Genomic DNA, 144,179 nt, shown 5'->3' with positions numbered 1-144,179 from the left:
CTAGGGTATCCTGCTCCCCCACTCCCTATGGTGTCCTGCTCCCCGTCTCCCTATGGTGTCCTGCTCCCCCACTCCCTGCTCTGTTCTTGCCATAGCTGTTTCTTCTGCTTGTCAGCACCTGGAACTCAGGTCTACTGTGCTTCCCGGGGCAATGCTGCTATTTGTGCTACTGATCTGGTGGAAGGGTGAGGTAGGAAAGGCCCTACAGTGCCTTTACTGACTCACCTCTTAGTCTCCTCACAACAGTGTCCCACAAGGCTGGCAGAGAATAGCAGGCTTTACTGGGAGATTGGAGGCAAGGAAAGGAGACTGCAGAGCAAAATAAAAACTGCCAACAAGGCACCAAATGTGATTGCTTCAATAGTCTAAGGAAAAATCACCACCACTACCCAAAAAATGTTTACCCAGACCCCTGCCTTCTGCCCTCTTCATTCCTTATCAATCCATAGGACACACCCTTAATAGGATGTTTCCCAAAATATGAGTTACTGAGTCTAGAATAACATTCCGTAAACAACGGAAAGGGATCTCTCTACCATTGTGAGATAAACATATACTTCTTTTTATCTTCCTGACAGTTCAGCAGGTAACCACTGAATCAAATGCACACACACACACATGCATGCACAAAGAGAGAGAGAGAAAGAGAGAAATTCACAGAAAAAGCACATATCATGGATGTAGAGAAACATTTTCCTCAGTGTGCATTAACATTGCTCCCATATATGTTGAAGATAATCTTTGACTTTATTATTCCAATAACTTCAGCCTGGCCACCCCACAACTATTACTTACACTCCTGCTTAGAAATCCTTCCCAGAGGCCTGTTGGTGTTTAATTGTCCCCTTTATGCATCTTTCTTAACCATCACAGCCACATGCCTCAATGGCCATGCTTTGGGTGCCACAAAGAAATAGCAAAGCATTCATAAAATCTTTGCCCAGTCCAATGTCCTGAAGAATTTCCCTTTTGTTTTCTTCCAGTAGTTGCATAGTGTAAGGTCCTACCTTTAAATCTTTCATCTATTTTGAGTTTATTTTTCTATATGATGAGACATAGGGGTCTAGATTTATTCTTCTGCACATGGATATCCAATTTTCCCAACTCCATTTATTGAAGAGGCTATCCTTTCCCCAGTGTATATTATTAGCACCTTTGTCAAAAACTGGTTGACTGTAAATACGTGGATTTATCTCAGAGTTCTTTATTCTGTTCCATTGGTCTATGTGTAAGTTTTTCTACCAATACCATGCTGTTATGGTTACTATAGTTTTGTAGTAGTATAGATTTTGATGTCAGATAGTGTGATGCCTCCATCTTTGTTCTTTTTACTCAGGGTTTCTTTGGCTACTTGGGGTCTTTTGTGGTTCCATACAAATTTGAGAATTGTTTTTTCTATTTCTATGAAAAATGTCATGAGTATTTTGATAGGGAATGCATTGAATCTGTAGATTGCTTTTGGTAGTATGGTCACTTTAAAAATATTAATACTTCTAGTCCACGAACATAGGATGTATTTCCATTTTTTGTGTGGCTTTTTCCATATCTTTCATCAGTGTTTTGTAGTTTTCATTGTAGAGATCTTTTGCCTCCTTGGTTAAACTTATTCCTAGGTACCATTTTTGTAGAAGGGACAATTTGACTCTCTCTTTTCCCATTTGGATGTCCTTTGTTTCTTTCTCTTGCTCTGGCTAGGACTTCCAGTAGTGTGTTGAATGAGAGTGGTGAAATTGGGTATTCTTGTCTTGTTCCATTTCCTAAAGAAAAAGACTTCAGCTTTTCACCATTCAGTATGTTAGCTATAGGTTTGTCATATATTGACTGTATTATGTTGAGGTATATTCCTTCTATGCCCAGTTTGTTGAGGACTTTTATCATGAAGGATGCTGAATTTTATCTAATGCTTTTGCTGTGTCTATTGAGATGCTCATGTGAATTTTGTCCTTAATTCTGTTTATATGAGGTATCATGTTTATTGATTTGCACATATTGAACCATCCTTGCATCCCTGGGATAAATCCCACTTATCCTCACATGTTATCTTGTTGATGTGCTGTTGGATTGCATTTGCTGGCATTTTGTTGAGGATTTTTACATCTATGTTCATCAGGGATACTGGCCAGTTGTTTTCTTTTTTTGTCATGTCCATGTCTGGTTTTGGTATCAGGGTAATGCTGGTCTTATAGATCAGGGGGTTTAGAATAATTCCCTCCTCTTCAATTTTTTGGAATCGTTTGAGAAAAATTGGTGTTAGTTCTTCTTTAAAGATTTGGTAGAAGTCAGCGTGAAGCCACCTGGTCCTAGGCTTTTCTTCACTGGGAGACTTTTTATACTACTGGTGAGAACCTAAATTATGAGAGTCATTACAGAAAACAGTATGGGGATTCCTTGAAAAACTAAAAATAGAACTACCATAGGATCCAGCAATCCCACTATTGGGTATTTATCCAAAGAAAAGGAAATCAGTATATTGAAGAGATACATGCACCCTCATATTTACTGCAACAACATTTACAATAGACAAGATGTGGAATCAACCTGTGTCCATCAACAGATAAATGGATTTTAAAAATGGTGTATATACACAATGGAATACTATTCAGCCATAAAAAGAATAAAAGTCTATCATTTGTAGCAACACGAATGAGCTGGGAGGACATTCTGTTAAGGGAAATAAATCAGGCACAGACAGACAAATACCACATGTTTTCACTCACATACAAGAGCTAAAGAAGCTGTTCTCACCCATATGTCCATATGTAGGACCTTTAAAAGCTCGTTTAAGTATAGAGGAGAATAATGGTTACTAGAGGCTGGGAAGAAGGATAAAAGAGGTTGGTTAATGGATACCATATTACAGCTAGATAGGAGGAATAAGTTCTAGTAGTCTGTAACACTGTAGGGTGAATATAGTTAACAATTTATTGTATATTTTTAAACAGCTAGAAGAGGATTTTTAATGGTTTCAATACAAATTAATGATAAATGTTTGAGGTGATGGATATGTTAATTACCCTGAATTGATCATAACATATTGTATATATCAATATGATACACAGTGTGTATCAAAATATCACACTGTTCCCATAAATATGTACAATTTTTACATGTTGATTAAAAAATAATAATTTTTAGGCCAGACACGGTGGCTCACGCCTGTAATCCCAGCACTTTGAGAGGCCGAGGCAGGCAGATTACTTGAGGTCAGGAGTTCAAGACCAGCCTAGCCAACATAGCGAAACCCTGCCTCTACTAAAATTACAAAAATTAGCCAGCGTTGTGGGAGGCGCCTGTAATACCAGCTACTCAGGAGGCTGAGGCAGAAGAATTGCTTGAACCTGGGGGGCAGAGGTTGCAGGGAGCTGAGACTGTTCCACTGCACTCCAGCCTGCAAGACAGAGCAAGACTCTGAAAAACAAACAAACAAACAAACAAATAAAAAATCATAGAAATACCAAAGCATTGAAAACACTTATTTCTTTCCTATTACAGTAAATCATTTTCTTAGGGCATTTCAAAGACTAGCTTTTGTCAGTAGTAGAAGGCAATATGAGGATGTATTATCCTCCCATCTAGACAACTTCTCTACCTCACTTGAGGGTGGGGTGAAGGAGATGAGAGGAGAAAAATGAAGGCTTCAGCTCTTCTTCTGTATGTTGTGATTTTGAATTTTAACATTGTTTTATATTTTAATATATTTGCTTAGCATTATAGCATAAACACTTTCCCATGCTATAAAATAGAATTTTTAGTAGCTACAAAATATTTCATTGAATAGATATACAATGACTACTTAACTCTTCCCCTATGTGTACATTAGGTTTCCCTCCAATTTTTCATTATCTTAAATAAGGCTGCAATAAACATCTCTCATATATAGCACTTTCCTTACAACTACTTGCCGAGGATGGATGCTTAAAAGTAGAACTGCTGGGCCAGGCACAGTGGCTCATGCCTGTAATCCCAGCACTTTGGGAGGCAGACAAACACAGATGACATGAGGCCAGGAAATCAAAACCAGCCTGGGCAATATGGTGAAACCTCGTCTCTACTAAAAATAATTTTTAAAAAAATAGCCAGGTACGATGGCGTGCTCCTGTATTCCCAGCTACTCAGGTGGCTGAGGCATGAGAATCCCTTGAGCTCTGGAGATGGAGTTTGAGAAGAGCCAAGATTGTGCTACTGCACTCCAGCCTGAGCAACAGAGCAAGATCCTGTCTCAAAAACAAACAAATAAATAAATAAATAAACAAATAAATAAATAAATAAATAAATAAATAAAATCAGTTTAAATAAAACTAACTAAATAAATAAAAGTAGAACAACTAAACTGGTGCTGTAGCATGTGCCTGTAATCCCAGCTACTTGGGAGGCTAGGTCAAGAGGATCCCTTGTGCCCAGCAGTTTGAGACCAGCTTGGGCAACATAGTAAGATTCTGCCTCACAAATATATACACCTTTTGACCAGTAGGGTTTTTTTTGTTGTGTTGTGTTTTGTTTTGTTTTGCTTTGTTTTTGAGATGGGATCTCATCATGTTGCTCAGGCTGGGCTCCAATTCCTGGTCACAAGTGATCCTCCTGCCCCAGCCTCCCAAGTACCTGGGACTACAGTCACGTGTCACTGGGCCTGGCTTTGTTTTCTAAATTCTTTTTTTTTTTTTCTATTATACTTTAAGTTCCAGGGTACATGTGCACAACGTGCAGGTTTGTTACATATGTATACATGTGCCACGTTGGTGTGCTGCACCCATTAACTCGTCATTTACATTAGGTATATCTCCTAATGCAATCCCTCCCCACCGCCTCTCCCCACAATAGGACCAGGTGTGTGATATTCCCCTTCCTGTGTCCAAGTGATCTCATTGTTCAGTTCCCACCTGTGAGTGAGAACATGCGGTATTTGGTTTTCTGTTCTTGCGATAGTTTACTGAGAATGATGGTTTCCAGCTGCATCTATGTCCCTACAAAGGACATGAACTCATTCTTTTTTATGGCTGCATAGTATTCCATGGTGTATATGTGCCACATTTTCTTAATCCAGTCTGTCACTGATGGACATTTAGGTTGATTCCAAGTCTTTGCTATTGTGAATAGTGCCACAATAAACATACGTGTGCATGTGTCTTTATAGCAGCATGACTTATAATCCTTTGGGTATATCCCCAGTAATGGGATGGCTGGGTCAAATGGTATTTTTAGTTCTAGATCCTTGAGGAATCGCCACACTGTTTTCCACATTGGTTGAACTAGTTTACAGTCCCATCAACAGTGTCAAAGTGTTCCTATTTCTCCACATCCTCTCCAGCACCTGTTGTTTCCTGATTTTTTAATGATTGCCATTCTAACTGCTGTGAGATGGTATCTTATTGTGGTTTTGATTTGCATTTCTCTGATGGCAATTGATGATGAGCATTTTTTCATGTGTCTGTTGGCTGTATGAATGTCTTCTTTTGAGAAGTGTCTGTTCATATCCTTTGCCTACTTTTTGATGGGGTTGTTTGGTTTTTTCTTGTAAATTTGATTGAGTTCTTTATAGGTTCTGGATATTAGCCCTTTGTCAGATGAGTAGATTGCAAACATTTTCTCCCATTCTGTAGGTTGCCTGTTCACTCTGATGGTAGTTTCTTTTGCTCTGAAGAAGCTCTTTAGTTTAATTAGATCCCATTTGTCAATTTTGGCTTTTGTTGCCATTGCTTTTGGTGTTTTAGATATGAAACAAATGGAAGAACATACCACGCTCATGGATAGGAAGAATAAATATTGTGAAAATGGCCATACTGCCCAAGGTAATTTATAGATTCATTGTCATCCCCATTAAGCTACCAATGGTTTTCTTCACAGTATTGGAAAAAAACTGCTTTAAAGTTCATACAGAACCAAAAAAGACCCCGCATTGCCAAGACAATCCTAAGCCAAAAGAACAAAGCTGGAGGCATCACGCTACCTGACTTCAAACTGTACTACAAGGCTACAGTAACCAAAACAGCATGGTACTGGTACCAAAACAGAGATATAGACCAATGGAACAGAACAGAGCCCTCAGAAATAATACCACACATCTACAGCCATCTGATCTTTGACAAACCTGACAAAAACAAGAAATGGGGAAAGGATTCCCTATTTAATAAATGGTGCTGGGAAAATTGGCTAGCCATAAGTAGAAAGCTGAAACTGGATCCTTTCCTTACTCCTTATATGAAAATTAATTCAAGACGGATTAGAGACTTAAATGTTAGACCTAAAACCATAAAAACCCTAGAAGAAAACCTAGGTAATACCATTCAGGACATAGGCATGGGCAAGGACTTCATGTTTTCTAAATTCTTGATAAATATTGGCAAACACCTTTCTCTGAAAGATATGTGTACATTTAGACCTTTAGCAGAAATATATGAGACTGGATGTCGGTGATTTTAAAACTAAAAAAGTGACGTGATCAGACTTTTTAAAGGTTATGTCTGACTTCGTGTCTGGGCCTAATTAGATGGGGGGGGGGTTATGGTAGTCCAGGTACAGAAGGTGAGGGCCTGATAAGAACTAGAGGGAAGGTGCTGGGCCCAGTGGCTCACGCCTATAATCCCAGCACACTGGGAGGCTGAGGCGGGCAGATCACTTGAAGTCAGAAGTTCGAGACCAGCCTGTCCAACATGGTGAAACCCCGTCTCTACTAAAAATACAAAAATTAGCCGGGTGTGGTGTTGGGCACCTGTAATCCCAGCTACTCGAGAGGCTGAGGCAGGAGAATCACTTGAACCCAAGAGGCAGAGGTTGCAGTGAGCAGAGATCGCACCACGGCACACTAGCCTGGGCAACAAAGCAAGACTCCATGTAAAAAAAAAAAACCAAAAACTTATGCTTCTTTAAGTAGGCGTAGTCACTGGACAACCAGCAAAGAAGCAAGGCGTTTAAATTGCTGTGAACAAATAACAAAGTTGAAAGGAACCTGAAGAGGTTTCCCCCTCTACTCCACAGTTAGACATCACATATCGTCTGCTGTATTTGCTTGAAGGTTACCGCAGCATCTGAGGATCCTTGAGGATATTTTCTGTTCCATAAAGATATATGATGCAGAAAGGTCATAAATATGTCATATATTAAAGTAGGAAGAAGCACAGAAAGGCTCAGATATTTTTTACATTCAAGCTTTCATTTTTTAAAAACAAAATGCTTTCCTTACTTCATTTCTTATTGCAAAAATGAGCCATGCTCACTTTCCTACTTGGAATTGTCATGCTGCTTCTCTCACATCCTAGAGAGCTTTCGCTTTTTGATAGTCCTACAGCCTCAGAATAAATTTCCCTCAAGACCATTTTAGAACCTAAAAATAGCTATAGTGTTAGAGTTACCTTTTACTTGAGTAAGAGAGGTAATTTTTATAAGTCACTTTAAATTGTCCATTTACAACTAACTAGAACTTAAATCTCTATTTTAAAGTTCTTAAGCTTGCCTTATAAACCCGAATACACAAAGCGTATTGACCTAAACCCTGACTCTTGGCTATATTAACTCTAATTATCAACTGCAGCAGCAATTTACTCAACTAAATGGAATAAAATCATCCAAGGAGAAAAAGAGGAGGAGGACGATGAGATGAGGAGGAAGGGGAAGGGAAGAAAAAGAAAGATGAAAAGGAAGAAAAATGCTTATTTCATGTAGTTTTACCTAATTTGGTTTATCCTTCACTTGCATGGAAATTTGCTTAGAGATTAAAAAATTCAATCTGTCTATAAGGGCAACATGGAATAATATTTCATCACAATAAATTTTAATGTACTTCTTCATCTCTATGTATCTGTCTAAATTGGTTCCTTCATATGTGATACTTCCACAAAAATTGGAAATTATTATTTTACAACCAGCTCCCTTATTCTTGTCTCGTCCCTGCTACTGTGGAGTCTGTTCCACATGCTTCCTACAGTAAGTCTCATTTAAGGATAAACCAAAGGTTACAGAGTGTCTAGCATCTTCAAGAACAGAATCAATTTCATCAGCTGATTTTCTGCAGATTAGAACTGGGTTTCCTCTACTACCACCTCCAGTTTTTTTAATCGATAAAATCACACTTTTGTTCAAAAATAGTGGTTAGCCCCAGCAAGCCTGCATAAATCTATTTACCCCCATAATATATCTATAGTGTTGCATTTATACTACTACCAAAGTGATAATGTACTAGAAGAAATAGTTACTGTGTGTGTGTGTGTGTGTGTGTGTGTGTGTGTGTGTGTGTGTATTTTAAGAGATGAGGTCTCATTCTATCACCCAGGCTAAAGTACAGTGGCATGATCATAGCTTGCTGCAGCTTCCAACTCCTAGGCTCAAGCAAGCCTCCCATATCAGCCTTCTGATTCCCTGGGATTACAAGCACGAGTTGCCCAGCCCAGCTCCAGTTTTTATTACATTAAGGAGTACGGTTTTTAACCAAACTTTTAAAGTGTCAAGTATCAGGAAGGCACTTCACTGGCAATGAGGGAAAACAATTGGAGGTTCAGGCACTACAAGGAAGGGAAGAAGGAAGGAATGAAGGGAGAGAGGAAAAGGGGAAAGGAAGAAGGGAGGAAGGGAGGGAGGGAATATAATAAATAGATACCTCATATCCATCATCTATCTGTCATAATATATAACTAAATCTAAACAAAGTTCCATAATTTGACCCAGTTGGAAATCCAAAACTTATATACTAAAGAATTTATATAACAAAAAGATTTTAAAAGGTCTGATTGGCTTTTGTGCCTCTATAACGCAGGTTTTAACTTAACTTTGGCATTTGTTAAAATATACCAGTTGACAAAACTTCATGGATTTAATCAACACTGGGCTCAAATTATAGTCATACTTGGGAATCACATGAAATTGAAACTTTATGCTTCCCTATGATCTTGAGAAGGTAACTAAATATAATATAAAGAAAAAAATGGATATGTCTCCCTTTAAGTGTAGCCTTGCCTAAATTTCCCATAGGCAGAGTATCCATTGCTGTCTATATTGGGCATATATACTCTGATACAATAAATTAAAATTAAAATAAGTTTCTAGTGGTTACAAACTGCCTTGATAAAATGTGACACTGTGATCCCCCAGTTAAAATAGTTAATATGGCCCAACATAAGTTAAAACTGGGCCTTCAAGGATTAAAATGTATTATGTATATATATTAAAAACCCAGTTAATAAAGGGTCCCCATTACTTCTACATTTGAGAACTGATATGGTTTGGCTCTGTGTCCCTATCCAAATCTCCTCTCGAATTGTAATCCCTGGTGGGAGGTGATTGAATCGGGGGGAGGTTTCCCCCATGCTGTTCTTTGATAGTGAGGGAGTTCTCACGAGATTCAATGGTTTAAAAGTGGCAGTATCCCCTGTACGCTCTCTCTCTTGCCATCTTGTGAAGAGGGCACTTCCTTCTTCTTCACCTTCTACCATGATTTTAAGTTTCCTGAGGTCCCCAGCCATGCAAAACTGTGAGTCAATCAAACCTCCTTCCTTTATAAATTACCCAGTCTCAGGCAGTTCTTTATAGCAGTGTGAGAACAGACTAATACAGAGAATTGGTACCAGGAGAGGAGCACTGCTATGAAGATAACCTGAAAATGTGGAAATGACTTTGGAACTGGGTAACAGGCAGAGGTTGAGACAGTTTGGAAGGCTCAAAAGAAAATGGAGGGGTAGTGGGAGGGAGAGCATCAGGGAGAATAGCTCTTGGACACTGGGCTTAATACCTGGGTGATGGGATGATCTGTGCAGCAAACCACCATGGCACACATCTACCTATGTAACAAATCTGCACATCCTCAACATGTATCCTGGAACTTAAAATAAAAGTTGAAGAAAAAAAAAATCCTTTATGTTTAAAAAAGAAGAGAAAGTAGGCAGGAAGATATGGAAAGTTTGGAACTTCCTAGAGACTTGTTGAGTTATTTTGATCAAACTGCTGATAGTGATGTGGATAATGAAGTCCAGGCTGAGGTGGTCTCAGATGGAAATGAGGAACTTAATGGGAACGGAAGTAAAGGTCACTCATGCTATCCTTTAGCAAAGAGACTGGCAGCATTTTACCCCTGCCCTAGAGATCTGTGAGACTTTGAACTTGAGAGAGATGATTTAGGGCATCTGGTGGAAGAAATTTCTAAGCAGCAAAGTTCAAGAAGTGCCCTGGCTGATTCTAAAAGCATTCAGTCATATGCATTCACAAAGATTATCTAAAACTGGAACTTTTATTTAAAAGGAAAGCAGAGTATAAAATTTAGGAAAATTTGCGGCTTGATGATGAGGTAGAAAACAGAAACCCATTTTCTGGGGAGAAATTCAAGCTAGCTGCAGAAATTTGCATAAGCAACAAGGAGCAAAATGTTAATAGCCAAGACAACGGGGAAAATGTCTGTAGGGCATGTGAGAGATCTCTGTGGCAGCCTCCCCAGTTACAGGCCCAGAGGCGTAGCAGGGAAAAATGGTTTTGTGGGCCAGGTGCAGGACACCACTGCTCTGTGCAGCCCCAAGAGTTGGTGCCCTACATCACAGCCACTCCAGCTTCAACCATTGCTAAAAGGGGCCAAGCCATTTGCCATTGATTGAGCCATTGCTTCAGAGGGTGCAAGCTCCAAGCCCTGGCAGCTTCCACGTGGCACTGGGCACATGCACAGAAGACAAAAGTTGAGCTTTGGGAGCCTCCACCTAGATTTCAGAGGATGTATGGAAATGCCTGGATGTCCATTCAGAAGTCTGCTGCAGGGGCAGAACCCTCATGGAGAATGCCTATTAGGGCAATGCAGAGGGAAATGTGGGGTTGAAACCCCCACACAGAGTCCCCACTGGGGTACTGCCTAGTGGAACTGTGAGAAGAGGGCCACTGTCCTCCAGACCCCAGAATTGTAGATCCATTGACAGCTTGCACCATGCACCTAAAAAGCCACAGGCACTCAACACGAGCCATGAAAACAGCCACAGGGGCTGTACCCTACAGAGCCACAGGGGCAGAGCTGCCCAAGGCCTTGGAAGCCTACCTCTTGCATCAGCATATCCTGGATGTAAGACATGTAGTCAAAGGAGATTATTTCACAGCTTAAGATTTCATGACTGCCCCACTGGCTTTTGGTCTTGCATAAAGCTGTGGGCCCCTTTATTTTGCCCAATTTCTCCCATTTGGAATGGGAACAATTACCCAATGCCTGTATCCCCATTGTATCTTGGAAGTACCTAACTTGTTATTTATTTGACAGGCTCATTGGTGGAAGGGGCTTGCCTTGTCTCAGATGCTGGATTTATAATTTTGGGCTAATGGTGGAATGAGTTAAGACTTTGGGGGACTGTTGGGAAGGCATGATTGGTTTTGAAATGTGAAGAGGACATGAGATTTAGGAGGGGCCAGGGACAAAATAATATGATTTGGCTCTGTGTCCCCACCCAAATCGTATCTCAAATTGTAATCCCCACACGTCAAGGGAGGGACCTGATGAGTGATTGGATCATGGGGACAGTTTCTCCCATGCTGTTCTAGTGAGAGTGAGGGATTTCTCATCATATCTGATGGTTTAAATGTGGCAGTTTCCCCTGTGCTCTTTCTCTCTCCGGCTGCCTTGTGAAAAGGGCACTTTCTTCTCCTTTGCCTTCTGCCATCATTCTAAGTTTCCTGAGGCCTCCCCGGCCATGCGGAACTGTGAGTCAATTAAAACTCTTTCCTTTATAAATTACCCACCTTAGGGAGTTCTTTATAGCAGTGTGAAAACAGACTAATACAACAGCTCAATTTTACTTTGTTCTTAAACCTTTAAAAAGGTGATGAGAGAGTTCATGATGGATTGCTGTAACCTTAATGCTGTGCTCTCATCCATCAAGGTCCTAGACCCAATATCCAATGTTATTAAGATTACTGATTCTATCCAATCAACAACTGGTAAATAGTTTGCTATTAAAGATTGGCTAAGAGGTTCTGTTCAGTGCTTATTTAAACAATCTCTCAGCTACAGTTTTCCTCTACCTCCAAAGGGACACAATATGCCTTTTCAGGCTATCCATGGGGTACCCTAGCAGCTTTTTTGTCACACCCAATAGTTTCAGATAAGATCTTGATGACATCCACCTTTCTCCAGGAGCACAAGTAAAACGTTACATTGATAATGTCCTCTTTCAAGGAGATTAATTTGCCACACTCAATAAGGACATAGAAGTCTTTTATCCCTTTGTAGGTCATGGCGGCAACAGACATTGCATTTGCAAATTACACTTACAAATGATAATCAATAGGCACTCCTGTTAGTGCCTTCCTCTTATGCTTCCTAGAATCTCTGGACCACTTATGATGGCCATTAGCTGCCCCAGGGTTTCTGATGCAAAAAGACTGCCCTTCTCAGCCTCATTCTATACACCATGAGAATAACAAATGCCTAACTACCTACTAGGGTGTCCTAGAAATAGAGGCTCTCACAGAACCTGAGCCTGTGACCCTCCATATTCAGCTGCCTGTTATCCTTTGAGTCATGAAAACAGTACCCACAAACACAGCATGGCTACCAAGGCCTCTGTAAGACCAGATAGATCCAAACCTGGGCCCTCTGGCATATTCCAGTTACAGGAGGCAGTAGCTTCCCTTGTTCTCAGTCCCTTGCAAGATGCCAGGTTGCTAGAGGAGGTCACCCCATCCTCAGACTCCCTGACTACATAGAAAGCCCTTTGGGAGTAACTGGGTGACAAATACTGGGAGTTTGTAGGCTATGCAGATGGCACTGCCAACCTTCAGATGTGATGGAGCTTGGTGGGATGCTGCTGCCTTCATCCCTTAGCCAAGATGTCCCCAATAAAGGACAGGACCCAGAAACAACACACTTGGCCAAACTTCTGGCAGGCCTCTTAGCACTGGACACCCTGGTCAACAAATGCCCCTATCTTCACATTTATTATAAAAAAAAAACAGCTTTCAGAATTTCTTGCCTCTCACACACCCAAAATGTAAATCAAAATCATATAGGTCTCCACATACACTAAGGCCACACTACAAGCATAGGCCAGGACACTCCTAATTCCCCTTCGAGTTACAGACATTACAGATAATAAGCACCAAGACACACACTTCACTCTTTAAAATACACACTACTGGGCTCTTGAAAAAGAAATTTGAACTTTCATGTCCCTAATAGGTGTCTGATATCCAGTTTAACTGAAAGACATAATGATCGCAAACAACTCCTTTCAAATTTCAATTCAACAAATAAACCCCCAAATAAGTTTCCAGTTTTCCCTAGATCTTAGCTTATCTTTGTAAATTTTCTTTTCTTCATCTTCTTCTTTTTTTTTTTTTAGTTGTTGTTGTTGAGATGGAGACTTGCTCTGTCACCCAGGCTGGAGTGCAGTGGTGTGTTCTCAACTCACTGCAGCCTCCACCTCCTGGGTTCAAGTGATTCTCCTGCCTCAGCCTCCTGAGTAGCTGAGATTACAGGTACATGCCACCATGCCTAACTAATTTTTGTATTTTTAGTAGAGATGGGGTTTTGCCATGTTGACCAGGCTGGTCTCAAACTCCTGACCTCAGGTGATCTGCCTGCCTCGGCCTCTCAAAGTGCTGGGATCACAGGCATGAGCCACTGTGCCTGGCCTTATCTTTACAAATTTTCAATCTCACCCCCATTCTCTAAGGGCTGGAGGCCAGCAGTAGGGCACTCTTGTCCTGGAACTCATTCACCATAGACTATCCCACAGGCCAGGCAGCTGCTTGTCAGATATGGGGCCTGTTCAAACTTAAACTTCCACCCAAAACAAAAATTCCTTTCAGGTGCAGCTATACACCATTCTACTAAATGTTGGTCTTATTACTACTGGTTTTGGTGCTTTCATTGATTTACAATCCAAAGGCCCAAATCCTCTAGTAAGCTACTGTTTCAACCAAACATGGCAAATTCTGAAGCCCACATCAATTCAAGCAGGTGTACAAAGCAGAGAGCAGAGAAACATTTTTTCCTGTAATGCATGATGGTGCTAATGACATAGCAACTGAAAAAAGTTTATATGGAATCAGACTTGTCAGTAGCAGAAATTTTGAGACCAAAGTGAACTCTGTTCAGGACTCCAGGAAGTAGAGAATATCATTTATTCACAATAGTGCTTTATATTCAATGGCCAGACTCATTTTCAACTGTGCTTTTCAGAATTAAGCGTTTCCTTGGGAATCAAAAGGGAGATTCACAGGCTTTGAGAAGCCGCCTCCCACAGGCTTCTAATGTCTGATCAGAGAGGTAAAAACCATGAGGCACACTTTGTCATAAAATATCTAATATTGTCGGACTATGATTTTTATGAGATAATTTCAGTAGGCCTTAAGATGTAGAACTAACAAATCTGGTTTTTTTTTTTTTTTTTTTTTTGAGACAGAGTCTCAGTCTGTCGCCCAGGCTGGAGTGCAGTGGTGTGATCTCAGCTCACTGCAAGCTCCGCCTCCCGGGTTCACGCCATTCTCCTGCCTCAGCCTCCAGAGTAGCTGAGACTAGAGGCACCCACCACCACGCCCAGCTAATTTTTTGTATTTTTACTAAAGACGGGGTTTCACCATGTTAGCCAGGATGGTCTCTATCTCCTGACCTCAAGATCTGCCTGCCTCGGCCTCCCAAAGTGCTGAGATTACAGGCGTGAGCCACTGCACCTGGCAGAACTAACAAATCTTTAATGAAAATATCATGCTGGTCTTTCACTACATCCAAATCAGTGTTGCCTCTATCACGTTTCTGAATGCTCCCGAAGTCCCATTGTTTGGAAAAAAAAAAGAAAGAAAGAAATCAGAGTCTCACTTTCCCACTGCAGAACACTTGTCGGGAATTCAAAATGTCCCAATGGGGAGTTGAAGGATGAGGGGTTGCCCGGTAAAGTGATAATCAAAGACATTGAGGGGTTGCCCGGTAAAATGATAATCAAAGACATTGGGTTACAACTACAAGCTTTTATTGAGTAGAGCTCTATCCCAAAGATTTTTATCTGCTACTGACATCTCAGAATCTTCCTGGATTCTTGAAAATTATGTGGAATTTCTGTTTTATTCTTTTACACTTATCTCCACAAGTCTAACAAATGGCCACTATGGGCCTGTGCTCCCTATTTCTAACATACACTTTCATTTGTCACACTGTCACTTCATTCCTGCTCATACTTTCATATAATCATTGAGTTTCATTCTCAGTCATTTTTCCCACTTAGATTATAAACAGGCTGTGAATGCAGTAAAGACATTCCTAAGGAAGAAGGAGAGAAATCTAATCTGCATAATGATGGAAGATATGTTATCCCATAAAAAGCCACCAGCACTTCTATTTTTCAGGAAGGTTCATTAGTGGTTTGGGGATTTAATTGTTAAGATTTGTGGGTTGTGGGGAGAGAGGCACCACATAATGTCCACAATGTCACAAAAAAAGTCTTCTGCTCCAAACCTAAAGCCATGTATCTCTAGTTCTCTGAGAATATATCCTATAAAAGAGCTTTAATGAGCCACGAAGAGCCATCTGATGGCGATGAGACCACCCTTTGCCATCTCAACAGAAATGACAAAGGCAATATGAGCAGTAGTGGATGGTAGTGGCTGCTGTGATGGGCGCTGCACCTGCTAACTGGGATCACGCTGTCGCAGAGCAGATTGCATGTGATGCCAGTGCCACAGATGCTACAAGAGAGCTGTAACGGCCTATCTGGAGAAAACACAAACCACCTGAGGCCCTGCCTTGCTGATGGAGAACATCAGGGGCACCTGAGGACCCTGTGAACCTACCTGAAATGAGACATTCTGGGGTCTCCTCCATTGGCATTTCCAGAACATCCCAGAGTATTGAGAAGAAATAAGACTTATCCCCCATTTCCTAGTAAGAATAAGACCAGCAATAATAACCCTGATGATGAAAGCAGCTAACATACTGTGCTTACTATGTGCCAGGCACTGTTCTAAGGACTTCACACATTTCTTAACTCATCCTTCCTGCTGGCCCCCTTTCTCCTGGATCCCCCAAAGGCACTTATTAGCCACTGCCAGCCTCTCCGGACTAGGAGAGCAGTGAGAGTGTGGAGGGGTGCAGAGACCCATCATTAAGAGAGAGCCCGTAGATTAGATCTCTCTTCCTCCGAATCTACTCTTTCTGCTAAATTTTGAAACTGATTTTAAAAACCATTTTTCTTCATTTCTTTCCTCTTTATCCTAAATAAGAAAGTAATTTTCATTTGGGAATGGCACTGCTGAGTTCCCATGGGGAGCAAGTCGGGTGAAAGAGTGGTGCTGGGCAGTCACAGCTGATAGGACACATGCTTTATGGATTGGAGGTATTTCAGAAGCGCAGTGGGGTGAGATGGGGTCTGTAGAAGGATATAGGCAAATTGCACTTCTAAGACTGTAGGTAGAGTTGTTCAATAGTAGCTGACCAGTTCTGCTTCTATTCCTGTCTTAGACAAAAACCTCTCTTTTTAAAGTGAAATTTTCCCCACAGGACCCTGGGCAATGATACAATTGTTATTTGGTAAAGTGTGACCCTTAGTGTACTTCACCAAGAAAAGCAATCTTTGTATTTCACAATTTTGACACAACATAGGTTATTGCCTCCCTTGACACTTTAAAAGAATGGTCCAAAAACATTACTCCCAATGTAATAAAAATGAGTCTCGCTTGTATTCTGCTAAGCCATGCACTGGCCCAGTATCTACCTGACAGGCCCTTGGTGGAGGTTACTCCCTGTGTTGCTGCATTTTTGCTTTGCTATAAAGAAACACCAGGCTGAGTAATTTATGAAGAAAGGAGGTTTAATTGGCTCACAGTTCTGCAGGCTGGACAGGAAGCATGGCACTGGCATCTGCTTCACTTTGGTAAGGGGTTAGGGAGCTTACATTTACAGCAGAAGGGAAATGGGGAGTGGGCACACCACATGGCAAGAGAGGGAACGAGAGAGATGGGGGAGGTGCCATCCTCTTTTAAACAACCACATCTCACGTGTACTCAGAGCGAGAACTCACTCATTACCACAAGAAAGGAACTAAACCATTAATGAGGCATCCACCCCTATGATTTAACACCTCACATTAGGCCTCACCTCCAACACTGGGGATTACATCTCAACATGAGATTCGGAGCAGACAAACATCCAAACCACATCATTTCATCCTTGGCCCCTCAAATTTTATGTCCTCCTTACATTGCAAAATACAATCATCCCTTCCCAATAATTCCCCCAAAGTCTTAGCTCATTCCAGCATCAACTCAATCAAAAACCCGAAGTCTCATCTGAGATGCAAGTCAAGTTCCTTACACCTATGAGCCTGTGAAATCAAAACAAGTTATTTACTTCCAAGACACTGTGGTGGTACAGACACTGAATAAACATTACCATTCCGAAAAGGAGAAATTGGCCAAAAGAAAGGGGCTACAATTCCTACACAATTCTGAAACCCAGGAGGGTAGGCATTAAATTTTAAAACTCAAAAATAATCTCCTTTGACTCCATGTCCCATGTCCTGGGCACACTGATGCAAGGGGTGGACTTACAAGGCCTTTGTAGAGTGCTATCCCCATGGCTGCTCGTGTAGGCTGGAGCTGATTGCCTGCAGCTTGTCCACACTAAGAATGCAAGCTGCTAGTGGCTGTACCATTCTTGGGTCTGAAGGATAGCAGCGCCCTTTCCACAGCTGTGCTAAGCAGTGTCCTGGTGGGGACTGTTTAGGGGCTCCAACCCCACATTTCCCCTAGGTATTCCCCTAGTAAAGGTTCTCTGTGGGGGTTCTGCCCCCATGGCAGGCTTCTGCTTGGGCACACAGACTTTCCCACACATCCTCTGAAATCTAGGTGGACACTGCCAAGCCGCCTTCACTCTTGCATTCTGAGCACCTGAAGGTTTAACACCATGTGGAAGCTGCCAAGCCTTAAAGCTTGCACTCTCTGGAGCAACAGTGCAAAGCTATATCTGGGGACATTTGAGCCACAGCTGGAGCAGCGGGGATATGGGGAGCAGTGTCCTGAGGCTGCACAGGACATTGGAGCCCTAGGCCTGGCTCATGAAACCATTCTTGGCTCCTAGGCTTCTGGGCCTTGGATGGGAGGGGCTGCCTTAGGGATTTCCCATTATCTTGGATATTTCACCTGGTTCTCTTTCAGCCATGCCAATCTCTCTAGCAAGTAATTGCTCCACAGCCTGCTTGTTTTCCTTTCGGAAAATGCTTTTTCCTTCTCTGCCACGTGGCTAGACTGTGAATTTTGCAAATTCTTACACTCTGCTTCCCTTTTAACCATAAGTTCCAGCTTTAAGTCATTTATTTGCTCTCATATCTGATTGTAGGCTGTTCATAGCAGCCAGGACACATGCTGAATGCTTTACTGCTTAGCAATTTCTTCCACCTGATACTCTTAAGTTCAACCTTCCACAAACCCCTAGTGTCAGAGGCATGTGAACCCGAGCAACTCCATCTTAAATAGGAGCTTGGTAAAATGAGGCTGAAACCTACTGGCCTGCATTCGCAGATGGTTAAGGCATTCTAAGTCACAGGATGAGATACGAGGTCAGCAAAAAATACAAGTCATAAAGACCTTGCTGATAAAACAGTTTGCAGTAAAGAAGCCGGCCAAAACCCAGCAAAACCAAGATGGCCGCACGAGTGACCTCTGGTCGTCCTCACTGCTACACTCCTACCAGTGCTATGACAGTTTACATGATGCCTTGGCAACATCAGGAAGTTACCCTTATATGGTCTAAAAAGGAGAGGCATGAATAATCTACCCCTTGTTTAGCATATCATCAAGAAATAACCATAAAAATGGTCAACCAGCAGCCCTCAGGGCTGCTCTGCCTGAGGAGTAGCCATTCTTTTATTCCTTTACTTTCTTAATAAACTTGTTTTCACTTTGCACATTCTTTCTTTCTTTCTTTTTTGAGATGAAGTCTTGCTTTGTCACCCAGGCTGGAGTGCAGTGGCGCAATCTCGGCCCACTGCAGCCTCTGTCTCCCAGGTTCCAGTGACTTTACCATGTTGGCCAGGCTGGTCTCAAACTCCTGATCTCAGGTGATCCGCCTGCCTCAGCCTCCCAAAGTGCTGGGATTACAGGCATGAGCCACTGCGTCTGGTCTTTTTTTTTTTTTTTTTTTTTTTTTTTTTTTTTTTTTGAGGTGGAGTCTCACTCTGTCGCCCAGGCCGGTGGAGTGCAATGGTGTGATCTCGGCTCACTGCAACCTCTGCCTCCCAAGTTCAAGCAATTCTCCTGCCTCAGCCTCCCAAGTAGCTGGGACTACAGGCGCTTGCCACCACACTGGGCTAATTTTTGTATTTTTAGTAGAGACAAGGTTTCACCATGTTGGTCAGTCTGGTCTCAAACTTCTGACCTCAGGTGATCCATGTGACTCAGCCTCCCGAAGTGCTGGGATGACAGGCATGAGCCACTGCACCCAGCCCCCTGAATTCTTTCTCGCATCAGATCCAAGAACCCTCTTGGGATCTGGATCAGGACCCCTTTCTGGTAACACTTGGACATGGACACAATGCAGCCAAGCCCTTTGCTAGGGCATAACACAGGTGACCTTAACTCAGTTCCCAATAACTTCCTCATTTCCATCTGAGACCTTGTCGGCCTGGCCTTCACTGCTGATATTTCTATCAGCATATTGGTCACAACCATCTCACAGTCTCTAAGAAGTTTCAAACTCTCTGTTGTCTTCCTATCTTCTTCTGAGCCCTCCAAACTCCTACAACCTCTGCCCATTACCCAGTTCCAAAGCCACTTCCACATCTTCAAACATCTTTATAGCAACACCCCACTCTTGGTATCAATTTTCTGTTTAGTCCATTTGGGATTGCTATAAAAAAGTACCTGAGACTGGGTAATTTATAAAGAAAAGAGGTTTAATTGACTCACAGTTCTGTGGGCCATACAAGAAGAATGACACTAGCATCTGCTCAGCTTCAGGTGAAGTCTCAGGGAGCTTACAATTGTGGTAGAAGGCTAAGCAGGAGCAGACATGTCACATGGCAAGAGAGGGAACAAGGGGATTGGGGAGGTGTCACACTCTTTTAAACAACCAGGTATCTCAAGAACTCAGTCATTATCATGAGAATGACCCTAAGCCATTTATGAGGGATCCGCTCCTATGATTCAACACCTCCCACTAGGCCCCATTTCCAACATTGGGGATTACATTTCAACATGAGATTTGGAGGGGACAAACATCCAAGCCATGTCACCTGCTTCTGCCTCCCAGTAATGAATAAGAATGAGCCATTCAAGGCCTTGGAATATAGTCCATTTCAGTCTGATCAGTAATTCCTGTTCTGGGGAGTGATAATGACCATGGTCACCCCTCTTACCCCTCTAAGGTTGGCAATTTATGGTTCCCAGGGAGGACTTGGACTTTCTAGGACCCATCCAACACAGGGAGGGGAGTTTTGGCAGCACTCAAATAAGACAGCAGGCAGCAGCACACAGCAATAGCGGGTCTTCCCACATGGTGTCAGCCACATGGGAGAGCCAGTTAGTAAGCCAAGAGCAGGCTAAAGCTATGTTGCTGTGTCCCTCACAGCTGTGAGCACACCCCCTACTCACTGTGCCAATAGTACTTTCCTCTCATTTGATCTTTCCATGGGATTTGGTCTTGAAAAATATCTTTCCCAGGAGAGAAGCTATAAAGTCTAGCCCTCCCCTGACAGGGCTCCAGGGAGGTGGTTGTGGATGTTTACAATACACTTCACAGAATACTTCTTTATCTATCGTGGCCTAATGCCTATATTTCCAACCTGTAACCACGTGTACCTCTCACAGGAAACTTGTTTACACTGACAGATGCCCTTGTAGCTTATGTCTGACCTGTGTCCAGTTTATTCTTACCAAGATAGCCACTCTCTAGGAGAGCCCTGACTATAAGGAGAGTTAGGTTGAGGTGTGTTGGTCAGATGGGACACAGAGGAAGTGGGCATACCAAAACACATGAAATAACCAAAGCATTTTATTACTCACAGATCCATGAAAGAAGAGCAGTGCCCATGAGGGCTGACAGAAAGTCCAGTAACAGCAGATGGGAGAAACATAGAGAACCCCTATCTGTACAGTTAAGGGGTTGTACATACCTGCATTATAGTAGGTATGTACTATATTTGCGGAAATGCAAAGACTCACTAAATCCTACTTCAAGATTGGTGGGGACCATGACAGAGGCAGAGACAACTGCTGTTCCGAGGTAAGCAAGTCTATGCAAACCTACCCTCAAAGGCCAAGGGTGCTGAGAGGTCAAAGAAAGAAGCAGACAAATCTAGTTTCTCAGAAAGAAATATTTAATAGGGACTTACCAATAGAAGCCATTTCTCTGGTGGCCACAAGATAGTGGATCCCCACACCTGTCCTCCAGAAAGTATTCTTTGTATAGCAAGATTGTAGGGTAAAACATGTGCAGCTAGTTATGCCTCAGACTTCCTTGTGAAATTCATGACCACTGGGAAGGTTAGGTAAACATCTTTATGAGGGGTTATCTATGCTACAGGCATTGTTTAAAGAACACTTTGATATGTGGGGTTCAAACATCAATCATCATGGAGGTTTCACTTCAAGATGGCATCACTCTTGCCATACAACAAGCTGTTTTGCTACAGCCACTAACTGGTTAAATATTAAGGAGTTAGGGAAATTCTCAGGAAGGAGGTAAGGAAGGTTGGAATGGGTAAAGTGAGAATAGCATCAAAAATAGTGAGTGTGGGTCATGGTGGCTCATGCCCGTAATTTCAGCTATTCAGGAGGCTGAGGCAGAAGGATTGCTTGAGGCTGGGAGTTTGAGACCAGCCTGAACAACATAGCAAGGTCCTATCTCTAAGCCACTTGGGAGGCTGAGGCAGGAGAATGGCGTGAACCCGGGAGGCGGAGCTTGCAGTGAGCTGAGATCCGGCCACTGCACTCCAGCCTGGGTGACAGAGCGAGACTCTGTCTCAAAAATAATAATAATAATAATTTTTATTTTAATTAGCTAAGTGTGGTGGCTCATATTTAATTCCAGTTACTTGGGAGGCTGAGCTGAGGCAGGAGGATTTCTTGATCCCAGGAGTTTGAGGTTGCAACCTGGATGACAGAGTGAGACACTGTCCTTTAAAAATAGTGAGCAGTTTTACAAGGGAAATGAATGACAGTAGGTACCTGGCAGAAGTATTAATATTTGCCTAGTCCTGGGGACCTTCAATAGGATGACTTAATCGAATGGGATGGCCATCATGGTGAGGAACGGCTATCATGTTGAGGATTTCAAGTCTCATATCAAACTGGAATGGCAAAAATTGGAGGGCAAATGGACCTTTCAATATCTCTTAAATTATACCACAAAGATAGATGACAGATAAATAAAGGAGGTTAATAAAGGAAATGCCTTCAGCCATATATATGGTAAACACTTAGTAGGCATTCAAAGATGAACAAACCTAGATCCCAATTTCAAGAATCATATATTACATATCCATCCCTTTTCATTTTGTTTTATTCTCATATTAGAGTGTAGCTGCAGCTGGGCGCTGTGGCTCATGCCTATAATCCCAGCACTTTGGGAAGCTGAGGTGGGTGGATCATTTGAGGTCAGGAGCTCGAGACCAGCTTAACCAAAATGGTGAAATCCCGTCTCTACTAAAAATACAAAAATCAGCTGGGCGATAGTGGCATGCGCCTGTAATATCAGCTACTCTGGAGGCTGAGGCAGGAGAATCATTTCAACCCAGAAGGCAGAGGTTGCAGTAAGCCAAGATCATGCCACTGCACTCCAGTCTGGGGAACAAAGTGAGACCCTGTCTCGACAACAACAACAACAACAACAAAAAGAGTGTAGCTGCTAAATAGCTACTAAAATGCTCTCCAGTGTGACCAAATTACTATACGCTATAGCAGGCCAGTCCCTTAGCTAAACTATAACCGAGTTCCTTTGAGCTCTGAATACCTGTGACCCAATCATGCTCTGAACAGTTTATATGCACAAGGATGATTATAATAATTGCATTTACTGTAAAACAGGTGCACCCTGTCGAAACTTCTTTAATTCTGAATCATATCCCAGCCATTTAGTGTGTCCTTCCAAAACAGAAGAAATAACATTCCAACCCTCATTAGGTCAGCAATGAAGATATTGAATTAAATCAGAATAGTGAGTAAGACAGTTTCAGGGAGCTCTCCTTTAAAATGGAAATTAGACGTTAAGCTGAGGAAAAGGGGAGGAAAATTAGTTCAAAAGACAACACTTGAGTTATGATAGCTCCAATATGGTACCATAATGACAGATTTCTAACCCATGATTAATTTAACCAGTCACATGATTAACCTGCCAGTTATGTCAAAATGAATTGGCCTGAATAATGAATTCTGAAAATAGTTCCAGCAGATGTGAAAGCAATTAGGGAAGGGAGTAAAGGAGGAAGGGAGGAGAGATTAGTTGAGAGAAAGGCCAGGGCCGTGGATGGGAAGTAGAATTCTATTCACACGTCATTTCACTGGCATTACTTCATCACCATGGACTCTTCGACATAGCCTCAATTCAATGTGCCTCATAAAGTAAGAAGTACCTTTAACTCCCAGCAAGTCGTTGCTTGATCGGATTTGGAACCAATTGTTCATAAATGCAAAATTAGCAGTCATCTATCTATATGCTGTGATTTAAAAGATACTGGAAGGTCCATTTGATCCTAAATGTTTGCATTTCCAGCTTGACATAGCACTTCTGCCTAGTACCTACTACCAGACCACTTGGTTGCCTACTGCCTAGACTTCCTTCTACAGAGCACTACTGAGTCTTTCCCAGCTGTCCAAGCTAACTTTATGCATTTTTAAAGCCTACAGATTCTGGCTGGTCTGCAAATGACTAAGACAAAATAGTATGCATATTGTTAAATATGTGACTCCTGAGAGATATAAGTAAAACAGGTTCCCGGTCCTCTTAGCTCTTTTAAAAATTAAAGGCAAGCCTGTTTGTGAATAATCAAATCTTGCAGGAATGAAACATGAAGAAACTACTATACGTAAAAACATAGATGACTCCCACAAACAAAGGTACAAAAGAAGCCAGAAATAAAAAGAGTACAACTGTACAATTCCATTAAAATAAAGTTCAAAAACAGGCAAAACTAAACTATAGCATTGGAAGGTCAAATTTGGAGAGGGGGGTAAAGTAATGGAAATTGGGATGAGACAAAAGGGGCTTCTGGTGTCCTGGCAATGTTCTATTTATTGAACCAAGTGATAGTTACCCAGGTATTTACTTTGTTATAATTGTTTGATAATTCATTTTCACTTCTTTTTCTCTCTCTCTATCTCCCTTTCCCCCTTTTTTTGAGATGGGGTCTTACTCTGTCACCTTGGTCGGAGTGCAGTGGCACAATCATGGCTAACTGCAGCTTCGGCCTCTCAAGCTAAAAGTGATTCTGTCATCTCAGCCTCCTGAGTAGCTGGGACTACAGGCATGCACCACCATGCCTGGCTAGTTTTTGTATTTATTTGTAGAGATGGGGTTTCGCCATGTTGCCCAGGCTGGTCTTAAACTCCTGAGCTCAAACAATCTGCCTGCCTTGGCCTCCCAAAATGCTGGGACTACAGATGTGAGCCTGGCCTGTACGTTTCTTTATATGTAATATAATTCATCTAAAATCACTTTTAAAAGAAGCAATTGTTAAGTCAGTTACATCTATGGAATTTCAAGAGGTCACAAATAGTCAAAACAAATCGTTAAAATGAAAAACAAAGTTTCAGATCTCACACTTTCTGATTTCAGAACTTACTACAAAACTATAGTAAGCAAAGCAGTGTGGTACTAGCATAAAGATAGACATATAGATCAATAGAATAGAAAAGAGATCCCAGAAATAAACCTTTGCATATATAGTCAAATGATTTTCAACAAGGATGCCAAGATCATTCAATGGGGAAGACAGTCTTTTCAACTAAATGCTGTTGGGAAAACCGATATCCACATGCAAAAATTTTTTTTAAAAATGAAGTTGGACTCTTACTTTAGACCATATATAAAAATTATCTCAAACTAGATCAAAGACTTAAATTTAAGAGCTAAAGTTATAAAACTCATAGAAGAAAACTTTGTGTCGTGGATTTTGGAAATGATTTCTTGGATATGATAACAAAAATTCAGGCAACAACAAAAAAAAACAGATTAAGTTGGATTGTACATATAAAACTTTTGTGCATCAAAGGACGTTATTAACAGAGTTAAAAGGCAAACCACAGAATAAGAGAAAATATCCACAACTGACATATCTGACTAGGAGTTAATATCCATAATAAATGAAGAACCCCTGCAACTCAACAACAACAAAAAACCGTGCTTTTTAAAATGAGCAAAGGATTTGAATAGATATTTCTCCAAAGAAGATATACAAATGGCCAATAAACACAAAAAGGACGTTCAACATCGCTAATCATTAGGGAAATGTAAATCAAAACCACGATGAGATATGTCATACCATTTAGGATGGCTATTATGTTTTAAAAAACAAAATAATTATCATTGGTGAGGATATGGAGAAATTGGAACCCTGTGCATTGTTGTTGATAGAATGGTGGAGCTGCTGTGAGAAATGCTGTGGTGATTTCTTTAAAAATTAAAAATGGAATTATCATCTGATCAAGCAACTCCACTTCTGGTATGTATCCGAGAGAGATGAAAGCAGGGACTTGAACAGATATTTATATTTCTATGTTCGTAACAGTATTATTCACAATAGCCAAAAGTGGAGGCAAGACAAGTGTCCATCTACAATGTGGTGAGAAGGCATAGTATTCAGCCTTAAGAAGGAAGGAAATTCTGAGACATGCTACAACATAGATGAACCTTAAGGATGTTATGTTAAGTGAAATAAGCCAGTCCCAGAGGGACAAATGCTGTATAGTACCACTTATATAAGGAAACTCAGAAAGTCAGATTCACAAAGAAAATAGAATGGTGGTTACTAGATTCTGGGAAGAGGCAGAGAATGGAGAATGATTGTTTAATGGGTACAAATTTTCAGTTAGGGAAGATGATAAAGTTTTGGTGATGGATAGTGGTGATGGCTATGCAACAATGTAGTTATGTACGGAAAGTACTTAATGCTACTGAACTATACACTTAAAAATGGTTAAAGTGGTATAGATATATAGATTTTGGAGGGCTGAGATGGGGTCTTGCTCTGTCACCCAGGCTGGAGTGCAGTGGCACAATCACGGCTCACTGCAGCCTTGATCCCCAGCCTCCAGGCTTACGTAACCCACATACCTCAGCCTCCCGAGTAGCTGGGACCACAGGCGTTCACCACCATGCCCAGCTAATTTTCTTTAGAAACAGAGTTTTGCTATGTTGTCCAGGCTTGTCTCAAGCCCTTGGGCTCAAGCAGCCCTCCTGTCTCGGCCTCCCAAAGTGCTGGGATTATAGGCATGAGCCACCATGCCCAGCCAGTAAATTTTATGTTATGCATATTTTACCACATTTTTTAAAAAAGGCAACTACAACAAAACATGGCCCTGGAAAAGAAGCTGTACTCTATGCCAGCAGTTCACAAAAGTAAATGAGGACACTAGACTAGTGCCTGGCTAGCTGTTTGGGAATTATTTTGGGAGCTTGGCTAAAATCCAAACTCTGGGACCCACATCAATATTCTAACTCAAAATGTCTAGAATGAGTGGGGTCTGAGCATTTTCTTATGTTCCTCTGGCAATTCTAATATGCAACCTGCATTGAAGGCTATTATTCTGCAATTTCACCATATCAGATTTCAAGGCAAAAATGTGATTATTTTTTGTTTACAACTGACTCAATCCCAAAAGTCCTAATTTTATATGATGAAATGTAGACTTTTGGTTATGCTTTTACATAACACTATGTTAATATTGAGGAAAAGCCCAAAGTCTATTAAATCAATGTCAATTAAATGTCAATGAAATCTTGGCTTCATTGACAGTTTTTAAAAATAATCGATTAATGTAAATTTTTGAAAATTATGTCTTTAGATATATTTTATCAACTCTGTTAACTTTGTGTTGAAACTTCTCAGAGGTCCATGAAATACTTTCTAAGCTATCAGAGAAATGTCATCTCATATTTTATCTTGGCAAATGCTGGCATTCTAGAAATATCTGGTTCTTTAGTCATAGGCACATCATAGTTCATACTGTAAAAGTCAGCTTCCACCTGAGACAATCAGTGTCTTTTCAGTGAAAGTATTACACAGTAATTATATCCCATTTTTATCTACAGATTAATTCATTATTAACAGCTTTATGATTTTACATTATTGAACAGTATCTTTCTGAAGCCAGGACATTTATTTAACTATATGTTAAATCAAGAGCTGAAAGATGTCTCTGGGCAAATCTTGGTAAATGTCGACACTTGATAAAATGGAAATATTGACCTGAAATTGGAAGACCTGGTGTGTGAGATTGTGTGCCACCCAGGTCCTCTCCTCAAGACTAAGTACTCATGGCCTCAGCTGAATAAAAGGGACCTCAGCCAAAAGGTTATGCCTCCTCCAGGAGTCAGTCTGCATGCAATGACTGGGGGGCTCAGCCCCCTCATCTTTATCTGCACATCTCTGAATATTCCTCCAGCTTTAGTTTCCAGGCTAAGGCTGCATCACAGTTCAATTTCTCTGCCCAATCCTGCTTCCCTCACTCCCAAGAACAAGCCTTAATAAATCATTTGCAATAGAATCTGCATCTCAGAGTCTGTTTCCAGGGAAACCAGATCTGCATCACTTCTATTGTCAACTAGTGATGTTGACCACAGTAAAGTCACTTAATCACCGCTCCCTCTGTAAATGAAGCAGTCTGACTGAATGGGCTTGGGGCCACCAGGAATCTCCAATGCCACAATGAACAATGTTCTGCAGTGGCAGAGACCTGCCCTTGGGTCTCACCTCCTGTGATCCAGTTCATACATTTCACAACCCATCCCTTTATATGACAAGGTGGGAAAGTTCTGTATCACTACCAGGTGCCTCTTTAAAATTCATCAATTTCAAAGGTGCTTAGAGCCTGTCACTGGATAGAAAATTTTCTGGGATGAATATAGTCCTAGGTGACCAACTCATATCAGTTTACCCAGGACCTCCCTAATTTTAGCACTAATAGTCCCATGGCCCTGGAAGCCCCTCAGTCTGACTGGTCACCCTACTGTAGCTTCATATGTCCCCTAGTCCCTTGGGCTTACACAATTAGTTACTGGCCTGATGACTCTGGCTGTCTGACCTGTACACAGGACTGAATGTCAGTCCAAACCCACAAGTCTAGGTCAGATCTGCTTTACATTTTCGTGGCCCTCTCTATTTTTCCTGGGTAGGACTTACCACAACTGTAAGTATTGTTTATGTCATTATTTGTTTAATATTTGTCTTCTCAACGAGACTATAAGTGTCAAATGGACCTATGTGCCTTGTGCACGGCTGTATCCTTTGTGCTTAACAGGGAGCCTGGCACACAAGCAATGATCAATACATATTTGCTGAATAAATGAACGAAGAGAGAAGGAAGGAGGAAGGTAATGCCTGGGACTCTCTCAGAGGATGAAAGACTAGGAAAGGATAAAGTGTAAGTTAGTCGGAATGAAAGTAGATGAATAAGGGATGGAGGATTGTATATATGTGCGTCCAATCTTGTGCTGTGTTTCCATTTTCTTGTATCATATCACCATGTTACTAAACTGTTATTAAGCTTTTGGTTAATTCTGACATGCAGATTTGACACGTATTTACAATTTTTTCTCAGAGCAATTATTCTGTGCCTTGAATAGAGCAGATCCTCAATTTATTTTTAAGAAGTATTGTCTGAATAAGCAAGATGTGTCACCATGGTGAAGGTCACTGCATCAGATACTTCCCTGACAAGAAGCTTTTAAGTTCTTAGGATCATAGCACTTTTTCTTAGCAGAGATTTGATCAAACTTCCCAATTATTCTTCATAGCAAGACAACTGCATATCTTGGTTCCCTCAAAGCAGTAGTATCTATGGATTTCTATTTTTTTCTCACTGGCTACTACTAATGTGTAAGGCGAGTCCTTTCTTATCACCTGAAGACACACTGGAATTCTATTTTTGCATATCCTCATGACCATTTTAAAAACCTTTTAGTATAACTCTCCACTCACATAACAACTTCTTAATCTTGTTGTTGCTTAAACTGAAACTGGCCTCAATCAAAACGTGTCCTTAAAAAATATAGAACTTGGCCAGGCGCAGTGGCTCACAACTGTAATTCCAGCACTTTGGGAGGCCGATGCAGGTGGATCATGAGATCAGAAGTTTGAGACCATCCTGACCAACATGGTGAAACCCCGTCTCTACTAAAAATAAAAAATCAGCCAGGCGTGGTGGCATGCGCCTGTAATCCCAGCTACTCAGGAGGCTGAGGCAGGAGAATCGCTTGAACCCGGGAGGCAGAGGTTGCAGTGAGCTGAGATCATGCCACTAAACTCCAGCCTGGGCAACAAAGCAAGACTCCACCTCAAAATATATGTGTGTGTGTGTGTGTGTGTGTGTGTGTGTGTGTGTGTGTGTGTATGCATATATATATGTGTATATATATATATATGTGTGTGTATATATAACTTGTTGTGTTCTATAAAGTTGCTTATCAATAAATGTTACCCATTTCCAATAGCAAGTAATAGAAACAGAATTCATATTGAAAATGCTCTCCTTTTAGATTCCAATACAATAATGATTAATTTTAGAATGTGAAAATGCACTTTCCCAGTATGAAATACTATCATTGATTTCTGCCTTTTTCTCTATTCTTCTAGGTGACTTATGTCCTTGGAACATCTAGAGTTCTACAGAAACTGAATAACTTCATTTTTCAAGCTGAAAGATTACCTTTTATCTCATCAAACTATTTCTTACTAACTATAAAATATTTACAAAATTCCACTGATGAATTCGTTGCTCTAACTTATAAGATAAACCTTATGAACTAAGTGATATAAGTACATAAGTAAACATGTCACATGATAAACAGATAATTGGTAGATTAAACAACTTAAATACTCTTTGTCCAAGCCTAATTTCAATGCAAAATTGTGATGTTTGCAGCTCCCAGCCTCCTGTCTCAGGGTTCCTTGACTGAAATGATGAAGGCTTAATCCTATGAGAACAGCATGCTGCAAGTCACCAGCTCTCAAAGGATTACCCGTGGACTGTTGGGAATCTGGAAGACACTTTCAGGGAGTCCGTGAGACAAAAAATTAATTTTATAATATTACTAAGACATAATTTGGGGGTTCTGCTTCTGCCTTTCACCATGTTAACGTTTCTATTGATATCACAAAGCAATAGTGAATAAAACTGCTGCCCCTCAGTACATCTTAATATAGTGGCACCAAACTATGCCAATGGTCCTCTTATTCTTTACCAACATGTACTTACTGGAGGGGGGAAAGGTCAGTTTCACTTAATACTGCCCTTCATAAAGCACAAAAAAAAATGTTAATTTTCTTAAATTTGAACTGTTGGGAACATGTATTTTAAAATATTCTGTAAGATGAAATAGAAAACACGCATAAGGAACTTCTACTGCATGCTAAAATAAAATAGTTTTGTCTCTAGGAAAGCATTTGTGAAGTTGATTCACGAGCTGAACTAGCTGCTTTTTCATGTAACACTATTTTACTAGAAAGAACAACTGACAGGCACAATGCTAATTCAGATATGGGTATTTGGCAGACATTTTATTGAAAATGAACACAGTGAGACTTTAACTTCAAAGAAAACAGCTGACAATTTTGTTACTAATGATAAAATGCTAGCTTCAAGTAAACACTTAAGACTTTGGAAAACTTGTATCCAACACTGAGTACATAACAGTTTACCCATACTTAACGGCTTTTATGATTAAATTGGTAATAATATAACAAATGTGCTTTTTTTGATATTGTATAATGAAATGTGCCAACATTTGAAAGATCTACATAACTCAGGGAAACGATACTTTCCAGACAACTAATTCATAATGTTACAAAATCATGCATGGGTAAAAGATCCATTCAAAGTGCAAATTAGAGCAATGGATTTGAATGTAAGAAAGTATAAAAAGATCACTGGTATGGGCCAGGTGCAGTGGCTCACGCCTGTAATCCCAGTACTTTGGGAGGCCTAGGCAGGTGGATCATGTGAGGTCAGGAGTTCCAGACCAGCCAGGCCAAAATGGTGAAACCCCGTCTCTACTAAAAAGACAAAAGTTAGCTGGGCATGGTGGCGAGCACCCCTAATCCCAGCTACTCGGGAGGCTGAGGCAGGATAATTGCTTGAACCTGGAAGGCGGAGGTTGCAGTGAGCCGAGATTGCACCACTGCACTCTAGCCTGGGCAGCAGAGCGAGACTGCCACTCAAAAAAAAAAAAAAATCACCTGTATGGTTTTACATTCCACATTGCAACTAATCTTTAAGAAACTACCACTTATCAAATTTTGGTGAAATTTCAAAGAACAAGACCAATAATTATCTGACAAGCTATTAAAATACTCCTTGTTCATTCTAATTTATATCTCTAAGAGGCCAAATTTTCTTTATAGTTATATAGAAGCCACATTTTACAACAGATTGAATGCAGAAGAAGATATAAGAATCCAGCAGTCTTCTATTACATTAAGCACTAAAATATTTTTTAAATGTCAATGTCACTCTTCACACTAATTTTTTGTTTTGGAAAATATAATTCTCTTTTATTTAAAATGTGTTATTTGTGGTAGCATATACTAGGATTATTATTGCTGTTTTTAATTGAATTAATGAGTAAAAATGTTAAACCTTTCTTAGTTTTAATTTCTAATGCAATACATAACAATAGAAGTAACCCAAAAGTTCGTTGGGATCCTTAGTAATTTTGAAGAGTGTAAGACATCCTGAGCTCAGAAAGCTTGAGAACTGCTACTTGAGATGCTAATGTACTTATTTTGCCCAAGCCAGTTTGAGTCAGTTTTTTGCCATTTGCAACAAAAGTCAGAACTGATGTAGGAGAAGAGGAAAGGAGCTGAGTTCCAAGTTTGGGAATATTCCAATGCCAAGATAAAGAATCAGCCTCAATATTCAGAACAAACAACAAGAATTCAGTGAATGCAAACTATAGGAACCAGAGGTGATTGTGATAATTTAAGCCTTCCTTGCTCTCCAAACTTAAGGATCTATAAAAACAGGAAACCAAGAGGTCAATTTGATCAGGTCTACCTGCCCTTCTTGCTTGTGTTCACTTGCTTTTTGTGTTTTGGGTGTTTTTGTTTTGTTTTGTTTTTTGTTTTCTTTTTCCATGAAGCTGGAGGTCTTGCCACTGGACGTCAAAACTTAACCTTCACTGGCTACTTTAGAGATAATATTCATAGATCACCATAGGAATGGTCGCTTCAGTTGTTTTTCAGAAACTTGGGCCGGCTCCTGTCCGGTTCAAACTAGTGGAGACCACCAGCCCTTCAGCCTGGCCTGTGCAAGTGCCTGAGGGGTGGTTTTTTGACATCAGAGGGCCGAAAACTTCACCCTTAGATTATGGTAGCATCACCATTTTCTGTACATATGTCCTCCAAAATGCCCTGAACTTCAGCTATATTTGCACAGAATGAACCTGTTGCTTCATTTTTCCCCACTACCAATCACCTTTCCCCACACCTTAGACCACCCACTTCCCCGATGCATAAACATCCCTAAGCCTTATCTTTGGGGAGGTGCATTCAAGAGCTGTTCTCCTGTCTCTTCAATCAGTGCCCTTGCAAATAAGTCTTTTCTCTTTTGTAAAACTCGTGTCACAGTGATTGATTTACTGCTCACAGGCAGAACAAACGTGGACTTGCTGGAAATACATTGAGGACATTTTGGACTTTCTACCAGATTCAGAATTGAGATTTATTCAAAATATTAAGAGGAACAATGATTCAAATTGACATCTGGGTAACACATGGTTCAAATAAAAATTTTTTACCTATAGAAATTTGATTTCAAGAAATTATACCCAAAAGTCCATCACTGATGGAAAAACCAAAGGGGGTATAGCTGTACATTGGAATATTATTTGACCATGAAAAAGAATGAAGTACTGATTCATGCCACAACATTCATGGATGAACCTTGAAAACATAATGATACATGAAAGAAACTGGGCCAAAAGCAGCATATTGTATGATTGCCGTTATTGATTGATTATCTATCTATCTATGCAGATGGAGTCTCACTCTGTTGTTCAGGTTGGAGGGCAGTGGTGCAATTTCAGCTCACTGCAACCTCCGCCTCCCAGATTCAAGCGATTCTCCTGCCTCAGCCTCCGTAGTAGCTGGGATTAGAGGTGCCCACCACCACGCCTGGCCATTTTTGTATTTTTAGTAGAGATGGGGTTTCACCACATCAGCCAGGCTGGTCTCAAGTTCCTGACCTCAGGTGATCCACCTGCCTCGGCCTCCCAAAGTGCTGGGATTAAAGGCGTGAGCCACCGCGCCCAGCCAATTGCCTTTATATGAAAGGTCCGAACAGGCAAATACATAGAGACTTAACATGGATTCGTGATTGCTAGGAAGCAGAGTGAGAGGAGATGCTGAGGGACTGCTATGGGGGATGGAGTTTCTTTTAGGGGTGATGAAAATGTTCCAGAATTAGATAGTGGTAATGGTTGTACAACTTGTGACTACATTAAAAATCAATTATACACTTTAAAGTGGTGAATTTAATGCTATGTAAATGATGTCTGAGCTTTAAAAATTACATAAAATAACTTATAAACTCAGTGTATTAGTTTCCATGGCTGCTGTAACAAACAACTCTAAAGGTATAACCTGTGGCTTAAAACAACAGAAATATATTCTCTCACAGTTCTGAGGCCAAAAGTCTGAAATCAAGGTGTCGGCAGGGCTCCACTCCCTCTGGAAGCTCTATGAGATATTGTATTCCTTGCCTGACAGCTTTGGTGGCTGCTGGCATTCCTTGGTCACATTACTCCAATCTCTGCCTCTGTCCTCACATTGCCTTCTTGTGCGTGCGTGTGTGTGTGTTTGTGTGTGTGTTTGTGTGTGTGTGTCCCCTTTGCCTCTGCCTCTCTCTAGTAAAAACACTTGTAGCATTTAGGGTCCATCAAGATCATCTCATCTCAAGGTTCCCAACTTAATCATATCTGCAAAGACCCATTTTCCAAATATTCACAGGTTCTGGTGATTCTAAAGTGGACATATCTTTGAGAGTCATTATCAACCTACCACACCTGGGTTTATAGATAAATAACTGATGTGGTATGGCAGCCATCCATGTGTGCCACTTGAATTTTCCTTCAAGAAAGAACTTGCCTCTCACTCATAAGTGGGAGTTGAACAATGATAACACACGGACACAGGGAGGGAAACATCACATACTGGGGCTTGTCAGGGGTGGGGGGCAAGGTGGGGGAGACCATTAGGACAAATACCTAATGCATGTGGGGCTTAAAACCTAGACAACAGGTTGATAGGTGCAACAAACCACCATGGCACATGTATATCTATGTAACAAATCTGCATGTTCGATACATGTATCCCAGAACTTAAAGTAAAATAAAAAAGGAAAAAGAAAGAAAGAACTTGCCAGTCAGCATGAAGCTGTATATTAGCTGGCAGCCTCCAGCTATATCACCTTCAGGATATGCCACATCATTTGAGCTGAAGCTACATTCTTCTCAAGCAGTCCCAAGCCAGTAACTGAGTCTGGCGATATATGAGAATCTACTCATTCACCCAGCATGGAATTCATCTCCTGGCAGTCTTTACACCAGAGCTCCCCATTGGCTTGCCTGAGATTTAGCTCTTCCTCCTTAATCTACCTCTCTTCTTCTTCTCCTTACCTCCCCATTCCTATTTCTTCTTCCTTTTACATTTCACAGGGTCACTTTCATGAATCTCTCCCATTGCCAACTTGTGCTTGGCGTCTTCTCCCTTAGAGAAACCAGACTTAATCCACTGATAACTGAGAGTGGTCCAAGACAGCAGATAGCAAGACGGACCTTGGGGATTAGGTAACTCACTTCCTTGCTAGAAATGATGACCCCATACCCCGGTGACATGGCTAGTCTCTGGTAGAATGTAGGGGTCTGTTTGCTAAACTTTTACCAATGGTGACTCAGAACAGTATTCTGGTGGAGGCAACTTCTCTGACCAGTGCAATAATTCAGGCAGTTGAGGGGGAATGATGCATACAAGGACAATGGAATTGGCTGGTTATTAATTTGTATTGATGCCATACAATAGGATAATGAGAAATTGAAGGCAGTTAACAAACATTCAAAAACTAAGTATGAGAGCCAAAGGACCTCTCTGGCAGCTTACAAAGAGGCCTTTATCTCCTGCAGTGAGAGAACAGACACAGCTGTGGAGCAAATTCAGGGTAGCCAAACTTCAAAGACAATGAATACTCAGCCAAGGCAAGTCTGTTATGCTAAGATGGAGGCTTTGTCTAGAAACGATGGGACCCTGAATCATGGAATGTGGATGAATCCTCAAAGACTTTGGCTCTCAGAGCCTGCTGAGGTTCCCTACTCCTCCGTATCAAGAGTTAGTGATTCTTCCATGAGACCCTATTTGAGTTAGCATTTCCCCTGTGTGAAAAGACCCCTCCTCTGCAAGACAACTGATTTCCCTTCAGAAGCTGACCCCACTTCTCACCTGGCTGCCAGATTGTTAACTAGGGTTAAATCTCAACTAAAACAACTGGGCACATACTGGCAATGATAAGACAGATGCTGCAAGGATTAGCTAGGATATACTAATAGAAACCAATGGATTGGATTTTGAGTATGCCTGATCAACTGCTGTTTGTTTAAGAGTTTATTGACTTAGGAGCACTTTCTTAGAACATGGGATTTAACATCCTAGGAAGGGGATGGGACAAACTAACTGAAACGGTGGTTTTATTTTTTGAGATGGAGTTTCACTTTAGTCGCCCAGGCTGGAGTGCAATGGTGCAATCTTGACTCACTGCAATCTCTGCCTCCTGGGTTCAAGAGATTTTCCTGCCTCAGCCTCCTGAGTGTCTGGGATTACAGGTATGCACGACCATGTCCAGCTAATTTTCACCATATTGGCCAGGCGGTTCTCAAACTCCTGACCTCAAGTGATCCACCTGTCTCGGCCTCCCAAAGTGCTGGGATTACAGGTATGAGCCATCACACCTGGCCTAAGGGTGGTTTTAAAAACCTGGAGAAAGCGATGGCCCATACTGAGTGAACTTGAAATGCATGAATTGCTATCAAGTAGGGGTGAAATAATGACAAGGCAGGGAAATAGGCATGCTGGAATGTATGTATTATGCAGGGCCAGAAGACCAATCAGGATTATGCTTCATAGGAAAACCTAGAAGACACCTAAAGGCCGTCAGAAATGCAGTGGTTAGAGAAGTACCAACATAACTAAGGAATTCAGTGGTGGTCCTCTTCCATAGTCCAGGGCTGACTAAAGGAGAAGCAGTCTCAGAGAGTAGCTTGCTAATAGCAGTGGTGACAATGAGTAGAGGCCAGGTGGTGGTAGAAAACTGCCCAGCAGAAGTCCCCCATAAGGATAGAAAAGGGTACACCTGTGATTAGCCCAGGCAGAACAAGTAGCACTGGGACCTGCCTGAGGCGGTAGTGCAGGCTCCCACTTCAACGCTCCTTCTTTAGCTTATACCTACTGGGCATACAGAGGGTCCCACATGACCAGCTGAAGTCAGAAGAGACAATCTGAGCTTCATTTATAAATGTATTGGCTCTGTTTGTGGGTAAAAGCTGAAAATAAATGGAGGCTGCTTTACAATCCCCTTCAGGACTGCCCTTGAGAAACAGTAGTGAGATACAATCTTTCCAATGACAGAAGCTTCACCAGGTACAGCTGGTCATTCACTTTGTGTGGAAGGAGAGGTGGTCCGACATAAGAATACATATGGAATCATGGGCAGTAATTAATGGCTCGGGAGGCTGGTCAAGGGCCTAGAAAGCAAATTCTGAGAGACTGATGCAAAGAATTCTGGAGTAGGGGCAAGTGGGTGGATGTATGGAGATAAGCACAAAGTGTAAATTGTTGTATCACACATTAATGCCCACCAGAAAGCAGGTACCAGAGAAGAGGCAATAAGCAACCAAGTAGACAAAATGGCTCAGCCAACTGACATTAGCCAGTCTTCATTATCCATCACTTAAGAACTGGAAAGGGCTGGGTGCGGTGGCTCACACCTGTAATCCCAGGACTTTGAGAGGCCAAGGCGGGCAGATCATCTGAGGTCAGGAGATCGAGACCAGTCTGACTAACATGGTGAAACCCCATCTCTACTAAAAGTACAAAAATTAGCCAGGCGTGGTGGCGCATGCCTGTAGTCCCAGCTCATTGGGAAGCTGAGGCAGGAGAGTCACTTGAACCTGGAGGTGGAGGTTGCAGTGAGCCAAGATCAGGCCACTGCACTCTAGCATGAACAAGAAAGTGAGACTCCATCTCAAAAAATAAAATAAAATACAACTGAAACGAATGGCATGCAAATGGAGTAGTTACCCTGGCAAAGATGAGGAAACATATGGACCCAACAGCATAGACAACAGCATTTACTTGCCAGTGCTCATCTAGGTACTGTTACCACTGAGTGTCTAATCTGCCAACAATAGAGACCAATATTGAACCCATGAGATGGCACTGTTCCTCAAGGGGACCAACTAGCCATTTCTGGTCAAGTTGACTACATTGGACCTCTTATGTCATGGAAGAACCAATGATTTATTCTCTCAGGAATAAACACTTACTTCAATTAAGGGCTTGTCTTTCCTACTTACACCTTTCCTGCCAGCACCATGATCTGGTGGCTTAGAGTAGCTAATCTGCAGGCATGAAATCACACACAACATAGCGTCCAACTTACTTGATAGCAAAGGAAGTAGAGTAGTGGGTCCATGACCATGGGATCCTCTGGTTATACCAGACACAATGCCATCCAAAATGCAACCAGGCTTCTAGAGCTGGCTGGCTGGTGAGATGATCTGCCAAGACCCAAGCTGAGAGGCAACACTGTAGCAAACCCTGAAAAAGTTGCTCCCCAAATGTGTGTGGAGAAGTGGATCTGCATGGCATGGGAGGACCGTGGTAACCACGAAGTGCACCTCGTGGATCTCCCTTCAAGAACCTGAAGTATTTGGGCTCAGTCCATGATCGCCCTGGATAGCCCCCAGCTAATGACTGAGCCATTGCTGCCCGAGGTGGAACTCATCTATGGGAAATCATTATACCAGAGCTTTCTGGTGGGTTGGCTGAGACTTTCTCAGACAGGCACCATAGTCTGTGGCTGTTCCCACACAACCCTCTTTCTTTCCCCCATCTCCTTACATAGGCATCAGACTTGCACTGCATCTGAAGACTTCCTCCGCCTCCTCTTGTTCTGCCTTCTTTCTAATTCCCAGGCAGTTTTGACAGGTGTCTTTCACAGTACAGCTGTTGCATGTCTAACCCATCCCAGTGTCTCCTTCCTGGAGGGCCTAAACTGACACATGTGATCGATTTTTCTTACCAGCCAATCTAATAACATTAACTTATATTTCTTACTTCACCATCACCCCACCAATGGGCCTCTAAATAACAGCACACAATGAAGTACTCATTAAGGATCTCAATTTGTACTGTTAGCTACAGCACCTGCAATAGACCTAAAGTCACTAATTCATTCATTCAACAATTATTTATGAAGTATCTACTCTAGATACTCTGATACACAATGGGAATACAACAGGAACCAAAACAGAAAAAAGTTCTTATCTGCATGAAACTTACATTCTAATGAGACAGTCAGACAGACAATTAAAAATTGACCAGACCGAATGCAGTGACTCATGCCTGAAATCCCAGCAATTTGGGAGGCCAAGGCAGGAGGATCACTTGCGTCCAGGAGTTCGGGAAGAGCCTGGGAATCATAAAGAGACCCCTTCTCTATAAAAAGCAAAAATAAAAAATAAAAAATAGCCAGGTATGTTGGTGGGCACCCCTAGTGCTAGTTACTCGGGAGGCTGAGGTGGGAGGATTGCTTGAGCCTGGTAGATCAAGGCTTCAGTGAGCTATGACGGCACTACTGCATTTCAGCCTGGGAGACAGAGTGAGACCCAGTCTCAAATAAAAAAAAAAAAAAAACAGCAGAAAGATGCATATTGCTTTTTATTCCTCAATGGATTTGCCTTTCACAGTATGACACTGCAAACATCAGCCTTGGCTTTTTATTATGAACAAATAGAAGAAAGAACCATATGTAAAATCTCTGTTGCATTTTTTTTGGTAGACTGACTAAAATGGAAAGTTATTAGAGAGTATTTTTAAATGAAATTCAATGAAACAAACCCTCTTCTGCATAATAAGAAGCAAAAGCTGTGTAGGAATTGACTCCACAGAGTCAGAGGGAGAGGACACACACACACACACACACACACGAGAAGGCAATGTGAGGACAGAGGCAGATTAGAGTAATGTGACAGAGGTATGCCAGCAGCCACCAAAGCTGTCAGGCAAGGAACAGATTCTCTCATAGAGCTTCCAGAGGTAGAATAGGCCTGCCGACAACTTGATTTCAGACATTTGGCCTCAGAATTGTGAGAGGGTAGATTTCTGTTGTTTTACGCCACAAGTTCCAAGTTGATGGTTGTTTGTTAGAGCAGCCATGGAAACTAATACACCAAGTTTATAATTTATCTTATGTAATTTAAAAAACTCAGACATAATTTACATATAAAATTCACCCTTTTAAACTGTATAATAAGTAATTTTTAATGTAGTCACAAATTGTACAACCATTACCACTAATACCAGAATATTTTTATTACTCCCCCAAAAAAACCCATTAGCAGTCACTGTCCATCTCCCCTTGTACTGTTTCCTAGCAATCACTGCTCTATGTCTTCAATTTGCCTGCTCTGAACCATTCATAGAAATGCAATCATACAAAATGTTGCTTTTTGATCTGGTTTCTTTAACTGAGCATCATGATTTCAAGGTTCATTCGTGTTATAGCATGACAGAAATTAACCCTTCCAGAATCCCAGTGTTAGGTATTTGAATTTTAATATATGTCAATTATATGTATAATTTTATACATGTATAAATTTTTTTCAAGGCCAATTATAAAGAAAAAAGAAGCAAGCTGCCACACCAAGTCTATGACCCTCAGTGAATCTCAGGACCTTCTTCTGTCCAACTTTGAAAATTAAGGGAAAAACAACAAAACAAAACTCATCCCCTACACAGGAGAAAGAACCAGGATCTGGACTTAAAATTCTGCGGGCTAATCCCACAGAGGAGGGGAGACGCAGCCAGGTGAGAAAGCTGCCCCCCAGGTCTGCGTTGAGAGGCCTCCCACACTGGGATCAGGGCCCCATAAAGCACAGAACAGCAAGCAGGGCCAAGACCAAGGCCTGGTGGACAGATTCAATCAGAGGAGACACATGAATCCTTTTTAGACTTAGACAATGTATTACTTACCTAGACAGAAGGTAGCCAAAAGTTCCAGCTCCCTGTGATCCTTGTCTCATACAACAAAAAGGATGACCCAAAACAAAGGGGGCCAGATGATTGCCACGTGAGCTGTGGGACATCACATTGCTGAGAAGCTCATTCTAAACTGCAAGTAGGCAGTTTTAGAGTCTGCAGCTGTATTCTAAGGCAGAAAACTTCATACCTCACCAGAACCCAGGAGGCATAAAAGACTCCTGAGAGATGGCCTTGGAGCCGCTAATCATGGACCTCACATTCTATCATGTGCTGGGAGAATAATAAGGTGCTTCCGCCAAGACTCCAGTTAGCTGTGGTTCCAGCCTTTGCCTGCACAGCCTATGTGGATATGTCCAAGATCACCCAGTGTGCCATAGTGGAGCCCATTCCCCTAGCGACCCCACAGGGAGTCTATCATCGGGAATCTCATGTAAAGACAATAACTTTTGGAGTTCTGTGTGTGCTTTCTTGCAAAGGACAGGAGGACACCAATTGTTCAACCAATCATACTCAGTAGGGACAGCCAGGGAGGCTAAGAATTCCTGATCTAGAGACCATATGATTGTTAAACTGCACATAGTGCCAGTTTAATTAATATTCTTTCCCACTTCCAAGATAAGGAAATTAGTGCCTAGGCTACAGGAATTTTGACATCTAATAATACAGTCATGTGCCACAGAACAACGTTTTGGTCAAGAAGAGACTGCATATATGATGGTTGTCCCATAAGATTATGATGGAGCTGAAAAATTCCTATCATCTAGTGACGTCATAGCCATCTCAATGTTGTAATGTGACATTACATTTTGTGTTTGTGATGATGCTCATGTAAAACAAACCGATCATGCTGCCAGTCACATAAAACTATAGCACATACAATTATGTACAGTACATAATACCCGATAGTGGTAATAAGCAATTATGCTACTGGTTTATGTATTTACTGTGCTATACTTTTTATTTTTATTTTAATAGAATGTACTCCTCTTACTTAGGTTATTTTTGTTTCTGTTTTTTTTTTTTTTTTTTTTTCGAGACGTAGTCTCACTCTGTCACCCAGGCTGGAGTGCAGTAGCGTGATCTTGGCTCACTGCAACCTCTGCCTCCTGGGTTCAAGAGATTCTCCTGCCTCAGCCTCCTGAGTAGCTGGGATTACAGATGCACACCCAGCTAATTTTTTTATTTTTAGTAGAGGTGGGATTTCACCATGTCAGCCAGGCTGGTCTCAAACTCCTGCCCTCAAGGGATCTGCCTGCCTCAGCCTCCCAAAGTGCTGGGATTACAGGCTTGAGCCACTGCACCTGGCTCCTTTTGTTTGTTAAAAGGTTAACTATAAAACAGCCTCAGGCAGGTTCCTTAGAAGGTGTTTGAGAAGAAGGCATTTTTATCACAGGGGATGACAGCTCCATGCCTGTTACTGTCCCTGAAGACCTTCCATTGGGACAAGATGTGGAGGTGGCAGACAGTGATATTGATGATCCTGACCCTGTGTAGGCCCAGGCTAATGTATGTGTTTGTGTCTTAGTTTTTACCAAAATAGTTTAAAAGTTAAAAAAAAAAAAAAAAAGGAAATAGAAAAAAGCTTATAGAGTATGAATATAAAAAAGAAAATATTTTTGTACAGCTACACAAAGTATTTAATAAGTGTTATTATAACATCAAAAAAGGTTTAAAAATGTAAAAGCTTAGAAAGTAAAAATGTTACAGTAAGCTAAGGTTATTATCAAAGAAAAATATTTTTACATAAACTTAGTGTAGCTAAATGTAGGGTGTTTTTAAAGTCTACAGTAGTATACAATAATGTCATGGCCTTCACATTCACTCATCACTCACCTTACCCAGAGCAACGTCTAAACTGCAAGTTCCATTTATGCTAAGAGCCCTATACAGGTGTACTATTTTTTATTTTATACCATATTTTTAATATTTTATACCATGTTTATTTTGTAATTTCTTGATTGCACATATATGTTTTGAAAACTATCATCCAGATATTGAATCACACTGATATGGCTTGCCTCTGTATCCCCACCCAAATCTCATCTTGAATTGTGTCGAATCCCCATGTGTCAAGGGAGGGAGGTGATTGGATCATGGGGGTGGTTTCCCCCATGCTGTTCTTGTGATAGTGAGTTCTCACGAGATCTGATGATTTCATACTGCAGTTTTCCCTGCTCTTGCATGCTCTTTCACCTGCCACCATGTAAGATGTGCCTGTTTCCCCTTCCACCATGATTGTAAGTTTCCTGGGGCCTCCCCAGCCATGAAGAACTGTGAGTCAATTAAATCTCTTTTCTTTATAAACAACCCAGTCTCAAGTGTGTCTTTATAGCAGTGTGAAAATGGACTAATACACACATGCTGGATAGAAATTGGTGAGTAAACAAGGCCCCATTCTCATCAAGTCTCTATGCTAGTAGGGAAGACAGGCACACAATAAATATATATACACAAGTGATGCTAGGTGGAAAGAAGGAAAACCTTTTATTACAGTAGGCATATTGACCGACACAAAAATGTAATGTACACAATAACTGTTAACACCTTTAAGAAGTCTACATAACCTAGTGAAGAGGACAAGGTTTACACATTTTTATCAAGAAATATATTTAAAAAAGCTTTCCAACTTTATAATTTAGTTCTTTTTTCCAGTTTTTCTTTATTGATATTATCTATTTGGTTAAGCATTGTTCTATTTTAATTCTTTAGACAGTTTCCTTTAGACTTTATTTTTATGTATATATTAATATTTAAAAATATTTTTTGAGACAGGATCCCACTCTGTTGTGCAGGTTGGAGTACAGTGGTGCAATCACAGCTCACTGCAGCCTCAACTTCCTAGGCTCAAACGATTCTCCCACCTCAGCCACCAGAGTAGCTGGGACCACAGGCACGCATGATGGGCTTTCGCCATGTTGCCCAGGCTGGTCTTGAACTTCTAGGCTCAAAGCACTCCACCCATCTCAGCCTCCCAAAGTGCTGGGATTACAGGCATGAGTCACTTCACCTGGTCTATAATATTTTTATATATAATCCTATAAATAATATATATATTTAATAGCTCATTTAAAGTATTTGTAAGTCCAACAATAAGACCTCTCAGGAATAGTTTCTATTGACAGTTCTTTTCTTGTGCATAGGTCATACTTTCCTATTTCTTTGCATATTTCAATATTTTTAATTGAAAACTAAGTATTTTAGATAATATAGAAACTCTGGAAATCAGATTTCCCCCACCCTTAGGGTTTGTTGTAATTGCTGTTTTGTTGTTTCCGCTGCTGCTATTTGTTAGCATAGTGACATTCCGGGACTAATTCAATAGTCTTTATTCCCTGTGCTGTACAGCAACTGAAGTCTCTGCTCAGTTAACTTAGTGGTCAGCCAATGATTTGACAGACATTTCCTTAAATTCTGTGAACCAATAAATATTCCATTATTTGCTGAGAAGCTCTAGATGTATGTATGTGTGTTAAGACATGCCCTCAACATTCAGGCAGCTTAGAACTCTGCCTTAGCCTTCACTTCCTACTTGCACAGAAACTCCAATCAGCCAGAGGTGAAAGAGTAGGGCCCTCTCAGGTCTTTCCCAGGCATGCCCACAGCTTTGCACATTTATGCAACCTTTTAGATCCCCGGGAATGTATTAGAGCTTTTCAAAGACCCTGTGGACAGCTTGTTCCCCAGATTTTTTGTTTGAAGTTTTGACCAGGCTCTTGTTTGTTCCATCTGGTAACACAGTGTCAAACCACAGAAGTGAAAATAACCAATATGGGAGAATTTTTAGGTAAATATTCAATAAAACTTTGTGTTACGATATGGTGCCAAGAAAAGTGAGGAGACAGAAATGATGCTGAGCCTCCTGTGTCATTCTCCCTGACCCAACTGCATTATGTTCATTTGGAGATGTGGGCAATTCACTGGCAGAAGGGACTCTGCTTGAGGAACAGGCTCTCTTCCTTTACTCAGGATGAACTCCCAATGCCCCCACTCACCGTCATGCACTAGCATCAAGTAAATTTTTCTTGAATTTATTTCCACATAGTTTTACTGTGATTCAGAAGAAAAAAAAAATTACTTGGCACAAGATGTTAAGCCCTAAATACTATATAATACAAAACCCTTCTGTATGTCCAAGAAGAAGATAGATTACATATTGAAGACTAAATTAGGATTGTTTTTTCTACTGGACAGTGGGGCTGAGGAAGGGAATCAGGCTTCATGACCATTCCATACTGTAATTTTAACTCACAGAATCTGTACTAAAAAATTCCTTAAGCACTTACGCTGTTAACAAGATCTGTTGCTACAACACACCTGCACATAAATGTTTGCCCATAGTTTCACCTATGGCAAGTGAAAACAGCTGTTTTATGATGGATATGATATTAAAAAAAAAACCTACTCCAGAATTTAAATTTACACAACTTAAACTATGTAATTTAGAATCAGTATACTCAACAATCTCTAACCAGTAGCAGCCATTCTTAAATTAGCACTTAAAATGTAGTGGCCATTTTTCTTCAGAATAATTCTCATCAACATCTTTAGCTCAACAGGAACTCATATATTTTTGTTTTGTTTTTATCCAGCCACTTATAACCATCCTCATGTTCTTCCAGATCTTACATGATCATCCAGTATAGCCAAAGAAATGTCCTGGCTCCAAATGCAATCTGGCAGTTGCTGTCGATTACCCTGGGCAATTTGGGGTTACTGTGATTTGTTCCTCAAAAGACTGTCAGACATTGTTATGCCACATTCTAAGTTAGATTTGAGATCCTTTCTCTGTAGGAACAAAAAGAAGAAGAACGTTGTAGCTCTGCTAGGTTACAGATGTGTTAAGTAGTAAGCACAGTATGAAAACCCGAAAACTATCAGTTATGGCCAAGTGGTTTCTCTGGTTCTATTAAGGCATCAAAGCTACCTCACTCACTCACCTAAATATATCCTAGACATAAGAAGGCCACTGTGTAAAACAGCACTAATAATCAATTACTAGGCTACCATTTGACACAGTGAAATAACCACATTCAAACTCAGATTTTCAGGTAGTCAATCAGCTAGTAAAATAGGTCTAGCTCAATGGATGATAAACACCACTCACTTTACTTATTTAATTATCTGTGACCAGTGACAACTCTCGAAAAAAAAAAAATAGTAAGCCTTCTATTTTTCCAGGTCAAAAAAGCTGACAAAATCTCAGCTCAAAACCTTAACATCTGATGAGTATACCAACTTCTCCTTAGGATGTCATTTTTTTTTTTTTTTTTTTTTGCTGTGGCAAGTGAGTCTATATAACACTATCCTGGTGCACCAAACCAACACAGAGAGCCTTTTCAAAATAACACAAACCCAGGAAAACAATCTTTCCAGACAATGATCAGAAACAGCTTGCAATGGGTCTCAGGGCAGAAAGTGGAGGAATTGATCAATGCCAAAGAGCAGTATCCTGTGAGTGTTAGCTATACGAGTCTATGAACGATCTTTGAAAGCACAAGAATTATGCTGCAAGCCCACTGACTTACCACTACTCAAATTCCCCCTCACACATATCAGTGCATGAGGGTGAGCAACCAGAGGCCTGTTTGGTTGATGCCTGGATCCCTGGCACCCACACAGGGGTAAGCATGTAGTAGGGGTAGAAGTAATATTTGTTAAATGTATGAATAAGTGATTGTCTTCTCTATGAGTTAAATAGATAAAATTCACAGTCAATACTGCCAGAAAATGTAACTATTTGTTGATAACTCAGCCTCAGTGAGAGCCCCCACTTCTATCTGATTATGAAAACCTTTTTCCCTAAGGACCAACACTGGGTATCTTCTGTCACATTTATTCAAATTGACATCACATGGCTCTAGTTACAAAACATTAAGAATACAGAATTTCTGCTCCTCCCCTAGAAAAGCAGATTATAAAGAAACATTAAACTGAGTTTCCACCAAAAAAAAAAAAAAAAAAAAAACTAGTTATCTTCAATAAGTTATGCTATGAAACACAAAGAAAGGCTGAGGAACTGCTCCATACTGAAGAAAATTAGAGTCATGCCAGTAGATAATCCTGGATCAAATCCTGGATGAGGAGAGAATATTCTGGAATAATCCCCCAAACCTGAACAAGGTCTGTGGAGTAGATAGTCTTATCAGATCAATGCTGATTTCCTGATTTTGATGGTATGTGCTGTGGTTATGTAAGAGAGTAATTTTCAAAAAAGAGTGTTCGCCACAACCAGTACACCATCAGCAGTTCCTGGCTCTGTGGCTCATGGAGATTAGAATAATGGGCAACTTGGATAAAATTCTCAGATTCCAATTACCTGCCAGCAATCCACTGTGAAAGCACTGAGAACACAGGGTAATGTGTTGACACTGAAAATGAGAATTCACAGAACACTGAAAAGAATGCCAGGAAGGGTAGTAAAGGGACAAAAAGTCCAAGAGAGGAAGCACAAACATCCAGGTATGGAATAAGAGAACTCTAGAAGGCAATGGTCGTGTCTGGTCTTGGGTCTGGGGAATTACCAAGGATAACACATAGAAGAGGGACAAAGGGAACAGCTAGGCTCAAACCTAGTGGTCTTCTCATATTTGCTACCAGGAGACCAGGGCTGTGTTATCATTTTCATTAAAAACGAACTGTAAGTATTATCCAGCAATAAAAAGGAACAAATTTTGTGCTACAACACAATGACAAAACATCGTGGCAAATGAAAGAAGCCAACACAAAAGGCCACGCATTTTACTACCCCATCCATATGAACTATCCAGAAAAGGATATACTATAAAGACAGACAGTAGATTAGTGCTGGCTTAGAACTGGGGGGTGGGAATGATGATTAACTATAAACTACAATATGCCACAATTTTCTCATCTAATATATCGTGAAAATTACAGTATCTAACTCATAAAGGTCCTCTGAAGACCAAATGAGATAACAGATTAAAAACTTAGAACAATGTCTGGCACTCAGTAAGGGCCCAAGATATTCACACACACACACCTTTTAACCTTAAAATAAGGAAACCTGGAAATAAATTTATTACAACATTCATGTAATAAATTATAAACACAGAAAATTATGTTTATACTTAAAGATTCAACAAACTATATTTTCTTTACATAGAAGCCCTTTACATAGAAGCCCTTTGCTTCTATGTAAAGAAATGGATTCCATTTTACATTTTCACTCTAGTCATTTATTTATTTATTTTTTGAGACGGAGTCTCCCTCTGTCGCCCAGGCTGGAGTGCAGTGGTCTGATCTCAGCTCACTGCAAGCTCCACCTCCCAGGTTCACGCCATTCTCCTGCCTCAGCCTCCTGAGTAGTGGGGACTACAGGCACCTGCCACCACGCCAGGTTAATTTTTTGTATTTTGTTTAGTAGAGATGGGGTTTTACCATGTTAGCCAGGATGGTCTTGATTTCCTGACCTCGTGATCCACCTGCCTCGGCCTCCCAAAGTGCTGGGATTACAGGCGTAAGCCACCATGCCCAGTCGTGATTTTTATTATAAATATTAGAGGCCGGGTGTGGTGGCTCATGCTTGTAATCCCAGCACTTTGGGAGGCCAAGGCAGGTGGTCTCAAACTGAGGTCAGGAGTTCGAGACCAGCCTGGCCAACATGGTAAAACCCAGTCTCTACAAAAAATACAAAAATTAGCTGGGTGTAGTGGCACATGCATGTAATTCCAGCTACTCGGGAGGCTGAGGCCGAAGAATCACTTGAACCTGGAAGGCAGAGGTTGCAGTGAGCTGAAATTGCACCACTGCACTCCAGCCTGGGCAATGAAGAAAGGCTCCACCTCAAGAAAGAAAGAAAAAAAAATATTAGGATGTTGTTCATCCTGGCAATAACATCTAGGCCAACAAACCCTGGAAGTCAGTACTACTGGGGCCAAAGGCACCTCACTGACCCACATACACTTTCTCATGTTTTCTTGTCCTTTATAATACATGCTGTGGCAGTGGAGGCTCCCAAGTTCTCCCTTCCCAGTAGGTGTCGAACAGTGATACAGATGCAGCCTCATGAACTCAGTCTTGTTCACGGGCCCTTTCAATCCAGGTACACAAAGTGAAAAGCTGCTAATCCACCACTCCACCAGCCAAATAAATGGTTTCATTTTAATCCTTTGAAATAACTACTGCATCAAATATAATCTGTATATCTTTGGTTAAACTATTTTCTCGCTGGCATCAACATTTACATTCTCTCATTTATTATCTCTCAGGCTATTATTCTCTTATTCTTCGAGTATTCCCAGAAAAAGTTTCTAACATGAAGAGAGAACAGAGACAAATTTCAAGGTTTAATAAATTTTATCTTGATAACATCAAAAACAAGTTTAGCTTTTACATTGCAATATAAAAAATACATTAGTCTTCACATTAGTTTTACATGGAAATATATAATTATTTGAATATTTAAATATAGCTTTTCTTTAACCAAAAAAAAAAGTGTTACTCAGAGCCCTAGTTACATAAATAATTTAAATGCACAAATGCAAAAACACACTTCACACGATATTGTCCACATACTGTAGAACTCAGGACAATTACAATAAAAATCTATGCAAAATACTGAACAAGAACAAGATTAATAAAATACTCATTATGGTTGTAATTTGACTTTTTACTATTAAAAGAATTTAATGCACTCTTGAATACACAAAAACATCAATTGTTTTATCTAATCTGCAAATTAAGCCAACATTTATTTAGACAAAGGGGCACATCTTGTATACTACCAAATTCTGAAAGTAATTTCCAATTTAATTTAAATTATGTTTCAACAATGTCAAGTTTTCAAGCTTGTCTAAAATAATGATTACAAGAACTAGTAAACATTTCAAAAACTTTAAACAAAATCATCAGTACTGCACTGTGCTTCTATGTTTGGTAATATAAAATTTAAATATAAACCTTCTCCCTGCCCCCAATGAAAATGGTACTTAGAAGGGCTTCCAATGTGAAAATGGTAACATTTGTATAACTTGAAATTTGAATTACTTGAATTATAAGAACTGTTCTCTCGCATGATGTAATCACAATAGATACAACACATCATAAGTACGTAGTACATATTTTCATTTGATCTCTTGCTTTTAAACTTACACCGAAAGAATACAGAATGTCTATTAATAAAATTTAAGGGAACTATGTGTCTATTCCATAGGGAAAAAAGACACCAATACCCACAAATAGAATATTTTATGTATCAGCTGTTTGTTTACTTCCTAGTCACTAGGACAAAGCTTTGTTCCTAAATTAAAATTGGAGGATTATTTTGAACTACTGGCCCACAGTGATCTTTTAAGAAGAGAAATGAAAATATATTTGTGTATGAGGAGGCAAGGTTGAAGGAAATGAGATATATGCTGCTTTGCAACTAAAAACAAAAACATTTGTTTTTAAACATAATTACTATTTAAATTTAGAAGTAAAGAAATTACAAAAGAACTCCATCATAGCATACACACAGGTTAAACAATGGCCCCTGAAATAAAACCACATTTAGAAACCAACTGTTACACTATATTTCATTATTTCTAAGGTAACACATTTTAAATTCTGAAATCAAGATATGGTTTAACACTGACCTTAGTTTCAAGAAAATATGGCAGTCATAAATACAATATAGTTGTAATTCACGTTTCCCCTTAACATTAATGATAGAAGATCCAGGATCTTGGCTTAACATGAATGAACGACAACTGAATGCATCTGTACCAACTCAACCAGTGTCCCTGAATACAAGTTCTGGATATACTCTGAGTATCCCAGACTCAAACTGCATCTCATTAACATCTTTTATTTGAATTGTTAAAATCTGTTAACAAGTTAAAGACAAACTAATGTATAAACACAGGTTTCCACTCGCAAAATGGGCCTCCGCAAAGATTACCAGTTTTATTCAATTCTTTGAAATATTAAGTAATTTTCTAATGAGAATTAATGGCCTGCCCAAATATTACCAAGCCAAGAATTTCAGTTCAAGTTATTAAAAACTGATATGGTAAGCTGGGTGCAGTGGCTCATGCCTGTAATCCCAGCACTTTGGGAGGCCAAGGCAGGTGGATCACGAGGTCAAGAGTTAGAGACCAGCCTGGCCAACACAGTGAAACCCCCGCCTCTACTAAAAATACAAAAATTAGCCAGGCATGGTGGCACATGCCTGTAGTCCCAGCTACTCGGGAGGCTTAGGCAGGAGAATCGCTTGAACCCAGGAGGTGGAGGTTGCAGTGAGCCAAGATCAGGCCACTGCACTCAAGCCTGGGCAACGGAGTGAGACTCCGTCTCAAAAATAATAATAATAAATAAAAATAAAAATAAAAACTAATATGGTAATGCCTAAAATATTTTGAGGAGATAAGGCCACAAAGTAACCTGGATTTTCATACTAAACCACCACTCTTCATGTAGAAGGGAGTAAAGGTGGTTAAAAAAACGGGGGGGGAATGCTTAAACACATGGGCAAAATTATTTTCCCTTTTAAGATCAAATAAGGCTAACCCAAAAAATTTATAGAGACTGTATGTGTGCATGTGTCCAAATGATAAAAGTTAGAGACTTGCAGATTCCATTTAAATGAAGCAGGAGGAGTTTGTGTTAGGCATAAAAAAAATCACCAGTTTTTAAAAACTGTATTAAAGATTATGGAATCTCATTTTCTGGAATGTTTTAAAAAGAAAGACAAACTATATTTTGTTTGTATTCATTTAAGTCAACCCCTTTCAAAAGCTGACATAATTCATTATAGTTCCTTCTTTGTAATAAGTTTGCTATATTCATTCTCACAATGTTAAATTTGCAAGGATGAGAGAGATAATCATAAAAAATAAGAGGGATATGATTTGAGGAACAAAATTCTATATATGGTGCTAAATTATTTTGTGACATAAATTAAGATGAAGTTCTTCTACAGAAAATGTTGGACAAAGGTTGCTTTGAATCTTAAAATGAAAGGACTCTAAACACTCATTTTAAATGAATATAAAAATTGTGAAAAATAATATTGATAGCAAAATAGTTCAAGATTAGTTTTCTCACCAAAGTTGGGAAAGCTGTGTGTGCAAAGTACCAAATATATTTCAATTGAAGTACTGAATCCTCAACTAGCCTGAACACAAAAACAACTTCTATTTTATCTCATTACCTCTCAATTTGTTTGCTAGCCGAGTCATCATTCTTTCACATTGTTGTAAACAAGATGAGCTTCTCAGATCATATGCTCTCACAGGTCCAGAAGGACTTCTCTTTCGGCCATGGTAGCTTTCATCACTCCTCTTCTTCCTTCGTGCGACGCAGCAAGAAGCCCGCACAGGTCGCTTTGGAGGAGGATTTGCGATAGCGCTCGACAGCTCTTCAGCACCAGCTGGTGGAACTGAGGAATTCAAAAGCACTTTAGCTGTTCTCTTCACCTTCTTTAGCCTACTGACAACAGATTTTTTCTTTTTCAGATACATTCCAAGAAAAGCCCTCCTGGACTGATATCTATGACGTAAAAAAACAGAGTATTTTGAAATATACTTTCTAATTATATCACTTGGTTTGGTCCGAATCCAAACTGACTGTTTCTCCGAAGCTTTTCTGGGGTTTTGCCGGAGAATAATTGGTTTATAACCCTTTTTGGGAAAACCTAACTTATTACTACTAGTTGTCACCTTCTTTCCGTGAATTTTCTTTTTACTTTTACTTTCCAAAAACTTATTTCTAACTGATTTTGGAGAGATTTTGACAACATCACGATTTAAAAATGTTAGCTGGAAATTTCTTTTCTTTGGAACCTCACGAGCATGCAGAATCTTTGATTCTTCCAGAAACAGAGAAGGGTCACTGGTTCCCTGATGTGAATTAAATCCGTATCTTGCCGGCACTGCCATTAAAGGTGCTGAAGCAGAGCCTTGTCCATCAGCATCATTATCTCCTGCACTGGAGTTTTGGTTGCTCCTATTAAAATGAATTTTAACCCAGTTACGCCTCTCAAACTCTGGTACTATTACATTCAGGGGAGGATTAATTATAATTTGCTTAATCAGGGGCTCATAATAATCAAAGATATTCCGTTTATATTTGCATATAAACTGAATATCATTATCCCAATTATGGTGCCTCATTTTAGGGAAGTGGAGGCCTTCACCCTCCTTCAGTTTAATATTTAAAGAAGAAAGAATACAGACTAAGGCTTTGGGTTGCATGGGCTTCAAAACTTTAGTACATGATGCAGGAAATTCAACTGTCCCAATTTTGACTTTCTTTTTGGTTTTTCTGTCATCCTGTAAACGTGAACACTTACTTTTTGGTGGGTCTTCCTCTTGTCTAATTATTTTTCTTTTCATCACTGGGTAATTCTTACAACTGGTCTGAGTACTATGGCTGATTTTCGCTGTCTGGCATTGAGAAGCCACACGCCACTTTTGCTTAGGAGGCCTCTCTGCTGAAGGATGACGATGGCATGGTTTATCTAAGGCCACTGACAAGTCATCAATATCTGAAATACCACAGACAATATCATCACTTTCTGACAGAGCTTGAGTTGGTGCAGTGTCCTCCTTACCCTGCAAGTCAGCCCAGGTAACCTTTTTTTTCCCCTTCAAAGAAACTTTTTTGGTCTCACAGTCATCATCAAAGTAACAGTGGAAACGACCTTCCCTAAATTCCTTCACAAGAGCATTAATTTTTATGTCATCTTCTCTCATTATCTGAGACCATGTTTTCCCCACAAATGAAGGAGGTACATGAGGTAAGGCTTCAAGAACTGGTTCATCAGGATTATCTTCTATGACATCCTTTGCTTTTTTCAGGTTCCTTACAGAATCAACCTTGGGAACAGAGCTTGACCTGGAATCACGGTTCTTTTCTTTCAAGTCAAAAGACACCTTCTTACAAGGGTGTCTTTTCTTAACAGTTTCTTGAGGCTGATCAGTATCAGACGGAAGAGGGGGAGCACACTGAAAATTCATCTCAAAACCATCCGGTTCACAGCTCACATCTTCTAGATCTCTCTGTTTTAGCTTTGAACGTTTTTTTTTATCGGCCCTTCGATGGAGCGCTGACTTGGAAGAGGCACCAAAATCCACTGCAGAAGCACTAGATTGACAGCTCTTACCTTTCAGGCCAGCATTTCTTGGATCCTTCCGAAGCTTGGCTTCTTTGTGAGCTTTCTGCAGTCGGTAAGTCGTTCGATGAGAAGTGTCTCCCAAATTAAATTTTCCTTTAGAACCATTATATCCACAGCTCTCATCTTCTGAGTCAATATATTTCACCATTTTCTCATCAGGTCCTTGTGACTCGTAAGTCATGGACTGATCAGAGGCATCAACACTAAAATTCATTTCAGAACCACAAGACTGACAACTTGGCTCTCCCAGAATAATATAGTCTTTCTTCCGGTTTATTATTTTGAAAGTCTCTTTGCATTGGTTTGTCATTGAGGGAGTAGAGGCTTTACAACTACACCTGACTTCAGAACCAAAAGAGTCACAGCTCTTATCTTCTATATCAATACATTCTGTATTTATACAGTTGATATCTTTGACAGTCAACTGAGGTGGGTCAGTCACTAACTGAAGGGGAATATCATCTGAAATTACTTCATAATCACTATCACTGGGCACCAGATCCACAAGTATCACCTTTGGAAGATGTGTTTCTTTGACTGACCCTGGAAACTGGTTAACCACTATTTGAAAAGGAACATCAGAATCATACATCATTTCTGAATCACTAGGTCCATCGGTCTTTTCTTCCATGACAACATGCTCTTCCTTCTGAAGGTCTGCCTCTTTGTAAGACACTTGAGGTTGGTCAACTTCTGACTGAAGATGAACACAAGAATCACATTTTATTTCAGAACCACAGACTTCACAGTTCTTATTTTCTAGATCATTATGATCCTTCTTTTGCAAGTTTATTTCTTTGACAGGCACAGAAGATTGATCGGTCACAAACTGAACAGGAATATGAGAAGCATAACTTACATCAAAATCACCTAATTTATAGCTCTTATCTTCCAGATAAATATGGTCTTCCTTCCAAAGATTTATTTCTTTGACAGATTTTTGAAGCTCATCTGCTGCTGCCTGGAAAGAGTCATTGGAATCAGAACTTTCTTCAGGACTATAAGAATTACTGCTCTTATCTTCCAGACTGGCATGCTCCTCTTGCAAAATTTGGGGTTGTTTTATCACTGACTGAAGAGGGATATTTGAAACATAAATTATTTCAGAATCACTGGGCACATAGCCCTTATCATCCAGACAAACATGTTCCTCCTTCAGAAGATTTATTTCTTTATTCACCCCTTGAATTTTATTAGTCACAGACAGAAGGGGTTCATGAGAATCAAAATTTATTTTAGAATTGGTAGGTTTGACAATCTTATTTTCCAAGTCAACATGCTCTTTCCAAAGACTGACCTCCTTAACTACTTCTTCAGGTTGGCCAGCCACTGGCTGAAGAACAGTAGAATCATACATAATTTCAAAACCCTTAGCTTCATTCCTCCTATCTTCCATGTCAACTTCTTCATCCTTCCAAAGGCTTATTTCTTTAACGGTTTCTCTCAGCTGGTCAGCCACTGACTGAAGAGGGTCATCAGAATCAAAACTTATTTCAGAACCACAACATTGATTGTGTTTACCTTCTAGCTCAATGTGGTCCTGCTCCAAAATAGTTATTTGAGGTCGATTGACTATTGACTGAACCAAGAAACGAGAATCCAAATTCATTTCAGAACAACTATATTGGCTGTTCTTAACTTGCAAGTACATATGGTTTTCATTCTCAAGGTTTACATGTTTAATAGCTACTTTGGGTTGATCAGCCACAGACTGGACAGAAACATCAGAATCATGTATTAATTTAGAAGTACTAGGTTCATTAATCCTATTTTTCAGGCCAATAACCTCTTCCTTCCATTGGTCTATTTTTTTAACCGCTTCCTGAAGTTGTTCAGAATCAAAAGTTATTTCAGAATCACCTGATTTACTGTTTTTGTCTCTCAGATTAACATGTTTTTCCTTCAAAAAAGCTAGCTGAGTTTGGTCAGTCATTGACTGAGGTGGAACATTAGAATCCAAAATTATTTCAGAACCAATATATTTATCATAGTTTTCTAGAACACATTGCTTCTTTCTGTTTATTTTGTTAACAGCTACCTGAGGTTCAATTACTGAATAATGAGGGACACCAGAATCTAAACTTCTTTTTGAACCACTGAATTCAGCACTTCCACCTTGGAATTCAGCATGCTTTTCTCTTTGAAGCCATGTTTCTTTGACAATTACTTCAGGTTTGTGAGTCGCTGGCCGAAGAGGGACATCAGAATCCAAACTTGTTTCAAAACCACTCTTATTTTCTAAGTACATGTGTTCTTTTGTGTGACGGCTTATTTTTTTAATGGGATCTTCAGAATGTCCAGTCACTGAATGAAAAATGATATTATAATCCAAACTTACTTCAGAATCAATAGGTTCATTTTCCTTATTTTCTAAGTGTACCTGGTCTTCTTTTTGAGGATTTAGCTTTCTGACAGCTACTTCAGGAGAATTAGTCACTAAATGACGAGGGGCATAGGAATCCGAACTTATTTCAGAACCACTGGGTTCATCATTCTTCCTTTCTAAGTGAATGTACTCTTCTTTCTGAATTACTTCTTTAACAGCTACTTCAGGGTGATCATTTCCTGAATGAAGAGGAATATCAGAATCAAAAGTTATTTCAGAAACACAAGATTCATTACTTTTACTTTCCAGATCAACAGTTTCTTCCTCATAAACAGCTACTTCAGGTTGGTCAATTACTGAATAAAGAGGAATATCAGAATCAAAAGTTATTTCAGAACTATCTGACTCACAGCTCTCATCTTCCAGGTCAATGTGCCGTTCTTTTCCTTCAGCATCCAGATGAGACTGCTCAGAAACTGACAGAAGAGGCGGGTCAGAATCAAAAGTCAACTCAGAGCTGGAGCAATCATAGCTCTTAACTTCCATGTCAATATTTAACTCTTTAAGATTTACTTCATCCAAAGCTTCTTGAGGCTCATCGTGAGCTGAATGATAAAGAGAAGCCGCAGAATCAGAACTTAGAGAAGAACTGCTAGACTGAACACTCTTATTCTCAAGGTCAATATCCACTTTCTGAGGCTCTATTTCTGCTACTTGAGGCTGGTCAGCCACTAACTGAGCATCGGTGTGAAAACCCATTCCAGGACCATGGGATTCATAGTTCACATCCATAAGGTCAGCATTCTTCTCCTTTAGAAGATTTATCTTTTCAACGGCCCTCTGGGATTCATCTGCAACTGTCCCGAGTGAGACATCACAATCAAGATGTGCTTTAGCCCTACTGGGTTTACGCTTCTTATGTTTTAGGTGGACTTGTCTACCTTTCAGGTTTCTTCCTTTGACAGTCAGTTGGGGATGATCAACTACTGACTCAAGAGAAACATCACAATCAAAACTTGTTTCAGAACAACTCGATCCATAGTTATCAACCAAGCCAGTATGAGCCTTCTTCCGAAGTTTTGTTTCTGTGACAGCCACGGGGGGTCGGTCAACCACTGACTGCAGTGGGAAAAGAGAATCAGCACTTACTTCAGAACTACTGGAACCATAGTTCTTATCAACCAAACCAATGTGCACTTCCTTAGGAAGGTTTACTTCTTTTACAGATTGGTGAGGGTAGTCACTAGTGGACTGAGGTGAAGCATCACAATCAAAATTTGTTTCAGAATCACTAGATTCATAGCTTTGGTCAACCAGGCTAATATGCCTTGCATTCTGAAGACTTATTTCTTTAACAATCATTTGGGATTGGTTGGTAACCAAGTGAAGAATGTCATCGCAATCAGAACTTATTTTAGAAACATAAGATGTATTATTCTTATACTGTACATCAGTACATACTTTCTTGGAAAGGTTTACTTCTTTGGCACTCACTTTAGATTGGTCAGTCAGTGAATGAAAAGAGGAACTGCAATCAAAACTCATTTCTGAACCTCTAGATTCATAGTTATCTTCTTGGTCAATTCGCTCCTCCTTCCAAAGATTTATGTCTTGTGCAGTCTCTTGGGGCTGATCAGATGCTGACTGAAGACAGCTATGATCAAACTTCATTTCAGAACTCACTGAGCACTTCTGTTCCCAAAAGGCTTTCTTGTTAAAAACCAAACGCTTTTCTTCTTGGGTACAATCCATATGAGAAAAGAATTCCTCATGGTGCTTTGGAATAGTATCTTCAAAGATTCCTTTATTTAAAGGCATGTCAGTTTTATTCGGGTTTACTGCTAATTTGGAAGGAGATTTAACTCTGAAGGAGCCCTTAGTACCCATGCGTTCCTGGAATTTCAAGCCAGCTGACAAAGTTTTACCCTGAGATTTTACATCTTTCCACAAAACCAACTTATCTGAATTCATGCGTAAAGATTTCCTATTTGATTCTTTAGGTTTCTGATGTGAAAATGAAGAAGTTTCTACATGGGATGATGGCACAGGATTTCTAGAGGCCCCGTCTGACTGTTCAAGATGTTTGCCAACTTTGTTTGGGTCACATTTGCTAACTGAATCCAAATGAGCTGCTGCTGGTAAACCAGTTGTATTAGTTTTAACTGGTCTATCATTAGAGCTTTCAGATAAACAACTAGCAGGAGCATTATAAATCACTGGGGGGCGTACCAAGTTGCTTCCATTATTTGTAGCCTGACCAATATCTACTAGATTACATTTTTTCACACCGGCCCCAATTTTATGAACAAACTCCAAGGGCTGCTGCTGTCCCTTCTCCAGTTTTTGAATAACTGATGGTCGAACTGAAACCTCCTGTGTGCCTTCCTGAGATTTATGAGGTCTGGAATGTAACTCTTCAATAGGTTCTGAAGCCTCGGAGGGTCTCTCTTCGGTAGCATCCTCATCCTCAACCTTATCCTCATCCTCTTCCTCTTCTTCAGAAAAATCATCATCCAAATGCACCACTTCAGACGATGACCCGGTATTCACATGTGTCTCATCTTGTGTTGAACTAAAAAGAAAGGGGGGAGACTCATAAACATATTCTAATATCTGTTTAAAATATTAAAAGAGAGGCATAATAAATGTTATTTGCTTTCTATTCTGGACTATCCTTAAAGGACAAGGAATCCAGGCAGTCACCACAGGCTGAACACTGCATGGACTGTGGGGAGGGAATTACTGCAGAAGGTGGAGGTGGTGCTACCAATTGCTACTTAAATACAAATGGCCCCTAAACATGAATAATTAAACAAATAAAATCATATATTATTTTTCAATTATCAGAGTAGTAACAGCAAAAAGTTTGACATGTTACTTAACTTTGTATGCTTCAGTTTCTGCCTCCAAAAAAAGGGAATCTTACACTATTTTCCCTCATGAGATTGTTTTGATGAGTAAATTAACTGTTACCTGTAAGGAGCATTAAAATGAAGAAACAGTTCGACACATAGTAAGCATTCACAAATGTTAGCTATTATTATCTTAACACAATGTTTTGGTGAGGGTGTAAGGACAAAGGCACTTTAATACACTGTTCACAGGAATATAGATCAGTTAACGGTTACTGGTTAACCTCTATGTAGATTTGTAACCTCTACAAAAAGCAATTTTGCAATGTCTATTAAAATTAAGAATGTACATACCCTCTGACCTCTAATTCCACTTTTGGTTTTCTCATGAGTTTAATGAGGCATGTACAAGAATATTTACTGCTACTTTTGAGAGGAGGGAGGAGTAATAGCAAATGACTAGAATCAACCTGAATACTCAGTAACTAGGTACTGGTTAAATAAGTAATGGTATTTAATGGAATACAACGTGGGTTTTAAAAATAATAAAACAGCTCTATACATACAAATAAAAACCAATTACTATAAACATTGTTAGTGAAAAGCAAGGGTACACAGAAAGCTACCATTTATGTAAAATAGAAGGGAAAAAATAATGCACTTAGAATATCTAGAGAATGGCACATTCAACTGTAGAAGTCTAGAGGTATCACGTGTTACCTCTAGTGAAGTGATTACAGGATGGCAGCAATTTAAGAAGGCTTACTTTTGAACGTGCCCTGTGAATTATGTCTATGTATATGTATTTCCCATTCAAAATTTAAATTCCATTATTTTTAAAAAGACCCAAAACTTTCATATCTAAAATCAGTCTATGAATCTCTTCTATCAGTATCAAGACAACATGTTTGACCAAAGCATTTCAGGGACTGCTCTTTCATGTATATAACCAGCTGACCTAATGATATTGCCATGGCCTGAATTCTTAAAGTCAGGCAAACATTCATTCATGCAATAACCATCGACTAAGGACTTACTACTGCATTACAGGCCCTATGCTAGGTACTAAGGCAAATTCAAAAAAAGTTGAGCTGCCTCTTAAAGACCATTCAAGTAGCTGCAGAAGGCAGACACATAAAAAATAATAACAATTCAAGGAGGTAAGTATCATCACATCTAGACTTAAAAAAAAAATTAACACCAAAAGCAACGGCAGCAAAAGCCAAAATTGACAAATGGGATCTCATTAAACTAAAGAGCTTCTGCACAGCAAAAGAAACTACCACCAGAATGAACAGGCAACCTACAGAATGGGAAAAAATTTTTGCAATCTACTCATCTGACAAAGGGCTAATATCCAGAATCTACAAAGAACTCAAACAAATATACAAGAAAAAAACAAACAACCCCATCAAAAAGTGGGGAAAGGATATGAACAGACATTTCTCAAAAGAAGACATTCATACAGCCAACAGACACATGAAAAAATGCTCATCATCACTCGCCATCAGAGAAATGCAAATCAAAACCACAATGAGATACCATCTCACACCAGTTAGAATGGCAATCATTAAAAAATCAGGAAACAACAGATGTTGGAGAGGATGTGGAGAAATAGGAACACTTTTACACTGTTGGTGGGATTGTAAACTAGTTCAACCATTATGGAAAACAGTATGGCAATTCCTCAAGGATCTAGAACTAGATGTACCATATGACCCAGCCATCCCACTACTGGGTATATACCCAAAGGATTATAAATTATTCTACTACAAAGACACATGCACACGTATGTTTATTGCGGCACTATTCACAATAGCAAAGACTTGGAATCAACCCAAATGTCCATCTGTGACAGACTGGATTAAGAAAATGTGGCACATATACACCATGGAATGCTATGCAGCCATAAAAAAGGATGAGTTTGCGTCCTTTGTAGGGACATGGATGCAGCTGGAAACCATCATTCTTAGCAAACTATCACAGGAACAGAAAACCAAACACCGCATGTTCTCACTCATAGGTGGGAACTGAACAATGAGATCACTTGGACTCGGGAAGGGGAACATCACACACTGGGGCCTATCATGGGGGGGGAGGGGGGAGGGATTGCATTGGGAGTTATACATGATATAAATGATGAATTGAAAAAAAAAAAATTAAACTGTCACAGCCAAGAGGGACCTAAAGAGACATTACAAGTTAATATAATGTGGTATCCTGGATGTGATTCTGAAACAGAAAAACTAGTAAAACTAAGGAAATCTTAGTTTAAGAAAACTTAGTTTAAGTAGAAACTAAGAAGTCTGAATAAACCATGAACTTTACTAATATCAGTTCATTACTTGTAACAAATATACCACATTAATGTTAATAATAGAGAAATTGGGTGAGAGAGCATTATAGGCACACTCTGTACTATTTCCTCAATGGTTCCATTAATCTAAAACTGTTTGTTTATAAAAATAGCCTATAAAAATTAAAAATAAACACCTAAAAATGTATTGAATTTTTCTAATTTGAGATGTCATTTGTCTAAGAGAACATGCACATGTGTCAGCCATATGCAATTTTATTTTAGCGTAAGTATTGCTGTTACTATCTTTCCCATATAAACTGATTGCCTTAATATTAATTTTGAATTTGGAAAATAAAAAAGTTAACCTGGCATCCAAAGTATTGTGATGCAGCAAAAAACAATCCTAATTTTTCATACTTCTCAACAATGACATTGCAGTGCAACAACCACTTTATTCTAGTTCTTCAGAACCCTAGACTTCTTCATTTGTCTTAAGGACTACCACAACATTCTCAAAATAAAACGAATTTTGCAACATGTAGCTAAGAAAGGAAAGAAAAGGGAGAAAAGAAAAGAAGGTAGAATCATAAAATCATACAGTTGGTAAAATCCCAAGAAGATCATGAACTGCCATCTGGATGCTTTGATCTGCATCTGTGTTTGTGTGTGTATAATATGTTTAACAATTAAATCATAATCCACATTTAACACATCATTTGTAACTACACAACAAAAAAAAAAAGCTCTCTAAAAAGCTAACCATTAAAAATTAAAAACCACTCTTTTGGCCAGGTGTGGTGGTTCATGCCTGTAATCCCCTCACTTTGGAAGACTCAAGTGAGACGATCACTTGAGGCCAAGAGTTCGAGAACAGCCTCGGCAACATAATGAGATCCTGTTTCTACAAAAATTTAAAAAAATAAGCCAGGCATGGTGGTACATGCCTATAGTCCCAGATACTCGAGAGTCTGAAGCAGGTGGGTCACTTGAGCCCAGGACTTTGAGACTACAGTGAGCTATAATCACACACTGCACTCTAGCCTGGGCCACAAAGTGAGACCTACAAACGAACAAAAAACAGTCAAACTCTTGAGCTAAAAAGAAAAACTCTCGAGCTAAAAAGAAAATATTTTTTAAATTATCTAAAAGAAATAAAAACTATGAGATATGGCCAAAATAAAAACGTCATACTTTTAAATACTTCCATTAAGAAAAGAATTCGTAAATACAACTGGGCACCCAATTTAAGATGAAAAAAATAACAACCAAATGGCCCCCATAAGAAGGTAGATGAAATATATTAAGAAAAGGAAAAAATTAATGAAGACAAAACAAAAATAAAGCAAGAGCTGATTTTCAGGAAAGCTAAAATAGAAAAATTTACAATGTCGGCCGGGCGCGGTGGCTCAAGCCTGTAATCCCAGCACTTTGGGAGGCTGAGACGGGCGGATCACGAGGTCAGGAGATCGAGACCATTCTGGTTAATACGGTGAAACCCCGTCTCTACTAAAAAATACAAAAAACTAGCCGGGCGACGAGGCGGGCGCCTGTAGTCCCAGCTACTCGGGAGGCTGAGACAGGAGAATGGCGTGAACTCGGGAGGCGGAGCTTGCAGTGAGCTGAGAGCCGGCCACTGCACTCCAGCCTGGGTGGCAGAGCAAGACTCCGTCTCAAAAAAAAAAAAAAAAAAGAAAAATTTACAATGTCTAGACAAGAGGAGAACAGAAATTTTTTTAAATCATAAATCCTGTAAGTTAGAAAGCTTATACATATATTTTAAAAATGTACTATTGGCATGTGATTTTTTTAAAATCAAGGAAACAAAATGGTATGCAAAAAGATCTACATACACACATATACACAAATACAAGAACTCAGGTTATGACACAGGTGGTGACATTTTATATCAGCAGGGATAATGAGAGATACAAGAAGTCCTGCCTCACACCACATATAAAAACAAACTCCAAGATGATTACAAATATTTAAAACAAAAAACAAAGGCATGAAGAAAAAGGCATAAAAGAAGCCGTAAAGAAAAATTCTCCTTACATCTGATTAAATCAAAAATTTTAATCTCTGTATGATAAAGAATAACATATACAGTTAAAAGACAAACCACTGGGTTCTGAAAAAAAATCTGTAACACATTTAAAATACAAAGGATATTACTCATACTCAAATACTGCTTACAAAGCCAAAATATACAAATAACTCAATAGAAAAATGGGCAAAGTATATTAACAAACATATCATAGAATAAAATATGGCCAATCAGTACACAAAAAAGTTCTACCTGAAAATAGATAATATGGGATTATCAGTATGTATATCTACACATTTTTGGCCCATTATTTTGGTAGGGAAAAAAGAAGCTGATAATCCCAGGGTTAGCAACAGTGACAGGAAATCGGCATTCTCTTATGTTGCTGGTGTGAGTATAAATTGGTATAGCCTTCTAGGAAGTGTCTAGCAAGGATTTCAAAGGTCCATACACAATGTGAGCAACAAAATAAATAATAACTAGTAACAAATTAAAACCCATAGAATAAAAGAAATATCCATGAGTCTATAATGATATAAATAAATATTAAATACTTGAATAAATAAGTGAAAGAACAAGATCTTTTTTATGGTATAATTTTGATTAAAGAATCATTAATGGCTGCATAAAATAAGTGGGCAAAAGTAAGATAAGAAACAGGGTATTTACACAGTCTCAAAGTTCTTCCCCATACCGATCCTTATTTATTAGGAAAAACAGTAACTTCACAGTGGAGTAACTTGGCAGACTGTAGTACCTTAATCAAGTGGCTCAAGCTAACATCACCCAAATGATATGGCAACATTATGTGTCTCCTGATTCCACACTGAGAAGGGCACAACATCGATTCTAAGATATTCGTGCCCAAAATGCATAACCAAAGTTTAATCATAAGAAAATATCAGACAGACAAAAATTGAAGGCTATCCCATAAATTAACTGGCCAGTACTCTATAAAGTATCATGGTCTTAAAAACAAAGAAAAACTGAGGAACTATTTAAGATAAAGGAAAACTAAGGAGATGTTGACAACAAAATGCAATGTGTGATTCTGGATTGGCTTCTGGTCCAAGAAATGGACATGAGTTAAGACAACCAACAAAATTTAAACAAGGTCTATAGATTAGCTGTTAGTATGGTATCAATGTAATTTCTTGGCTTTTGGTTTTTGTGTTTTTAAAATTGGCTCCCTCTGAGCAGGGTTCAGGGAGATTTTGCTTTGGGTTTGTTTGTTTTGAGACAAGTTTCGCTCTTGTTGCCCAGACTGGAGTGCAATAGTACAATCTCAGCTCACCACAACCTCCACCTCCAGGGTTCAAGCAATTCTCCTGCCTCAGCCTGCTGAGTACCTGGGATTACAGGCATGCACCACCATGCCCAGCTAATTTTTTGTATTTTTAGTAGAGGCAGGGTTTCTCCATGTTGGTCAGGCTGGTCTCAAACTCCCGACCTCAGGTGATCCGCCCGCCTCAGCCTCCCAAAGTGGTGGTATTATAGGTGTGAACCACTGCATCCAGCTTGGGGCTTGGTTTTTTTTAGAGGCCAGGACAGGCCTCACTATGTTGCCCAGGCTGGATGTACCTATTCACGGGCTGCGGGGAGGTCAAAGTACACTGCAGCCTCCAACTCGCGTAGTCAAGTAATCCTCCTACTGCATTTGTAGTTTCCTGGTTTTTATCATTGTACTGTGGTTTTTTTTTTTTTTTTTTTTTTTTTTTTTTTTTTTTTTTTAAGATGGAGTCTAGCTCTGTCACCCAGACTGGAGTGTAGTTCAAGGAATTATTCTACCTCAGCCTCCCGAGTAGCTGGGACTACAGGCATGTGCCAACATGCCTAGCTAATTTTTGTATTTTTAGTAGAGACAGGGGTTTCACCATGTTGGCCAGGCTGGTCTTGAACTCCTGACCTCGAGCCATTGGCCCTCCTTGGCTTCCCAAAGTGCTAGGATTACAGGCGTGAGCCACCACTCCTGGCCTCTGTGGTTATTTTGGATTTAATATTTGAGAAAGCCAGGGGAAGGTGATCCAAGAACTTCTTGTACCAGTTTTGCAACATTTTTGTAAGCCTGAAATTATTCCAAAAAGGAAAGTTAAAAAATAAAAAATAAATTTAAAAAACATTTTTAAGGTCCATAAACTCTGACCCAGAACTTCAAATTCTAGCAAGATATAACATAGAAATAGTTGCATGTGGCCGGGCGCAGTAGCTCACGCCTGTAATCCCAGCACTCTGGGAGGGCGAGGTGGGCAGATCACCTGAGGTCGGGAGTTTGAGACCAGCCTGGCCAACATGGTGAAACCCGTCTCTACTAAAAATACAAAAATTAGCCAGGCATGGTGGCACATGCCTGTAATCCCAGCTACTCTGGAGGCTGAGGCAGGAGAATTGCTTGAGTCCGGGAGATGGAGGTTGCAATGACCCAAGACCGTGCCATAGCACTCCAGCCTGGCCGACAGAGTGAGACTGTCTCAAAAAAACAAAACAAAACAAAAAAGAAACCGTTTCATGTAAAAACATGTTTGCTGAAGCACTGCTCATGAGAGTTATACATTGGAGCTCGGCGTGGTGACTCATGCCTGTAATCCCAGCACTTTGGGAAGCCAAGGCGGGCAGATCACCTGAGGTCAGGAGTTCAAGACCAGCCTGGCCAACATGGCAAAACCCAGTCTCTATTAAATATACAAAAAAATTAGCCAGGTGTGGTGATGTGTGCCTGTAATCCCAGCTACTCGGGAGGCTGAGGCAGGAAGAATTGCTTGAATCAGGGAGGCAGAGGTTGCAGTGAGCTGAGATCGTGACAGAGCAAGACTCCGTCACAAAAAAAAAAACCACTGGAAATTTATACTGACCCCAGGATAGGCTAATTCTATCTTCCCATCAGCTAAGAAATCATCTTGTTTTCCTCTAATTTTTCCCCATTAAAATATTTTTGCCATCTCTAAAGTCTATGTTAGTGATCCGCAAGGTAAAGAAGTTTATCTCTTTCTACTAATTGGTGCACATCTCAGTTAATTCTGCACAGACGTGCTAATGATCTATTTTTACCTTATCTTGTACAGCTGGAGCTAAAAACTTACCACCGTATTTAATCTGATTTTCCACCAATGTTTTTCTTTAACATAGGGCATTAACTCTTAAATGTTATCAAAATAATTACTTTTATTAAAAACAACTAAAACAAATGGATACAAGAAAAGCTATCAAAATAAAAACAGATTATTTAAAAACCCAATTCTTTTTGATATCTCTTTTACTCAGAATTAGCAGAGTACTATTAATGTGGAACTGACTCAGTTTTGACTTGATTGTCCTTACTCTGCTTTTGTCACCAGATTTTCTGTTGCTAACCTTCCAAAAACTATTTTGCAGGTGCGGTGGCTCACACCTGTAATCTCAGCACTTTGGGAGGCCAAGGCAGGTGAATCACCTGAGGTCGGGAGTTCCAGACCAGCCTGACCAACATGGGGAAACCTCGCCTCTAATAAAAATATAAAAAATTAGCCAGGCGTGGTGGCACATGCCTGTAATCCCAGCTACTTGGGAGACCGAGGCAGGAGAATCGCTTGAACCTGGGAGGTGGAGGTTGCGGTGAGCTGAGATCATGCCATTGCACTCTACCCTGGGCAACAAGAGTGAAACTCCACCTCAGAAAAAACAAACAAACAAACAGATAAAAACTATTTCTTCCTCCTTTTCCCCCTGCTTAATCCTATAACATACTTATGAAACATCTTAATGATATACAATTATTTATTAGCCTTAGACTTTTATTTAGGAAAAAAATATAATGTAGTCCATATCTTCTATAGTGAAATTTCTTACTTAAGCTAAGAAAAATTTAAAATTGCAAATGAAAGTTACTAAAATTTCACTTTATATTCCTTGATTCAAAGATTCATTTATAGTATTGATTGGGACATGAACACAAATACCCACTGTAACATATAACTATGTATAAATATTATTCCAATCAACTACTTTACCTGCTCTCTTGACAGTGATATGGGTGGTGCTGCAGTACATCCTGTAAGAAACGCTCCATCAAACTGCTGGTACATATTTGACGTCTACTCTGTCTGGTCAAACTCCTGTGCTGAGCACTGAACAAATGCTATAAAGAAAAAAGAAATGGAATATTTTTAAATGGATAGTATTTAGTAGTGAGAGTTCGACAACATGGATTCATTTATATACTCCTGGTAAAATTATGAACTGACAGCTTTTCTATAAAGCAATTCTGAAATTTGCATCTAAAAACCATAAAACTACTTTCCCTTAGGTAAAATAATGAGATTTCCCTAAGTATAGCCTAAGGAAATAGTCTTAAAGGTAAATGATTCATGCAAAAAAGATATCATTATCATAGCATAACAAAAAACTGGAAACCTCCTAAGTTTCTAACAGTAAAAGACTTCAGTTATAATAGGTTCTAAGATGTAATACTATGCAGCTATCTAAAATAATACAAAGAATTTTTAATAACATGGGGAAATGTTACATATTAAGAAAAAATGAGTGTAGTAGTGTGGCCAAGCGGTCTAAGGCGCTGGATTTAGAAAAAAATGAGGAATGCAAAAACCACATGTATGGTTTCATGTCAAACTACAGTTTAAAAACATACAGACAAGTAAATGGAAGAAATTACAGTTGTCCCCTATTATCCTCAGGGGATTTGTTCCAAGACCCCCAGTGGATGCCTGAAACAGTGGATAGTACCAAACGTATATATGTTTTTCCTTACGTACCTATGATAAAGATTAATTTATAAACTAGACATAGTAAGGGATTAACGACAATAACTGATAATGAAATAAAACAATTATAACAATACACTGTAACAAAAGTAAAATAAGGGTTACTTGAACACAAGCACTGTGATATCCAACAGTTGATCTAATAACCAAGACAGTTACTGAGTGACTAATGGGCAGATGGTATATACAGCAGGAATATGCTGGACAAATGGATGATTCATATTCTGAGTGGGACAATGAGTGACAGCGAAGGATTTCATCAAGCTACTCAGAATGACGTGCAATTTATTTGCCCATTTATTTCTGGAATTTTCCATATAATATTTTCGAGCCATGTTTGGCTGTAACTGAAACCAACCACAGATAAGGGGGGACTAGTGTATATGTATACCAAACCTTACTAGTACAGATGTCAGTGTGGTGCAGTTACGAGTAATTTTTCAATTTTTCTTATAAATTCTTATCTTTTTCAATGAGTAAATGTTTTTTAAAATGAAAATCTGTTAAGAGAGAGAACAGGGTTGGATTATTGTATTAAAAGAGGTCAAAGATTAACTGACAAAAAAGGCCCCTTTATTTTCTTTCAGAAATTAAAAATCCTAACTTAAACACAAAATTAAAATTAAATAAATAAACTAAATTTTTCAGACTTGTAATTCTCTCTACAGTTAGAAAGATAATCTTTCTTTACTAATATTATTTAGTGGACTAGCAAGCAGAATGGGCTAAAGTCTACCTATGGAGCACCTATGATGTACCAAACACAGTGTTATTCCATTTACACAGTAATCTTCACTGACTTTTCACTAAGAATATTGTCCCCATTTAGCATGAAAAGACTAAGGCACAAAAAATTAAGAGTAAACTGGGCTGGGCACAGTGGCTCAGGCCTGTAATCCCAGCACTTTGGGAGGCTGCAGCGGGCAGATCACCTGAGGTCAGTTTAAGACCAGCCTGGCCAACAAGGCGAAACCCCGTCTCTAGAGAACAACAACAACAAAAAATTACCCAGGCATGGTGGTGCTGTGTGCCCAGTCCTAGCTACTGGGGAGGCTGAGGCAGGAGAATTGCTTGAACCCTGGAGGCGGAGGTTGCAGTGAGCTGAGACTGCATCACTGCACTCCAACCTGGGCGACAGAGTGAGATTCTGTCTCAAAAAAATAAAACAGAAAAGAAAAGAAAAAAAAAAAAAAAGAATTAGAGTAAACTGCCCAAAGTTTTACACTGAGCAAACAGCAAGGCCAGGATTTTAATAACTCCAAAGCTTATCCTCTTTCTTTGTATCATGCTAGGAAATGGCATATTTCTAACATGTTATTTATAATTTAATAGTGCATTTTAATTTAACAATACTTAGAAAAGATATTTTAAAATATCCCAGTAAAGGTGTTAAAGAACTTAAATCAGGTTGCTAACTCCTAACCACTGTTACAACTCTTGGCATTATTTTCTTCCACGTTGACTTCAGAGGTCCATGCTAGTGCTCCTAGCCCCAGGAACAATCCACATTATGACACTTTCAAAATCCTGCTACAAAACTCTCCACTGTCCAGGACCCATTACCAGAGTTAGAATGCCTGGTGGTTAAAGGGGACAAATGCACAAGGAAACAAATATTCAGTTAAAATCCAACCTTACTGAATAAAGAATATGTGGTACATATACATCATGGAATACTACACAGCCACAAAAAATGAGATCGTGTCATTTGCAGCAACATGGATGCAGCTGGAGGCCATCATCCTAAGCAAATTTACACAGGAACAGAAAACCAAATACCGCATGTTCTCACTTTTAAGTGGGAGCTAAACATTAGGTCCATGTGGACATAAAGATGGGAATAAAAGGCACTGGGAGATACTGGGTCAGGAGAGACAGGGCAGGGGGCAAGGGCTGAAAAACTACCTATCAGGTACTATGCTCATTACCTGAGTGATGGGATCCTTTGTACCCCAAACCTCAGCATCACACAATATACCCACGTAACAAGCCTGGACATGTGTCCCCCCCGACTCTAAAATAAAAGTTGAAATTACAAAAATAAATAATAAAATCCAACCTTGTCCTCTCTCTGCCAAGGCAAAAAGAAAAAAGAAATGTGAATAGAAAACTTCATTTACATGCCATAAGGTGTCAGTTCCTTTAGATTTTTTGAATTGATGTATAACATACATAAAGTACACAAATCATATGCATATAGCTCAATCAACTATCACAAAGTAGACACATCCTTACCATCTATCCATGAAAAGTTGACAAGCATCCAGAAATCCCTGTAATGTCCCATCCCAATCTAATATCCCTTCCCTTTTCCCCAAAAGTAACTATTACCTAACTTTTAATACTATAGTTTTGAAATTTTCTGAAATGTATATAAATGGAGTCATATAATATGTACGCTTTTGCATTCAGCTTATTTTACTCAATATTATATATGTGATATTCATCCATATTAACTGAATCTGTTCATTTTCTTTTCTGCATTAATATTTCACTGTATGAATATGCCATATTTCATTTATTCATTCTACTCTTGACGGACAATTGTGTTGTTTCCAGCTTTTGGCTATTACTAATAATGCTGTGAAGAACCTTCTTGTATGTGTCTTTTGGTGCCAATGTGCATGTATTTTTGTTGAGTACATTATTAGGAGTGAAACTTCTGGGTCATAAAAATTTGCGCACATTCAGCTTTAGTACTCACTATTGACCAGTCTTCCAAAGTGGCTGTACCAATGTATATTCCTACCAGCAGTATTCCTAGCTCCTTATCAACACTTGGTATTGTCAGTCTCTTTCATTTTAGCAATTATAAGGATGTTTATTGTTATATCACTGTGGCCTTAATCTGTAATTTTTGTGATAGCTTTTCATATTTACTGGCCATCTGGATATCCTCTTTTATGTTGGATCTGTTAAGTCTCTCTGTTTTTTCAAATGGATGTTCTGTCTCTTCCTTATGGACATGTAGAAATTCCTTATTCTGGACACCAGTTCTTTGCTCAATTATATGTGTTTCAAGTACCATCTTCCTCTCTGGAGCTTCTTTTCACTTTCTTAATCATCTTCCATTGTTTCTTAACTTTACTGCAGTCCAGAGTTTTTATCTTTTTTTGTCAGTGGTTTTTGTGGCCAGAAATCTCTCTTTACCATCAAAGTCCTAGAGATTTTCTCCTGTCTCTAGAAGCTTTACTATTTTGGCTACAACATTTACGTCTATAGTCTACTTCTAACTGATTTTTATATGCAGGGTGATTCCGCAATAAAGTTTCACTTTCCTCTCCATATGAATATTCAATTGACCTAGTATCATTTATTGAAGAAAGTTCTGTCCTCACTGCTGTGCAGCACCACCTTTGTTACAAATCAGACGTCCATATATGTGTCTGTTTCTGGAATTCCTGGTTTGTTTCCATGGTCTAACTCTGCAGCAAGACTATATTATTTTAAAGACTAAAGTTTCATAAGTTTTAGTATCTGATAGAGGACATCTATTCACTTTGTTCTTAAGATTATCCTAGTTCTTCTGGAGCCTTTTACTTTCCCACATTTATTTTTGGAATTGGCTTTTCATTAAAAAAAAATTCTCTGAGATTTTGATTGAAATTACGTTGGATAAATATAACAATCTAGGCACAATTGACAATGTTTACAATATTGATTCTTCAATCCATGAACATGAAAATTTCTTTCAATGTTTATAGTTTCTAGTTTAAAGATCTTACATTTTCTCATGTTTATTCCCTAGATTTTGATGTTCTTTGATGCTATTGTAATTTTTTTATCTCATTTTCTACATGGTATCTGTATATAAAAATACAGTTTCTTTTTACATTGGTCTAACAACCTTTTTTAACTCACTTATTGATTCTAATGGTTTACCTAGATATCTTTTGAGTTTCTATGTCCACATGTTGTGTATAAATAATAGTTTTATTTCTTCTTATCCAATCTTTATCATTTTTATTTTTCTTTCCTTATTTCCTTGACTAGGACCTCTGACAAAATATTGAATACAGTTGTAATTCAAGCATCAAATCTATTTTCACTTAATATATTATTGATAGAGTTGTATTTAACTTTTTCTTTTTCAATCTGTTATTCTTGCCTATACAATTATCCCTTTTCCTCTCCTTTCTTGTCTTCTTGTGGACTACATTTCATCATTTCAATTTTTCCCTTTCTGTTAACTCTGTAGTTAGTTATAGACTTTTCATAGTCTATTTTGGTAAGAGATTACAATGAGCAACCCTGAACTGTCAATGTCTAAAATTACTTGTTACTTTTATTCTCTTTATAAACAATGTAAAGTCCTTAGAAATTAACATTATTTACTCCCCTCCCAATTTATATGCCATTGTTGTTCATCCCACAAGACAGAATTCACTTAGATTGCCTACATATTTACCTTTCCACTGTTCTTCATTACTTCCTGTATCTCTGAGCTTCCATCGGGAATCATTTTCCTTCTGCCTGAAGAACTCCTTTTTAGTTTTTCCTTTAGTGAGAGTCTGCTGGTGACAAATTCCCTTAATTTTTATTTCCTGAAAATAGTTTTATTTCACCTTCCTTATTAAAAGATATACGTATTGAGTAGAGAATTCTAGGTGCAGTTGTTTTATTTCTTTTGGCTTCCATTGTTTCTGTAAAATACTTCACTAGATATGGGCCCCATATTACTTCACTGCTTTTATAGTTCTCCAAAGCCTTGAAATACAAGGCTGCAAACATCCTTAACAAAATATTGTTAATAGCAAACCAAATCCAGCAACATATAAAAAGGATTATACACCATGACCAAGTGGGATTTAGCCCACAAATGCAAGATTAGTTTAACATCTGAAAACCAACCAATCTAACTGCTATAGGTTGAACTGCATCCCACCCAAAATTCACATGTTGAGGTTCTAACCCCTAATGTGACTGTATTTGGAAACAGGGCTTTTAGGAGGTAATTTAGGTTAGATGAAGTCATAACAGTAGCGACATCATTCAATAGGATTGGTGGCCTTATAAAATAGGAAGAGAAATCGCCCTCTCCCTCTGCTACAGAAGGGCACAGTAAGAAGGGCTGTTAGGTATTAGTCCATGGCCTGCTAGGAACTGGGCCACACAGCAGGAGGTAAGCGGCAGGCAAGCAAGCGCTACCACCTGAGCTCCACCTCCTGTCAGATCAGTGGAGGCATTAGATTCTCATAAGAGTGTAAACTGTATCATGAACTGTGCATGCAAGGGATCTAGGTTGTGTGCTCCTTATGAGAATCTAATGCCTGATGATCTGAGGTGGAACAGTTAAATCCCAAAACCACCCCTCCACCCTGTCTGTGGAAAAATTGTCTTCCACAAAACTGGTCCCTGGTGCCAAAAAGGCTGGGGACTGCTGATTTAAATTAACTAGTCTATGGTATTTTATTATGGCAGCCTGAGCTGACGAATACTGTAATATATTATATTAATGGACTAAAGAAAAAAAACACATACTTATCTAATAGTTGCAAAAAAGCGTTTGACAAAAGCCTATACCCTTTCATGATTAAACACTTAGCAAATTAGGAATAGAAGGCTAAAACCCACAACTAACATCAAACTTAATGACAAAAGACCGTAAGTTTTCTCCCAAGATTCAAAACAAAACAAGGATATCAATTCTCACTACTGTAATTTAACACTCATCATACTAGAAATTCTAGCAAGAGCAATTAGGCAAGAAAAAGAAATAATGGCATCCAGACTGGGGAAAAAACTAGTAAAACTATTTGGAGAGGACATAATCTAGTATATAGAAAATCCTAAGGAATCGACAAAAAAATTATTAGCACTAATAAACAAGGTCAGCAAGGTTGTATGATACAAGATCAATATTTAAAAATCTATTGAAGCTCTCCATACACTCCCAACAAATAATCCAAAATGAACTTAAGAAAACAATTCCATTTACAATAGCATTAAAATTAATAAAATGTTTAGGAATAAATTTAGCATAAGAAGTGTAAAACTTGTACACTGAAAATTACAAAACACTGTTAAAAGGTTTTAAATCTCTACATAAATGGAAATACATACCTCTATTCATGGACTGGAAGACTTAATATTAAGATGTATATTCCCCATGAATGTATCTACAGATTCAACACAATCCCTATCAGAATTCCAGCTGCTTTTCTGCAGAAACTAACAAGGTAATCTTTAAATTCATATGGAAATACAAGGAACCAAGAATAGCCAAAACAATCTTGAAAAAGAGGAACAAAGTTGGAGGACTCAAATGTCATGATTCCAAATTTTACTACAAAGCTGCAGTAATCAAGACTATGTGGTGCTGGCATCAGAGCAGATATATAGATAAATAAAATGGAATTGAAAGTCTAGAGGTAAACCTTATATTTATGGTCAACTGATTTTCAACAAGGATGTCAAGGCAATTGAATCGGGAAAGGATAGTCAACAAATGGTGCTGGTACTACTCTACATCACATGTAAAAGAATAAACTCGGAAAAAGATGGCCAGCACAATGAATAAACCACTGTATCTTAACAAAAACAACTGAAGAAGGGCAATGGAGTGCATCAGAGGAGAAAAAGAAACCAGGGTGAGCAAAGAACTCAGAATGGCAACACAGAAAACAGAAGGGAATGCCAGGCCTCCAGCACCCCATTCCCAACCGGAATCAGCGGGGAACCAGGAAGAACTTCTCCCTATAGCAAGGAGGCAAGCAAGAGGATTCCAACAACCAACCCCCATTAATACCTTGGACACCTACAGACCTCACCCCTGCAGTCCTCACAAGGACGAAGACCAGCTGAGGGAGCTGTCTGGAGTCTACACCACTGTGTTCCCCTGAGAGAAGAAGCCAATACTGTGCCCTGGCCCCTGTAGCCCATGTGGCTACACCACCTTGCAAGTGGAACTACGGCTGAAACGTGTTTTGCTCCAGAGGCAAGTAGCCATGGCTCCCTTTCATCCCTGAGGCTAAGCCACTGCTGAATCATCCCAGCCCGGTGGCCTGACATCCCCAGGCCAAGATACAAACAGTGGTTAAATCCTTCCTCATAGAACCAAGAAGAAATGAAGCCACTTCACCCACCTCTGCTCTTACCCCATCAGGCTGGAGCTGAAGTGGTACCCTGCCTCCCAGGAAAATAGTACCTTTGCGGCTCAAAGCAGTCACGCATCCCCAGTGCCTAGATTGAAGTAGCATCCTGAATTGCAGGAAACTGCCTTAGATATTTAGAGTAGTCACACACCCCAGTACCTAAGCTGAAGTGGCACCTTGCATCCCAGAGAAATGGCCGCCCGGAACAGTCATGCCACTGTCCCCGATCCCTGCCCAAACCTGAACTGAAGCAGCATATTGCCCCCTGGGGAAATGGTGTCCTGGCCAAGCTGAACAGCTGTGTACCGCAGGGCTGAGTACCTCATGTCCCAGGGAAAGAGAGCAGTGGCTAAGCTTAGACACCTCATCCTACTAGCCAAACAACTCTAGTACTCTGCTTTCCTAGACCAGACTAAATCCCTAGAGTCTGAGCTGCTGAGACGTGCCTTTACCTGGGGAATGGAGTCATTGTACTGTTCCCTGCCCTACACAGGGTCCAAACAACAGCTATGTGTCTGCTGCTGCTGAGTCCCACCATCCCAGTGTCTAGAGTCACTACTACACAATGCCTCATCCCCTGAGACCTAAGTTGCCACTGAGCTCTGCTGGCTCACGTTTCTGAACTGCAGCCACACCCTGCTTCCCAGGATCAAACCTCCAGAGCAACTATTTTTCCCTGGAGTCAGGTCAGTGCTGTGCCCTGCCCTTCAAGGGTAGAAATCTCAGCTACAACCTGACTCCCTGGGCCCCAACTACTAGGGGGTGCCTAAAAGTTACAGGTCCTGGCTCTGTGGGCAACCTACATCCAACCCCACCAAAAAGCAAATCTGTACCCCAAGATCCAGGTGCAACAATAGGTTCATAAGCCTATGAGCCTAGGACCCTGGTCCCACAGCCACTCCAAACACCTGCAACTGGAACACAGTGCTACTAAAGCTGCTTACAGGCCGTGTCAGACCTAACACCAAGAGGGATCTACTCAGCTAAGTCTCCCCATTGTAATGAAAACAAGAACAGGTGGATCCCAGAAGCCCTTGACATCAAGGACATTCAGCCTATGCTGCTGCCACTGCCACAAACTTCTACAGTGTAGGCCACTGAGGTGCCCACAGTTATTGCTGATGATGAACACAGCTGAAGAAACAGAATGAAGACTATATACCACTGCATCTATCTGGCAACAGAGTAACCACACTCTCCCAAGTAGCACATTAAAGCCCAACTACAGGTGAAAGTTATTCAATATGAAAGCCACTCCAGAAAGTATGGAAGAAGTGACTATTCCACCAGATGCGGACACATCAATGCAGGGATATAAGAAACATAAAAAAGCAAAGAAATATAACACCACCAAAGGAACATAACTTTCTCATTAAAAAAAAAAAAAAAAAAAAAAAAAAACCCAATGAAAAGAAAATAAACCAATTTCTGAAAAAGAATTCAAAATAAAGATCTTAAGGAAACTCAATGAGACAAGAAAATATACATAGACAATTCAACAAAATCAGAAAAACCATTCACATATGAGCAAAAATTCAACACAGAAAAAAATCATAAAAAAGAACCAAACAGGAATCCTACAGCTAAAGAATTCAATGAACGAAATAAAAAATACAATAGAGAGATTCAACAGCAGATTTGATAAAATAGAAGAAAGAAATCTCTAAATTTTTAGATCAGTCATTTGAAATTACCCAGTCAGAGGGAAAAAAAAGAAATGATGCAAAAGAGGTGAAAAAAACCTACAAGACTTATGGGACACCACTGAGTGAACAAATATTTGTTTTAGGGGAATCAGACAGGGAAGACAAAAAGAAAGGCATAGAAAACCTATTTAATGAAATAATAGCAAAAAACTTCCCAAGTCTATGGACATTCAGATATGGGAAGCTCGAAGAATTTCCCAAATACATTCAACCCAAAAATGTCCTCCTTGAGGCACATTATAAACTGTCAAAGATAATCTGAAAAACAGCAAAAGCATCAAGTCACATATAAGGGAATCATCATTAGACTAACAGCAGATTTATCTGCGAAACTTTAAAGGCCAGCAAAGAACGGGATGATATATTGAAAGTGTGAAAAACTATTCCAACAGCCAAACAATACTATACCCAGCAAAGTTATTCTTCAGACATGAGAGAAAAATCAAGTCTTTCCCGGAGAAACAAAAACTGAAGGAATTCATCACCACTAGACCAGTCTTACAGGAAATGACCAAAGAAGTCCTATATCTGGCAAGTAAAAAAGTCAATAGTTACTATCATGAAAAATTCCAAAAGTAAAAAACTCACTGGTAGAACAGACGTGCAAAGGAGAAAGAGAAAAGACATCCAACTCCACCAAAGAGCAAATCTGTACCCCAAGATCCAGGTGCAACAATAGGTTCATAAGCCTATGAGCCTAGGACTCTGGTCCCACAGTCACTCCAAGCACCTACAACTGTTTTATAACTAACCTAAAAATATAACTATCATATGATTCAGCAATCCTACTGACTAGGTATTTATCCAAAGGAAAGGAAATCAGTATATCAAAGAGATATCTGCACCCCAACGTTTATTACTATAGCACTGTTCACAATAGCTAAGATATAGAATCAATCTAAGTGTCCATCAACAGATAAAAGAAAAAAGGGCCAGACACAGAGGTTCATGCCTGTAATCCCAACACTTTGGGAGGCTGAGGCAGGTGGATCACATGAGGTCAGGAGTTTGAGACCAGCCTGGCCAACATGGTGAAACCACATCTCTACTAAAAATACAAAAATCAGTCAGGTATGTTGGCATGCTCCTGTAATCCCAGCTACTCAGGAGGCTGAGGCAGGAGAATTGCTTGAACCCAAGAGGTAAAGGTTGCACTAAGCCAAGATCATGCTACTGCACTCCAGCCTGGGTGACAGAACAAGACTCCATCTCACAAAAAGAAAAAAAGAAAAAAAAAAAGGAAATGTGGTATTATACACAGTGGAATACAATTCAGCCATAAAAGAAGAAAATCTTGTCATCAAAGTTGTGTTCATAAAAGTAGAGAACAGAATGGTGATTACTAGAAGCTGGGAAGAAGTCAGGGGAGAGAAATTGGGAGAGGATAATTAGTGAATACAAAATTACAGCTAGATAGGAGGAATACGTTCTAGTTGTTCTAGTGTCCTATATAGCACTGTAGGATGACTATAGTTAACAATAATTGATTGTAAATTTCCAAACAATTGAAGAGAGGATTTTAAATGTTTCCAACACAAAGAAATGATAAATGTTTGAGGCGATTAGTATGCTAATTACAAGTTTGATTATTACACATTATATACATGTATCAAAATATCACACTGTACCCCATAAATATGTATAATTATTGTAAAAATAATAAAAGTAAACAAATCAATATAAATACATACATATATAAATCCACTATAGGTAGCATAGGGTGAGCTCTGATGAGCATGAATTTTAACATAATTTCTAGGAAATAGATTTAATTTTACAGACGCAAGAAAAAAAAAAGCATAGCCCTATCTCACACCCTTATACAAAAATGAACTCAAAATGGATAAAAGACCTAAATGTAAGAGTAACTATAAAACTCTTAGAAGAAAACATAGGCATATATCTTCAATCCTGAGATTAGGCAAACCTTCTGACACCAAAAAACATGAGCAAAACATAGCAAAATTTAAAATTTTTGTGCATCCAAACACAGCATCAAGAAAGTGAAAAGAAGGCCAGGTGTGTTGGCTCACGCCTGTAATCCCAAAACTTTCAGAGGCCAAAGCAGGACAATCACTTGGGCCCAGGAGTTTGAGACCAGCCTGGGAAACATAGTGAGACCCCATCTCTACCAAAAAAAAAAACATTAGCTGGGTATGGTGGTGGTGCACACCAGTAGTCTCAGCTACTTGTGAGGCTGAGGCAGGAGAGCTGCTTGAGCCCAGGAGGCTGAGGCTACAGTGTGCCATGATCGCACTACTGCCCTCCAGCCTGGGCAACAATGCAAGACCCCATCTCAAAAAAAAAAAGAGTAAGTAACAAGACAACCCACAGAATGGAGAAAGTATTTGTAAATTATATGTCTGATAAAGGTCAAGTATCCAAAATATATAAAGACTTCTACAACTCATCAATAAAAAGACAACACAATTAAAAATAGGAAAAGGATCTGAATAGGCATCCCTCTAAACAAGATATACAAATGGCGAATGAAAAGACACTATATGTCATTAGGGAAATGCAAATCAAAACCAAAATGAGATACCATCTCACATCCACTAAGATGGCTATAACAACAACAACAACAACAACAAAAAACAGACAACCACAAGTGCTGACAAGAATGTGGAGAAACTGGAACCCTCATACATTGCTGGTGGTAAGGTACAGCCACTTTGACAAACAGTGAGGCACCCTCTCAAAAAAGTTAAACACAATTACCACATGACCGAACAATTCCACCCTACATGTAAATCTAAGAAAAGTGAAAGCATATGTCCACACAAAAACTTGTACACATATATACATAGCAGCACTATTCATAACAGTCAAAAAGCAAAAACAACCCAAATACCCATAAATTGCTCAATAAATAAACAAAATGTGATATATCCATGTAATGGAACATTGTCAGCCATAAAAAGGAAGGAGGTCGTGATGCACGTTACAACATGGATGAACTGTGAAAATATTACGCTACATTAAAGCAAGCAGACACAAAAGGCCACACAATGTTTGATTCCATTTACATGCAATATCCAGAATAAGCAAATCTATACAGACAGGAAACAGGTAAGTGGTTGCCAGGGGCTAGTGACAGAAGGGAGGAGTGAGTTACTGCTCAATAGGTACAGGGCTTCCTTTTAGGGTGATGAAAATGTTCTGGAATTAGACAATGGTTGTACAACTTTGTGAACATAACAAAACATCACTGAATTATACACCTTAAAGGGTCAAGTATATGGTGTATGAGTTATATCACAATAACAAAATTTTTAAATCTCTATACCAACTATTTTTCCCTCAGCAGCCAGAATGAGCCTTTTAAAACACAAAGTAGATGACCTAACTCCTATGCTCAAACTTTGAGATGCTCTCCCATCTCACTTGAAATAAAATTCAAAGTCCTTACGTTAGCCTACAATGGCTTAAAGAATCTACTTCTCTAATTTGGGTAATGGGTACGGTAGAAGCCCAATCCCTACCAAGTATGCAATATACCCATGTAACAAACAAGCCCATATACCTCCTGAATCTAAAATACACAATTTACTAGTCTGAATTCTTTGCCTATTACTTCTCACCCACGCCCCCATATCCATGCAGCCACCAGCCTCCCGGCTCTTCGTTAGTGTGCCAACCACTCTGTAACCTCGGGGTCTCTGTCTCTTCCCTCTACCTAGAAACTCTTTCCCCAGATAAATGTAAACCTGAGACCCAAACTCCAAATCTCAACTCAATGTCACTTCCTTAAAAAGGCCTTACCTGGCTACCCTACCCCTTCCCTATTTTGTTTTCCTCATAACATTTATCACAATCTCACATATTCTGTACTAAATTTATATATTATTTATCTTCTGTCTTACTACACTAGAATACAAGCTTCATGAAAAAAGAGGCTTGGTTTTTGTTCATGGATCCCTAGAACCTTAAACAGTGTCTGCCAACTAACAGATTCCCAATATGATCTGTTCAATAAATAAATACATGAATTTAATAAAATGTAAGAAAAAGTCACAACTAGGTCCTTTGAGATATTATCATATTAATAGAAACCTCTCACCTGTTCCAGGTTATTATACTGCACACGGCAATAACTGCAATACCCTTGTCTTTTCTGCATCTTGAATAAATAACTGAAGTCAGATGTCTACTGTCTTTGAATACTCAAGCTGAAAAACAAAAAGAAAAATGGCAAAAATCATGATAATTCCTTATCTTATGAGGAAAATGGCTATGATAATTAGTAGAAAACAGAAATTCACTTCTACTTCTAATAATTAGGAAAATATACAAGGCCGCCATGAGCCACTGAATAAATAAGTGAGCCTGGAGCAGAGACAAGAACTATGTATCTTATGAAAGAACAGTTAGTTGCTAATATTTGAAGACTAGATGACTAAATATTTAGTTTTTCTAATAACTTATTAGAGATATTAGATATTGATTTAGTAACAAAGAATACAATATTAAATTTGTGAAGACCAATTACTTCTATGATATTGTTATGGTATATTTACTACACTCTAATGGAGTTCATTAATTTCCCCATCATGTTTCCACATCAAACCCCAGATTATTTGACAACGTCTCATTCTCTGTCATCATGAGTGTAAAGACACCACATGGCATTTTCTGCTCAGCTCACAAAGAGGCAGATTTTTAAATAATTTATCCAACACAGTTGCTAAAAATCAGAATAACTAATTTAGCCTCTGAAACACAAAACATTTTTCTTCTGAGAATTATGTAAGCCAGATAAATAGGAGGGATTTTTTTCTTCCTACTAGTGTTTAGATTTCTCTACAAATAAATAGTTTTCCAGTTTCCACTCACCTAAAAGTGTAATCCTTCAACATTACATACTGCATGGCTGCCAAACCAGGATGAATACCCAAAATTTTAGTAGAGCTGAGGTGAGCCTAGGATTCAGAATTTTTAAAATTCCCCCAGTAATTTTCATGCCCAGTCAACGTATTAACTGACACAAAGTACATATAATTTATGATTATTTTAAATAAAAAATTGAATGCAGTTTATTTGCTGCTTTGTTAAGCTGAAAATAGAACTGCAAATAATTTTGTATTTCAATTAATTTAAGCAGTCTCATCTGTCGGAAAATATATAACAATCATTCTATAATGTGTTATGAGTATTTCTGCAATGGAAAAAATTTAATCATTAAAATCAATAACTGAAAAATGAAATCACAGCCTTAAAACCATAAGATGAGGTGAAAAAAACTTCATTAAATCAAAATGCTAGCATAATATTTACTTACCTATTACTTCTTATTATGAGAAATTGATTTTCTGACTTCTCACATTTATGGGGAAAATTAATCAATTAAATCAGCCTCTGACACAAAAAACATGTAAGACATTACTTACTTAAAATTTGGTCTTTTTTCCACTAATTTACTTCACTTATTAACCTACAGCAATAAAACAGAACAAACTTTTATTTTAAATTGTACTTACACATAAGGCAAATTTCAAGCTGAGAGAACCTAGAGCTTAAATGTAAGCTTTGAAAAATCCTAAAATAAACTTTTGGGGGATTGAAAATATAATTAAAACATTCATTAAATAAAGGACAAAAGTAAATCATTAATCTACTATCACATATACACAAAATGTAAATACTTAAATATTTTTAGTCTTTAACCCTATGGTCCTTAACTCTCATGGCATTATCACCTGCCACTTCCATCATCTCTAGCGCCATAATGGCAGTGAGTTACAATAAACCAGAAGCATGTGTTGGCATTTTTAAAAATTAACATGCCAGGACCCCATCAGAAACTTACCAAATCAAAATCCCATGGGTTGAGGGAACCCAGGACATACATTATGAAGCATACTTAAAATGCTCAAAGTGGCTGGGCATGGTGGCTCATGCCTCCAATCCCAGCACTTTGGGTGGCCAAGGCAGGTGGATCACCTGAGGTCAGGAGTTTGAGAACAGCCTGGCCAACATAGCAAAACCCCATCACTACCAGAAATACAAAAATTAGCTGGGTGTGCTGGCAGATGCCTATAGTTCCAGCTACTCGGGAGGCTGAGGCAAGAGAATCGTCTGAACCCAGGAGGTGGAGGCTGCAGTGTGCCAAGGTCACGCCACTGCACTCCAGCCTGGGCGACAGAGTGAGGCTTTGTCTCAAAAAACTAAACTAAACTAAAATGCTCAAGGTGATTCTGCTATAAGTTGACTCAATAACATAAGTCATCATTTTTCATAAACTAATAAAACTTATTTATTAAAGGGATCACTCCTTTAGGGTCTGGATTTATATTACTTTGCATGCCTAAATAGGTCTTTTTATACAAACTCTGAATTCTACTAGAACCTGATATTTTTAAAGTAACAAATTATTTACCTGGAGCAGAAAAAGTCAGGTATTTCATCAGCTGTATTAGTTCAGGCAAATATCTGTAAATTAAAATAAAATCATTTTTTAAAAGAGGTCCCATAAGTGTCTACCATTGACCAAACATATCCAGATATATTTTGAAAAGTGACATGTTCCCAATAATAAAAGAAAAAATATTAACTTTGGAACACAAAGCACTTTACATACTATGACCCACTGAATCTCATACATGACCTCCTAAAGTTCTGGCGCAGTGACTGTGATGGCCCATCTAACCCACCATCAAACACTGCAGGTCTCTGGGTTCCTGGAACTGCAGCTGTAAAAGACTATAAGGCTGAATTGTGCCTCTGGTAAGGTTGAGAACAAAAATGCTGTCAAACCCAAAATTAGCTTCATAAGAAACTTCCCGAGGCTTAGGTACACGTTAGCTTTAATGAAAAATACTGTCAATTCTTTTATCACCTATCTATATCAATACACTATTAAGCAGAAGCATGTTTTTTATTCCTCCGCATTGTTGTGGGCAAAGTGCTGCTCCTTATCCAGGATCACTGATTAAGAAAAAATTCCAACACATGGGCTCAAGAGAGCCAGTGACACCACGGTATAATCAAAGAATAACTATTAAGCACCTACTCAGTGCAGAGTTCCATGGTAGAAACTTTAAGGGATAGAGACAAATATGAGACAAGTTTTCTTGCCCTCAAAAAATTTTTAAATGAAATTGAGAAATTAAAGCCAAAGAATGAGGTGCTGCCTAAGAAATGCCTCAGCAAAAATAATAAATGCTAATGAGTTCAACTGCAAAGTTCAGTTTCAGCTAGAGTGGTCAGGGATGCCACTGTGAATATGATTTTTTAACCAGATACTGGAAAATGGGTGGGATTTACTCACTCAAAGGTTGGGAAATGATATTCCAATTAACAAACAAGCAAAGGTACAAAAGCAAGAAAATACAAGGTACATTTGGAGACAGTAAATTAACAAATCCAGCTGAATCTAAGGTTTCATTTGAGAATTTAAGGGGCAATAAAGCAGGGAAAGTAGATTGGATTTTGACATGGTAGTATTCAAATGCAGACTAAAGAATTTAGACTGCACCTTTAGGCACTGTGGAAGATTTTTCTGGAAAGAGGTATACTTGAGAGTGCTTTAAGAAAATTCTGGAAAAATGATTCTCTCCTACTCAAAACAGCTTTCCAAAGGGTAAGGGACATAACTATTAACTACTCAGCACCATTTCCTAAAATACTGGAGAATTAGTCAATTCCCAAAATCTCCAAGTTAAGAGTCAGTATCCCTTAAAGCATAGTCATGTATGCTTACAAAACAAGAAAATACACATTTAATTTTTCTTTAAAAAATGATTTTTATTAATTTTTATTACAAAAGTAAAACATTTATAATAGTACAATTATAAAAATAAAGAGCATAAAAATCAGCCATAATCTACCCACCATTAACGTGTCATATTCTTCTTTGTTCTAAACATATTTTTACAAAAATGGGATGGTACAGTACATTCTATTCTATAGCCACCCTCTCTCACTGAACCACATATAATGAGTACCTTTATATATCATTATAAAATGCTATTATAAAATAGAAGAAAATCAAGTAAAATAAAATAGAATGTTTAATGATTGCATAGTATTTTGTCAGCGTAGATAAAAGCCCTGTCAAGACAAGAACCAGTAATTGGTGGGTTAACGTCTTAAAGTCAATCAGTAAGATAATTTTTTAAATCTACACATAACCTTAATATTTAACTTAAAACTTCTAAATTTATACATGTTTAAGACCAAATTGGGCTTTTTTTGTTTCATTGGTATTTTTAGTATGGGGGTTGTTGCTTTTTTCTTTTTCTTTTTTGACAGATTAGCTAGAGTTTCGAGACATGTCTTTTCATAAACTACATCGTAATTCACCCCTGAGTTTCCATTTTTGTTCCTCTAAAGCAGAACAAAAATCTGAAGGCAGTTTCAAATCTGAGAGCAGAATTATGATCAATGTTAAACATTTTTCCCCAATCTTTCACAGTTATCATACCCAGTTCTTTTGCAAATATAACCTTTTTATGAATCCAAAGCATTCTATTTATTTTTCATAAAAATAACAATGCTATTTTTAAAAAATGACTATGTTCACCTTCTTATTTCATTCATTTACGTAACATTTAAAATTGCATAAACCTATCCCAGGCAGCGAACAGAGATTTCTGAGCTACCCAGATGACTTAGGTAGAAATGTCTTAAAATAAAAATAAAACAGCATTTTGGTTTTTGTTTTTTTTTAAAGAAATATTTCTTGCACACCTGAGAGCTGCACCAGCTGCAGAGGTAAACATCGATAAAAATATTTCTGAAATGAGTTTGGAGTTGCCGTGTGTGTATTTCTCAAACTGAGTGTGGCAGTGTGGTAAGAATCAACAAAACCCACAATCCTCATAAAACATATTTTTCAACTGCCTGACAAAAGAGACATCAACTTAATAAAAAATAGTAATAAGGAAAGACAATAGAAAGCCATTGGGTTTTATGAATAAGACAATCTGAATTTTCTGTCCAGTAGTAGGGAAGCAATTGAGGGGCAATGACAAAACAATGGCCGAATGACATAAAAAGACCACGCTAATTCAGTGTCAGTTCCTCCACACAACACTACTAATTTTCAGTTTTTCCCTTTTTTGGATTATCCACGCTATGCTGGCTTTCCTCTGGTGACAAGCATTATCCTAGACACCTCTATTCAGTCTTAATAAAATAATAACAGCTAATACTTGGTACTGAATCTGAGCCAGGCGCTCTGTCAACAGCTTCCTGTGCATTATCTCATCTAAATAACAAACAGCTTTATAAGGTAGCTGCCATGATTAATTCCCATTTAACAAATCAGGGAACTGAGGTTGAGAGAAAAGAGGTATCTCATTGCAGGTCTCACACCAATAACCAGCGTAATTGAGATGTGATCACTGGTCAATTTGAGTAGTTTATGCTTTAACCTTTTAACGACTTTGCCACTTCCTATCTGTATTTTTAGGAATACTACTTGCTTTAATATTAGGTGAAAACAAATAATTAGGACTCTTATTTGCTGCAATCAACAACACTATTCCAAAGAAAAAATAAAACTAATGTTTATTTTAATTGCATCATTGCTCAGCTGAGTGCTGACAGTACCTTGGATTAGCGACTTTCAAGATTATTTAACATGACACACAGGAACCAATACATTTTTAATTACAACCGAGCACACACTCACAGGCACACACGCACAGTTAAAACATTTTTCACAAAACAATACTCTCATTACATGTAATGCATTCTGATTTTTTAATGCAATCTTTTTTTAAAAAAAATTGCATGCTAGTCACGACCCACTAAATTAATTTCACAATTCACGAACCGGCTGAAAAAACTCAGTTTGAAAAAACACTGCCTCCAATTATTATGCAGAGTAAACAATATTTTATAGAAACCAGTTCTTACCCTGAATTCAGCTTATTTCTATCCAAATCACTGGCCACTGCAGTGATACTTTATCAACTCTCTAACGAGTTGCTTTCTTGCCTTCTAGGCTTTGGGTTCAAACGATAGAGAAAAGGTCTTCCATGTATTAAGTGAAAAAAGCAAATAAACACCCCTTATGTAACACACATTTGTGTATTAATTAATGAGAAGGGAAAGATACCCCCCCAAATTGTTAGCAGATTCTCTCGAGGATGAGATCGCTACAGGCTGCCTCCGTCGTCCCTCCCCCTCCCCACACGTAGCATATTGCTGTAAAAAAGAAAAACAAAAACAAGCTATTTCCTTTAGGTGGGGGTGGGGTTTTGGTCCCTTGAGAACCAGTATCTTGTTATGCATTTTTTCCACGAGCTACCAAGAATCATCGCGTGGGATAATCGCAGGAGCTGGTAAGGGCCTCCTTAGGAGCAAGTAAAAACGATGGCGTAACATGACCACATTTACACAACTGTTGCACGGCGGTAGTAAAAGGATCACTAACACAAAAATCAAACGTTTCCAAATAAACTATAATCGCCCGAGGCTGGGAAAGGCCTAGGTCTGGGGCCAACTGGACCCAACGCAGGGCGCTGGGGAAAGGGGGTGTGTGGACAGGTGGCTCGGAATCTCGGCCCCACAGGTGCCCAGGGGCAAGACTCCGCGGGTTCCCGGCCCTCAATCCGACCTCGCAGGCCGCCCCCTCCCCGAGCCCGGGCCCGAGGCCTCGTCCGCCGGCCACTCTGACCCAGGGCCCCGGACAGAAGCGCAGTGCAGCCCCACCTCCTCCCCTCCCCTCGCCCCGCCACCTCGATCCCGGCCCGGAGCCGCCGACACCTCTCACGCAGCAGGGGCAGAAAGGGACGCGGGGTTGGGGGAAGCCGAGGACCTGCGAGGCGTCCGCGGGAGCCCAGCGAGTGGTCCTGGCGTCCCTTAGCAAGAAGGCGCCCCGGGCGCCCGGAGAGCAGGCCCCGCCCGCGGGCGTCGCCCCGGCCGCGCCCCGCCCCCGCCGCGGCACTCACCTCCGCGGAGGCCTCCCGGATTCCTTCCGGGCCGCGGTGGAGACCGAGGACCGCGCCAGGCGGTCTCCCTTCTTATTCCGGTTCCGTGGCGGCGCCCGAACCCCACACAGTCCAAGCGCCGCAGCCCCGCTGCCCGCGGAGCCAGAAATAGGCGCCTTCGGCCCCTGCGATCCGCAGGGGAGAAGCGGGGCGGGAGCGCGTCTCGCAGGACGCGGGCCCCAAGACGCGACTCCACTCACGCAGGCATCCAAGGCAACGTGGCGTTGCAACCCTGATGGAGGTTTGACGTCAGGGAAGGTGCGAAAACCGGACCCCTTCTGACGCAGGAGCGGCGGGACCGCCCCCTGCCCGCCCACCCACTCACTCACTCACTCACTCACTCTCCCACCCGGGCCGAGGAGCCCCTTCCTCCCCTCCAGGAGCTCTTAAAGCGGACACTTCCTCCCTGGTCAGGGCCCCACTCCAGAGCTTGGAAATCTATCACGTTCCAACGAAAATGACTAGACTCATAAGCGCAGTTAGGACGCGAAGTAGAGACCAAGGTTTTAGCGTTTAAGGGTCCAAATAAAAACTGCTTGCCAATTCAAAGCAACATATGAATGTAAAAAAGAAAACGGGGCTAAGAGAGCTAGTCGTTTTCTGTTTCCACGCCTATTTCATAGTGAGGTGCATCTCACAAAAGCTGGTGTTCAATGAGCGCTTGCTGTGCTAGGCGTTAAGGTTTCTATACATTGCTGCATTTCATTTCAGAGTAACTCTGAATGAATCCTATTGTTGTCCCCCCTTTGACAAATGAGAAAACTGAGGCTTGAGGAAGTTAGGTATTCAAAGATCTATCCTGCACATTAAAGGATTACGAATATTAACAAACATTAGGTCATGCAATTATATTCACTGCGCTACCCATTACGAATATAGTTGTGAGCAAAAACAGTTTAATTGTAACGGAGATCACAAACCTAAATGAATCACACTACTGAATATGAAATTATAATCTGCGATAAGAAGTTTCTGAAACACCTAAACCAATTTTACTAAAATGAAGAGAGGCCCTGTTGCAAAGCTTATGTCTAATGTAAAAATAATCTTAAAATGAGCTACTTTGCTGTTTGGCTGTAGCTATAATTGTCGTTACCCTTTTTAATAAGCTTGTGATTTTGTCCCTTTAAAAAACAAACAAACACACACAAAACAAAACTTGCCTGTTGCTTTTGCATCCATTGTTTTCATTCTTTTTGTATTTCTCAGCTCCTCCTTCCCCCACTACATCTTTCTCTCACTTTAAACTTGGGCTCCTGCAACTGTTCGATTTATAACCTCCCTTAGATTTAACATACCAAAAAGTACGGATTTCTTTTAAGGCAAGTTTTTTCCACATCCTAACTTTGGAATTATAGAAAACCCGCTTTACATTGATCCAACCACCATGACATTATGTATTTCACAGATATTAAGCCACATTTTTCCCCACAGTTTAATATCTGTGAAATCAAGATGCATCTTACAAACTCTCGTTGACCAGGTGGCAGTACAGACCTGGTTGTCATTACCTCCACATATTACAACGTGGATGTTGCTGTGCAGGTTGTCCTCATTTCAACTGAGATAAGTGCATTGTTTAATAAAACACATAACCCTAGGAGGAAGGGAATTAACAGACAAAAGTCACTCAAACTTGGAGAGAGATTTTCCTAGAGAAACAAGGAAGATTTTCCTGGAGAAGATTTTCCTAGGACCAAAAAGGGATTTCCCCAGCATTTAGAAAAGAAAGAGATGGGGCTGGCTAAGAACTAGTAGTCTTCTGGAAGCCCTGGGTTACTCACCAAGTACATTCATTCTTGATGGATTTGGGGAACCTATATATGAACAGTTAAATACTAAGCCTACTTGCACCCCCCGAAAATGAAATAACTTGGATATTATTCTTGATAGCCTGGTTAGTCAATTACAACCCCTATAGATTTTATTCAATAACACCATTGAAGAAGGAAAACAAGTCTTGAATGTTTTGCGTGAAAACACGCAATTGACATATTCAGGTAAGATCAAGAAGGTGCCAGCATAAAAACTTGCAGAGTAAGATCAGCTGCTTGGAAGAAAATGCTGCATACATATACAATATAATGCAGCATTCTTACTTTCTCTCTCTCTCTATTTTTTTTCTTTTTTCTTTTTTTTTTTTTTTTTTTTTTTTTTGAGACAGGGTCTCCTTCTGTTCACCCAGGCTGGAGTTCAGTGGCACAAACACGGCTCACTGCAGCCTCGATCTCCCAAGTTCAAGCGATCCTCTTGCCCTAGTCTCCCAAGTCGCTGGGACCACAGGCGTGTGCCACCATGCACACACGGTTAATTTCTTTATTGTTTGTAGAGATGGGGTTCTCACTTTGTTGCCCAGGCTGGTCTCAAACTCCTGGCATCAAGGGATCCTCCCACCTTCGCCTCCCAAAGTGCTGAGATTACAGATATGAGCCACTGTGCCTGGCTGGGGTACTCTTAAGGTTAGATGCATCACCAACACCTTTGGTGGAAAACTACAGCCATGGACAACTGATTCAAAAAGTGATTCATAAAAGTTGAGCTCTGGGCCCGGCACAGTGGCTCATGCCTGTAATCCCAGCACTTTGGGAGCCCGAGGTGGGTGGATCACCTGAGGTCAGGAGTTTGAGACCAGCCTGGCCAACATGGCAAAACTCCATCTCTACTAAAACACACACACACACACACACACACAAGTTAGCCAGGCATGGTGGCGCGTGCCTGTAATCCCAGCTACTGGGGAGGCTGAGGCAGGAGAATCACTTGAACTTGGGAGGCGGAGGTTGCAGTGAGCTGAGATCACGCCACTGCACTCCAGCCTGGGTGACAGAGTGAGACTTTGTCTCAAAAAAAAAAAAAAAAAAATTAAAAAAATAAATAAAAGTTGAGTTCCGAATATGAATAAGTTTCTGAAATACCTAAACCAATTTTACAAGATCAATGCATAATAAATGTGTCAAGGTCTGAGAGTGCTCTGAGTATGAAATAAAAATAGGCCAGGTACAGTGGCTCGCACTGTAGTCCCAGCAATTTGGGAGGCTAAGGCAGGAGGATCGCTTGATCCCGGGAGTTCAAGACCAACTTGGGAAACAGCCAGACCCCGTCTCTACAAAAAATACAAAAAAATCAGCTGGGTATGGTGGCGCATGCCTGTAGTCCCAGCTACTCAGGAGGCTAAAGCGGGAGAATCACCTGAGCCTGGGATGTAGAGGCTGCAGTGAGCCGTGATCACACCACTGCATTCCAGCCTGGACAACAGTGTGAAACCCTGTCTCAAAGAGGAAAAAAAAAAAAGAAGAAGAAAAACACTAAATTACAAGAAATTGTTGTGTTTAGTTGGCAAAATTTTTCTTCCAACATGATACTATCATAAAACATCAAAGGGAGTGCCTTTCTGCATCAGATCAGCAGTCGGCACAAATCAGATTTCCGTCTACTGGCAATGGGCACGTTTTGTGGGAGAGCTTAGTTATCTATAAGGTTAAGCTCCAAAAGTTGTAATTTCCCCCTCAATTCTTTACTAACCCATTACAGATCTAAACACATTACACATCTAAACATAGTTTAAGGACCTTAGAGATCAGGGTTGGGTTTGTATGTACTCCATTCCCTCCCCCAACATATTTGGTCCAGGGAGAAAAAAGTGCTGGGTGTGTGTTATTTCACATTCTTCCTTCTTCTAAGGAACACCAAAACCCGCTCTTTTGTGTCTAGAAAGCACTCCAATAATGCCTACATTTTGTAAGCCATTTAAGCTAATATTAGGCTAATGTCTTAAGGAAAGGCTATTGGGAAAAAACAAGATCTCATAGCTGGGTCATAAAAGAATTTAGATTTCATCAATTTAGAGTGTGGGCTATTTCTTTTCCCAAATTCTATTACTGTGTGCTTCATTCTACCTATTCAGTCAGGTGAGGTCATTATAAAGCTTTTACCCCTAAGCCTGGCATGTTAGCTCTTTAAAAAGTAAAACGTTTTCTTTAAGCATAAAGGGATTCATGCACATGCCCCATCCAAATCATTATTTTAAAATAATTGTGGGCCAGGTGCAGTGGCTCATGCCTGTAATCCCAGCACTTTGGGAGGCCGAGACAGGCGGATCATTTGAGCTCAGGAGTTTGAGACCAGCCTGACCAACATGGTGAAACCCCACGTCTTCTAAAAATAAAAATTTGGCTGGGAATGGTGGCTTAAGCCTGTATCTCAGCTACTCAGGAGGCTGAGGCAGGAGAATCGTTTGAACTCAGGAGATGGAGGTTGCAGGCAACTGAGATCACGCCACTGCACTCCAGCCTGAGAGAAAGAGTGAAGACTCCATTTCAAAAATAAATAAATAATAAAATCCAATTAAAGTAATGTGAATGGTCAGAAAATATCTCCATTTGTCATGTTGATTCCTCCCCGTAAGGTAGAGGGAAAGATGGTAGTGTTAAATGTCCTCATCTTCCCAGTTGTTGGAACAAAAATGTTGACGCAAAAAATGCAGGCCGGGCACAGCAGCTCACGCCTGTAATCCCAGTACTTTGAGAGGCCGAGACGGGTGGATCAGGAGGTCAAGAGATCAAGACCATTCTGGCCAACAATGGTGAAACCCCCTGTCTACTAAAAATGCAAAAATTAGCTGGGTGTGGTAGCGTGTGCCTATAGTCTCAGCTACTTGGTGGCTTGAGGCAGGAGAATCACTTAAACCTGGGAAGTGGAGGTTGCAGTGAGCCAAGATGGTGCCACTGCACTCCAGCCTGAAGACAGAGCGAGAATCCGTCTCAAGAAAAAAAAAAAAAAAAATCACGCAGGGCGGGTGCAGAGGCTCATGACTATAGTCCCAGTTACTCAGGAGGCTGAGGTGGGAGGACTGCTTAAGCCCGGGAGATCAAGGCTACAGCGATCTGAGATTGCACCACTGCACTCCAACCTAGGCAACGGAGTGAGACTATCAAAAAAAAAAAAAGGAAAGAAAGAAAAAAGAAAGAGAGAGAGAGAGGGAAAGGGAGGGGAGGGCCGGCGAGGGGAGGAGAGGGGATGGCGTGGTAGCTCATGCCTGCAATCCCAGCACTTTGGGAGGCTGAGGCAGGCGGATCATTTGAGGTCAGGAGTTTGGGACCAGCCTGACCAACATAGTGAAACTGCGTCTCTACTAAAAAATACTAAAAAATTAGCCAGGCATGGTGGCACGCGCCTGTAATCCCAGCTACTTGGGAGGCTGAGGCAGGAGAATCGCTTGAACCCAGGAGGTGGAGGCGGAGGCTGCAGTGAGCCAAGATCGCGCCACTGCACTCCAGCCTGGGCGACAGAGCAAGATTCCGTCAAGGAAAAAAAGAAAAGAATAGAAAAGAAAACAAAACAAAAGAAAAGAAAGAAGGAGGGGGTAGGGAAGGAAGGAAGGGAGGGAGGGAGGAAGGAAGGAAGGAAAGAAAAGAAAGAAAGAAAGAGAAAGAAAGTTAAAGTATATGTCTTTAAGTTGCAGAAATATACAACAGACAATTGCGGAATGGCAGTATAATTAAGTGTGGGGAGAAGACTACAAGGGGAAATCGTGCAAATGAGTTATTAATAACTCCTCATCTGTCATGCAGGAATTTAATATATAATGTAATGTCTACAGTCAGCAAATCACTAAATAGCAATATAAGCCTTTTTAAATGTAAACATACAGATGATCCACCTAGGACAAAATAATTTTTTTTTAATAGAGACCGAGTCCCACTCTGTCACCAGGCTGGAATGCAGTGACATGTAATTCACTGCAGCCTACAACCTGGGCTCAAGCGATCCTCCTGCCTTAGACTCCTGAGTAGTTGGGACTTCAGGTGCAAACCACCGCATCAGGCCAACATTTTTTTTTTCTTTAGAGATGGGGTCTTGCCATATGGCTAAGGCTGGTCTCAAACTCGTGGCCTCAAAGGATCCTCCCACCTCGGCCTCCCAAAGTGCTGGGATTACAGATATGAGCCACACCATGCCCAGTTCAAAGTAAATTTTTTAAAATAGTTGCTTTTGCTTATCAGGAGTAGATGTGGGCAAAGGAGTTGCAGGGGCAAGACACTACAAGTATAAAATCATGATAACATTTCCCCCCACATGAATTTAAAATTAGGCATAGTGTGATTTTAACTTCTCAGTTATAGTCTTTACATTGTATTCTTCCTTCATTCTAGTCTTTTCCACTTCATACTTTATGGAAACATTTGTAATACACCTCCTTCATACAGTCATAGTTGAGGTGTTTGTTTCCAATAATTCTCTACCAATTCTTGCCATATTCTACTCCTTTCTCTTTTTTCTTCCTCTATTGCTCCTCTTTCTTTTTTACCCACCCATTTTTTTCTCCTCCTTTCTCTTTTCTCACTAGTAGAAACACAATTGGTAGCCCTCAAAGAGTGCTTTTAATGTCTGGTGATAATTGAGGCTGAAAATGCTACAAACGTCCCGCTTGTTTCTTTAATTCAAAAATTATCCAAAGCTTATGTCCTCTAGAGATTTAACTTTAAAGAAAGAATTACTATTGCTTTTTAGACAATGAGGTCATCAACATGAAAACTATATTATTGGCCCAGTGCAGTAGCTCACACCTGTAATCCCAGCACTTTGGGAGGCTGAGGCGGGCAGATCACCTGAGGTCGGGAGTTCAAGACCAGCCTGACCAACATGGAGAAACCCCGTCTCTACTAAAAATACAAAATTAGCCGGGCGTGGTGGCACATGCCTGTAATCCCAGCTACTTGGAGGCTGAGGTAGGAAAATCGTTTGAACCTGGGAGGCGGAGGTTCCAGTGAGTGGAGATCGCACCATTGCACTCCAGCCTGGGCAACAAGAGCAAAACTCTGTCTCAAAAAAAAAAAGAAAGAAAGAAAGAAAAGAAAACTATATTATTGAGCTGTTCTATTTAAACTCCGACATTTTCACCAGTTAACTGGCAACAATAAAGCAATTTATATTCAAATAGAATAACTCTATAAGGAAGAATTTAGAGGCTGTGAATTCCACAGATCCTATTTTTTTAAATTAATTGGTAGCATTCAAATATTATGATATGGTAAGGGCTCCATAAAATTTTGTAATGCTAGAGCACTACAAGACCAATTGGATTAACTATATGTTCTTATTTTCTGTATTATTGATGCAATTAGGGCCTTTGGGACCTGGGGAACCACCTTTCTTGGGTTTAACTAATTCCCAGAGATAACAAACAGCTTGCCTGCCAGCATGCCTTTGCTATGCAAACCAACCAATCACCTGTCCACCACCCCCAGCCATCTCCTTTTATCAGAACTCTATAGCCTGGGACACTATCCCCTGTCCTATTTACTATAGCGCCAGGTACTAGACCACCCACCCTATAACCCAGCATTTGCTGAAGCCATGCAAACTATCCAATCCTAAATTTGCACCACTCGCTTACTTTGTTTCGCCCGTTCTTTCCTGAAAATTTCATAATAAAGGCTCTGCCAGCAGTTCCCCTCTCTCTACACTTGCTCACCCCAATTTGTCACTTCCCTGTGTGGCCCTGTGTAGTATGCCTGCCTTCCGTGTCTTGGGAACTGTGGGTATAATAAAAAATGTGCCAGGTGCGGTGGCTCACGCCTGTAATCCCACCACTTTGGGAGGCCGAGGCGGGCAGATCATGAGGTCAGGAGTTCGAGACCAGCCTAGCCAACATGGCAAAAGCCGGTCTCTACTAAAACTAAAAAATTAGCCGGGAGTGGTGGCACGCGCCTGTAATCCCAGCTACTCGGGAGGCTGAAGCGGGGTGAATTGCTTGAATCTGGGAAGCAGAGAGTGCAGGGAGCTTAGATCACACCACTGCACTCCAGCTTGGGTGACAGAGCGAGACTCCGTCTCAAAATAAAAAAAAGAATCGGCCGGGCGCGGTGGCTCAAGCCTGTAATCCCAGCACTTTGGGAGGCCGAGGCAGGCGGATCACGAGGTCAGGAGATCGAGACCATCCTGGCTAACACGGTGAAACCCCGTCTCTACTAAAAAAAAAATACAAAAAACTAGCCGGGCGAGGTGGCGGGCGCCTGTAGTCCCAGCTACTCGGGAGGCTGAGGCAGGAGAATGGCGTAAACCCGGGAGGCGGAGTTTGCAGTGAGCTGAGATCTGGCCACTGCACTCCAGCCTGGGTGACAGAGCGAGACTCCTTCTCAAAAAAAAAAAAAAAAAAAAAAGAAAAGAAAAGAAAAAACAATATTCCTTCCTGGCGACCATTTGCGCATCTGGTGTGTGTGCCTTACTACACCTGCTCAAAAACAAGGCTAGGGTATATTTTTAGAACAGTTAGTACAGCAAGCGAGGTAGGTGGTGTACACCACATGAAGATGATGAGTCCATAGAGTGCTCTGGGCTTAATAACTACCCCCAGCAGACGGCAGCCACTGCCTGAGAGGGCACCCCAGTGTTGGCACCTTGCTGCTTGCTAGCTACTGCTTGTATTGTTTTTCAATGGGTATTACCGTGATTTTTCAACCTAAAACTGGGGGGCTGGAAAAGCTGAGTTCTCCCTGAGCTGTCCCACAGATTGCAGTGAAGAGCACCACGCTGTGTAGATTACGGTACAGATCACCATGCACAGTGCCAAGCGGCAGAGAAGGAAGAGTACAGAACCCTTGGCACATGAAAACCCCATCCAAATCCCTGCACTGAGACCTGATCAAACAAGTTTGGCTTCTAGCAGCATAAGGCTGTGTCCCTAGAATGATCCCAGGCCCCTAAATAATGCCTGCCTGAGAAAGCTAAATGCTGCCAGGAAAATTTACTATGTGCTCTAGCCAGCACACATCTGATGATAGCTCCTTGACCACCCTTTCTTAGGGCACTTACCAAAAAGTCCTCACAATTGTACATATGTAGCTCTTGTAACTCAGGACCATCTCTCTCAAGGATCTGAGAGCCATTCCTTCAAAATATAATCATCAAGAAGGGTAAGGCCTCTGTCTCCAACTCTCTGTGGGAGGATAGATCCCTAATTCAGATAACTGCCTGCTAGCAGACACAGCTGGCCTAATCACGTTTATATTGACCAATGCTTTGCACTCTTTTCTTTGGAGCTTGGAAGTCATTTAATCTGGAAACATTATTCAATATATATGCTTAAATCACAAACAACAGTTCACAAGTGTATATATATATATGTGTGTATATATATATGTGTGTATATATATATATATGTATATATATATTGTTTCCTGGATAACACACTGAAGAGTCAAAAGTGATAAGAAGCACATTTAGAGCAATATCCCTAGAATTAAAATTAATTCTAGAACAATACCAAAGGGCCAAAATTACATTACTGTGCTTAACAATGCTAAAAGTGTATGTTTTCTCCATTCATTTGGGCATTGATTATATATTACCCATATAGTATTTCAATCAGGATCAAAATTTTCAGATGCATTACCACTAATAATGGGAAAAGTTCTTAAACCTTGTTCCCCTCCAGCTCTAAGTTGGCACAAATGTTCTTTCATGTGCTGAGAAATATGGCAAATTCGCCCTTCTATGCCAGGTACTACAATTACTGCTGATGGTTTATCTGATTCTTCCTTGAAGGCTCTTAATAATGATGATTTGTTTGTAGTAGTAATCAAATTCATTCAATGGCCTGAAAGACACTGCTTCCTTCCCTATAAAATTTTTATCGATTCAAAGTGATTCATGATGACTGTGGAAGGTACTTGTACAGTTTCTGTGTCAAACATTCAACAACAACTATCAAGCATAATGTAACTATCTTTCCCATGTGCAATATATTGTTTATAGCAGCAAGAAGGTAAATTTTTTTCGTGTGGTCCTTGAACTTTCACAGTATCTCTTATCGTTCCGTGTCCCAGTTCTGCATCTGAATTGAGTCCACATTCTAGTCCAACAACTTGAGAAAAACTCCCATCTAAAGCTGAATATTTGTTAACCTCATTTTCAAGACCTTCAAGCAGCTGTGCCTGTGTTACTCTGACAACTAAAACTGGAGTCCACTATGAGAAGGATAGCCAAAAAATCATGCAAAGTGAAATTTCCCACTGGATATATTCAATTAGATCTGGAAGTACCTGTATGAAGCAATGCTGCATCGGCACGAGTAGCTTCCAACATGGCATTAGTTACCAAATTTCCAATGTTGCTTCGGTTCTTCTTATAGTAATTTCACAGCTATTTAATTCCATATAAATTTGGTGGAGAACTTCTAACATACACACGTCCAAAAGGTTCAGAAGTAAATCTATCATCAACATTACTGAGAACACATGAAGTGCATTTGTTTCCAAAATGTCCACACCAAAATCAAGCTCGTGGTTTCCAAAAACTGCAAAATCGCTGGGTGCAGTGGCTCATACCTATCATTTTAGCACTTTGGGAGGCTGAGGTGGGAGAAGGATTGCTTGAGGTCGGGAGCTCAAAACTAGCCTGGTTGACATAGTGAGACCTCTGTCTCTACAAAATAAAATAAAATTAAATAATATAATATAATATAAAACAAAACATGAGTTGGGCAGTGTAGTGCGTGGGTGCCTGTGGTCCTAGCAACTCGAAAGACTGAGGTGGGAGGATCGCTTGAGCTCAGAAGGCTGAGTAGGTAGTGAGCTGTGTTCCCACCAATGCACTCCAGCCTGGATGACAGAATAAGACCCTGTCTGAAAAAGCAAAACAAAAACTGCAAAATGTACCTCTGATTCATTAATAAAGGAATCGTATGCTTTCCTTTCGTTATGGTACTTAAAACTGAGGCATTTGAACAATCGCCACTAAAAACCAAAAGTGGATTCAGAAAATTGAAGTTTTTCACAGCTGCTGCAAATTTCCATTTACTGGTTTACTATAAAGGAAATTACCACGTATGCAGATGAACAGCCAGATGGAAGAGACGCACAGGGCAAGTGTGCAGTGGGAGCGGGAAGGTTCCACGTCCTCTCTGGGAGGACACCCTCCAGGAACCTCCATGTGTTTTGCTATCTGGAAGCTCTCCTTTGCATTTTTCACTTCCCCGACACTTCGGAGCTCCTTTATTCCCGTCTCCCTCATTCTTTCTTTAAAACACCCAAATCACCTCTGCCCAAATTGGAATAGAGCTCAGCTCCTTCCCTGCTTTCAGTAGTTACTGAATAAAATCTGTTTTTTCACCACTTTAACTCACGTCCCGCTGTTTCTGACAATGGCCTGGTACCGCGACTTGGGTCCAGATGGGAACCACCTACCTCCTGCAGTTTGGGTATCCAGTGGGGAATCGAACTTCACATCCAGTGCCTGAACAAGCATTTGTTGACGCACATGGAGCACAGGTTTTGATTCTTATAATTCTTCCCCCCACACTCCTCCCACCCCAGGCAGAGTTTCACTCTTGTTGCCCAGGCTGGAGTGCAATGGCGCGATCTTGGCTCACTGCAACCTCCACCTCCCGGCTCACTGCAACCTCCACCTCCCGGGTTCAAGCAATTCTCCTGCCTAAGCCTCCCAAGTAGCTGGGATTACAGGCGTGCACTACGATGCCCAGCTAATTTTGTATTTTTTTAGTAGAGATGGGGCTTCATCTTATTAATCAGGCTGATCTCACACTCCCGACCTCAGGTGATCCGCCCGCCTCAGCCTCCAAAGTGTGGGATTACAGGCATGAGCCACCGCGCCCCGCCTGATTCTTAAAATTCTGAGTATACTCTCGGAAGCTGGGTTAGAGTCCCAGGCTTCTTTTGAAAAGTACCTCCTAGGCTGGAAGTTCTTGCTGGCTCCTTGTTCTGATTGGAATTCATACCCTGACCCCTGGAAAATTTTCTTTCCTGACTCCTCACGACATCTTTCTGTTCTCCCTATTTCAGGCTGTTTCTCTCACAGGAACTTCTCAGTCAACTGAAACCTCTGTTCCTCCAATCCTGCGCCACCACCATGGTCCCAATACTGGCCTGGTTCTTTCTCCGTGGCAAAACTTTACTGAAGATCTTGAATTACAATGGCCCTCTGGGGCTCCTCGGATATCCCAAATTAATCCACCTAAAGGGACACCCAGAGCAAAAAGGAACAAAATTCTCAGATGCATGAGGGTCTGCTTATTTAAAGAAGAAGCCAAAAAACAGCGAAATAATTCACACCTTACTCAAACCATTGAGACCTTTACATCATGCCTTCAGAAACATGTTTTTAACCCAGAAAACCCCACAGCAACTCCATATCCTGCTCCCAGCTCTCTCCCACATGCTTCTTTCCCAGAATATTCTCTACCAACGGAACCTCAATGCCCCTCAACTCCCCGTAACCTTAAGATTCACTGGGCCCTAATCTCCTACAGATGAAGCCAGGGTACAGCAGGCCCCTGTTCCCAAGCTAGACTGAGGAAAGAGACGTAATTTAAACTTTGGTCTTGGTCTGAATTATATGCCATCACCCTTGAAAGGAAAGGAAAAGGACAATTTACTGAACAATTTAGAATTGTCCTGGGGTCATACTCTCCCTGACTTATATCAATGTAACCAGCTCTTGGTTGAACCTGGAAATGCCTCCTTTTGGTTTAAAAAAGCCAAATGGACCACCATTTCCGGGGACCTTTTTTCTCAGCCTATCCCTGACCCCTTTTGAAGACTGAAAGAAATAAGAGATAAACTACTGCAAGGCATCCCTCAGTTCTATCCCCTTTGCTCTGCACAGTTTTGAATATCTGACCAAAACCAATCGGCCGTGTACTCAAAACTGTATACAACAAAGGGATGAAACTGTGGCAAACTATCGTCATCGACTGGAGACAACATGGAAGGAACATTCAGCGTGAGAACTGACTTCCCCAAAAAACCTCTGTTCTGGCCACAAGCTTTGTAAATGGTCTCAGGCTGGAGTTCACACATCACAAAAAAAAATAGTATCAACGCCTGGGTGCAGTGGCTCACGCCTGTAATCCCAGCACTTTGGGAGACTGAGGCGGGCAGCTATCACGAGGTCAGGAGATGAAAACCAGCCTGACCAACATGGTGAAACCCCACCTCTACTAAAAATACAAAAATGTGCTGGGCGTGGTGGCACACACCCGTAATCCCAGCTACTCAGGAGACTGAGGCAGGAGAATCGCTTGAATCCGGGAGGAGGAGGTTGCAGTGAGCCGACATCACGCCATTGCACTCCAGCCTGGGTGACAGAGCGAGACTCTGTCTTAAAAAAAAAAAAAGAAAGAAAGAAAGAAAAAGAAAAAATAGTATCAACTAGAAAAATGCAGACATGTATGAGCTTCAGACATTAGTCCAACAGTATAAAGGTAGCATTTCCAAACAATTGGAAAATACACAGGTTTGTGGCAACGCAATCAATGTAATCACAACAATTAGAAAAACCCCAAGATTTTAACCCACGGGGCGAGCTCCAAAATCATGGGTTCTCAGTGATCTGGAAGTGTGTCAATACTGTAAAGAAAAAGAACACTGGGTCCAGAATTGCCCAGCTCTCAAGAGGAGGGAAAACTTTCGGGGCCTTTCTCGTAGAAAATCACTGACTCCCCTCCGAGGAAGTAAACGTCCAGCACTTTCAACTGCCACCAGACTGAAAGTTGAAAGGCACTTCAGCATGTTTTTTTAATTTATTTATTTATGAGACAGAGTCTCATTCTGTTGCCCAGACTGGAGTGCAGTGGCATGATCTCGGCTCACTGCAACCTCCGCCTCCTGGATTCAAGCAATTCTCCTGCCTCAGCCTCCCGAGTAGCTGGGACTACAGTCGCGTGCCACCACACCCAGCTAATTTTTGTACTTTTAGCAGAGACTGAGTTTCATCATGTTGGCCAGGCCCATCTTGAACTCCTGACCTTGTGATCTGCCCGCCTCAGCTTCCCAAAGTGCTGGATTGCAGATGTGAGCCACCATGCCCGGCCCATGTTTCTTATTGATACCAATATCTGGACTGCACAATCATCTACCCTTAACACCACCCACCACTCTGGTTCCTGTGCTCCTTCCTCAGCATTACTAGACTTTTTCAGCGGCAGGTTTTGATCATTTGTCTCACGATTTGCCTTTCTCAACCTCTTAATGTTTTTGGGGGGCCTCTTAAAGCTCAGCACAACTTTTTTCTCAATTCTCTCACCCCTGTAAATCTGTTAAGAAGGGATATTTTCAGGAATTGGAGTATCAAAATTCACTGTGCCTGCAAGGGACCCCTCTCAAACTTCTGCCCCCCCATGTCTGTCCCCTAATGGCTTTGTCTGACTTCTCTGAGTTCCTCTTCCCCCTTCAACCTAGCACTGTTCTACTAAGGACTTACATCAACTGTTAGACAAAATCCTTCCTTTGTGGGCGACAAACCCCACTGGTACATGGCCCGCAGAATTCCTTAAGGTGGAAACAGATCTTCCCACGCTCCTCCCCAAACTACCCCAAATCATTTAAAACCATGAGGACTTGAAGGTCTCCACCCAATAACCCAAGATTTAATAGACAAAGAAAGGCTAATTCCCACTTCTAGCCTAGGCAACACTCCCATCATGGCCACTACAAAGCCAAACGGAAGAGGATTTTCAGCCAGTCCAAGATCTGAGAGCTATCAATAAAATTGTCCAACCCAGATTTCCCCTGATGCCCAACCCTAATACTAGGCTGGCTGTGGTCCCTTCCAACATCTAATATTTCACCTGTCATCAGTTTGTGTTCAGATTTTTTCAGCATCGTTTTTCATAAAGATTCTCAGTATTTGTTTTTCTTCACAATCAACAATATATCTGGACAACAATATATCTGGACAGTTATGCCCCAAGGATTTACTGAGGGTCCTGTCCTATATAAGGGGCTTAAAATACGCAGGAAACTCCACTTTATTTCAATATGTGGATGATTTCTATGTCCTGCCCGTTATGACAGTGCTCTTCTGAAAACTTAAGGCATTAGGAATAAAGGGCCACCAGGTGGCTAAAGACAAAGTTCTGCATTCAATATCTGGGTCATGATATCTCAGCCACAGGAAAAACTATCTCCACAGACCGGGCTTCTACTGTTCAACAGTTTACTCTGCCAGAAACAAAAAGACAATAGAGGGGATTTTGGGGTCAGGAACTGCAGGATCTCTCTGTAACTGCCTTGCCCCATATGCCCGCCTGGTCACCTAGGATCCCCCATCCAAAGATGCTTTTGAGAACCTTAAGAGCTCTTTGTTTTTTATCTGTCTGATTAGCCAGGTGTCCCCTCCCTCCTGAAGCTGTGAGCTCTGTCAAAGTAGGAGCTGTGAGCTCCTACTCTGATAGAGGAGGATCGCTCTTTGACGGAGGGTATGTGAGTAGCTGCACTCCCCTGTTAGAACCTCCAAACAGGCTCTCAAGGGCTTTCTAAATTCACGTCCCACCTTGGACTTTCTGATTACTCCCTACCTTCTTCCACGTGGATTTCTCCCTACCTTTTTCCAAGTGGCCAGGCAGCCCTGCTTCAAGAAGGCTCCCCGTGCTCAAAGCCTGCCGGCACCAGTACACTCAGGCGCCCTCCCTGCTGCCAAGATGCCCAAAAGGAAGGTCCGCACAACTGAAGGGGCAGTGAAGGAAGAGTCGAAGTGAAGACTGGTGAGGTTATCAGCTAAACCCGCCCCTACAAAAGTGAAAACAAATCCAAAACAGGCAGCAGGAAAGGATAAATCTTCAAACAAACAAACAAACAAACAAAATGCAAAGAAAAGGGAAATGGGAGTATAAGACAAACAGGCCAAAGTAGCTACCCCAGAAAGTAAAGATTTTCCGGCAGAAAATGGAGAAACTGAAAATAAGGAGAGGCCAGCCTCTGCTGAAGCAGGAGAGAAAGAAGCCAAGTCTGGTTAATATCCTACACCCTTGTCTTATCAGTGGTCCCTGTCTTCCTTCTTGTGCAATTCTGAGAAATATTTGTATCAAATACTGTATTTGTAAACATACAAGTAGCTCTGCTTTTTTTTTTTTTTTTTTTTTTTTGAGACAGGGTTTTGCTGTCACCCCGATTGGGGTGCAATGGCATGATCATAGCTCACGGCAGCCTTAATTCCTGGGCTCAAGCACTCTTCCCACCTCAGCCTCCCAAGTAGCTGGGAGTGCAGACACGAGTCACCATGCCCAGCTATTTATTTATTTTGATTTTTGATTTTTAAAGAGATGTGTCTCACTATGTTGCCTGGGCTGGTCTCAAACTCCTGGCCTCAAGCAATCCTCCCATCTCGGCCTCCCAACGTGCTGAGATTAAAGGCATGAGCCACCACATCCAGCCTGGAAATATTTTTAAGAAGGAAGAAATATAATTTTTAAAATATAAAAGCTTTTTTTGTTTGTTTGTTTGTTTCACAGGGTTTTGCTCTGTCACCCAGGCTAGAGTGCAGTGGCAAGAACACGGCTCACTGCAGCCTTGACCTCCTGGGCTCAAGGAATCCTTTTGCCTCAGGGTCCTGAAGAGCTGGGACTACAGGCATGCGCTACTGTGCCCAGCTAATTTTTTTTATTTTTTGTAGAGACAGGTTTTTGCCATGTTGCTCAGGCTGGTCTTGAACTCCTAGGCTCAAGCAATACTCCCACCTCAGCCTCCTAAAATGCTGGGATTACAGGCTTGAGTCACTATGCCTGGCCTAAGTGCTTTTTATTTTTATTTATTCATTTATTTATTTGAGACAAAGGCTCGCTCTGTTGCCCAGGCTGGAGTGCAGTGGCACAATCACTGGAACCTCTGCCTCCCAGGTTCAAGCGATTCTCCTGCCTCTGGGACTACAGGCGTGTGCCACCATTCCCCTGCTAATTTTTTTTTTTTTTTTTTTTTTTTTTTTTTTTTTTTTAGTAGAGATGGGGTTTCACTGTGTTAGTGAGGATGGTCTCGATCGCCTGACCTCGTGATCTACCCGCCTCCGCTTCCCAACTAAGTGTTTTTTTTTTTTTAAAAAAGAGGCAAAATCATTTGCTGTTTATTTTTTATACAACCAGAAAACTGTGGGATATAAATTATGGGAGCACTTTACTGTTGTGGGTGTCAACGTAACAAACCATAGGTGGAGAGGGTAGTTTTATATCCTGTAATACAAAGCTGTAGGGAATTCTTATAATTTTATGTTGCCTGGCATCCACTTTGAATATAAGTTGGACTTTCTCATACCAGAAGCAGGGCTTAGTCACCCTTGACACCATTTCCAGTTCTCAACTCTCTGTCTCCTCTCTGTTCCTCAAGGTACATGATCCAGCAATCTACTTTATACATCACCTCCTGGTGACCACCTACCTAGAGGACAGCTGGGCACAACCTACTAGACTCACCCACTGGCCCCCACGCCCTGCATGGACTGCACAGATATGCCACAGTGCCCCCCTCCCAGTCACAGCATGCGTGCCCCCACGGAATTCACGCCTACTTGCTCTAAACCCCCCACGAGGGCCAGGCGCGGTCACTCACGCCTGTAATTCCAGCACTTTGGGAGACCGAGGTAGGTGGATCACCTGAGGTCAAGGTGTTCGAGACCAGCCTGGTCAACATGGTGAAACCCTACCTCTACTAAAAATGCAAAAAAAAATTAGCCAGGCATGGTCGTAGGCCACCTGTAATCTCAGCTACTCGGGAGGCTGAGGCACGAGAATCGCTTGAAATGGGGAGACAGAGGTTGCAGTAAGCCGTGATCATGCCCCTGCACTCCAGCCTGGGCAACAGGAGCCAAACCCGATTAAAAAAAAAAAAAAAAAGTACTCCCCGCGGGAAACCTGCTTGGGTGACGCCCTGGACCCCTCTAAAGGCTTGGCCCACAGTTCCCCTGCATACTCTTGCTTGCTCCCCACCCACTGCCTGAGCGTGCATGTCCCAGATGGCTCCCCTCTTCCCGCTGGCCCTGCAAGGCATGCTGTCCTCTTCTCTCTGGGATCTGTCAGTGACACACTGCTTTTGTTATTTCACGTGTTTCATTGTGTTATCTCCGCTGTGTGTCACCTGAGCTAAACACTGGAAGCGAACCCTTCTGCCAGTCAGGGCCCTCAGAGAGAGTATTCCGGCTTCGTTGGAATAAACTGGACACAGGTCAGACAAGAGCCACAAGGGCATCTGCCCATATAAACAAGTTTCCTGTGACAGGGACAGCCGGATACAGGCTGGACAATCGGGCATTAGGTCAGGGTAAAGAAGTATTCTGTGAAAAATACAATATAAACATCCCCGTCAGTGCAGCCCCTTCATAGCTTCATAGCTACTGTCTGTCTTGGGAGCAAATTAGAGGAAAGATCAAATTAGAGAAAAACACAACTGGCACAGCAAGCAGGGTGTGTAGTCACAGCCATGAGGGGCACAACAAAATGCCTTTGACCCGTGTGTAGCTTGCTGTGGCTCTCCCCCGTGGCTAGCACAATGTGGGGAAGCAGAACTGCTTGCTGGAGGGGTGTGCCGCTGCTCTGCGAGCTGCATAAAGCCCTCTGCTGCCTGTTGTTTGCAGTGTCCACCCTAAAGTATGAGGTTGCCATTATCAACCTAAGTCCTCCCAAAGAGAGTCATTCGACCAGGCGCATCTGGTCTAACAAGAATTGACCACATAGAGGCTCCTGATTGACTAAGGTTAAAGACAAGACAGGTTAAAGACCAGGTCCTCCCTGCCTCGAGCCAAGGAAAGCTGATGGGCATGGAACAATTGCAAGATTACTATCTCCGCCCAAGGAGGGGCTAAATGCTAAAGTGAACTAGGAAAGTAACACCCGCAGCAAAGGAAGGAGTCTTCTCTCACCCCTCCCACCCCCCACCCCCCACTACACCGCATACCACACCCCCTCAGTCCCCTGCCCCTGGCCTAAGTGTCCTAACCCCAACGGCAGGAATAATCTCACAACAGGAAACCAATGGCACCACCAAAGATGAAATACCACCCAGGCCTGGGGTCACTAGTTTGGGACCTTACCTTATTTCTGTCACTCTCTGTCAGAGCTATTGGCTACCACCAGGAGCTTGTCAGGTGAACACAGAAAGACAGAGGGGGGATAAATGGTAGTTGCCTAAAAATAAAAGCCATTCTAAATATTTTACTTTCAAAAGGGGTTGGTGGGAGGGGGGCGGTGTCGGGTGGGCTTGGTGGCTCACGCTTGTAGTCCCAGCTACTCTGGCAGCTGAGGCGCGAGGATCGCTTGAGCCCAGGAGTTCAAAGCTGCAGTGAGCTGTGATTGCACCAATGTCTTCCAGTCTGGCTGACGAAGCAAGATCCTGTGTCTAAAAAAAAGAAAAACAAAAAGAAAGAAAAGAAAACCACTCCTTAATCTTGACTCTCCCTGTCAGAATTGTGTGCACTTGACCGGGGTGTGGTAGCTCACGCATGTAATCCCAGCACTTTGGGAGGCTGAAGCAGGAGGATCACTTGAGGTCAGGAGTTCAAGACCAGCCTGGCCAACATAGTGAAACCCCGTCTGTACTGAAAATACAAAAACTAACCAGGCATAGTGTCACTCACCTGTAATCCCAGCTACTCGAGAGGCTGAGGCAGGAGAATCGCTTGAACCTGGGAGGCAGAGGTTGCAGTGAGCCAAGATCATGCCACTGCACTCCAGCCTGGGTACGGATTGAGATTCTGTCTCAAAAAAAAGAAAGAAAGAAAGAAAAGGATTATGTGCACTCTGTAACATCTTTGGTTACGGCAGTCCAATTTTCCTAATAACTTTGTTAATATGCCGTGAAAGATTGAAAATGTGAGCATGTAATTTATATTATATTACATCGTAAATTAACAGCTCTTAAGGAAAATTTGCTCCCAGCTATGAAGCTGGGAAGTCACTGGAATCATTTTAGAAAAGATCACAACGACATGGCTTTTGAGATTTTCATTCTAGTATGTTAAGAATTGTATTCAAATGCGAATGTTTGTGTACTGATCCTCAACACAGCCCATAACATCCCCACTACTAAAGAAAAAAGAAACAAAAATAACAAATGTTGGCCAGAAAATGGAGAAGTTGGGACCCTTGGGAGCTGTTGGTAGGAATGTAAAATAATATAGCCATTATGGAAAACAATACGTAGGGTCCTTAAAAAAAAAAATGAGCCAGTCACAAAAGGACTCCGATGAAGGATCTAAAGGAGTAAATCGCCAGGTGTTGTGGCGCACACCTGTAATCCCAGCTATTTGAAAGGCTGAGATCCCACCACTGCATTCCAGCCTGGGCAACAGAGTGAGACCCAGTCTCTAAAAAAAAAAAAAACGGCCAGGCACAGAGGCTCACACCAGTAATCCCAGCCATGAGGGAGGATCCCTTGAGGTCAGGAGTTTGAGACCAGCCACAGGGAAACTCTGTCTCTATAAAAGATTTAAAAATTAGCAGAGTGTGGTGGTGAATGCCTGTAGTCCCAGCTACTCGGGAAGCTAATGTAGGAGGATCACTTGAGCCCGGAAGTTCGAGGCTGCAGTGAGCTGTGATCACAACGCGGCACGTGCACTCTAGCCTGGGTAACAGAGGGAGACCCTGTCTGGAAAAAAAAAAAAGAAAAGAAAAGAAAAGAAAAAGAAAGAAAAGAAAGACTAAATAAGGCAGTCAAAATCACAGAAACAGTAGGAAGAGGTTACCAAAGGCCAGAAAGAGGGAAGGAGAATCAGTGTTTACCGGTTATAGACTTTTAGATTTGCAAGAAGAAAAAGTTCCGGGGATTTGTTGCATAATAATGTGAATATACTTAATATTACTGAACTGTACGCTTACAATGGTAAATATGGTAAATTTAATGTTATGTGTTTATTGCTACAAGTTTACTCAGACTCTCCAAAACCAGTTTTTACACAATTGGCAATGCACCCTATAGCACAGAATCTGCTGAAACAATGCAAACTATCCAATCCTAAATTTGCGCCATTTGCTTACCTTGCTTTGCCCATTCCTTCCTAAGAAATCCATAATAAAGAGTCTGCCAGTGCTTTCCCTCTCTCTACACCTGCTCATTCTGCTTTTTCACTTCCCTGTGCGGCCCTGTGTGGAGTGACCCCCTCCCGTGTCTTGGGGACTGTGAGTATAATAAACTGTGACTTGTTCATTGGCAATCATTTGTGTGTCTGTGCATCTTACTATATCTGCTCAAAACAAGTCTGGGGCATATTTTTAGGGCAACTGGAGCAGCAAGCAGGATATGTGCACACCAGATGGAGACAATGAGTCCATAGAGTGCTCTGGGCTTAGTAACGCGCCCAGCAGAGAGTGGCCACTGCCCAAGAGGGCACTGCCAGTGTTGGCAGCATGATGGCTACTGCTTACGTTGTTTTTTATTGGGCATTGCCATGATGTTGCAGCCTAAAGATGGGGAACTGGAAAAGCTGAGTCCCCAGGGAGCTACCGTGGAGAGTGCTGCATACCGTAGCGCAGGCGGCTCCAAGCCGTGTAGAGGGCTGCCGGCGGGATTGCATGCAATAGAGTGCCGTGAACCTGTCCAAGACAGGAAGACTGGGGTGTGTGGTCCCATAAAGAATTCCAAGACAAAAAAACTGGGACCTGCGTTCACTGCAAGAATCCCAAGATGAAAAGACTGGAGCATATTGTACCCCCAAAGAATTGTAAGATGAGAAGACTGGGGTGTATGGCACCGCAAATGATTCCAAGACAAAAAGAGGAAATACAGTACCTCCAAAGAATTCCAAGACAAAAAAACTGAGGCAACTGGAAGTAACCAAGATGTCTCTCAATAGGTGAACATAAATGTTTAAAACTGTGGTACACTGAAAAAAACTGTGGCATACGGTCTCCCAAATAATTCCAAGATGAACCGGGAGTATGGTACCCCAAAGGATTCTAAGATGAAAAGACTGCGGTGCACGGTACTGCAAAGAATCCTAAAACAGTAACACTGGGGCATACGGTTCTCCAAAGACCCCAAAATGAAAAGACTGGGGCATCCATCCCCGAAAACAATTCCAAGACAGATAACTGGGACTTATAGTCCCCGAAATAATTCCAAGATGAAAAGACACTTCCAAGATGACAAGATAATTCCAAGATGACACCGCGAACTATTACGACACAAAAAGATCAGAGAGTACAGCACTGCAAATGATCCCAGGATGGAAAGGTTGGGGCATGCGATCTCTCAAAAGATTCCAGGATGAAAAGACTGGGGCATATAGCCCTGCAAATGAGTTCAAGACAAAAAGACTGGGCATAGGGTCTCCGAAAAGATTCCAAGATGGGAAAGACTGGGGCATACGGTGTCCCCAAAGATTTGAAGAGTACAGCCCTGGAAGTGATTCCAAGATGGAAACACTGGGGCACACGGTCCCCCAAAGAATTCCAAGATGAAAGAACTGGGGTGTATGACACTACAAATGATTCCAAGGCAAAAAGACCAGGGAATGGCCGGGCACGGTGGCTCACGCCTGTAATCCAGCACTTTGGAGACCGAAGCAGGTGGATCATGAGGTCAGGAGATGGAGACCATCCTGGCTAACACGGTGAAACCCCATCTCTACTAAAAATACAAAAAATTAGCCGGGCATGGTGGCAGGTGCCTGTAGTCCCAGCTACTTGGGAGGCTGAGGCAGGAGAATCGCTTGAACCCGGGAGGCAGAGGTTGCAGTGAGCCAAGATCACGCCACTGCACTCCAGCCTGGGCAACAGAGCGAGACTCTGTCTCAAAAAAAAAAAAAAAAAAAAAGTGTAGGGAATAAAGCAATGCAAATGATTCCAAGATAAAAAGACTGGAATATACGGTTCCCTGAAAAATTCCAAGATGCAAAGACTGGGGCATATAGTCCCCCAAATAATTCCAAGAGAAAAATAACCAGGAAATACAGCTCTGCAAACGATTCCAAAATTAAAAGACTGAGGAGTATGACACTGCAAATGATTCTAAGACAGAAAGACTGGGGCATACAGTCTCCCAAAAGATTCCAAGATGAAAAGACTGGGGTGTACAATGCCACAAAGAATTCTAAGACAAAAAGATTGGGGCATACGGACTCCCAAAAGATTCCTAGATTAAAAGACTGGGGTGTATAGTCCCCCCAAAGAGTTCCAAGATGAAAAGATTGGGGCAGATGGCACTGCAAACGATTCCAAGACAAAAAGATTGGGATGTATGATCTCATAAAAGATTCCAAGATGAAAAAACTGGTGAATACAGTCTGCCAAAGAATTCCAAAATGAGAAGACGGGGGCTTAAGCTGCCCCTAAAAATTCCAAGACAAAAAGTCTAGAGCTGTGGCACCGCAAAAGATGCCAGGATGAAAAGACTGGAACATAGCGTCTCCCAAAAGATTTCATGATGAAAACAGTGGGGTGTACAGTCCACCAAAGAATTCCAAGATAAAAATACTAGCGCATACAACACTGCAAATGACTCCAAGACAAAAGACTGGGGCATATGACATCCCAAAATATTCCAATGACTAGGGCATAGGGCATTGCAAGCGATTCCAAGCCGTAAAAACTGGAGCATACAATCTCCCAAAACATTCCAAGATGGAAAGACTGGTGAATACAGTATCCCAAATAATCCCACAACAAAAAGACTGGGTCATACGGTCTCCCAAAAGATTCCAAGATGGAAAACGGGTGCGTACAATCCCGCAAAGAATTCTAAGACGAAAAGACCAAGGGTACAGTATCCCAAAGGTTTTCAAGACGGAAAGATTGGGGTGTACAGCACTGCAAACAATGCCAAGACAAAAACACTAGGGCAATACGGTCCGCCGACAGGATTCCAAGATGAAAAGATTGGGTGTACAGTTTCCCAGAGAATTTCAAGACGAAAAGATCAGGGAGTACGGCACTGCAAACAATTGCAAAACAAACAGACCGGGACAGTCGGGCGCAGTGGCTCACGCCTGTAATCCCAGCACTTTGGGAGGCCGATGCAGGCAGATCACGAGGTCAGGAAATGGAGACCATCCTAGCCAACATGGTGAAGCCTCATCTCTACTAAAAATACAAAATTTAGCTGGGCATAGTGGCGCATGCCTGTAATCCCAGCTACTTGGGAGGCTGAGGCAGGAGAATCGCTTGAACCAGGGAGGCGGAGGTTGCAGTGAGCCAAGATCGAGCCACTGCACTCCACCCTGGCGACAGAGTGAGACTCCATCTCAAAAAAAAAAAAAAAAAAAAAAAAAAGACGGGAGCATACAGTCTCCCAAATGATTCCAAGACAAAATGACTGGGGCATATGGCCCCCAAATAATCCCAAGATGAAAACCTAGGGCATCCGGCACTACTAAAGATCCCAAGACAGGGCTGGGTGCTGTGGCTCACACCTGTAATTCCAGCACTTTGGGAGGCACTCACCTGAGGTCAGGGGTTTGAGACCAGCCTGACCAATATGATGAAACCCCGTCTCTACTAAAAATAAAAAATTAGCTGGACGTAGTGGCATGCGCCTGTAACCCCAGCTATGCGGAAGGCTGAGGCAGAAGAATCGCTTGAACCCGGGAGGCAGAGGTTGCAGTGAGTCGAGATCGCGCCATTGCACTCCAACCCGGGCAACAACAGCGAAACTCCGTCTCAAAAAAACAAAACAAACAAACAAAAAAGATTCCAAGACAAAAAGACTGAGGCGTATGGTACAGTGAATGATTCCAAGATGAGGAGTGAGGCAGAGTGTATACAAAGAATCAAACGTGAGTAGAGTGCAGCACCAGGTACGGCACACAATAGAGTGCCGAAAAACGTTCGGAGACGCTTAGAGTGCCACCTACTGTCTCACATAGACATCCAGGCGGCAGGCTGTGCTCGGTGGCTCCTGCCTGGAATCCCAGCACTTCCAAGAGGCCGAGTGGGAGGATCGTTCGAGCCCAGGAGTTTGAGACCAGCATGGGCAACAAAACAAGACCCTGTCTCTACAAAGAAACAAAAAAACAAAAAACCGAAACATTAGCTAGGCATGGTGGTGGATGCCTTTAAGCCTAACAACTCAACAGGATGAGGCAGGAGGATCACTCAAGCCCAAGAGTTCGAGGTTACAGCGAGCTCTGATTGCACCACTGCACTCCAGCCTGGGTGACCCTGTCTCAAAAGAAAAGAAAAGCCCGTAGGGCAGGGTGGCCCATGCCTGTAACCCCAGCACTTTGGGAGGCTGAGGCAGGAAGATCACTTGAACCCAGGAGTTTCAGACTCACCTGGGCAACATGGCAAGACTTCATCTCTACAAAAAGTCCAAAATTAACTGGCCGTGGTAGTGTGGCCTGTAGTCCCAGCTACTTAGGACTATAAGGTGGGAAGATTGCTTGAGTCAGGGAGGTCGAGGCTTCAGTAAACAGTGATTGCACCACTGCACTCCAGCCTGGGCGACTGAGCAAGACCCTATCTCAAAATAAAAAAATAAATAAATAAATCCCACCTAGAGACAGCATAGAAGCTGTGCACTTTCCTATGTAGCTTGTCCTGTGCATCACTCCCATCTGGCTGCCTCTGAGTTCTAACCTTTGTAATAAACAGCAAATATAGGGAGTTAACTATTTTCCTGAGTTCTCCAAGCTGGTCTAGCAAATTAACGAATGTGAGAGGCAGTCATAGGAACCCTAGATTCCTGTTGGCTATAAGAACAGGTTACAACCCGGCATATGAAACTGGGGCAGTCTTGACTGAGCCCTTGACCTGTGGTGTCTGTACTATCACCAGACAGAGATAGAGTCAGAATTAAGTTGATTCATAGGACACTACTTGATGTCCACAGAGAACTGGAAAATTGCTTGCTGTGGGAAAAACTCCTGAATCTTGTGGCAGAAATATTAAGAATACCGTGAAAGTATAGAAAAAAAGTTTTTGGCCAGGCACGATGACTCAACCTGTAATCCCAGCACTTTTCAAGGCCAAAGCAGGCAGATCACTTGAGGTCAGGTGTTCAAGACCAGCCTGGTCAACAGGGCAAAACCCCGACTCTACTAGAAATACAAACATTAGCCAGGCATGATGGCACATACCTATAATCCCAGCTACTTGGGAGGTTGAAGCACGAGAATTGCTTGAATCAGGGAGGCAGAGTTTGCAGTGAGCCCAGACTGTACCACTGCACTCCAGCCTGAGCCACAGAGCAAGCCTCTGTCTCAAAAAAAAAAAAAAGAAAAAGAAAAGTTTGTTTGTCCCATCATATACACAGTCTCTGGCATATAGTAATCTATTACTATAATTTCCTTTTCTAGCTCTGGTCCCCTCCAATTCCCTATCTTCCCTCTATTTCTAGTGTCCTTCTAGTTTCTATTTTCTTATTCTCAGCCCAACATAGATACCAAATATAATACACTGATCACAGGCACAGAAAACTTTTTTAGCACAATCAGTTCTCTGTTCTTTATCTGTGATCTGGGGAAGAAACCCATGAGTAAACCATTCTAGGCTTGCTGTACAAAGGACATAAAATAATGCATGTAAGTGCCTAACATAGTGTCAGGTTCATAGGAAAAGCTATGCAATAGTAAAAGGGCACAATATCGTTGTTATAAGCTTACATGAATAATCCTTTTATTAGAATGTATTATGAAATATTTCACACAACTAACATGACTGACTTTGTTGAAACTTGGCAATTTCTTTTTCTTTTTTTCTTTTTTCTTTTTTTTTTTTTTTTTTTTGAGACAGAGTTTCCAACTTGTTGCCCAGGCTGGAGTGCAATGGCACGATCTCAGCTCACTGCAGTCTCCACCTCCCAGGTTCAAGCAATTCTCCTGCCTCAGCTTCCTGAGTAACTGGGGTTACACCCGGCTAATTTTGTAGTTTTAGTAGAGACAGGATTTCTCCATGTTGGTCAGGCTGGTCTTGAACTTCCAACCTCAGGTGATCCGCCCGACTCGCCCTCCCAAAGTGCTGGGATTACAGGCATGAGCCACCATGCCCGGCGAAACTTAGCAATTTCTTGGGCATCTAATAATTTAGTGATCAATGACTCCAATCAGAGAGTTCATTTGATGATATTATTTTAGATTTATGTTGAGACTACTGTGAGCAACAAAATAATGGTTTACTGCTGTTACAGTAAAGCTACACTGTGCTCATATTCCTTCCTTGACAAGTGGGACGTGCTGATCCTGTGATAATTTTCTACTAAAGGAGTTAATTTATTTTGCAGCAAATAATTTGTGGAGATGAGTTCATTTCCTGTGATGAATATCAGTACAACATAACCAGGTTACTTGCTATGATCTCACTGAGCTGCTATAATCCAACTGGCTAAAGAACTCATCAACTGTATGCCTCAGCAAGAAAGAAACCCAGCTTTTCCAAAGAAATTCTGTTTGGACACTCTCTTAAGTTTGATAAATACGTTATTTACTGATTGCTTGAGAAAAACATAAAAAGGAAGATATGTGCACGCTGAAGGAAATGACTGAAGAGCAACCTAATCAATACAAGCAGATTCCACTTGCAACACCTAGAAGACAGCCTCTTTTAAAAAATCAAGCTTTGCTTATTTAAGGCTGAAAAAAATAAGTGTGAATATTCCTGTAAATATTTGAATAAAAGGACAAAATGGCTGAATACTTGCTACAATCATTTTTTTCCTCCCTGCGTTTTTAATACATTTCTGAGGAAATCTCAAAATGCCACTTTTATACAATGTTTGGGATATTATAATCCCTCCTACAAGATACGCTGTTTTCAGTGTGTGCTGAAATTCAGCCCTTCCCATCAACCTCCAAAAATCCGAAAGGAAGACCACGGAGAAACACTGTATTTATACATGAAGTATCATTCTAGAGCAAGGAACCCCTCCCAGACAAGAAAGGAAGAACCTGGTGAAACCCCGTCTCTACTAAAAAAATACAAAAAACTAGCCGGGCGAGGTGGCGGGCGCCTGTAGTCCCAGCTACACGGGAGGCTGAGGCAGGAGAATGGCATAAACCTGGGAGGCGGAGCTTGCAGTGAGCTGAGATCTGGCCACTGCACTCCAGCCTGGGCGACAGATCGAGACTCCGTCTCAAAAAAAAAAAAAAAAAAAAGGAAAGGAAGAACCATTTCATTCTACTATCTTCTAAAATTTTCCCAGCTTCTTTAGTGCGCATAAAGAACCATAATTAAGTATACATGTATATGTGTGTTAATAATGATAAAATCATTCCAGAGGTAGATGATTTTACTTTGTATAATATTAATGAAATGAAAGTTCCATTGGGGCAGAATGACAGATAGAAAGGCCATGTTTAATGTTATCAATATAGTTGGGTGACAGAATAAATAATCTATATCAACATGACATTTTCCATATGGTAACCAAAAATTTATTTGACTAAGCTTTTATCTCCTGAACTTGCTGGCGGTTTTGGAACTAAAGAGAAAATCAGCCAGGCACAGGGGCTCACACCTGTAATCCCAACACTTTGGGAGGCCAAGGTGGGGGTGGATCATGAGGTCAGGAGCTCGAGACCAGCCTGGTCAAGATAGTGAAACCCCATCTCTACTAAAAAATACAAAAATTAGCCAGGTGTGATGACAGGCACCTGTAATCCCACCTACTCGGGGGGCTGAGGCATGAGAATGACTTCAACCCAGGAGCGGAGATTGCACTGAGCCAAGATTGCGCCGTTGCGCTCTAACCTGGGTGACAGAGCAAGACTGTCTCAAAAAAATCGCCAGGTCTTTTAAAGGGTAAGTGGTACTTTTAGATGTTACTTCCCTAAATGAACTCTTCCCTGCCTCCACAAACCTATGCCCCAGCCTAAATCAGGGCCCCTACTCTAAGCTCCTCACTTAGAGCAACTATTATTATGTATGTGGAGGCTTATTTCTTTCTTTCTTTTTTTTTTTTTTTGTTTGTTTGTTTTTTAAGACAGTCTCGCTTTGTCGCCCAGGCTGGAGTGCAGTGGCGCGATCTCGGCTCACTTCAAGCTCCGCCTCCCGGGTTCACGCCATTCTCCTGCCTCAGCCTCCTGAGTAGCTGGGACTACAGGCGCCCGCCACCACCGGCTAATTTTTTTGTATTTTCAGTAGAGACGGGGTTTCACCGTGTTAGCCAGGATGGTCTCGATCTCCTGACCTCGTGATCCGCCCGCCTCAGCCTCCCAAAGTGCTGGGATTACAGGCGTGAGCCACCGCGCCCAGCGTGGAGACTTATTTCAAGAATGTCTGTCTCCGCCACCAGCCTGTGGTTTTGCTTACCTTTCTACTCCCAGAGCCTAGCACAGTGCCTGGCAAACAGTAAGGCTCAATCGTATTTATTGAAGGAAAGACTATTCAGTAGGTTTTGATAAAGGCATTCATGTGTCTGGGCATCTTGGCAATAACTATTTTGTCTGAGAAGACAAACGTGAACTGGAGAAGAGAATTTAAGTTCTTAATTATCATCAAATCAATTCCTGTTTCAGTTCCTCTTTTTTTTTTTTTTTTTTTTTTTTTTTTTTTTTTTTTTTTTTTTTTTTTTTTTTTTTTTTTTTTGAGACAGAGTCTTGCTCTGTCACCCAGGCTGGAGTGCATTGGCAAGATCTCGGCTCACTGCAAGTTCCAAGCTCCGCCTTCCAGGTTCACGCCATTCTCCTGCCCCACCCTCCTGAGTAGCTGGGACTACAGGCAGCCACTACCTGCCTGCCACCACGCCTAGCTAATTTTTTTGTATTTTTAGTAGAGATGGGGTTTCACTATGTTAGCCCGGATGGTCTCGATCTCCTGACCTCGTGATTCGCCCACCTCGGCCTCCCAAAGTGCTGGGATTACAGGCCTGAGCCACCGCGTCCGGCCCCTCTTTTTTTTTTTTTTTTTTTTTTTTTTTTTTTACCAAAAGCGTTAAAAGAATGTTGAGTACCTTGAAAAGCCAGCCCCACTGCTGAGAGGTGTGTTCAATCTGTTCAGCCACTTCCTTACTTCCTTAGACCAGCACTTCTGATTGATAACAGGTTTCATTTCCAGGAAAAGATGATGAGATTTTTCTCTAAACTACTATGAGGAGTTCACTATAGTTCAGTATAAACCATTGTCACTGTCATATGTTGTTTATCCTTAAAACCAGTTGACCTAACTCCACTCAAAGGAAGCAAGTACCAACCACATCTAATTATATAAGTCGCAGTTAACACATACAGTAATACTAAGCATTTCCTGAGTACTTGTGAAGTACAGTACAATGCTAAGCAACTTCACGTGCATTACCATATTTAACTCTCACAAGAACCCTGGGAGGTACTGTTATTACTTCCACAAGGCTAAGAGAGCTTTGTCACTTAGCAAAAGTGGTGAAGACCAGACTAAACATCTGGGTCTGTCTGACCTCAGGGTCTTCCTTCTTAACCCCTATACACACAGTCTCTCTGAGTAATGATCTGTTAAGGTGTTCATCTCCCTTACTAAACTGAGAAGGTCAAGGGCAAGAAATATATTTCACTCATCCTTGTATCTCAGCAAGGAGCAGAGTGCTGAAAACATAATAGGTGCTCAATGAATGTCTAGTGAAGAAGAAGGAAGTAATTTCTCAGTCATCAAAATGATGGTATGTTTAGTAGGGTTTTAATGTTACATATATTGAATTATATTATGTATAGAAATAAAATATGAAATAAGACAAATTATATGTAATAAGTCAAATATTATATATATAAATATATATAGCTCTTCTTGAGTTTTTTTTTATTTTTTTGAGACAGGGTCTCTCACCCTGTTGTCCAGGCTGAGGACAGTGGCACGATTACAGCTCACTGTAGCCTCAACCTCCTGAGCTCAAGTGATCCTCCCACTTTAGTCTCCCAAGTAGCTAGGACTACAGGCACACACCACCACACCTGGATAGGTTCTGATTTTTTGGAGAGACGAGGTCTTGTTATATTGTCCAGGCTGGTCTTGGACTTCTGGATGTGAGCAATCCTCCTGCTTTGGCCTCACAAAGTGCTGATCTTATAGGCATGCCATCGCACCTGGTATATATAACTATTTTTATGACATTATTAATCCATGTTTTATGTCAAAGCATAAAACACTGCCAGTTTGTTAGGTCAAAAATGGTCAAGATCAAATACCAGCACTTTTACATGGTACAAGCTAATTTTTTTTAAAAGCTCTGCCAACTCTCAGTTATATAATTAAGTAAAATTCTCCAGTGCCAGATTTTTCCACTCAACTAGAGGTTTATCATTATAAACTATTAAACAGAAAATTTCATAAAAAATTAAGGATATCATAGCTATAAGCACTTTCTTCTGGGTTCAACAATCTAACTTTCATCCAACTTTGTATTTTATTATTTTTCATGCCATTAGGGACAATTTGGTCCTAATGAAAATTCAAGCAGGCACATATATATTACACATGGCTTGGATTCTCCATCTTTTTCAGCTGCCAGATTGCCTATCTCCTTTCAAACTCCTTCTCAATGAAGTCTCTTCTTTTTTAGATTAACTCCACCTTTATCCCGTGCCCTGACCCACCCCCAATGTTCCTCAAGCACTTTCATAATGATATTTCACATGTTTATAGTGATCACCTTTTGCTGAATATTGCTCTCTATTATATCCAATTATGTAAACCATTTGAAATGGAGGAACTATACCCAACTCATTCAGTTATTATACTAGGTGACTGACTGGTTGAATTGGAAGATTAACTTTTTTTCTTTTTGTGTGTAAAAAGAAACATAAAATTAGCACTTCAGACAGTGACCCTGGATGACATTTTAAGTACATATGAGCTCTGCTTTGCTTCTACATGATACCTGAGGGAGGACTATGACCTCTCCTTATTGAATTCCTTATGCGCTAAACTTTATAAAACACATTACTTTCTTGGGCCAGGCACAGTGGCTCATACCTGTAATCCCAGTGCTTTGGGAGGCCAAATCAGGAGGATGGCTTTGGGCCGGGAGTTTAAGACCAGCCTGGGCAACATAGTGAGACCCTGTCTCTATAGAAACATAGTGGGGAACGGCAGCATGTGCCTGTAATCCAAGCTACTCAAGAGGCTGAGGCAAGGGGATCGCTTGAGCCCGAGAATTCAAAGCTGCAGTGAGCCGAGGTCACACCACCGCACTCCAGCCTGGTGGCAGAGCAAGACCCTGTCTTCATTTCACCTTACTTGAAACTTTGTCATCTAGGGATTGCCAGTGATACCAACAAGGCCTCCTGTTTTTTGGTGTTCCAAGAATACATACTTAATCCACTGGTGGGCCTCTGTGGAATTTTAAAACTCTATTCAATGCAAAGTCCACTTGGGAACTTCCTGGTCCTAGTTGAGTTGAACACAGTTGTACTTTCTGGCCTGGTTAAATTCTGAAATCCTACATGTAGATCAGCAACACTGACATTACTGGTTTCAAGAATTAAAGAGACTTCATTGCTGGTCTGAGTTAGACGTGGATTTAAAAGAGGATAGTAATCGACAGTGTTGTCGAGAATAGCACAGTGAAAAATGTAAAGGTCTATGCAAATATATTTTGCTTGTAACCTGACATTTTCCCAGTTCCCAGTGTGTACAAATGAGGTAGTATTTAGAATTGTAACTCAGGATTAATTGGGGTATCCCCACTGGCTGGTCCATTGCCCACTGTGTTTGCCCAAGAAGTACATCACACTTTCTTATTTGTAAACTGAGATTAGAGGTGTCTTCAAGTGACAATATGTTGTGATTCAATAACATCCTTCTGAAAACATGATGTTGACACTTCAGAATTAATATTAGAACACTTGGAAACCTTTCATTCAGTAGCTCTGGTGGTATTACTTTTTTTTTATTTTTAATTTGAGACAGAGTCTTGCTCTGTCATCCAGGTCGGAGTGCAATGGCTTGGCTCACTGCAACCTCTGCCTCCTGGGTTCAAGCAATTCTCCCAACTCAGCCTCCTGAGTAGCTGGGATTACAGGCGCCCACCACCTCGCCCGGCTAATTTTTGTATTTTTATTAGAGGGGGGGTTTCACTATGTTGGTCAGGCTGGTCTCAAACTAATCTCAGGTGATCCACCCACCTCAGCCTCCCAAAGTGCTGGGATTACAGGCATGAGCCACTGCACCCAGCCAGAATTACTTTTTTTTTGAGACGGAGTTATACTCTTGTTGCCCAAGCCAGAGTGCAATGGCGCGGTATCAGCTCACTGCAACCTCCACCTCCCGGGTTCAAGCGATTCTCCTGCCTCAGCCTCCCAAGTAGCTGGGATTACAGGCACATGCCACCACGCCTGGCTAATTTTTTGTATTTTTAGTAGAAACGGGGTTTCACCACGTTAGCCAGGCTGATCTCAAACTCCTGACCTCAGGTGATCCACCCCCCTCAGCCTCTGAAAGTGCTGGGATTACAAGCATGAGCCACAGCACCCAGCCCAGAATTACTATTTTTAAAAATCAAAAGTAACCTTAAGTTGCTTTCATCACCCCTATTTTCATCCTGCACTACTGTGCTTTCTTTCAGGAAGAAACTAGCCTACAGTATAACCAGCATATTTTGTTGTCCTACTGACTTGTGAGCTCATGTTCCCAACCATTTGCCAGGTTTAGTTTGTAAAAAGGATGATGAGGAGAAGGTTATAAATAATTGGTTCTGTCCCTGGCTGAAAAGCCATCTGTTTCCCATTTGTGGTTTGGGGTAATTCACTATCTCCAGCATCCTACCTTTTAGATTAGGTAGAAAGAGAAAGTCCATTCTCAGATACATTTTTTATAAAGTTAGCACCATAACAACAGCTTAGATAAGCTCATTTTACATCCAGTTGTAGTTGAAGCTTCACAATACCCTGGCGTCACTGATTTTATTGAATTGTATTTGGGTAACAGGTGTGGGAAGGCATTGCTAAATTTTATGCAGAATTTGTGCCTTTGAGAAATAGATATTTGCTATTGGTTTATGGTAAGTAATATAAAATATAAAAGTTCTTTTGTTCATGTAAGTTGTGAGCTTATGTGTGATTTTTAACTTTTTTTTTTTTTTTTTTTTTTTTTGGAGATGTAGTTTCGCTCTTGTCGCCTAGGCTGGAGAGCAATGGCATGATCTCGGCTCACTGCAACCTCTGCCTCCTGGGTTCAAGTGATTCTCCTGCCTCAGCCTCCAGAGTAGCTGGGATTACAGGCATGCACCACCACACCTGGCTAATTTTGTATTTTTAGTAGAAATGGGGTTTCTCCATGTTGGTCAGGCTGGTCTCGAACTCCCCACCTCAGGTGATCCACCCGCCTCAGCCTCCCAAAGTGCTGGGATTACAGGTGTGAGCCACCACACCCAGCCGATTTTTAACATTTTTAAATTTTTAAATAATTTTAGAACACTCTAATCTGTGTTTAATTTTTTAAGGATATTGTGAAGTTACTTATATATTAAGCCTACACAATTGTTGAAACGAAATATTCTTGTTTCTGCTAGAAAAACTTGTCAGTGTTCTAATGATGGGGTCCTGTTCTCTGACATTCATCTACTGCTTTAAAAACACAGCAAAGCTAACACGGTGAAACCCCGTCTCTACTAAAAATACAAAAACTAGCTGGGCGAGGTGGCGGGCGCCTGTAGTCCCAGCTACTCGGGAGGCTGAGGCAGGAGAATGGCGTAAACCCGGGAGGCGGAGCTTGCAGTGAGCTGAGATCCGGCCACTGCACTCCAGCCCGGGAGATAGAGTGAGACTCCGTCTCAAAAAAAAAAAAAAAAAAAAACACAGCAAAGGAAAAAAGAAGGAAGGTAGGCAGGCAGGCAGGAGGGGAGAAAGAGAAAAAAGAAAAAAAAGAGAAAGAAAAAGACTACACGAAAAGAAGGATAATAGAAATATAATAAAATAAAACTCAGCCTTAGTAAGTCACAAAAGAGATGCTCAATGGAAAAAGAATAAAAAGCAAACCTAGTACTTGCCAGATATTTTCTAAATATTATTTAATAATGCACACAACAAAGCATAAAATGAAAATTAGTATTACTATTTTAACTGTGAGTAAATTGAAACTCAGAAAGTTAAGTAGCTAACTCCAGGTCACATAGAGAGAAAGACACTGGGTAGGGGTCCAGTTTCAGGTGTAAATGACTTCAAAGCTGCCCTACTCTATGTACCTCAATTAAAGATGACTCAACTCAAGCTTAGGACTAGTGGTGACTCCCAATGTGGAAGGCTGGATGCTTTACTTACATAGCAGAACCCTCCATTTCAGTTGCATCTGTCCATTTTTGCTCTGATTCATCCATGCCTGTGAACATCTGGAAGGCTTTGGAGCAGTTCCTGCCAGAAATCTGTTTGCATGAGTCAATGAGGAGCCTCCTGAGAGAAAATTGATCCTAAGGGAGAAAAAGCAGGGATATTAACATTTGTCCAATTACAAAGTCCTCAGAGTGAAGGAAGGAGCAGAGGAAACTGGTTCTAAATAGTAAGGGGCAAGGCTACATATCAATGCTGGAAGATGCTGGTACGCACGCAGCCCAGCTTTCCTATCATATCTCTAACAGGGATGTGGGAGGGCGGCAGTCCCCCAACCCCCAAGACAGACCACAGACCAAAGCATTGTTCTGACCCTATGAAAGGACCTGTTTATGGGTGAGAGGAAGGTTCAGATCCTAGTGGAGGAACCAGCAGTAGTGCCTGGAATAGAGCCCATCTCCCAGGCATTGAAGAAGAAGAGGAAGTAGATGCTGGAGGAGGGTTAGAAGTGCTGGGCAGAAGCTGGACATGGTGGCTCATGCCTGTAATCCCAGCACTTTGGCAGGCCGAGGTGGGAGGATCACTTGAGGCCAGGAGTTCGAGACCAGCCTGGCCAACATGGTGAAACCCCGTCTCTACTAAAAATACAAAAATTAGCCAGGTGTGGTGGTGGGCGCCTGTAATTCCCGCTACTCGGGAGGTTAAGGCGGGAGAATCGCTTGAACCCAGGAGGCGGAGGTTACAGTGAGCCGAGATGGCACCACTGCACTCCAGCCTGGGCAACAGAGTGAGGCCCTGTCTCAAAAAAAAAAAAAAAAAAAAAAGTGTTGGGCGGAAATATTGGCTCTCAGAGAAGATAACCCAGAGTAGGAGAGGGAGCAAATGGCTAAAGCCATCTTTTAATTAGCCAGTTCGGTGTTAAGGAAATGTAAGCCACCCCTAGTGAGTCCATGAAATGGATCTAGTCTTCTGCTCAACTGGGAGTAGGAGCCAGTAACATCCACACAAAATGCATACATGATTTCATTTAATACTTACTGTAACCTAATAAAGTCTCAGTGTTGCCACCTCCAATTTATAGACTTATTTTTAAAAGAAATGAGGTTCAAAAAGGATTAACAACTTTCTAGACTCACAAAAAAATAAGTAGTTATGTTAATAAGAGGTTGTTATGTCAGCAACATGGCAGTATAAAAAACCCTGAATTATCCTTCCCCCTCCCCTCCACGTACTGATTCAACAAAAATTCATTGACAAATTCCCTTTGCGGAAGATCAGAAACTACCTGAAAGGCTCCTGCACCCCCAGAAAATGCTACATCAGACTCACCGAAGCCAGTAAGGAGACTCGGGACATTCTCTTACTGGAGACCCTGCCCCTAACCCCGTGCCGTATGACCATGAGAAGATCCCCTCACTCCCAAGCTTCCACCAGAGGAGGAGAGAGGTTGGTCTTTGTGTCCAGCACCCCAACTCTTGTGAGAGGACTTCCCAAAAAACTAGCTATATTTGGCCAGTCCTCAAGTCTCACGATCGGTTACAGTTCAGATACCAAGGGGAGAATGGAGGTGGAGTCTCTGGCTGATAGGCGCCATTGGCCCTTCCCCTCACACAGCACAGAGTTTGTGGATAAAAAAAAGTCCAGTTCTCAGCTTTTGCCAGGGGAGAGAGAGTTGGCCCAGAACCCCCACTTATCAAAAAGGAAAAGACAGAAAGTGTTGACAAGGATGTGGAACTCCTGCACGCTGTTGGTAGGAATGCAAAATGATGGCAGCCACTGTAGAAAACAGTTTGGAATTTCCTCAAAAAATTAAAAATGGAACTACCATGTGATCTAGCAATCTCACTTGTGGGTACATATCCAAAAGAATTGAAATCAGGATCCCAAAAAGATATCTGTACCCTTGTGTTCATTTCATCATTATTCACAATAGCCAAGATGGCTATGGAAACAACCTAAATATCCATTGAAGGATGAGTGAATAAAGAAAATGTGGGGCCAGGCACGGTGGCTCATGCCTGTAATCCCAGCACTTTAGGAGGCTAAGGTGGGCGGATCACCTGAGGTCAGGAGTTTGAGACCAGCCTGGCCAATATGGTGAAACCCTGTCTCTACTAAAAATACAAAAATTAGCCAGGCATGGTGGCATGCAACTGTAGTCCCACCTACTAGGGAGGCTGAGGAAGGAGAATCACTGGAACCTGGGAGGCGGAGGTTGCAGTGAGCCGAGGTCATGCTACTGCACTCCAGCCTGGGTGACAGAGCAAGACTCCATCTCAAAAAAAAAAAAAAAAAAAAAGGCCAGGTGTGGTGGCTCAAGCCTGTAATCCCAGCACTTTGGGAGGCCGAGGCAGGCGGATCACGAGGTCAGGAGATCGAGACCATCCTGGCTAACATGGTGAAACCCCGTCTCTACTAAAAATACAAAAAAATTAGCCGGGTGTGGTGGCGGGTGCCTGTAGTCACAGCTACTCGGGAGGCTGAGGCAGGAGAATGGCGTGAACCCAGGAGGTAGAGCTTGCAGTGAGCCGAGATCGTGCCACTGCACTCCAGCCTGGGGGACAGAGCAAGACTCCGTCTCAAAAAAAAAAAAGAATGTTTTTGACATTTTTAAATGATTGTTTAAAAAAACAAATAGCAACAAAAAAAAGAAGACTATGTCACAGAGACTGTGTATCAGATCAGTGGCCTGTTAGGAACCAGGTAGCATAGCAGGAGGCAAGTGGCAGGTGAAGAGAGCATTACCACCTGAGCTCCGTCTCCTGCCAGATCTATTAGATTCTCATAGGAGCGCAAACTCTATTGTGAACTGCACATGCAAGGGATCTAGGCTGTGCACTCCTTATGAAAATCTAATGCCTGATGATCTGAGGTGGAACTGTTTCATCCTGAAACCATCTCCCCCATACCCTCATTCATGGAAAAATTGTCTTTCACGAAACCAGTCCCTGGTGCTGAAAAGGTTGGGGACGGCTGCTGTATGTGGTCCACAAAGCCTTAAATCCTTACTATCTGGCCCTTTGCAGAAAGTTTCCTGACCCCTATTAGATCTTTATGACCAGACATGGAAAGATTTCTAAGTAAAGTTATGGACTAGCATTAGCATATTTATGTTTTAAAAAATTCTTAGATATGTGTACATACCTCTATATACATATGCAGGCACAGACAAAAGATTGAACCAATAGCTGATAAACTGCTGTCAGTGACTCCTGCTAGGAAGCAATGTGGGAACTGAGTGGGTCAGGATGTTTACTTTTTATTCGACAGATTTGTTCTGTTCTCGTCTTTTACAAAGAGAATATATCTATGTATTACTTTTTTGTTTTGTTTGTTATTGTTGTTTTTGTTTTGAGACAGGGTCTCATTCTGTCACCCAGGCTGGAGTGCAATGGCACGATCACAGTTCACTGCAGTACTGACCTCATGGGCTCAAGCAATCCTTCTACCTCAACCTCCCGAGTAGTTGGGACTATAGACATGCACCACCATGACTGGATAATTTTTATATTTGGTTTGTTTGTTCATTTGTTTGAGATGGAGTTTTACTCTGTCGCCTAGGCTGGAGTGCAGTGGCACGATCTTAGCTCACTGCAACCTCTGCCTCCCAGGTTCAAACAATTCTCCTGTCTCAGCCTCCCTAGTAGCTAGGACTACAGACGCATGTCACTTCTCCTGGCTAATTTTTGTATTTTTAGCAGAAATAGGGTTTCACCATATTGGTCAAGCTGGTCTTGAACTCGTGACCTCAAGTGATCCACCTACCTTGGCCTCCCAAAGTGCTGGGATTACAGGCATGAGCCACCACACCTGGCCTTAATTTTTGTATTTTTTATAGAGACAGCATCTTGCTATGGTGCCCAGGCTGGTCTCAAACCCCTGGGCTCAAGCAATCCTCCCACCTCTGCCTCCCAAAGTGCTGGGATTATAAGTGTGAGCCACCACACCCAGCCTATATATTACTTCTATAATTAAAAATAGTAAAAAGGTGCCCGGGAGATGATGGCCACCCTCCAGCAGTGTCTAGGCTCTCCCTGCAGGTGCAATGCTTCAGTACATCTGTGGTCAGACCATTGCCAAGCCTGTGAGGCCTCCTGTTCAGGTATACAGTATTGAAGGTCTCTATGTCATGGCTCTTCATTCTGCTGCATCGAACCAGAATAAGCTGGAGCAAGTAGAAAAGGAGCTGTTGAGAATAGCACAAATCCTGAAGGAACCCAAAGTGGCTGCTTCTGTTTTGAATCCCTATGTGAAGCGTTCCATTAAATGAAAAGCCTAAATGACATCACAGCCAAAGAGACGTTCTCTTCCTTCATGACCCTGATCAATTTGCTTGCTGAACATGGTCACTTAAGCAATACCCAAGGAGTTGTTTCTGCCTTTTCTATCATGATGAGTGTCCACCATGGAGAGGTACCTTGCACAGTGACCACTGCATCTCCTTTAGAGGAAGCCACACTCTCTGAATTAAAAACAGTCCTGAAGAGATTCCTAAGTCAAGGCCAAGTATTGAAATTGGAGGGTAAGACTGATCTGTCAATCATAGGTGGAATGATTGTGTGCATTGGGAAGAAATATGTTGACATGTCTGCCAAGACCAAGATTCAGAAGTTGAGCAGGGCTATGCGAGATGTTGTCTGAAAGTGTTGGTTTTCTGCCATCACTGAAAATTATTAAACTTGGAGCAACAATAAAAAGCATCTGGAACAGAAAAAATAATAAAAATACTACTTGGACAAAATAATTAACAATAATCTTTAGCCCTTCAAATTTCTACTTTTTGGCCAGGCATGGTAGCTCACGCCTTTTTTCCCAGCACTCTGGGAGGCTTGAGGCGGATGGATCACTTGAGGTCAGGAGTTCAAAACCAGCCTTGTCAACATGGTGAAATTCTGTCTCTGCTAATAATACTTGCACAAAAACTACTAGAATACACATGGCAGATTAACATTCAATATCTACCTTATCTCTTCCTAGGGTGCTTTCTTATATTGAAGAAGATGAAAGATTAAAGAAAAAAAATTCTACATATTTCAGACTCCCTTGCAGCTAGGGCTCTGGGTATGATTTAGGTTTCTTAAATCAGATTATGAGGTAAGAGCCCCCCTTTTTTGGTGTTTCTACATTTACACTTTAAAAATGGTCACAAAGAGGCTGAGCATGGTGGCTCACCCCTTTAATTCCAGCCCTTTGGGAGGCCAAGGCAGTTGGATCTCTTAAACCCAGGAGTTCAAGACCATCCTGAGCAACATAGCAAAATGCTCTCTCTACAAAAAATTAAAGAGTTAGCCAGGCATGGTGGTGCACACTTGCAGTCCCAGCTACTTGGAAGGCTGAAGTTGGAGCCTGGAGTTGAAGGCTGCAGTGAGTTGTGATTGTGCCATTGAACTCCAGCCTGAGTAAAAGAGTAAGACTCTGTCTCAAAATAACAATTTTTAAAAAATGGTCACAGAGGTATGTGGTTTCTCTGTGATAGGATTAGCAGCATTCAGGCACTAGCTCCTCTGTCAAGGAGCAGGCTACAGCAGGTACAGCTCCATTCTGAAGCTGGTCATTGTGGAGACAGGTTTCTACTCATGACGGCTTCCTGATTGGATCAGTGATGGTATGACTTCATGGCCAACAACTGTTACGGCAGCTTCCCCATTCAGTAAATGCTTTCCTGACAAGAGAATATGCAGCAGCTTCCTTGGTGTTCTGATTCTGCAGTGTGGCTTTGAGAATCATTTCTGAATACTCTGCCTAGAATCTGTTTCTTTAGTCCTTCAAATTTCTACTTTTCGGCCAGACCTGGTGGCTCACGCCTGTAATCCCGGCACTCTGAGAGGCGTGAAGCAGATGAGCACTTGAGGTCAGGAGTTCAAGACCAGCCTTGCCAACATGGTGAAATATTGTCTCTGCTAAAAATACAAAAATTAGGCCGGGCGCGGTGGCTCAAGCCTGTAATCCCAGCACTTTGGGAGGCCGAGACGGGCGGATCACGAGGTCAGGAGATCGAGACCATCCTGGCTAACACGGTGAAACCCCGTCTCTACTAAAAATACAAAAAAAAAAAAACTAGCCGGGCGAAGTGGCGGGCGCCTGTAGTCCCAGCTACTCGGGAGGCTGAGGCAGGAGAATGGCGTAAACTCGGGAGGCGGAGCTTGCAGTGAGCTGAGATCTGGCCACTGCACTCCAGTCCGGGCGACAGAGCGAGACTCCGCCTCAAAAAAAAAAAAAAAAAAAAAAAAAAAAAAAAATACAAAAATTAGCCAGGCGTGGTGGGGGGCACCTGTAACCCCAGATATTCAGAAGGCAGAGGCAGGAGAACAGCTTGAACCCAGGAGGCGGAGGTTGTAGTGAGCCCTGATTGTGCCACCTGGGCACAATTCTACTCCAGCCTGGGCAACAGAGCGAGACTCCGACTCAAAAAAAAAAAAAATCAACTTTTCTATAGCTTGAGTAGATTCTGTTCTCTAAAAGTTAACCCTAATCAATACAGCAACCTAAGTCCTATAACAAAGAGTTATGAGAGTAAAGAAGGAATTCCAAGGAGGTCACATACATTCTTTCTAATCCTCACAGCAACATAGGAGGTAGGACTCTTAGAGAAGAGAAAACAAAACACAGGAGATAAAGTTCCTGAATCAGTGTCATATAATTATTAACTAGCAGAACAGGGACTCAAACCTATATCCGAGTATAAAACCCATTTCCATACACACAAAAGCATATATGTCAGCTTGGCAATATGATCCTCAGGCTCATGATGGAGGTGGTGGTGGTGGTGGTGGTTGTTTCTGTTACCATTGAAGTACAAACGCACTCATGAACAGCAACAGGACAGAGGTTAAATGTTGGTAGATTTATGTGACCCAGGGTATTTCTCTTTTGAGTATACTTGGCCGGGTGTGGTGGCTCAAGCCTGTAATCCCAGCACTTTGGGAGGCCGAGGCGGGTAGATCATGAGATCAGGAGATCGAAACCATCCTGGCTAACATGGTGAAACCCTGTCTCTACTAAAAATACAAAAAATTAGCTGGGCGTGGTGGTGGGCACCTGTAGTCCCAGCTACTCAGGAGGCTGAGGCAGGAGAATGGCATGAACCCGGGAGGCAGAGCTTGCAGTGAGCCGAGATCGTGCCACTGCATTTCAGCCTGGGCAACAGAGCGAGACTCTGTCTCAAAAAAAAAAAAAAAAAAAGTATACTCAAGGCTTTTAATCTTTGGGTGTGGGGGGGGACGTCACAAACTCAACACTGAGAATCTGATGAAACTACAAATCTTTTATCCAGAAGAAGTTCACACTCAATTTTAAGGAGTTTATGTACCCAAGTAAATAACACATTCAATAAATGTTATTGAGTTTCACTGAGTCCTAATGTTGTAATAATTTGTATGATCTTTTTTATTTTTTGAGACAGAATCTCACTGTTGCCCAGGCTGGAGTGCAGTGTCGTGATCACGACTCACTGCAGCCTCAACCTCCTGGCTCAAGCAATCCTCCCACACCAGCCTCCCAAGTAGCTAGGGCCGGAGGTGCATGCGTCACAACACTGTGACTGGGCTAATTTTTTTTTATTTTTTGTAGAGACGGGGTTTTGCTATGTTGCCCAGGCTGGTCTTGGACTCCTGGGCTCAAGTGATCCACCCACCTCAGCCTCCCAAAGTGCTGGGATTACAGGCATGAGCCACCACACTTGGCCATTTGCATGATCTTAAAGCAGCTATGAATTTCATTCTTCCAAAGAATTGGTTCACACAATCTTCCTAGTGAAATTTTCTTAACAGATTCATCTGTTCAAATCATTCCCAATTCTAGGCTTTCTTCAAGGTGTCAGAAGCCCTTACCGCTGTGTCATTCTCACAGGGTTCCACCCAAGTTCAAATATGACAGAACCTCTGGCCTCACGCAGTATCTGCCATCATGTGTTTGCTTTATGGGAAAACATTCCTTTGTACCTGGTTTGTCCATGAACATACTACTGTGCATTCACTCAGTTAAATTAAACAACTTAAGCCAGGCGTGGTGGCTCATGCCTGTAATCCCAGCACTTTGGGAGGCCGAGGTGGGTGGATCACCTGAAGTCAAGTGGATCAGCTGAAGTCAAGAGTTCAAGACCATCCTGGCCAACATGGTGAAACCCCATCTCTACTAAAAATATAAAAATTAGCTGGGCATGGTTGCGGGCCCCTGAATTCCAGCTACACAGAGGCTGAGGCAGGAGAGTCACTTAACACGGGAGGAGGAGGTTGCAGTGAGCTGAGATCACACCACTGCACTCCAGCTTGGGCAACAAAGCGAAACTCCATCTCAAAAAATAAAAAAATAAAAAATAAAAAAATTAAGCAACTTGATGTAATTCGTATTTCCAGGACACACGAGCCTGGAGATTAAAAATAATCAAAATAGACATCACCTAAAAGGATAACCTTGATTTCATTCTCATTTATGCTGTAGGAAATCCAACCATCCATCAAATTCCTCCCAAATGGTGCCACTTAGCACTACTAGGTGCCTCCAATGTACCCTTGAAGCCACCTTCCATGTACCTCACTCAGCACTTACTATAATCCCAGCACTTTGGGAGGCCCAGAAGGGTGGATCACCTGAGGTTAGGAGTTTAAGACCAGCCTGACCAGGGCCGGGTGCGGTGGCTCACGCCTGTAATCCCAGCACTTTGGGAGGCCGAGGCGGGTGGATCACAAGCTGCCATAACAGTTGTTGGCCATGAAGTCACACTATCACTGATCCAATTAAGAAGCCATCATGAGAAGAAACCTGTCTCCACAATGACCAGCTTCAAAATGGAGCTGTACCTGCTGTAGCCTGTTCCTTGACAGAGGAGCTAGTGCCTGAATGCTGCTAATCCTACCCCAGAGAAACCACCACAACACCCTCACAACCCTGCCCTCTCTTGTCCCCAATACTTGACTTCTTGCTATCTTTAAACCAACCTATGAACTTCAATTCTTTTTTTCCCTTTATGTGGTTCCTTTCCGTAAGGCTCTTAATAAAAAGCCCAAGCCCGGGACACATCAGCCTTCCAGATCATGCCCAAGCAAGTTTGACCTCTAAAGCAACCATAATGTTGCAAGACCTGATATCCTCCCTGCTTTTACTCCGTAAGTCCCTGTGTCCACCACCCACTCCAACTGCATCCAAGGAGAAACATATCCTGCCACTGGATGGAAGTAAAACTGCATAAAAGCAAGCTTTCTGCAGTCATTTCTGCCTTGCAAGAGGCCACAGTCCATGCACAATTCATATTAAGGGGCAGAGAAATTTTACTGCTTCCATCTACTGCAAACAGACACTGGTGGAGGCAAGAGGAAAAGGAAGGCTGAAATGTCAAAGACACAGCTCCTCTATGTTGCTAAACTGTGTGATACAGAGAGTAGATGGCATGTTGTTTTCACAGAGATATTCATGAGACGTCAGCTATAAAACCAAAGGCCTGAAAAACTAAGAGAGGGCAGAGAATTTAAACTAGTAGCACATGAAATACAGAGAGTAGGTGTCTTGGTTTAGATTGTACAAAAAGCAGCTGCTAAGGAAGGGCTTAGGTGTAGGCAGGTTGCCGGGAGGTGTTGCCAGGAAACAGAAGTGAGGGGGTGGGTAAAGTGAGAGACAGGAAAAAGACAGAAGCCATGAAGGATTTTTGTTTTTCTGTGTTTTTTTAAACTAAATTTTATTTTGTTAATTGACAAATAATAATTGTATATATTCATGGGATACATAGTGATGTTGCAATACATACGTAGAGTGATCAGATCGGGATAATTAGCATATCCATCATCTCAAACATTTATCATTTCTTTGTGTTGGGAACATTCAATATCTTCCTTCTCACTATTGAAATGACATAATATATTATTAATTATAGCCACCCTACAGTGGCATATGTTAATGAGAACACTGCTGGTGCTGAGCCTCTCCCCAGAGCTCTGTAGAACATGCTACACGATCTCCCCACTGTGAGACTGGGAAGTTGGGGTACTTATCTACCAACATAGGCTCCCCATCAGCTGCAGCTTGGTATTGGGGCATAAAACCCCCTGTCCCAGGTCCGGTGTCTGAGAATGCCCTTTAGCAGTGAGGCACTTAGGGCCCTGAGGTGAGGAATAGTCAGTGTGCCTGATAACCAGTCACCAAAATTGGCAGGTGACCTCAGGCAGATTGCTTTGTGGTAAAATAGACTTTCCAGGGGAGGCTGAGCTGGGCAGTGATGTGATACCATTTCTGGACCCTAAATATTCAATAAAATCTGCCACATGTATAAACACCTTCCATGAAGGGGTCTTTGAAAGAAAGCAGGAAAGGCTGGGTGCGGTGGCTTCTGCCTATAATCCCAGCACTTTGGGAGGCCCAGGCGGGTGGATCATCTGAGGTTAGGAGTTTAAGACCAGCCTGATCAGGGCCAGGCGCTGTGGCTCATGCCTGTAATCGCAGCACTTTGGGAGACCGAGACGGGCGGATCACAAGGTCAGGAGATCGAGACCATCTTGGCTAACACGGTGAAATCCCGTCTCTAATGAAAATACAAAAAATTAGCTGGGTGTCGTGGCACATGCCTATAGTCCCAGCTACTCGGGAGGTTGAGGCAGGAGAATGGCGTGAACCCGGGAGGCGGAGCTTGCAGTGAGCCGAGATCGCGCCACTACACTTCAGCCTGGGTGACAGAGCGAGACTCCGTCTCAGGAAAAAAAAAAAAGAAAGACCAGCCTGACCAATATGGTGAAACCCCATCTCTACTAAAAATACAAAAATTAGCTGGGCATGGTGGTGCACACCTGTAATCCCAGCTACTCGGGAGGCTGAGACAGGAGAATTGCTCGAACCTGGGAGGCAGAGGTTGCAGTGAGCCAAGATTGCGCCACTGCACTCCAGCCTGGGTGACACTGTGAGACTCTGTCAGAAACAGAAAAAAAAAGAGAGGGAGGGAGGGAAGGAAGGGAGGGAGGGAGGGAAGGAAGGAAGGGAGGGAGGGAGGGAGGGAGGGAGGGAGGGAAATAATCCTGGGAAAGTGCCTGAATTCCAAATCTGGGGGCTGAGGGGTGGGGCGAAGGGGCCAGTGGGAGCAGGAGCCAGAGGTGACCCTGGGGATAGCCACGGAAAACTGAAAAATCAGGGAGCTCTCAGATGAAGCTTCACAGTAAGGTGTCCTGGTCCCCTTTATGTCTTACTGAGGTTACCAGCAGAGCAACTCTTTCCATTCTCATTTGATGTTTATTGCCGCTCCTTCTCCCTCCTCCAGGACATAGGAGCTGACACAGAGGGCAATGGGAGTGAATGGGAGTGGCAGATATCCACCACAACACCCTCACAACCCTGCCCTCTCTTGTCCCCAATACTTGGCTTCTTGCTATCTTTAAACCAACCTGTGAACTTCAATTTTTTTTTCCCTTTATGTGGTTCCTTTCCATGAGGCTCTTCATTCAAAAGCCCAACCCCCTGGGACACATCAGCCTTCCAGATCATGCCCAAGCAAGTTTGAGTCCTGAGATGAACTGGGCTTAGGCTATCCAGCAGGGATCCCTGCTGTGAACCTGCTGCAAGTGTAGAAGGGATCAGCCCCAGGGCAGTTGGCTAATTGCTGCCTCATAGAAACATATCCCTGTGTCAGCAGTTCTGAGAGCACCCTTAGAGACAGACCCTGTGGTGAGCCAGAAAGAGCTGTTTTTCTGTCCACTGGAAAATATTTCTAAGACAAAGCCTGATCCACCAAAGCATTAGCTAGGATTTTAGGCCATGGGCAAATTAATCACATTCCTGCCCAGTGGGGCTCCACCGAGGGAAACCAGGGAGAGCTGCTAAGTGGGTAACTGCAGTGCCTGAATAAATGCACCCAGGATTCAGGCAGGCAACAAATCCCAGATCCTGCCTGAAGATGGGGAAGGAGTTCCAAATATCCCACCATGCTTGGTCCTCAGAGTTTCCAGACCTAGACTGGGTCAAAGTTTCCAACCATTTTACTTTCCTTACGAGTGTTCTTTGAATACTTACCAAGTCCTCTACAGACTTCCTAATGTTTGAAGTGTCTCAACCTGCCTCACTCCCCAGCCCCAGCCCCAGCTCTTCTTGCTCTGATTTTAGGGCCCGTAGACTGGGCCACCCTCTGCTAGTGCAACCCATTTTGCAGGGAAGGAAGGGTAGCGTGATGCTGCCAAAGGGGGATCTATTTTTAACTTCCATTCTTGTGAAAAGATAAGAGAAAAACCTTCTCTGAAAACACAGAAACCTTCTCTGTGGTCCTACCAGAAAAAACAGATGTAGGTACCATTACTATGGGACCCAGATGGAGAACACACACTTGGTGGCATTAAATTCTCCCTTGGCCACATTGATAAGATGTTACTGCAAATGTATGTCTGACTGAATGCTACTCTCAGAATCCATTAAACCTCTTCTATATTTTATTATGTTAAAATGTATCCCTAAATCAAATGGGCTAAGTTATGCTGCAATAACAAACACTTGCAAAATGTCAGTTGCTTAAGACAATAAAGGTTTATTCTCACTCTCCCTACACATCCATCATACCTTGGCTGGAAACTCTGCTCCAAGTTTACTCACTCTGGGACTCAGGGGAAAAGGAGAAGACATTCTCGAGAATATTGCCTGTCTCTCTGTCACAGGAAAAGAGAACATGGTGTTGTAGACCGAATTCTGAAAGTTCAAAAAAAAAAAGGCAAGCATTATCCCCCTTCCCTCTCTATAGAATCTCTTCACATTAAAAAAAAGTCAGCACACAAACCTTTCTCAAACTCCTCTAGTTACTATTATTATTACTATTATTATTTTTATTAGTATCTTTCCAGCCTTTTTTTTTTTTTTTTCTGAGATGGAGTTTCGCTCTTATTGCCCAGGCTGGAGTGCAATGGCATGATCTCGGCTCACCGCAACCTCCGCCTCCTGGGTTCAAGTGATTGAACCCCATCTCTACTAAAAAATGCAAAATATTAGCCAGGTGTGGTGGCGCATGCCTGTAATCCCAGCTACTCAGGAGGCTGAGACAGGAGAATTGCTTAAACCTGGAAGGTGGAGGTTGTGGTGAGCTGAGATCGTGCCACTGCATTGCAGCCTAGGCGATAGAGTGAGACCCCTGTCTCAAAGGAAAAAATAAGTAATTTCTCACTGACTGCACTTGTCCACCCCCTTTCCTGTAACTACTCCCCAAATATTTGGTCTGGCTTGCTCCTCAACCACCCATCTGTCTGTAGATGCTCTTGTAAAGTCACCAATGACTCACCTACTGCTTAAACCAAGGAATACTTTTCCCATTCTACCCTCCTGGTCATCTCTGAAACATTTCTGCCTGATGGCTATACATTTCTTTAAATCTTTTTGTTTAGTATTTTAGGACACCGGCATATTTTAAAGACCCAGATATCATATGATTAATCAGCATTTCAGTATGTATTGCTAACTAACAAACTTTTTAAAACATAATCATCTTTCCATTATCGCACCTGACAAAGTTAACAAGGGCTCCTTGACTTACTTCATCTAATACCCAGTGTGTGTTAAAATTTCTCTGATTGTCTCAAAGGCAGTCAGGCTTCAAACAAGGTCTACACATTTTATCTGGTTATAAAGTCCCTTAACTCTCTTTTATTTTATGAGTCCCTCATCTCTCCTTTCATTCTCGTACAATAAATTTGTTGGAGAATCATTTATCCTTTAGAATGTTACACATTTTAGATGTGGCTGGTTGCTTTCTCATAATGTCATTTAACTTTTCCTCCATCCCTGGCATTTCTGGCAAAATGATAGTTAGATTTAGAGATTTGATTCTATTTGGTTCAATCTACTTTAGGGAAGAACACTTCATAGGTGATGCTGCAGTGCACTTCCTATTGTATCACATCAAGAGGCATGGAATGTCTGGCTGGCCCACATTTAGTGATGTTAAGATCGATCAGGTGTGTTCAAGTAGTAGCCTAATTCTTCATTTGTAAAGTTCCTCCATCAACCTTTAATCTACTTATTTTAGCATCCACGGAAGATGGTTGCCTAGATCCATTATATCTTCAGGAGTTGCAAAATGGTGATTTCTAATCCTTTCATTTTTTTCCGCCTACAATTATAAGCTGGATTTTTTTTATGTAAAGAAAAACTTTCCTTTATTAATAGTTTGGCTATCTTTGGCATAGCGCATACAGGAAATACAGGAAAATGCTTAATTCTTTCCTTATTTTCAGGGTAATGACAGTAAATGAGTTATAATGCCCTAACGACCTCCAAATGGTGACCAATTAGTTTTTCCTTCAGTGTCATTATGAACTCACAGATTTTTAATATATTTGATGAGCTGCAGTCATTATTTATCTTGATTTCTGTCCAAAACATCTCTTCTGAGACCAGAGAAAGGCCTTCAAGATGGCTCTTTTATGGCCAGGTGCAGTAGCTCATGCCTGTAATCCTAGCACTTTGAGAGGCCGAAGCAGGAGGATCAACTGAGGTCAGGAGTTCAAGACCAGCCTGGTCAGCATGGCGAAACCCTGTTTCTACCAAAAATACAAAAATTAGCCAGGCATGGTGGTGCATGCCTGTAGTCCCAGCTACTCAGGAGGCTGAAGCAGGAGAATCACCTGGACCTGGGAGGCGGAGGTTGCAGTGAGCCGAGATCGCGCCACCACACTCCAGCCTAGGTGACAGAGTGAGACTCCATCTCAAAAAAACAGATGGCTCAGCCGGGCGTGGTGGCTCACGCCTGTAATCTCAGCACTTTGGGAGGCCGAGGCGGGCGGATCACAAGGTCAGGAGATCGAGACCACGGTGGAACACTGTCTCTACTAAAAATACAAAAAATTAGCCGGGTGTGGTGGCGGGCGCCTGTAGTCTCAGCTACTCAGGAGGCTGAGGCAGGAGAATGGCGTGAACCCGGGAGGCAGAGCTTGCAGTGAACCAAGATCACACCACTGCACTCCAGCCTGGGGGACAGAGCGAGACTCCGTCTCAAAAAAAAAAAAAAAAAAAAAAAAAAATAGATGGCTCTTTTATACTGTTGACTCAATTTATAACTTCTTTGTTTTCCAGCTCATAAAGGTAGTGTACATTTCCTGTCATTTTTCCAAAGACCTCTGGCAGCTTCGTAAAGAAAATGGATATTTAGAGACTATAATCTAGGCACAACTGGAGCTCATCACTACTTGCTTTTTATTACTTCTAGGTGTTTTGGAGAACAGAGCTAAAATTACATTTTTAAGAGAAAAATATAATTTTGAGTTCATCCTTCCAATTCAAATTTAAAATTACAATGTTTTAACTTCCTTGATTTTTTAAATCTTTTTTTTATATTTTTTTCTTTTTTAAAACTGTTTTAAATTATTTTATTCATATTTATTTATACATTTCTTTTGGGTTTTGTTACCCACGAATATAAATATCCTTGATTTTTGTACATTATTTATCTGCTCTTGTACTGATTACTGAATATCTTCATTCTAAATTATATTTATGTAAGTTTTAATTTCACTGAATATCTTCATTCTAAATTATATTTATGTAAGTTTTAATTTCACTTTTCAATATATCTAGAATAGTTTCAAATAATGCCAATATTTCTACTATCAATAAATACTGATCGCGTTTCAAGTTTCTTTGCAGTTCTTTTGTTACTGAGTATCTTCATTCTAAATTATATTTATGTAAGTTTTAATTTCACTTTTCAATATATCTAGAATAGTTTCAAATAATGCCAATATTTCTACTATCAATAAATACTGATCGCGTTTCAAGTTTCTTTGCAGTTCTTTTGTTCTTAAATTATATCTCATAAAGATGTACAGGAAAAATACTGTATTTTAAAGTCACTTGAAGTGATTTTTTTCTCTGTGTGAATATGCTACCAACTTGACATACAGTTACGTTCATTAGTTTCAGGTTGTTTTTCATTTTTAAAGCCTGCTGTCTTCATTTGATTCTGTTTTATTCATTTAATTAAATAAAACAAATATGATTATAAAAACAGAATTATATATCAAGACATGTTTTTTGGTTTTTGTAGGGACAAGGTCTTGCCTTGTCACGCAGGCTGGAGCACAGTGGCATAGTCATCGCTTATTACAGGCTCAAACTCCTGGGCTCAAATGATCCTCCCACCTCAGCTTCCCAAGTAGCTGGGATTACAGGCATGAGCCAGGACGCCCAGCTGAAGTTATTTTTTAGATACCTTTTGTTGCAAAGGGAATGGATTGCAGATAGGGACAGGTTTCATCCCTATCTTTTTCACTTTTATACTACCCTATTTATAGATAACCATTTTAACATAAGTATATACAGATGTGTGTGTGAGTGCACGTATATACACACACATTCACATATGCACACACTTTGTCTTAATCAAACATTAGCATACTATAATTCAGTTCTAGACCTTCATCTTGTTTTGCTAAACTATATCTTGGTGATCACTCTATATCAGTACACAAAAATTTTCTTTATTTCTCTGTCATCTGCAAAAGACTCCATTGTGTGGATATACCATAATCTATTTGATTTATATGTGTCTCTTATATATAATATAGAGTTGAATTAGCTTGTTTTTCACTGTCACCAGCCTGGACAACATGGCGAAACGCTGTATCTACTAAAAGTACAAAAATTAACTGGGCATGATGGTGGGCACCTGTAATCCCAGCTACTAAGGAGGCTGAGGCAGGAGAATCGCTTGAACCCAGGAGGCGGAGGTTGCAGTGAGCCAAGATTGCGCCACTGCACTCCAGACTGGGTGACAACAACGAGATTCTGTCTTAAAAAAAAAAAAAATCCTTGGCATGTGAATAGTGATCTCACTCAGGTTCCATTCTGGGAATGACATCCATATGAAAGTTTCAAAGTTAATTATTAGTCATTTGTCACACTGACCATCACAGGTTGTGGGGAAGGTCCTTACAGATGTTTTCACCATTTAAAAACTTCACACAGGCCGATGCGGTGGCTCACACCTGTAATCCCAGCACTTTGGGAAGCCAAGGCAGACAGATCACTTGAGGCCAGGCCAGGTGTTCGAGACCAGCCTGGCCAACATGGTGAAACCCTGTCTCCACTAAAAATACAAAAACAATTAGCTGAGTGTGATGGTATGTGCCTGTAATCCCAGCTACTCAGGAGGCTGAGGCAGGAAAATCTCTTGAATCTGGGAGGCAGAGGTTGTAGTGAGGCGAGATCATGCCACTGCACTCCAGCCTAGGCAACAGAGTGAGACTCTCTCAAAAAATAAAATAAAATAAAAACTTCACAAAGAGCCACTGAGTCCCTTCCTCCTCCATGTTATGTTCCTGACTATACTACGGGCAAATAGGAGTAGAGAATCAGGAAAGAGTAAGCCAACCTCTGGAAACTGTGTCCTACAGGCTTAGAGAATGTGGTAACTAACAACAAATTCTCCAGATTGTCTTGCAGGGCAGCAGATAAGGAAATAGTTTGTTACAATCCCTTCCCTTTGCAACAAAATTGGGTGACAGGTTGAAACTGGCTGGAACCAATATGGCTGACTAGAGTCAGCTCAGAATAGACCTGCTTACCCAATGAGTGACCTTTTGACATCACAGCCCAAATTTCCACCACATGTTACATACTACCTCCACCTGAATTTGCATGTGCGACCTATGAAGAAGAATGAAGAGGCAACAAACAGCCCATGCCCAACGAACACTCTCAGCGGCAGGCACAGCTGCCTTTTCCTGAATCTACATCCTACCCGAGCACTCAACAGTGACATAATCCCTTCAGATATTGGGTACAGGGTGCGGTCATGTCCCAGAAACATAACATCCAGAGATCACAAATTGTTATTTGGCACTCTCTTCAAATAGAAGGGCACTCCTTTTGTAATTCCAGTCTCATGAAATCCATTGCCTTTCCTTAAGGCCTTGCCTTCTCAATTATTTTTGAGCTGAAATCCTCCTGAATAATGAACTGTCAGACAAAAAGAGGTTCGGAAAATAACAATACAGACTGCCAACGGCTAAGCTATAAAAATGATTGTCCAGGCCGGGCGCGGTGGCTCAAGCCTGTAATCCCAGCACTTTGGGAGGCCGAGACGGGCGGATCACGAGGTCAGGAGATCGAGACCATCCTGGCTAACACGGTGAAACCCCGTCTCTACTAAAAAATACCAAAAACTAGCCGGTCGAGGTGGCGGGCGCCTGTAGTCCCAGCTACTCGGGAGGCTGAGGCAGGAGAATGGCGTTGAACCCGGGAGATGGAACTTGTAGTGAGCTGAGATCCGGCCACTGCACTCCAGCCTGGGTGACAGAGCGAGACTCCGTCTCAAAAAAAAAAAAAAAAAAAAAAAAATGATTGTCCCTGCTTTTTACTCCAACGATAAACAGGATTTTTTCCTAGCTTGTTTCCCTTTGTGGTAGCCCTATAATGTTAGCCACTATGAACCAAGTAACCACTATGTGTCAGGGGCTGTGCTAAGCAGGTGAACTTACGTGCTTTCTTTTCATTCCATCTTCACAAAAATTCTGTAAGGGAGAGTTTGAAGTCAGTTTTTCATTTATTTGTTTCAAACACAAAGTCACCCAGATTACCTCACACAATGAGATGTTATTGTAATGATACCTTGAATGATGAAGTTGTCCTTATTTTTCAAGGAATTTAACACGGTGTGATGTATGTGAGTCACAACTTGGTCTGGCAACATATCATAACAAACTCAAAGTAATGGTGACCTAAACACATAAGAGCTTGTATCTCTCAAGAGACAAAAAGTCTGGAAACAAAAGGTTGCTAGCATTACTTCAGTGCCTCAAGAATTTCTGAACTGAGACAGCTTTGGTAACTTCTCCCCTACACTTGTCTTTCCCTTGTAGTTCCAAGAGTTGCTGAAGCTACAGCCGTCTTGTTGACCTTCCAAGTCATACCTTGAAATCTGAGCCAGCTTTCCTTGAAGCCCCAGCCGGTGTTTTCTACCGAAATCTTAGTGGCCATGCTCAGTTTCACTGGAAGCTGGGAAATGTAGTGTTTTGTCTGAGTATACTGCTGTCCTAAGTAAAACTGTGGTTCTGATGATAAGAAAGGAGGGAATGGATTTTTTGGTGGTAATTGTGGTCCCTGTCACAAGGTGAAGAGGTGGTATAGCACCTTACCAATAGAAAGTTTAACCAGTCTGGGCATGGTGGCTCACACCTGTAATCCCAGCACTTTGGAAGGCCAAGGCAGGAGGATCACTTGAGCCCAGGAGTTCAAAACCAACCAGGGCAACGTAGCTGAGGTTGGTAATCAGCAGCACTTGTTTTCTGAGCACCCGTCATGATCCTGCTGATCAATAATAGAATATGATTAAAACAGGATGGTGTAAAGAAACTGGCCAAAACCAGCTACAGCCAAGATGGCGACGAAAGGGACTTCTAGTTGCCCTTACTGCTCATTATAAGCCAATTATAATGCATTAACATGCTAAGACAATCCCACCAGCACCATGAGTTTACAAATGGCCATGGCAAAGCCCGAAAGTTACCTAATATGGTTTAAAAGGGGAGGAACTCTTGGTTCTGCAACCTCTCCACCCCTTTTCTAGAAAATCTGTGAATGACCCACCCCTTATGTAGCACATAATTAAGGAATGGCTATAGATCTAGCTAGACAGCAATCCGTATGTGCTACTCTCTGCCTGTGGGGTAGCCCTGCTCTGTCTATGGAGCAGTCATTTTCCCATACTCTATTCCTGTAATAAACTTCCATTGCTCGCACTTTATTCTGTTGGCTCACTCGTGAATTATTTCCTGTGTGAAGTCAAGAACTCTACTGGTCCAATCCCAATTTAGGGATTCATCTATTTATAGTGAGACCCCAACTCTACAAGAAAAAAAAATTAGCTGGGCATGGTGGGGGCACATGCCTAGAGTTCCCGTTACTTTGGAGGCTGAGATGGGAGAATCACTTGAGTCCAGGAGGTCGAGACTGCAGATCATGGCCACTGCACTCCAGCTTGGGCAACAGAGTGAGACCCTGTCTCAAAAGAAAGAAAGTATAAGGCTGGGCATGGTGGCTCACACCTGTAATCCCAGCACTTTGGGAGGGTGAGGCAGGTGGATCACTTGAGGTCAGGAGTTCAAGACCTGCCTGGCCAATATGGTGAAACCCTGTCTCTACTAAAAATACAAAACAAAGTTAGCCAGGCATAGCGGCATGCACCTGTAATCCCAGCTACTGGAGGGGCTGAGGCAGGATGATCACTTGAACCAGGGAGGTGGAGGTTGCAGTGAGCCAAGATCACGCCACTGCACTCCAACCTGGAAGATAGAGTGAGACTGTCTCAAAAAGAAGAAAGAAATAAAAACCAGAAAGTATCTAGGGCAGTTCATAGCAAGTAACAATAAAAACACAAACATTTATTGAAACTTTATTCTTTATGTGCTTTACACATACCATCTCAGTGAAACCTCACAACAACATTATGATATAGGTAATATCATTATCCAGATTAAAAAACCAGGGCTTGAATAATTTCAGAAACATGCTTATGGTCATCTAGCCAGGCAGTGCAAGAGCAACTCGGATTTAAAAACTCATCCTTCTAATGGCCCAGATCTTGCCATCAGTATTTGATGAGCTCTCCTCTCCCTCTGAAACAAGCGACTAATCACAAAATTGAAAGTTGAAGAGTCTCATTCTAGAGAGGAAAGACCTCTCCTGGAAAATATGTGGTCAATGTCTTTCTCAGGGCTGGGCCTTTTATCTGCAAGTGCAACAGCACTTAATCAGCCTGACTCTGCTTTTCCTACCAGCAAGTAATTTCTTCAGTGCCATTTCCATTTTCTCTTCTGGCCAAGAGTGCCCTGCTCTTTGCATTTATCACCCTTATGTGCATCGGTGCCATAATAATTTTGGTTTTGTTTCCAGACAAATTTCCAAAGGTGACATTAACTGCAACTTTTTGATAGCCACGATGACAGGAGAGGAAATAAAATATCAAGTATGCTCTTTTTATTATGTTTTAAAGCACTATAAATTTGTATTCATTGCAGAGAGCTTATGGACTCTAGCTAAAGCTATACGCTTCCAACTCTGTTGCTACATGACTCTAGAGGATGCAAGAGAGGCTTTTGTTTTTCCATTTCAATATGCTTTATAATTCAACAAAAATTTCTCCTCACGTTGCTTCCTGGATTTCCTAAAAACTTAAATGGAAAATGTTAAGTAGCTTAATAGCAAAGCAACACCAAGTAGCATGCTTGGAATAACATTTTTAAAATATAGTCTCATTATATTAAATAAGTCTCATTATTGTAATTATGCTGCTGCAAGTACAGTGAATGACATATCACGTCATTATTTAATTTTATGGAAAAAGCTTTCTAAATTGTTTGTTGACAGATAACACCAGATTCTCTTTTTACTTTGCCTAAATTGCAGCCTATGCTAAGGTTTTGTCTTTTACTTTAATATTTCTTAAAATGTACTTATCCTTTAGGGTACAACTTGATAACTGCATGAGATAAACCAGTAATTGCTTGGAAGACAGGTTCGACAGCACTGAAACTTTCGTATTCTAGGGTGGCAATAAATTTAGTTGTCACTTTTAAAAATGCGTTAAAGAACTCTGTAGAGTATGATATTATGCAACCATTAAAAGCATGTTTGTGAATAATATGTAATGACATGAAAAAATGCTCATGATGTAAGTAAAATGGGTAGGCTATAAAACTCCATGTCTGACCTAATCTCACATATTTTTTAAATATTAAAAATATGCCAAAATGTCAAGACTGGTTTCTCTAAATGGGGGTGGGGGTGGGTTAAGAATGATTTTTGTCATTTTCAAAATGAG

General features: G+C 41.2%; 1 protein-coding gene, 1 long non-coding RNA gene and 1 pseudogene across 5 annotated transcripts; 1 reads left to right on the top strand and 2 right to left on the bottom strand.

The window, feature by feature from the left end:
- Positions 1-48,697: 48,697 nt before the first annotated feature.
- ZDBF2 (zinc finger DBF-type containing 2) lies at positions 48,698-87,777 on the bottom strand. 3 transcript variants are annotated; one of them, XM_030917076.1, is made up of 7 exons: positions 87,494-87,584; positions 82,972-83,024; positions 81,983-82,026; positions 80,656-80,764; positions 72,201-72,303; positions 67,022-67,149; positions 48,698-58,415 (listed from the first exon to the last, which is right to left on the bottom strand). In XM_030917076.1, exons 5-7 carry the CDS (start codon positions 72,252-72,254, stop codon positions 51,536-51,538), a joined length of 7,062 nt encoding a protein of 2,353 aa, XP_030772936.1. In that variant the 5' UTR covers positions 72,255-72,303; positions 80,656-80,764; positions 81,983-82,026; positions 82,972-83,024; positions 87,494-87,584; the 3' UTR covers positions 48,698-51,535. The 3 variants fall into 3 exon arrangements, with proteins under 3 accessions (XP_030772936.1, XP_030772934.1, XP_030772935.1); XM_030917074.1 differs by lacking the exon at positions 72,201-72,303 and having other exon boundaries at positions 87,494-87,777; XM_030917075.1 differs by lacking the exons at positions 72,201-72,303; positions 87,494-87,584 and adding an exon at positions 87,281-87,415.
- An 11,065-nt stretch (positions 87,778-98,842) lies between these two features.
- On the bottom strand, positions 98,843-122,553 carry LOC104653605. The gene is made up of 5 exons (XR_746707.2): positions 122,408-122,553; positions 106,889-107,005; positions 106,346-106,439; positions 102,875-103,059; positions 98,843-99,505 (listed from the first exon to the last, which is right to left on the bottom strand). It is a non-coding gene; the product is annotated as an uncharacterized LOC104653605 (long non-coding RNA).
- Positions 122,554-126,454: 3,901 nt separating this feature from the next.
- LOC104653608 lies at positions 126,455-127,129 on the top strand (annotated as a pseudogene). The gene has a single exon (XR_004053304.1). The product of XR_004053304.1 is annotated as an ATP synthase subunit O, mitochondrial pseudogene (transcript).
- Positions 127,130-144,179: the final 17,050 nt, after the last annotated feature.

The sequence above is a fragment of the Rhinopithecus roxellana genome, chromosome 14 (genome assembly GCF_007565055.1).
Source record: "Rhinopithecus roxellana isolate Shanxi Qingling chromosome 14, ASM756505v1, whole genome shotgun sequence".
NCBI lineage: Eukaryota > Metazoa > Chordata > Mammalia > Primates > Cercopithecidae > Rhinopithecus > Rhinopithecus roxellana.
The sequence above is the reverse complement of the archived record's forward strand: the minus strand, read 5'-3'. Positions and strand labels throughout refer to the sequence as shown.

Excerpts from the sequence above, each read along its gene's own strand:
- ZDBF2 (XM_030917074.1), bottom strand. The coding sequence starts at position 80,715 with ATGCAGAAAAGACAAGGGTATTGCAGTTATTGCCGTGTGCAGTATAAT. Across the intron at positions 67,150-80,655 it reads AGTATAATAACCTGGAACAG|CATTTGTTCAGTGCTCAGCA; the intron begins GTGAGAGGTTTC and ends TTTTCTTTATAG. Across the intron at positions 58,416-67,021 it reads TATCACTGTCAAGAGAGCAG|TTCAACACAAGATGAGACAC; the intron begins GTAAAGTAGTTG and ends CTTTCTTTTTAG.